Source organism: Strongylocentrotus purpuratus, unplaced genomic scaffold, assembly GCF_000002235.5.
Source record: "Strongylocentrotus purpuratus isolate Spur 01 unplaced genomic scaffold, Spur_5.0 spur5_contig_819, whole genome shotgun sequence".
Taxonomy (NCBI): Eukaryota; Metazoa; Echinodermata; class Echinoidea; order Camarodonta; family Strongylocentrotidae; genus Strongylocentrotus; species Strongylocentrotus purpuratus.
Genome location: NW_022145523.1, coordinates 44688 through 188866, shown reverse-complemented (window position 1 = coordinate 188866; position 144179 = coordinate 44688). Strand labels below are relative to the sequence as shown.

At 36.5% G+C, this 144179-nt stretch overlaps 2 protein-coding genes across 6 annotated transcripts; both read left to right on the top strand.

The window, feature by feature from the left end:
- The first annotated feature begins 22599 nt into the window (after positions 1–22599).
- Positions 22600–80060, top strand: LOC105446625 (5'-AMP-activated protein kinase subunit gamma-1-like). Of its 5 annotated transcripts, none has more exons than XM_030980388.1 (17): positions 22600–22825; positions 29657–29809; positions 32974–33076; positions 39893–40053; positions 55140–55166; positions 55699–55732; positions 63031–63131; positions 65381–65462; positions 66382–66440; positions 69367–69412; positions 69832–69883; positions 70393–70519; positions 71429–71512; positions 72576–72698; positions 73120–73266; positions 74315–74408; positions 75442–80060. In XM_030980388.1, exons 1-17 carry the CDS (start codon positions 22793–22795, stop codon positions 75498–75500), a joined length of 1485 nt encoding a protein of 494 aa, XP_030836248.1. In that variant the 5' UTR covers positions 22600–22792; the 3' UTR covers positions 75501–80060. The 5 variants fall into 5 exon arrangements, with proteins under 5 accessions (XP_030836248.1, XP_030836246.1, XP_030836255.1 ...); XM_030980386.1 differs by having other exon boundaries at positions 39890–40053; XM_030980395.1 differs by lacking the exons at positions 55140–55166; positions 55699–55732 and adding an exon at positions 57497–57548 and having other exon boundaries at positions 39890–40053.
- Positions 80061–91670: 11610 nt separating this feature from the next.
- LOC115922172 (beta-1,3-galactosyltransferase 1-like) lies at positions 91671–92750 on the top strand. The gene has a single exon (XM_030980474.1). It carries the CDS (start codon positions 91671–91673, stop codon positions 92748–92750), a length of 1080 nt encoding a protein of 359 aa, XP_030836334.1.
- Positions 92751–144179: the final 51429 nt, after the last annotated feature.

Genomic DNA, 144179 nt, shown 5'->3' with positions numbered 1-144179 from the left:
CTCTGCTGTTAATCACTCCATGGTCAATTCTTAACACTAACCATACAAAAAAATTCAACCCTGGACCCTAAACCCTACCTTATCCCAATTGCATCTGACCATAATTACCACCAGACATCCTTTTTGGAAATCCAAAGTATTTAAAGTTTGATATAAATGTTGAGAAAGACAATTGCATGGCATAATTAGGCTAATATCCATCAAGACCAAAGTAACCCTTCCCCATAGAGAGTCATGTACGTTAATTAGCACAGGTTGGAATACCTGACATGCTCAGAAGGTTGGGTGGTATTTTTAGCTCTCAGCAAGACATTAATTACTTCACAATTACCTACCTGCAGGTCCTATACATGATTGTATACATGTAGACTGGTGTAGCCTCTTCCCAAGGCAGGGATTAGTTTTATTTACCTTCCATCTTCCTGCTCATGAAAACTGAACCAAATTCATAAATGGACTCAAAATACACATACAGGTCTACTTTGTGCAGAACAACTTGATATAGCCTCACATTCCAGTATAAATGGTACATAAGAAAAATCATTTACAAATAAATATTTCAGGTATCATACCAGACTTGATTAATCCCCAAATTTTGTGAATTGATGTCAGTTTGTATCTGTTGTCTGTTTCTCTATAATAATGATAGGTTTAGTGGCAGAGTATAAAGTAGTTGTCGTGTGATTACAACATTCATGGGATAGGGTTTAAATCTATGTCTGATTGATCGCCCTTCAAATATTCGTAACTTTCTTATTTTTAATCGGTTTTTGCTCAAAATTTCACTGATCTGTTTCTCTAATTGTTCTGCTCTAATCAAGACAACTTAATATCAGGGTGGGTTTCCCCTTTAAAGGCCCATGTTGCTCTGGTTGCATACATGTTGTATCTAAAAGTGATCTTGCTTTCTTACCAGACAAGTAAATTAAATCAATCATCAATTACATCACAATGTGCCATTTGAGCTCCACTTATCTGTTTCTTTTGTTGGTATTGTGCTGTTGATTCAAGAGGAACTGCTTACCAGAATGTTTTAATAGTAAATGAATATTGTTTTCCATGTATTTTTGTTGCTTGATCCTTACTGACTGCTCAACTATAGAACCAACCCTAACATATTATTTTCACTGTGAAAAGGTAAACTTGAAGCTCAGGGACCCGTTTCACAAAGCCTTTTTTCAATGACAACTGACAAAAATCAGTGACAAATCTGCTGATAACCAATCAGAAGCAAGGATTTCAGTAGCTTATAACAAAAACAGTAATTACAATGTAGTCACTGATGACAAGTTTTGTGAAATGCCCTCCCTGGTAATCACTAATACGCAGCATCATCAGGACACCAAACTGCAGTATCATCACTTCTTGGGAAGTATCTAAGTTATTTGAAAGATTTGCAGACCTTGTCCTTCAGAAAACAATAAGGAACAATATGGATCTTGTTATTGTGAGTGGAGCATAAAGAACTATGGATCCAGCGATCCCTGCATTTCATCAAATCAATTGTTAGAAGACATTGATGCAATGCATTGGTATAATGGTAGAGTGCGATAACACTTGTGCTAAAAATACCTTTGACCTACCTGAAGAAAAGAAGCTATTGATTTACAGCGTCCAAAAATAGCACGCAAGTTGCTATTATTGCATTTGATGGTTACCTAGACAGATTTCTGTTGTCATTGTTTGGGAAATGTGCTGAATTTACGGCGTGATGAAATTGGGATGGATATGTGAGCACGAGTACGTTTATTAACGTGAGCAAGAGTATGTTTATTAACATGGGCACTGCTGTCGCTTCCAATTTATGATGGTTGTCCTTTGGAATGATGCGCTTGATTTGGGATTCATCAGTAATAATTTTTGCTATTTCTGATTTTCTGGAGCATCTCGTGTGATACCACGTAGCTAATGTTATGGCTTACAGAGATTAAGATGATGTGTTCATTCCTGCTGTGCAGTATGATGAGAGCTCAGGTCGGGAAGAACATTGATGGTGCAGTATTTTGATGCCCCTGGATGTAAGATGGCTTGATCGATCAGAGACAAGTGTTCACCTATTGTCATCTTCTGTGTTGTTCTATAGCAGTGAACGACATGATGTAGCTTTGTGTTATGATTTGCAATGATGCGTTTGAGATCATCAGTAATCAATTTTGCTATTTCTGGAGCATCTTGTGTGATACCACGTAGCTAATGTTACGGATTACAGAGATTAAGATGATGTGTTGATTCATGCTGTGTAGTTTATGATGAGAGCTAAGGTCAGGACGAACATTGATGGTGCAGTATTTTGATGCCCCTGGATATAAGATGACTTGATTGATCCGAGACAAGTATTTCACCCATTGTCACCTTACGTATTGTTCTATAGCAGTGAACGACATGATGTAGCTTTGTGTTATGATTTGCAATGATGCGTTTGATTTGGGAATCATCAGTAATCAATTTTGCTATTTCTGGAGCATCTTGTGTGATACCACGTCGCTAATGTTACGGCTTACTAGGTTTAAGATGATGTGTTGATTCATGCTGTGTAGTATTATAAGAGCTAGGGTCAGGATGAGCATTGGCATTGCAGTATTTTGATGCCCCTGGATGTAAGATGGCTTGGTCGATTGGAGACAAGTTACCTATTGTCATCTTAGCAGTGAATGATATGATGTAGCTTTGTGTTATGATTTGCAATCATTTCATTTCATTTCATTTATTTTTTTTTTTCCATTAAAATTCAAAATAAAATACATATCAAATTAACAACAAAATCGGAAGGACCCCAAGAAAAGCAAAGCTTGTGAGAATGGGGCCCTGTACAAAAGTAATCATACAAGCAAATTATTATAACAAATATTGTAAAACTTATCAAAACATACATACACCCACCCTCATTCATTCACATGCATACAGACACACCAACACACACCGCAGGCAGAACATTGTACAGAAGAAGGGGAAAAAAAAAAAAAAAAAAAAAAAAAAAAAAAAAAAATCTACTCAGTGCACTTCATTTGATTTAAACAAGAACTGTTTACATGAATATTTAAACTTTGATAGGGTTGAACTACTTTTTAAATTATAAGGTAAGGAATTCCAATCATGTATACCCTGGAATCTTAAAGTGTGTTGGGTCAAGGAAGTACGTACAAAGGGGTAATGATAGTTTGATTTATTTCTGGTTTCGTAAGAATGGTAAAAAGAATTTGTTTTAAACATGCTATTAAATATTGATGGGAGCTCTTGTTTATGTAATTTGAACATGAAGACTAAATTGTTTAATTTTATGAGGTCAAAGACTGGCAAACATTTTAAATCATAAAACAAAGGAGCACTTGAAGTCAAATAGTTAGAATTAGAAATTATACGAACAGCACGTTTCTGAAGAATATGAATTTTATATAAATGAGTCTTGTAAGTATTACCCCAAATAATATTACAGTAGTTGATATGCGGTAAAACAATACTGTTGTAAATAGTTAATAATATATGTTTCGGCAACGTCTTTTTAAAGAATGACATGATACCAACCCCCCTTGAAATTTTTGAACAAATATGGGTAATATGGTGGCACCAGTCAAGTGATTCATGAAGTTTGATACCTAAGAATTCAACAATATCAGTTTTCTTAAGAACATCATCTTTAATACGCACCGGGGCAACATGACTAGGAATCCTTTTTTGTTTAGAATGAAAAATTACATAGTGGGTTTTTTCGGCATTAAGAAACAACTTATTACAAATATACCACTCACTTATTTTCCTTAATTCATAATTTATATTACTAATTAGTAAATTAATATCTTTATGAGAAGAAATAACAGCAGTGTCATCAGCAAATAATGAAAATTTTAAAATACTTGAGGAATTTAAAATATCATTAATGTACAACAGAAATAACAGTGGCCCGAGCACAGATCCCTGTGGGACACCCGTATTAATACACAAACAATCAGATTCTGTACCATCGGCCATCACATACTGTTTTCTTTCTAATAAATAACTCCTAAACCATTCTAGAGGAACACCTCTTATACCATAATAATGCAATTTTTTTAGCAGGATGTGATGGTCGATGGTATCAAATGCTTTGGAGAGATCCATAAATACTCCACAACAAAATTTCCCTTCATCAAATGCACTCGCTATATAATTTGTAATGTTTAATATGCTTAAAGACGTGGAATGATTTTTCCGGAAACCAAATTGCTCTGAAGCTAAGGAATTATTTTTTAACAAAAATGTATAAAGTCTTTTAAACATAATCTTTTCGAGTAATTTTGAAAAAGTTGACAACAGTGCAATTGGCCTGTAATTTTCTATATTACCTACCGGTCCTTTTTTGTATAACGGAATAACTTTGGCCACTTTAAGTTTGTTAGGAAATATTCCTGAGACAAGAGATTTATTATAGATATTGCACAATGGGTCCACAAAAAAGTGTATACATTTTTTGAACACAGAAGTTAATACATCATCTGGACCGGTTGCTTTAGACATTTTTAGTTCATGACAGAGACTAATTATTTCATGAGAGGAAGTTGGATTCAGAAACAAAGAGGACATGCATGGTGCGGTCAAAAAGTCGTTAAATGATTTAGATGAATTTGGAATTGACGCTGAAAGTATTTTAGCCATGTTGATAAAAAGAGAGTTGAAAGCCTGCGCTTTATCTTTTGAAGAATGGAAAGATAAATTCTCATCAAACATTTTCAGTGGTAATGAACTATGTTTATTTTTTCCAAGTAAATTATTAATTTCTCGCCACGTTTTAACCATGTCACCTTTGACTGAATAGAATAACCTGGAATAATATTCAGCTTTTGAAGCTCTAATTATAGAATGATGCGCTTCATTCTGGATTCATCAGTAATCAATTTTGCTATTTCTGGAGCATGTCAGGTGATACCATGTTGCTAATGGTATGGCTTACAGAGATTAAGACGATGTGTTCTGGTCATTTATGATGATGAGAGCTACATGTAAGGTCGGGAAGAACATTGACTGTGCAGTATTTTGATGCCCCTGGATATAAGATCGCTTGATCGATCAGAGACAATTAAGTATTCACCCATTGTCATCTTACATGTAAATATTGATCTGGAATCATGAATGATATGATGTAGCATTGTGTTGTGGCTCGGCCGTTTAATTGAAATGTGAGAGTTGCTTCTTGTTGACATTGCCCATGCAGAGTGTGGAAATGGAAGACACACTGAAACCTGTTTAACAATGTTTCCAGTTTTACAAATCTGAGATGAATGGCCCTACGACGCGATATCAGTGTCTGTGATATGGTGTAATATTGAAGATAAAATAGGAAGGTTTTAATGTTTGTTCATTTGAAGAGGAAAATGAGAGTGAAAAGTTTAGCCCCTTGACTATTTAGTGTCACTTTACTAGAACTTTGTTTTTTCTAAACAATAACAAAATGTCAAAGCTCTGCTTTGACAATATCAAGTCTGCATTTTCTTACATGTATATAGCTTTCTTTATGACAAAGCATGGATTCTTGCTTTATTATCTTGAAATGTTTTAAAGAAAATCAGTTTCTGAGGAAAAATTAATATTTTGTATTGAATAAAAAGAGGCAAAATGACTTTCTTTGTATTTACAGCAGAATAAAAAACTGAAATAGTAATCATTAGTATGTTAATGTTTTCAAAGCTTGTTTTCAAATGACCCATGTAATCTTGTTTCGGATAGGACTTGTTTAAAAAAAGAAAGTTAGATATTGCCGTGAACCAGATTCATCCTGCTTTTTTTTCATGACTTCTTTATCCCATTTTCACTCTCTTTTCACTTATCATTCAGTTTACACGCCGTACATTCCAAGACTAAAACCAGATGGAAAGATTGAGCAAATGAGACGAGAGAGAGAACGAGAGAGAGAGAGGAGAAAAGTACATAAATGGAGAGCATAAGAGTGGATATACACGGTGAGCAGATATTGACAGAGAGAGAGCTGAGGAGAAGGAGACTGTCATCCTTTATTATCAGATGCTCCTGTGATTAATGTTTGTAACAAGGTGATTCCTTGATATCAATCTTATTAAGCAAATGGACTAGAGCTGAGAACAATTACAGTGAACAGATGCTTTCAGAAGAAGAGGGTGGATGATGCAGATGAGATACCAGAAGATGGAAGATAAAGCTCAAATTCGGGAAAGAATATTGATGCGAATGATATGATTTAGGATTAATTTAGTCTGTGATCGTGTGTGCACTCAGAAAAACACCGTATTTGAACTCCCAAGGAAATATATGTGACTTTGAGCAGTAAAGTAATATATTCTTAGTTTAGTCAGTACTCGGTGCTATTTTCTTGTTGTTTTACCCTAGGAAGATTACGATTCCCTTGTTTACCTCAACTTTGAAATTAGACCATCATCCTTTTATGGACTATTCATAGGATTCTTTACTACTTTCACTAAGTGGATTCACAATTAGCAGCACCTTTACCAGCAAGCCGTGATCGACAGGCCAATTTTCCAACACACTGGTCGGCATCTTTTGACCAGTGCAGCGCAGCAAACGCTAGCCACCGATCAAAATGATCAAAGCGGTCCGAACTGTGTAAGTTCACTCAATGAGATTGATTGTTCTGATATCAGTGCACATTTTTATATTGAATTCGGATGTCAAAACCCACCCATCAATTGATTCTGAATGAACATACGGCCTGATTTTGGCCAAAATAGTGAACAAAATTACCATTTTGTTGTTGATAGGGATTGAAATCGACCATTTTAAAAATATTTTTGAGCATCAACGTAACAATGTAACAATGTAACAATATTTTTGTCGACTATTTTCCATGATGCCTCACCCGAATTGATTACCGTAAACATTTGTGTGGTTAAATGGCGCTGAGGGTTGTGAATCCATCCTATTAGATACAAGAGCAGTTCATGAATTTGCTGTTGATAGTTGCCACTCCTCCTGCTTTAATTAAATGCTGTGGTAAATCCATGAGCATTATCCTCAGAAAATGAAGAGTATTTATTGGTGGTTGCTGTGGTTACTGGCATCCCTCGTTTTGATGCTCCTATGCCAGACAATCTCAGCATGGATTCGCAGCTTTTTGGAGCAAAGCAACTTTGTTCCGCTGTGTGGCATCTGTGGATAGATGCTGCGCTAATTGATTCTACTTTTAGATTGAGAAAACAGCGGAGGAAAATTGATAGCTTTCTTATCAAAGGCAGAACTAGATAGTGGTATTTCATATTATATTGTCTGTTTGGAGACACAAGGGCATTATCTCATGGACTTCAATATGATTCTATTTTTATTTTTATATTGATGAAGAAAACAGTGGAGGAAAATGATAGCTTTCTTATCATATAGGCAAAGCTAGATAGTGGTATTTCATATGATATTTACTGTGTGGAGCTAGAAGGGCATTATCTCATAGATTTTACATGGTTTCAATGCCCTTGTGAACAGGTGATATATGACTCTTTTGCAATCATTCCGTTATATTTGCAAGGAAAAGTTTTAGACATTAGTTTAGGCGTTCATGTAAATGTAGCCAGTAGATAAGGTGTAATATATCACAGTTTGTTTGATTTTAATTTGAGGTAGCAGCTAAATGCACTCAATGATTTGATAGATGTCAAGTACCCTTGAAATTAACATATGCTTCTATTTATGATTTATTTATGATTCTGACAAATGGGATACTTCGTAGATATCTTCTATTTTCATTCATTAAAACCATTCTTGTCAATTCACTTAAAAGAGGCTCCCACTTTTTTGTTACAAGTCCCTCGGAGAGGACTTAAAGCCATCAGTCCTCTGGTTGCTAATTACAAGCATAAACATGCTTTCTTAGCAGTTTGATAAAACAAACAATTATTTCATCTACCTTGAATGAGGGCTAATTCATCAAAGCTCAGAAGTGGCAGACCATATTGAAAACTTTAGAACATACATATTATTAACATATTGTCGGTGGGGTGACAAAACCTCGTATCTCAATTTTTTGAGATTTTGATTTTTTTGCATAATTTTGTACCTAATGGCCTATGACACCACCTGATAAATCCATGGAACGCCTCCTGTCTAGGTTTTTTCACAAATTCCAAACAAAGGACGGTGTCACAGCACTAAATCTGTTGAGACAGGAAAGGTTTTTGCGCTCTCCTGAAAATTCATGATTTTTTAGATACGAGGTTTTGTCACCCCAACGACGATATATATATATATATATATATCAGCAGTATAATAATAATAATTATATTTATATAGCGCCTATTCCAGAGAATACAACGCACTGTCCCTCAGTTTATGAACAAAGTATGTGGACATGAGACTGACATATTTCCTTTCTGTGACAAGTAACAGAATGTTTTTGTTGCACTATTTATACCCCCCCCCCAATATTCATCTTCTTTCAACCATCTTTCACCACACTGTACTTATAAAAAAGATAAAAATGTACATTGTAAGTTATGAAACGATCGACTAGTTTTCAATATTCAGTATTCATCTGACTTGATGAAATGATTTATTATCCCATTGGAGTTTAAGAATAAGATATCTGTCTGTCATACAGACAAGTTATTTTTTATATTCTGGTTCAACTTCAAGCATTAACAATTCATCATGAAAATGCTGAAGCATGCATTTTTTTTTCCTTTGGGCAAGTTTGATGAATATTTGTATAGCTATTGTGATTTTTAGGCCATTGAACTTACTGATCGTGTACAGAATGAAGAATAAAAAGTTTCCTTTTCATATGTATGTAAGTAATGACATATTAAGCCAATGATTGTAGCAGTGATGAATCTATGTCAGACAGCCATCTTTTGTACAAGTTTAACTACCAGTAATTAGATGTGTGTCATTGTGTATCTGTACATAACTAAATAAAAACAAACATTGTATATGTGTCTCCAGATCACTTTTTTAGTCTACAGTAAAGTAGGAGGAACATATTTCCTGTTGCTTCGGCTGCTTATGTCCGGATTGAAAGGTAGAAATCAGCTTAGCATTTGGACCAGGAGAGTGTTTCACAAGGACTAAGATCGACTCTACTCTCTTAAAAAAAGAGAGTGAATTTTCACTCTATTTTCACTTTCTTGGGAGTGACGTCCGTGATCACTTGTTTAGGAGTGAAAATCGATTGATTTTAGAGTGCTCTCTAAGAATAAAAGAGTGAATGTTCACTCTATTTTCACTACATTTTCACTCTCCAGAGGAGTGACGTCCATGATCACTCGATTTTCTTTAGAGAGTAAGTTGGACTTACTTGCCACTTGTTGGTCTCTATAAAGGGACGTCACAAAACTACAGAAGTCACATTTGTGTATACCTAGTATTGAAGGAAAAAGCATTACAATCTAAAAATCATAATTTCTAAGGTTTTTCCCAATAATTTTACATCTGGTTCAAGACTTTTTAAGTGCATAAATCGCCTGCCATAGTTAAAGTCCAACTTAAGTTGATCTTAGTCTTTGTGAAACACCCCCTGGTTGTGAGGGTTTATTACAACCTGATTGGAGAATATGAACTTGAGCTACAAACACAATATCCATTACAAATTTGCAACATTGCATTTAAATTGGTTTGTAAAGTATTTCCTTCTGAGAAATCATTTTGTCCAACAGAAACATTCAAAATGAGAAGGTGACTTTTCCCTGTGGCAGGTGCTGCAATGACAAGCTTATTTCTGTGTTATTTAATTTCTTTGGTGCTGTATTAGGAAGTCTGAGGCAACTCATCCCTTTTCCCAGAAACATATAATCATATAATTATATAAAGTTCATATTTGCTTAAGTTCTTATGCAGTTTTATAATTATTATTTTTTAGTCGTTGTTGGGGGGGGGGGGGGGTACATTTCATCAAAAAATAGCAATACAGACATTTTAAAACAGTTTCTCAGACATTAAATGGGACATTAACAAACACATCACGTTTTAGAGGAAAATTGATCCATGACGAGTTAATTAAAGGCAAATCACGTACATGTAGGCATAGGCCTTTCAAGCGAAGCAGTAGCAATTGCTATATTCCATTACTTCACACGAGGGTATGGTTGGTTAAATTCATAAATCTGCTGATGAATCATGACTTGTTTACCAGTGAAATTGCTAAGAACTTTTTTATATATATATAATTTGAATGACAAGTTAATGTAGGTCAGGGCGAATCACATACATGTAGGCATAGGCCTTTCAAGCGAAGCCGTAGCAATTGTTATTCTACAAGGAACTTCCATTCCGGTATTTCATTTGAGGGCATGGTTCGTTAGATTCATAAATCTGCTGATGAATCATGATTTGATATACTGAGTTATAGAGGAGAAACTTTGGTGGAATTGCTAAGAATTAAAAAAAAAAGACTTTGGATGACAATTTAATGTAGGTCAGGGCGAATCACATACATGTAGGCATAGGCCTTCGAAGCGGAGCCATAGCAATTGTTATATTCGATGGAACTCCTATTACCGGTACTTCATTTTAGGGCATGGTTGGTTAGATTCATAGATTTGCTGATTTCATGATTTGGTTACTACTGTATTATAGAGGAGAAACTTGAAAGAACAGTTCGGTCAAATCGCTAAGAAATATTTGAAAAAAAATAGTTGTCATTTTTCTCCAGAGGTGATCCTGGTACCTGTTTCACTAAACTACTTTTTATCAGTAACGAGTGTTAAAATTCTAGGACAAATTTGCTCTCAGCCAATCATATGCAAAGATTTCAGTAGTTTAACTGTTCCTGCAACTTGTTATTGAAAACAAGTTTTTGTGTAACGACCCTGGTTGGTCTAACAGGAAACTTGTTTGAGGAGTATACCAGCAATTGTTTTATGTACTGTATCAGGATTCCCATCCAGGCACTGATAAACGGAATCAACTGGAATCGCTCATGTTTGATAGATATACAGGACTCCTGGAAACATGAATGTGCTTTGTGTCTCAGAGGAAATGTTTTCGTGCAATAGCATTAGAAATTACAGACCAATTAGTGCAACATCTAGGGAGTGTTTCACAAAGACTAAGATCGACCTGAACTATGGCAGGCCATTCATACCACTGGTTCTTCTCACCAATGGTCTCTCAAGGGATGTCACAAATCTACAGAATTTACTTTTTTGATAGTTCATTGTTGAAGAAAATAAGTTACTTACAATATAAACTTACGTTATATTTAAGACTTGGACTTATACTACGGTATGCAATTCATGCCCTTAAAAAGTCTTAAACCAGATGTAATAGAGGGGAAAAAGCTAAAAGAAATTATGATCATTAGATATCATATTTTCCTTCAATAATGAACTACATGTATAAGAAAATGTAAATTCTGTAGATTTGTGACGTCCCTTTAGAAACCAATGCCAGGAATGGTTAGACTAGTGGCATAAACGTCCTGCCGAACGGCCTAAAGTCGATCATAGTCTTTGTGAAACACTCCCCAGATCTATCATGATACCATGTATACTAAACATAAACCAATCATCTCCCTTTAGTACCATATAACTTTATTATTAGTTTACCTTCAAACTTTGATTACATGTGAATTGATAATTATCATGAAACCCAATGTATGTTATTGTATTGTGTATGTTTAGAATGAACCATGCAACATAAACCCTGTACAGGGTCCAGTTGGGATGTATGCTACATGCATTAGTGGGAAATATTTGAGCGCAAGGAAATACAAACCGGTCTTTAAAGTTGAAACGTGAGCTACAAAGAGCATGCAATATTCTATATATACTGCTCTGGATATTGCACTGGATATAACACAGGATGTTTACAGTTTAATGATTTGATTCTTGCGTGCACTGCAGAGCTACTGTCAAAACGCACTTCCACGTTCGTCCAAAATGGAGTCCAACAAATTGCCAATGAAATGGAATAAGTTTGGATACTTTGGAATACCATCATGTCATCCATGAGGATTCAGGATATGAAATGACCTAGACGATTCCCCAAGAGAATTCAAAGGCGTGGACCTTATATTTCTCCCAATTTGGCTTCTGTCTTTTTCGCTCACCTATATATAAAGCCATGATTCGGCACGATGAGCTTGTCGCCAAAGGGGGCGGGCCGGAGCGTAAGCGTCGATGGTCTGTTCCTGGTTGGACTACACCTGCCTACGTGAAGTCCTGTTTCCCTGGAGTTGGTAAAGGAAGCACCAGGCATGTTCGACTGAGGCACAACAGCAGTGGCACCATTCCATCTGTTGTAAGTACAGAGTTTGATCAAACCCCCCTCCCCCCCAAAAAAAAATGGTGTTTGCATATTATTATTTGCTTTCTGCTGTGCAGTGTTTTATTTGAATTCTATATTCACTTTCAAATCTAGCACCACTATCAACTATTGTACTTCAGGACACCTTGCATGCTGAGCAAACTTCATATGGGGATTACATATTCAGTAGATTTTTTATATATTTAAAAAAAAAAAATTTTATTGGGATTATTTTGTTGGGTTCAAGCTTGCTATCCATAAGGACCGTTATTCATAAGGACCGCTATCCATAACGTGTAACAAAATGAATAACGAGCCTTTACGAGTAGCGGCCTTTTAAATAGAGAGCAAACCATAGACAATTTACTTCGCTATCCATAAGGACCATTATTCATAAGGACCGCTTTCCATACCAGGTGACTAAATGAATTGTGATTGGGCATGTTTTTCACTTTTCCTTCATGGCTTATTGGTACTTGTTCTCGCTGAAACACCTAGGAAGGGGTACTTACATTTGGTTAGAATGGGGGTGCAAAGCTGAAGTCTCGAAACCCATGCCAATAGTCCAGTTTACTAACATTCAAATTTTAAGCATTTTTTTAAACTAAGGATGTTCGTGACAACCTAAAGGTTTGCACAATTATCACCTGACATAGCAACAAATAATGTTTGCAGACTGGATTCCAAGTATTGTAGTTCGTTAATTAATAATAGGTTAAAGGGAAAGTCCACCCCCAAAATAAGTTGTTTCGATAGAGGCAGAATAATAAGAAAATCAGGTGAGTGAAAGTTTGAGCAAATTCTGAATGAAAATAAGAAAGTTATGAATTATTGAAGTTGTGATCAATCAAATACAAATTGGCAACTCTGTGACTTATTATACGAGCTCTCCTTCATTTGCTTTGTGCATAATATTCCATAAAATCATGTTTTCTTTGTTATTGATGACGGAATATATATTTGTTCCTTGCAGGGGGAGTATAGAAACATATTTGCAATTATTATATTTAGGGTGCATGTATGGTTGAAATTTTTCTTGAGGGAAAATGAAAATTTTAGATTTTTTTAGTACTGAGCAAATGGAAGTTGAGCTCGCATGATACGTCATAGAGTTGCCAATTTGTGTTTGATTGATCACAACTTCAAAAATCCTAACTTCCTTATTTTTAATCGGAATTTGCTCAAACTTTCACCGACTTGTTTCTCTCATTTTTCTACTCCTATTAAAACTAACTTAATTTCAGGGTGGACTTCCCCTTTAATGGAATAAGTTGTTACTAGGTCCCCAGGAAAGGAGCACCCATAGATTTGAGTATGTTAGTAAACTGGTCTATTATTAAGGGTCCTTCTGGCAGAAAGTGTACCCATTATGAGAACTTTAAATGAAAAAGCAAAATGTTTTCAAATTGTCTTTTTTTTTTGGAATCTAGGATTTGCACTTTATAATGAATATTGGTGGGGGCTAATAAGAGGGCCATACTGGTATTTAGGAATTTTCACTGTCAAATTGTATCCCATGTTTATTGTTTTTTGTGTGAAATGGTGACCCATTATTAGAGCGGCACATCCCTGTTTACAGTATAAGGCAAGCACCCCCCCCCCCCCCGAACATCCTCTCTATTCTCCACCCCTTTAGAAAGACGACATGCTGCTACAAAGAGCTATTTTTCAATCTGTTTTCAAACTTATTGACCTGTGACATGTAATTGGACAACCCTTTTTGTTAGACTGGGACAATAGCCCTCCCGAAGAGGGTTAAATCTGAAGTGCTCTGCTTTCTAAATGCATAATATAAACAAATATATATATTATCATCATTAGCACCTTTGGTGTGCACTTGTATCCACCTGTCGATCTATTACCGAGCATGCTTTATTCATTTTTAAAATGCAAACTGGATATGGATTTGGGTGTTGTTTTACTTGTTTTGCAGTGTTTTTAAACAACAGAATATACAAATGCAATATTCTTGTATCGTTTACTATCAAAATCCATCACCTGAATGATTGTCTTAACTGTTGGTAGAAATAATGATAATGATTGTTATTGTTATTATGATAATGATGATATTAGAAATAACAGTAAAAATGATTAAAAAAATAATAAGTACAATGATTATAATTCCGCCAATAAAAACAATGACAACAACATTACCGGTATAATGTTTTTATGTAATGCAGTTCAACTCAAAATGTGTTTTATAAACAAAATCTAATATACAGAGGAGGTATAGCCAACTAATTACAACTGTAAAAAGAGACTCGACATAAAATAAGAAAGTCTGTTGACAATGAAATGGTGTAATGTCATGCATTTACATCATATAATATTATTTTACTCAACCAGGCACTTCTCTGCTTCGCAATAGCATGATTCTTTGTACAATGTTTATTTATTGGATGTGTACTGTAAGCCCCTTTTCTGTTTACGCTCATTGTGTGTGTTTCTTTTATATACCATTACCTCTCTTTATATATAAACTTTCATTAGATTGGAAAGAGCGGTTAGACACATTTATATAAGTCCTACAATCTACAATTTAGGCTTACAATGTGTTTATCAATATATTTATGTAATATGTACACTCCCCCTTGTCTGTATTTGAATCTCTCTCTTTCTATCCCTTTCTCTATCTCTTTCCCTTGTTTTCCATATTGCTATGCAGCAACTGATTATTTGTAGGCCTTCTTTTGTTCATGTAGATTCATGTTTATATTGGAATGTAAACATTGCTTTCCCACATACATTAGTTGTTAAACATTGTCTGGGTATACAGTCCACACAGTGATAAAGCAAACCATGTGCCATGTTGTTGTGGACTCAGTCTCGGAGCATAATAGCTGGACTGCCTGGCCTGGCGTTTTGCCAAATCCTCCCACACACACCTCCCGTTTGTTGATGTCCCATGGTGCATGTACTATAGTCTAGGGGAGCGAGCAATTTCTAGCCAGACATTTTAAAGAAACAGTTGAGTTCAGATGTGAAAAAATAGTTTTGGAGTTTTCTCATTTTTGTTATGTCAGTTTGGAAGAAATATTATAGAAATGCCCCCTCGAAATGGATGGCTCTTCAAATGATATTTACAAATATTACAAGAACTAGCTGATAATGCTCGGACCACACACTATACCACATGTTTATGTCATCCCACATACCCATGTATATTTATAATCCCTAAAACCCTGCAATATGATAGAGCAAAGAACATGAAGAGGACTGAAGCCCCAGAATCATTTTTAGAAAGGCTGAATGTCATTTAAACTGTAACTGGTTTCTAAATAATATATTTTATTATAGGCCTACTCTGTACCATATATATTTGTATTTCTTTTGCTGACAAATTGTTACAATTCAAATTTTCTCATGAATAGATCAGTGTAAATTGTATTCATTTTTCATAATGAGAACACTTTTGTATTGGGCATATCCGTTTTTGAAGTGAGATTTCCTTGCACTTTGCTGCAGTTCTCATCTCTTGTGCATATGTAGTGCAATGATGTTTTTAATGTTTCATGCAGTCGTGACGTAAATTGTATGAATCAATGGTACTATTTTATGGTTGCCTTTTGAAGTGAAAATGTAATAATTCGAAATATTATGTAAAATTCAATCAATCTGTTCAAAGGCTTGAAACAGTATATAGGTATCGGCATATCCAAGCGAAGTGATGAACAAGTTTTACCATTGTGTTTTGTGGACCGAGGTGCAGTTGAACACAGCCTCTATCTTTTGTATTAGTGTCTGAGAGCCAAGACTAATCCAAGCCCAGGGTCTTGCCCCTATTTCCCAAATTAGCCTATCCCTCCCAGGCACCCCACATCCCAGCCTCTAGGCACTGGCCTCTGTTTACTTTCTGTCCAATCATAACAAAGCAAGGCAGTGTGCCAGTCTAGTCCATGCATTCAATCCTTAGTTTTATCCAAGGAGTTGGTTGATCATGGTTTAGTTGTCTGCACGCAAAACTAGCGTAGCAAAACTTGTCAGTCTTATCAATGCCCTGCATTTTGTCCATTTCAAGTCCTATGCACTCACATATTTAAGATATCATATGTTTCTTTACCTAGAAAAGGCTAGATATCCAATTTTTCCTTTAAAGTATTTCAATGGGGTCTTTATTTAGAGACTAGTTCCATTGTTGTCATTTTGTACTCTGATGATACACGTCCACATGTGTGCTCTTTCAAGGTTTCGTTCATTCACTGACCAGCAATGCAATCACACTGCACTGTGCTTCTCTGTGAAGTATACAAGTTATAATTTGCTGGCACTTTAGTACCGTAATTACTTTCTGTACATTATTTATCAAGGAATCATTATTAGCAGCTACTGTAAGCTTTGGTGGAGTTTTCATGAATTGGAGAACCTTTTGCAGGCAGGAAGGCTCGTGTTATTTTGTTTCTTAGATTGACGAGAGAGATTCTACTTTACGATGCAGACTGATTTGATCAAAGGTTTGCGTTACAAATCTTGTTTGTGTCTGATCACGGAGTGGTGATTATTAGTACTTAAATTGAGAATGAGCATTGGTTTACTCTGTGTAATTTCCCTACTGACAATGTGTGGTTTGCTGTTTATTTCTGCAGTTGCTGTTTTTGGTATTACTTCATTCCTTTGAAGGCAGGTTCTGGTGTTGTGTGAAGTGACGCTAGCTGTTTTCAAGATGATGAATTTAATTTGGCATATTTGTTTTTCCTGTGGTGAGATGTGTGACTTTCTTTCTTGCTGTATTTTCAGATTGTGAAATAACTCAATAAGTTTGTTTTATGTTTGACGTTTCATTGTCATGACTTGTATTTAATTGTTTACTGTCACTTTATCTTTTAAGTTCTATGGTGGACGTTGAAAAAAGGATGATTTTGCATTATTAAGATCGATATTAACCCAAGAGTTACAACTTTTATCAAACTGAACTTTGCACAATTACCATTGACGAGTATTTACTAAGTTCCATGACAATAGCAAATGGTCCTATAAATATTTGAGTAAATTTTCTTCTTTACAGAAACTTAGCTTAAATTAGACCCAGCTATGGGTTGGAATTCTATCAACATTTTGATTTAACGGTTTACTGTCAGAGAAATGACTACCATCAGCCAAAACTGTTCTTTTAATTTTGTGGTTTCCATTCAAGTCTGTCCGTTATGATTTGATCTTTAGTAGAAATATTAATTTTCTACTCTTAAATACTTCCAAATTAAAGAATGACAGTGCTTGTACATATTAGAATTAAAGAATGCTTGTACATATTTAGTTGAATAAGTTACATTTCTACTTTTGCAGTAATGTGGGAAAGAAATTATGAATCGTAAGAAGAAAACAAAATTGGAAGATTTCAAACTGCCTTCGCGACTATATAGTACTGGTATTCATAAATGTTAAGTAGTCTATGTGCCATGCTGCCTTCTGAATGGAAGATAAAAGGAAAATTAATGGGAAGTCCATCCTGATATTAAATTGATAAAATGAGAGAAACCGGTCAGTGAAAGTTTGAGCAAAAACCAATTAAAATAGGAACATTATGAACTTTTGAAGGTACAATCAATCTATTTTTTTCAGGATTTTTTCATCAACCTTCAACATTGTTACTGAGTCACTTTAAACCAATTTGATATCAGGGTGGACTTTGCCTTTAAAGATAAAGTTGAGTTCTGGTCATGTGATTGCATTGTGAAAGAAACGGTGTGGAATCGATCAGAAAAGGTTGATCATCTAGCATATAAAGGATTATTGGTGTGTACTGCAAGGTTCTAGAACCATCAAAATGATAAGAAATTTGGCCCAGTCTTGGTAAAGTTACAAGCACTGAACATATGGGACTACACAAACATGTGTCATAAAATTCATCCTGATTTTTATGCTGTTACATGCCATATTTAGACTATTAAGGCATTTGAAGAGCAATGCTTTTCAGGGAACATTTTTTATCTGATGTTCTTCCACACTTGCATAAGAACAATGATAACACTCACAAATTTTGTTTAACCATTTCCCAAAACTCAACCTTCTCTTTAAACAAGTATAGTTAATCTTGTTATGTCTCAAATGATGCTATCTAAGCCACAATAGAGTGTTTCAGAAAGATCCGTCTAGGGCATAGCAGTACAATGGTCAGTTGGTGATACAGCCTGCCGTGTTTGTTCAGGTCAGTCTTGTTTTTATCATCAGGACCTGGCCCAGAGAACAGCAAACAAAAGCCAAGATAAGGGTCGACCAAAATCAGGTCAATTGTGGCAATGCACACTTTACATGGCAAATAACATGGTCAGCTCATATAGGATAATTGTAGAAATAGAGGAAGAAAGCTTGTTGAAATCATGGACCCATACCGTACCTGCAACTGTAAGGTTTGAAATTGAATCATCAGAAGTTTGTTGAAACCACAAACCAGCTGCATGATGAAGCCAACCATCGTACCATCAAATCCCTGGATGTCAGTTTGCCCCGCATAATTACCTGCAGGAAATTTGCTGATTTTGCTCACTAACCAACCTGTTTCAACTGTCTAATGTCATTGGATGACTGTATCCATAACAGCCCTAGCACAACCACATAGCCTGGTGAATTTTCAGGAAGAAACCTTACTTTGCATATGATGAATCAGTTCTTTGTAAGTAGACTATGTACAGCAATAAAGATGTAGACCGGTTGTGGTAAAATGGCGGTTTAAGGGTTTTGGGTGCAAAATATCCATTTAACATTGTTTAAATATTGCCTTCAGAGGTTTAGATGGCAATACTCAACCTAAATTCACAAAAAAGCAGAAATATATGCCCAAATGTTCAATGTTGAAGTACATTTGCGATATCTACCCAGGCCGGATCGATATGATAATTTACCAAATATATCAATTAGTAGGTGGTTTCCCAGCCAAATTTGTATCATCACGTATTTGTCAAAACATGTTCTTTCACATGATTGGAAATAAGAGCTTCCATTTCATTTTTTGAGAGGGGGGGGGGGGGGGCGTTTCCAAAATTAGTCTATACCTTTAAGACTACCTCACCAAACCAAAACAAGAGTGATCAAAATCTGTGATAAATAGACCTACTTCACTTTTCATGTGTGAGTTTACATGTTTTCATAAACTATATCTATAGGCTAAGATCTCCAGACAAAAGAAGAGAAAAACATGATTTGTTTTAGGTTTTGATATCTTGTAACGATCTCCAGACAAAAGAAGACAAAAACATTGTTCTTAGTTTGTTTTGATATCTTGTAAAACCAGAAGTTATAATTATCTTCAAATTCATACCTGTGATTAGTAATATTGTACCCAGATGTTGTGTATTTAGACAGTTGATTTTTAAAACAGCAATTTGAAGAAATTTCAAAACAATATTTCACAAATCTTCTATGTTGGACAATATTATAAAGGACAAATATTCATAATGGTTAGTGGCTATTTGATAGATATTTCATTAAAATCTGAAAGCAAAAGTTAAGTGTTTATGTTTGATAAGTGTCCAGACACCCAACTCCCCATCATACCGTACTCATATGGAGAATGGAACAGTGATGTATTGTCCTAAGTACTCTACATGTAATATACATGATCATATGTCATGAAAGGAATTTAACAACGCATAATTCTCATTTCAGTAAGCTGTAGCTGTTTGTTTTATTCCTCCACATTTGGCTATATTGACTTATTGTACGGTATAATAATTATTTTAAAAATATATTTCTTCCTATTATTTGGGGTTATTACTAAGAACTAGATACAGCACCAACTTGTATTTGTACATTCACAATTAATTGCCAGACAAATGTTGGGTTAGATTCAAGAGGTAATAGAAAAAATTACTTGCTATTGATGGAAAAATATCTTGATTTATAAGTACAAATAAAATTACAGTCGTTGAAGTTATAAGTTGGCAATCGAGTCTGCGCTTTACTCTCCTGTATCTATAGGGCATTTCATTTGTATGAACAAGAAAGTAGATAAAGACTGTTTCAGTGAGGCCCCATGATGTCTACACTGGTTTCTTACAACTTTGACTTTGAACTTGATTCATTACCAAAGCAGACTTTGACCTATGACCTCATGCCTTAACCTCTCTGCTAGGCTTAGCTAGCAGCGCCTTGCCCTTCGTTTATGCATACTGCATGACTAGATGAACATTAAGACCACGCTAGACGTTATTCAGCAACCTTTTTTAAGAAGAAGAACAGCCCTTCAACTATTCCTAACTGCAAAAGAAAGTCTTATCCCTGTGAAAAAAAAGTTAAACCAAATGAGCTGTGCCTCACATATATTCAATGAGTAGAATTGTGTAGTCTAAACTTAAAAACATTATTTGCAGACAAGAGTTACAGAACTTTTCTTGAACTTATTACAAAAAACAGTCTGGAAGTATGAGACTAACAGTTCTTTGGGCTTCAAAGTCATTTCATATTTTCCCTGGTACAGTATTTTGCAAACAGTATTCATTTCCGCCTGTGTACCTGGGAAGTTTTGCTCATGAAAAGTAATGATCATGATCATTACGGGTAAACTTTGGAAGTATGCATACAAATGTAACGTCCCTTGCTCATTTTACAGTCTGCAGAAGGCTCTCCAGAACACTATTTCCTTGTTACAAGTGGAAACTGCAATATACATGTATGTGTGCAAGAAAACCTCCGTTTGGATCTAGTGTCCTTTGATTGTGTTTTCTGAAGTCATTGCAGTTCTGAGCAATTTTGCTTGTGGTTTTTACTTGGAAATTGTCCACTTGTGGCTTTTAACTTGGAAACTTTCCACTTGAAGTTCACTTTTCATAGCTTTGATTGTGGATCCCATAGTAACTTGTTTAGCCTTAAACCCGGAGGTCAAGTTCACTGATCTGCACTAAAGAAGAAAGAGTGTCTGTTAACTGCAGCATTTTCATACAGTGAATTACTTTTTATGACAAAGTACATTTTGTCAGACTTTGATACCAAGTTTATTGACATTGTAAGAGAGATAGGTGTTTTACTTGAAGGCCGCAGTGATCAATTTTTCCTGCCATTCATGGTCACTAGCTGTTTGAACTTATTTGTTTTCATTATGAAAAGTTGAATGGTATCTTTAAGACCCCAGCCCCATTCTAAGGATTTGAAGCCCTATATTATTTTTAATGACCTAATCGTGATGAAAGATTGTTTTGTACACATGTGCTGCAAGACTGAAAGCTAGTACAGGACAAAATCATAAATCTTTAGGAGTGTAGGCCTGAACTATATCATTTTGTTTTCATGTATGTCTGGGAATGTGCACTCCAGATCCAAAAGTAGCTTGTAGATCTAACTCGCACTACAGAAGGTTTAATCTAGATCAGTCTGCAGGATCAAGTTATAGGTTGAGCCGAGATGGATCCAGCTTGCACCACTAAACTAACTTTGTGTGGTGTAGCACGCCACTAGTTCGATCTAGATGAATCAGGCCTGCGTTTGCTTAGCTGCAAAATCATTTTCTTCTCAACGAGAGGAAAATAAGAGAAGAAAGAGGAATGCCATAACGAGGTTTGAGTCTTGGGGGCGGAACAACTGTTCCTCTCTGGGTTGTCTTTCTGTCGTTGTCGCTCTAGTGTTTTATTTTAGTTGATAATTTACAATGCTCTCACTTGAGTTAGAGCCCTGTGTCTCTGATTCAACTGTTTATCATTGCTTCATATCGTTAGCTGGTTATTTATGATGCTTTCACTTCTAAGTTTCACTTTGATTTTGAAATCTGTGATCACACTACAGTGTACGGTATGTTACTTTCACAACAAGAGAGAAGCAAGTTTGCTGGAACATCTTGTGCATACAATTTGTAATATTAAGGTTGGAACATAAATTTCATGTTTTTGACAGTGATGATGTATATTGCCCTTTGCATTTGTGAGAGCTTGGACCATTTGTTCGTTGGGAGGAGTAAGATTGCAGAATATATTCCATTTCGAGTAGCAAAATATTTGTAATTTCAAGGTTCAACAAGTAAAAGATAATTCATACATTGGCCCCTGTAGCCTAATGACCTGTGTCTCATGATATTTCACATTGTACCTTGCTTTGTTGCCAATTGTTTTTTATTGCAAACAATGTTGATGTTCCTAATTTGTATACGGATTGCAATAAAATGATATTGTAAAAGATAAATCTGTCTTTCATATCCTGGCCTTTGTGCTTTAAATTTGCTGGGTGGTGACTTGTGTTTGTTGTGGGTTGCCCTTCTAATGGAGGCCTCACATGGATCATACTGGCATTATCGATATTGAAAGTTTCTAGACCATTGTATAGCCAGTGCATGTCTGAGGCTGGTATAAATATATGCACAAACATTGTATTTTGAAGACTGTTTAGTCATCTCCTTTCAAGTAGGCAACCAAGTGAAGCTTTTGTTTTTGTTATTTCATTTTATGTATCCCTAAACTCTTTGCTTCTTTTATGGCTTCACCAGTCTGTATGCATGAATAATGGCTGCTTACACTGTGTGACCTGCCTTGTTTGCCAGCAAAGAGAAGACGTTTTGGAATGACCATCAACGCTTGGATCGTGGATGAACATATATGAGAATTATATCACTGGATTATATCATATATTGAACTGTGACTAATATTTGAGGAGAGACTGGTGTCAGTTCTTTGAAGTCACCAAAATGATGAACCCATGGAGAATACAAGAAGAGGAGGTAACATACTTCATATTTGACTGCATGATTTTTTTTTTTAACACTTTTCTTTTTAATACCAACATGATCGCAGCTACATGTACTTCGAGAATTCAACACAAGAGCAATTTCGATACCTATAAAAATCCAATAAAATCTGATAATCCAATAAAATCGGATAATGTAATAAGTCTTTGTCATTTCAATTGATGACACAAATCAATTAAGGCTATTGAAATTTCCCTGGATTTATTTGTAGAAAGTTGTTACTATAGTGTTTATTCTTGCTTTTCAAAAAATCTATGATAATTTCACTAAGTTAATAAATGAAAATGTGTTACTCATTTGTACAAAAGTTTCTAAGATGTATATGCTATGCTATTCAGATATGATGTTCAATGTACATGGTAAGATTCATAATTATGAAGAGGAAAGTTAAAAAAAGATCAAAAATAAAAAGGGCATGAACAGTATTATTGTACATTTGCAGAAGTGATTTCACGTTGCGTCTGATTTCACTTGCACAAGTAAAAGAGCATTCAGTACAGATGGGCATTGTATATAGGTGATAGCTATCTTCACATTATACTTTGAACATTGCACACGCCCAATGCTATGTCAATACACCAATGTTTACACGTGGGACCAAAATAGATATCGGCTCATTGCCCTGAAAGTGAAATACCAACACGTAAGAAAAGAGTGTTTGCACTCCCAGGCCATCTGAAAGTAAAATAAATAGAAACTGCTAATCAAATGAGTTCAGTTGATTTAAGCACTAATTCAATCAAGGATCCACACATTTTTTTTTCCTTGGGGGGGGGGGGGGTGGAGGGGGTACACAATAAACCTTATAAAGTGTGTATGCATGAGCCTTTTGTAAAATTTTCAAAATTTTGAGGGTCCAGACTTTATACATGTACAAATGTATATATATAAATATTTGGGGCGCCCATATATGTCCCGGGCGCCTGTTATTGTCGAGCCTCGACTAGTTTGAAAATTTGAATTGATGTACGATTCAGTTGAACACCATACATCCTATATAGGCCAATACTATAGATCTACATTATTATGTCGACAACATGTGAAATAGGGTATGAAACTCTTAGACTATCCATGTTCTTGTTTGGTCTAGCATGGTTGGCTTCGCTCCAGATGGTTAATAAGATAGTCGAGTTCTGTTGCAGAGGGCGCTACACAAAATAATTTTTGTGTGAGATAACGAAAAACAGAGTGTCAAATTTGAAAGTACATACAATTAAAATTACAGAATCATCTTTGTTTGATCAAAATCAGTTCAGAAACTGCTGAAATATCCATAAATATAACAATTTCTAATACTTTTGTACCACCACAAATATTAGATAATTTGAAAAAACGAAATAGCGCCTTTTACCTCGTATTTCAGCCAATGCCGATGTTGCACTTTGAAGGCATTTGCGGTCTGAAAACAGAACTCAACTATCCCTTTAAAGCATGGAGCTATAAGAGAGATTGTGCCTGGGTGTAGTGTAGTGTAGACTAACCAGGGTTACAATGGATTATGATAAGTGTTGTTTTCTCTGATGATTTTTGTTGTTGTTATTATTACCTTGAGTTGATTTACACATTTTAGTCGAAGAAACATGATCTTTAAATGCATATCGAGAACTATTATCTATTTCGGATCAATGACTCTGTGATGAAAGAATCCATCTTTGTTGTTTTCTTTGATCATTTTTTGTCACTATCTAGATTTACACTGTAGTCTAAACAACACGACCTTTAAATGCAAATTGAGAACTATTATTTATTTCTGATCAATGACTCTTCAAAGAAAGAACCGATCCATGGAAAGAGCTTCCTCTTCAGTTTGGAAACACGCTCCAGTTATTTTCTGAAACCTTAATAGCTCATTTGCATGTTACTGTGAACTGTTAGCTTAGTTTATAAGCTTCACTTAACACTTTGTAATCCCTCTAAACCCTTGATGGGTGTGGGAATGTCAACAATCCAGTCTACTTTGAAAGTAGTCTTGTCTATTATAGTCACAAAAGAAAGTTTACTATCACACAAAAAGACATTTAATCTGGTTTCATGCAAGCTTGCATTGTATTAAAATGGTGTAGAGCAGCTGCATTGTGCGTACATGGGTAATTCCATAAATTAGGGACTCACTTGTACATTATGTATCATGATTCATGATCACTAGAGTTCAGGTTTATGAAATCTATTTTATCATTCAATTAGTAAGGTGTATACCTGGTGTTTAGTGTGCCTGCATACAAAACTGGAAATCTTTCTACCGATCTTTGAAAAAGGCTATACACCCGTTTGAAGATTAGCAATAGAAAAAGAATAAATCGTGTAATTATTAATCGAGAAGTATCCAAATGTGTACCTGGTGCATTACAAGTTGGAAAACTCCTCCTGTTTAGATGTGAAAATAGAAATAAAATCATTGAAAGTATTGTATGATGTCACAAGTTTCAGTGTTGATGATCCTTTTGTCAGTTCCTAATGAACAATCAACTTGTCAAAAATTGAATATTTAAATCACTTACGACAGTTGTCAGTGAGAAAATTCATCCCGAAACTTTTATGAAAAGTACTGGTAGTAGAAATTTGCTGAATGATAATTCATTGTTCATTTTCAGTAAGATTTTCTATATGTAACGCCAAATAAATATCTTTTGAGTTATAGGGCCTGGATAATTAGACACCATACAGGACTAATTCCAAAGGATTCCATACCATTATTTCTTCCCATAATACCTCTTCAATATGATTCTTAAAAGGTGAGAAGTGCCTTTAAAAAAGGTTGTTGATACAAATTACACCGCACTTGCACTTGCTCATATACTGTGTGTAATAATGCTAATTATGAACCCATTTGAGGGGTGTTTACATTTCGAATGAAGATTTAGCGTGATAATGGACTTAGAGAGTGGTGTCAGACATGCTTCTATTAGCTCTATTATTAACAGATGATTGAGCAGTAGCAGTGAGGAAGAGTACACATGATGCTGCAACATTGTGGCACTTAAATGATGATGTGAAGTGTATTATTATCTGTATAAGGTTTCCAAGTGGTAAAATAAATCGGTGTATTTAATATCTTTAGGGCAGTATTACCTGGATGACAGATCAATATCGTTTTCATATTGCTCTGACATCCTATCAAGGAACTCGATACAATATTGCTTGATCATTGAATTTTGTTATTTCGCTTGCTAGTCAGCCTGATGTAGATGATAATAATAATATGGTATGGCTTTGTTTTTGTGTGATACAAGACTAAGCTAGAGCTCTCGCTATGACAATATATTCTTGTATCACACTCGAAGCCATCCAATAAATACTCTTTGCCTCTATGATATCAGTTCAAATCATTCTCCCTGAGGTTTGAAAATATATATGTTTGTATCCTTTTCCTTTAATTATTTGTATTTCTTTAATTAATTCCAAACATCTTTTATTCAGTTACAGTAATACAGAGGATCGAGGACACACGTTTCCAGTGTCCCTTTGTGCCAGTCCTAAACTAAAGGCATCAATCAAATTTCTCTGATTTCCTCTATAAACATGAGCTTTAGCCCTCTTCTGGGGATTAATATGCATCTTTATAAATGTTATCTCTCCTCTATTCTTTTTAAATCATTCATCATTGTCAATTTCAGCCATTTTATATGAGCCCCAGGTCGACAGTTGCATGATTTGCTGCTCCCTTCTTTTAACGAACAAAAAAAAATATTAAACCCTTTCTTTATTGATGGCCTTAAAAAAAATAAAAGTGTAAATGCAAAAATTAAAAGGAACTAACATACAAACATTTCTTGAAAACAAAATGTAAATGCAAAATTTGTGTATTTATTCATCCCAGTGTCTGCATCCCTCTTTCCCCTCTTTCATCAATTGCGTTTTTCTAACCAGTGTTTCTAGAATACATGAATGCAAAGATGCTGTATTTGCTCGTGATTTCCATACTCTTAAAGGGATATTTGAGTTCTGTTTTCAGACTGCAAATGCCTTCATAGTGCATGGTTATTGCTCTTATTCTTATCTAACACATTTCTAGTGTCCTTTTAGAACCTAAAATTGCTATGAAGGTAATTTTAGACCCCAAAATGTGTGAAATTTAGCCAATACGATCATACCAATTCAGCTCCACTTTCAAAAAAACATGGTGACCGTTAATTAATTATTTAATTAAGAATAACAATACATGGGCCGCCTGGTTGTGCGTAATATAAGCAACACGAAAATGCCAACAAAAAAGCCAACATCGGCATTGGTTGAAATATGACTTAAAGGTACTATGTCCCATTTGCAGGCCAAAAAAATGAAAAAGTTAAATTCCAACTGCATTTTAAAGATAATACTAATTTAGAACTTCCCTAAAAAAGGTGGGGCTTGAAAATGTCTTCAAGTGGGAAAATAATGACTATTTGTTGTCAAATCGACTTTAGGGCTATAGAGCCCAAAAGTAATAGTCTTGATTTTCAGACAATTGTACCGAATGGTAATACGTTTTATGCTGCGCAAAGATTCAATCAGTTTAATCTTGGCCATCACAAGAAGTGGGTTATTGATGTAGACAAATGCTCATGTACCCTTAACAACTCTTTTCATGTATGTTATACCAAAGAAGAAAAAAAGCCAGTCAGTCACTCAATAGTGTCTGACAGTAAAGTCTAGCAAGTAAACGGGTTTCCTTGCATAATTTGAATATGAGGACACTGCTAACGTTTAAATTTCACAGATAGGACATACATGACATATTCATAATTCCTGCAAAGTTCTACAGCATTTGAGGTTGGCTGCAAAAGGGACATAGTACCTTTAAAAGGCGTTATTTCGTTTTTTCAAAGGTTTTTTTCAAAATTTTCAATATATCGTTATATTTCAGCCGTCTCTGAACCAATTTTGATCAAACAAAGATGATTTTGTCATTTAAATATTATGTTCTTTCAAATTTGACACTCAGTTTTTCATTATCTCACAAAAAAAAATATTTTGTATAGCGCCCTCTGCAACAGAACTCAACTATCCCTTTAAAGTGGATAATGCCATTCATTTGAATAGAAGCCCTACAGGTATTCTATGAACAAACGCTCCTTTTAGCTTGCTTGTTACCCGATTGCAATTGCCATTATTTTTTCTCTTGTTACGCGTAAGACCCAATTACAGTTTTGATAGCAAAACGGAAATTAAAAATTAAACTTGATTATGGTCTCGCAATAAAAGGCTCCCATTGTTCCTTTTCTCTCTCAAGAAATGTAGAATCCACGGATATCACGCCTCTTTCAATGTAATGTTGATGGCTGCATACGGTGTGCAATTCAAACCATTTTAACATTCTAACATGAAAATGCATTCATTTAAAAAGCAAATATTTCTAAATGTTTGTAGGCTCTTTGTGCACCCTCTTCTTCTTCTTCTGGAGATATCTTTTAGAAAGTGATTATCTGGAAACTAATTTTTCTTAGTCTAAACATCGTATAATGAAACAAATTGTGAAACATATCTTTGAGCATAATTTTAAAATGTAAGCTTGATAAAGAATCATAGACCTTTTTTGTCTGAACATTGTATCGTTAAAAAATTGTATAAGTTGGCGGGGCCTATATTAAGTGGGCACCAATGACAACGTCGACTGACCTTCTTTAAACTACTTTCTTAAAGCTTCATTTCTTTTTATAATGTGTTGATCCATTGTGTATGCTCCCTTTTAATCTTTATACAGCGTTTCTTTTTATGAGGTTCAGAAAGATTTCATTTAGCCTGAACAGACTTTGAAAATATGAAAGCAAATTAACTTATTTTTCCTGTTCATTTATATGTCATCCTCTCTTAGTTCGGAGCATGAGGAGCATTCTCCAAGAAGTTCTTGTTCTCATTGTTGAAGTATTTTGCTTCTGAAAGGGATAGTTGAGTTCTGTTGCAGAGGGCGCTACACAAAATAATTTTTGTGTGAGATAATTAAAAACTGAGTATCAAATTTGAAAGAACATACAATTTAAATGACAGAAACATCTTTGTTTGATCAAAATCGGTTCAGAGACGGCTGAAATATCCATAAATATAACGATTCTTAATACTTGTGTACTACCACAAATATTAGATAATTTGAAAAAACTGTTGAAAAAACAAAGTAGCGCCTTTTACGTTGTATTTCAGCCAATGCCGACGTTGGCTTTTTTGTTGACATTTTCGTGTTGGTTATATCACGCACAACCAGCCGGCCCATGTATTGTTATTTTTAATTAAATAATTAATTAACAGTATTTTTGGAAAGTGGAGCTGAGTACCTGTATGATCATATTGGCTAAATTTCACACATTTTGGGGTCTAAAATTACCTTCATAGCAATTTTAGTTTCTAAAGGGACACTATAAACTTCATAAATAAGAATTAGAGCAATAACCGTGCACTTTGAAGGCATTTGCGGTCTGAAAACAGAACTCAACTATCCCTTTAAGTCAATATTTGTGCTCTGTTCTAGAAACAAAAATGATGTAATCAAAATGACCTATTTTATCCATTTGTTTATATCTCCTCTCTCCTCTCTCAGGACCTGAGTTCCTTTGCGATGCCTTTCCTCATTGTTGAAGTATTTTGCTTCTTAAGTCAATATTTGTGCTCCGTTCTAGAAACAAAAATGATGTACCGGTAATCAAAATGACTTATTTTTCCATCTGTTTATATCTCCTCTCTCCTCTCTCAGGACCTGAGTTCCTTTGCGATGCCTTTCCTAATTGTTGAAGTATTTTGCTTCTCAAGTCAATATTTGTGCTCCGTTCTAGAAACAAAAATGATGTAATCAAAATATCTTATTATTCCATTTGTTTATATCTCTTCCTCTCTCAGGACCTGAGTTCCTTTGCGATGCCTTTCCTGGAGAGTGAGGAGCGATCACCAGGGAGCTCACAAGCAGGAAGCAATTCACCTTCTCCTGCAGGAAGTCTTACAAACATCGACAACAACCGTCGATATACCTTCCCAAGCAACATCGCCAAGCCCGTGAGTATAGATCTCTTTCAGCCCATCTAGAGAAAAATAAATGCACCGCTGTTTGTGTGTTTTGGCGGTTGGTCCTTGATCTTTTGAGAGATAATGCAGCAAATTTATCAAAATTAATGATTGGAAAAAGTAATATTAGTTTGCAATTTGTCACTAATTCCAGACAGAAGCGTATGCGGTTACTATATGGAAGCTTGATCTTTTCACATATAACAGTTTTAGAGGGCTAGTAAAAAATATGAGCCCATTTCTTTTTGAGAATGGTTGTGTTCTGTTCGAATATGATCTATACCGGTATATTGAGAAAAATATACTTTCTTTTGCAAGTCATTGCTATTATCGGTATTGTCATTATAGAATGGCAAGTGTAGTCGATAAGTTTTTGCCCGAATTATTTTACTTATACCGGTAGTTTAGGGTAAAGTGGGGGGGGGGGGGATTCTGCTGAACTTATGACAACAACATTCATGAGCTGTAGATTGTATACCCAAGGTGATCGAGGGTTGAAATTGCAGTTGGCTGTTCTTATTGACCGAGCGAGTGCAAATACATGAAGTGCTCTTTCCTGCTTGCTGCTGATGTAAAAACAAAACATGGACCCCTGGATGTGCAGGGAACTCTTTCACTTCCTTCCTTCTTTCCTCTTCCTCGCTTAAACTTCCTTCTCTCTCAGTAGCTTTATTATGGTGGGACCTGTGCCAGTTTAAACTTTAATTTTGTGAAACTTTGAAGTTATAAAGTTATCTTTTACACAAATTCTTATTGTGCACTAAACAAATAATGTTAAACGTGTATTGTAATACAGTTCATTTATGCTTTGAGTTTCCTGCAAATCAAGGGTCCATATTTTGTCTTTACATTTCGGTTTGCCGTCTCGACAAAACTCCCACTTGTTTTTTTAGGGCCATCCTAATTGTCATTAAACTGTTTTTATGCCTCCGCCACCGAAGGTGGTGCCGGAGGCATCATGTTTTCGGGTTGTCCGTCCGTACGTCCGTCCGTACGTCCCGTTTGACCGTTATCACAATATCTCAAGAACCATTTAAGATTTAAACTTAAGACTCGGGAATAGTATTTATCACCATAGGAAGACGATCTGATTAGATTTTGGAGTACGTAGGTCAAAGGTCACAGGTCACAGAGGTCAACTTATGAAATTCCTTGTATTGAGTTTGTTAGCGCGATATCTCAAGAACCATTCGAGATTTAAACTTCAAACTTAAGGATAGTATGTATCACCATAGGAAGACGATCTGATTAGATTTTGGAGCACGTATGTCAAAGGTCAAGGGTCACAGAGGTCAACTTATGAAATTCCATACATTGAGATTGTTATCATGATATCTCAAGAACCACTGGAGATTTAAACTTCAAACTTAGTGATAGTGTGTATCACTATAGGAAAACAATCTGATTACATTTTGGGTCACGAGGTCAAAGGTCAAAGGTCACAGGGCTCATTATGTATGCAAAAACAGCTTGTGATCGCGTTATCTGAACAACCGATTGATGGATTCCTGCCAAACTTTGGTCATGTATGTATCTTGCAGAGCTGATGAACTGATTAGATTTTGGGGTCACGAGGTCAAAGGTCACAGGGCTCATTATGTATGCAAAAACAGCTTGTGATCGCGTTATCTGAAGAACCGATTGATGGATTCCTGCCAAACTTTGGTCATGTATGTATCTTGCAAAGCCAATGAACTGATTAGATTTTGGGGTCACGAGGTCAAAGGTCACAGCGCACATTGTGTATGCAAAAACAGCTCGTGATCGCCTTATCTCAAGAACCGATTGATGGATTCCTGCCAAACTTAGGTCATGTATGTTACTTGCAGAGCTGATGAACTGATTAGATTTTGGGGTCATGAGGTAAAGGTCAAGGTCATGCGGCTCATTATGTATGCAAAAATAGCTTGTGATCGTATTATCATTAGAACAGATTGATGGATTCCTGCCAAACTTAGATCATTTATGTATCTTGCAGAGCCAATGAATGGTTCATAAGATCAAAGGTCATGGGCTCATTATGTATGCAAAAATAGCTTGTGGACGCATTCTCATTAGAACTGACAGATGGATTACTATTTAACTCAGGAAATCTTGCAGAGCCAATGAACTGAGTAGATTTTAGGGTCATGAGGTCAAAGATCAAAGGGTCATATATGTATATGAGAAATTGCTTGTAATCACGATATTCTGAGAACATGTTAATGGATTACAATTGAACTTGAATTTGAAAAATTTCTTCCGTTTCGGTTTGTAAAATTGCTCTATGACGGAGGCATCATTTTCGACTGCGCGCAGTCGAATTCCATCTAGTTTAATTTGTACTGACATATTATACTGTATATTTTTACACATATATATATATATCTCTATTTCATATGTATTTACCCATGTATTTTGAATAAATTTGCTAGAATTAAAATAAACAAATTGCATTGAATAAATAACAAACCACTAACAACAATGAGGGCTCACGCAGGATTGAAACAACGAATATATAAAGTTTAAAATTACAAGCCAGACAAGCAGAGTGTCATTTTATTTTTAACTACATGCTAGCATAACAATAACATTGAGGTAAATTGCACCCGCACAGCATATAAAGTCGAGTGAGGATCCCCCTGCTGCTCGTAATTATCATCCTAACCTTAAGATCGCTTGTGGTTTATAGCTTCGAGTTACAAACTCATAAGTTTTGTAACCATGGATACAGATACAGAATATTGATATGTTATATTACATTATAAATTGACTTATATGATGTATATGTTCCCAAACAGAATATTGATTGTTACATTACATTGTAAAGTGATTATATGTTTATAAACAGAATATTGATGTACATCAATGAAGTTAAATAAATACAATACATACATCTTCATGGTTTAAAACCATGTCTTAATGCCTATCTGCACTAGTTTGACCAGGAGGGATTAGACCTGCCTGCGTGGTCACTGGCAAGTGGTTATCTCACCAAATCAGCTCTCAATTGACATAAGAAAAGGGCGATCATGGGGGATCAACTGCTACTGCTTAGGCATTGTTGGCTGTATAGAGGGCGCAAGTAGCTACAAGTAGTGCAGTCTCGCTTAAACTAAAGATTTAACGAACTGTCCTGTGAACCTAACTTTTGTTGTTTTACCCCTGACTTACAGGGTAAGAGGAGATGGCACAGTGGACCAGCACCTGCTACCTCTACCGGTCAACAATCACCGAGCTCTGGCAAGCTTCTCTACAGCACAACACAATCTAGATCAGGTAAGATCAATTCATATGTTGCTACATTTAGGGAGGGGTTGGGGGGGGGGGGGATACGCCTCTACCGGTCAACTATCTCCAAACTTTGGAAAGCTTCTCTACACCACATCACAATCTAGATCAGGTAGCATTCATTGATCTATGTTAAAAAGAGTGGGGATGGGGTACTATGTAGTATGGTAGTATGTAATTACTCACACACACAAATTGGTTAATACACATTGTAACCAGTCTTATATTTTCTTTCTACTGCTCGTCTCTTTTCATTGCCTGGCACTGATAGAATCCTCTTTGTATTAAACATTAACTCAAATCAAACTCTTATAATACTCATTATGTATGCTTCGTATTTATTAAGTTGATATATCAAATGAAATTTCAATATTTAGCTCCTCTTATTTATAGCCAGGAATATCCATCACTCCTCAACTTTCACTATGTTGTAAAATTAGTTAATTTTTGTTGATGTTATATAACATTATTCACTGTATATCTACATGTATGTACTTTTAATGCCCTGCATTTTCCAGTAAAATGGAATTGTCCTGGGCTATTGTTCTCCTTTGTTGTGCAAGTTTGAACAATAAAGTGATGTTTAAAAAAATCTACCAATCAACAATCTACACACTCTGGAGAGCTTCTCTACATCACATGCCAGTATCTATTAATCTATGTTGTAAGAGCGGGGATAAGGTACTATTTACATCTACCAGTCAACAATCTACACGCTCTGGAAAGCTACATATCGTCACCTGGCTGGCAGAAGGGCGCTATAGCTTGAATTTCAGGTGAAAAATGAAACAGTAAGCAGAAGGGCATTAACACTAAATCGCCTCAAACTTTTATAAAACTGACTTATTTCCAAAAAGAAATTTGTGCCCGTGTTCTACTTTAACATTTCTATTACCGGTAGTCTTTTAAGTTTGCAACTAATATTCGAGACGGAAAGCAGTTTAAATATAAAACAAATCTTTAAATGCGAATAATTCGAAAAGTAGTTTTTGAGTCACTTGCACGCTAACGCCCTTCTGCCAGCCAGCTGACGATATACTCTACAGTACATCACAGTCTAGATCAAATTAGTGAGATACATTAATTTATTGCCATATTGTTGTATAAGGGGAGGGAGGGGTACACACTTCAACCAGTCAACAATCTTCAAGTCCTTGAGAGCCATTTTACAGCAATCCAATTTGATTTTAGTATTTATTTAAAATATTCATCTTGTTTTGAGGATTTATTAACTGTAGGCGCTCCGCAGTTGGTTATTTTGTACAGCATATAGCTATTCAACAACAGTTATCACATATAGTGTTTAGATACTACAGATTAGGACACACTAAAAAACATTCCTCATCAATCGATTACAATCTTATGTTGGATTTACAGCAGTAGAAGATTCCTCCGGCTCAAGTTTGAGCTCGAGCTTAAGTTAGCTGTTGATTGATTATAATCGAGTGCAGTATGAATCAATTAGAAGGAGATTTGATTAGAACATGTCTCCCAGTTCCAGGTCTGTACTAAAGCTTTATGCACAAAATCTTGGGATTTCATTTCCCAATGCACAAATGAGATAAGGTTTGAAAAGATTTTGTAGTTAATCAGTATATGTTTCTATTCCCTATCATCATGTTGGATATCAATGTTTATTTCACAGTGAAATTTGCTTTATCTATGTCTGATTACTGTATGCTACACATAGGGGTCATTAGCCTAGCTTCCAGGCAATATGAGCTATTGTTTTTCACCACTAGGCTGAATGAATGTTCTTTAGCTTCTGGGTAACATTAATGGTTTATTTGCAAATGATAATAATGCATATACCCCACCCCAAGAGGAATATAGAGAAAGAGAGGGGGAGGGGGTTGGGGAAAGGGAGAGAGGGTGGATAGAGGGAATTAAAGCTAAAGACCAGTTATGGTCATGGGATTGCATTGTGAAAGAAACGTTATGAAATCGATCATCTAGCATAGATGTACTGCAAGCTTCTGGAATCATCAAAATGATAAGAAATTTGGCCAAGTCTTCATAAAGTTAGAAGCACTGTACACAGAAAGATGTATATGGGACTACACACACACGTGCGCGACATGTGCATTTCATATCTCTCAACAGGCGAGAAATACACTAATTTACCAAATATATCAATTAGTAGGCGGTTTCCCGTCAAATTTTTTATTGTGTAATATTCAAAACATATTCTTTCATATGATTGGTAATAAGAGCTTCCATTTCATTTTTTGAAATTTGGGCATTTCCATTACTGGTCTTTACCTTTAAAGAAAGAAATAAAAATAAAAAGAGAGAGGTCACTTTTGAATGTACTAGCTCTGTTTGAAGCAATAACTGCCTTTGTTGTCATTGTCATTTATTTCTTTATTTTTAAATTATTCCTAATCAATCCTAATCAATCCTAATCAATCCTAATCTAAAAGTATGGACTCTAATTCGACACTTTTGATATAAAAATACAGTACATGTAAGTTTTGTATGAAGCCTGACCCAGCTTCCCATGATTAGCCATTAGCAGCAATAGTACAGGGCAATACATGTACGACATATGATATACAAAGCTACTGGCCCGACCTTGTGTAATGAGGAATAGGCTTTATGCCTGCAATCTCTCTTGACCCCATTACAATGAACCCAACGTGTCTAGCCAGCATATTACAACACTAGGTGGCAGCAGACATCAAAGGATAAAGAGCCAGTATTGATCCCAGACCTATACAAGTGATGTTCATACCGATGCCATGTTCCTGTAAATCTGAAAAACTTCCCTTCCCCTCAAAAAGAATTATCATTATGATAAATTGTTGTTGAATTATTATTCAGTATTATTATTATTTTTTTAATATTTTTTTTTTAATTATGGTTCTTTATTATAATTATTATTATTATTGTTATTGTTATTATTACTTATAATTAGTTGTCTTATTTTTAAAAGAGAGTTGCCTAAAACTGTATGATGCCTTCACATGTTTTCATAATTTCACAGCAAACTTACAGGACTTTTTTTAGGGGGGGGGTGGGGGGGGGGAGTTGGGAAGGGGGAAGGAGAAGTAGTTGGATAAAGAGTCTTGCATCAATATTCATTAAAAAGATATACTTTTGCTGTAACTTCTGTGAAGGTGCCTTACATGTGTAGAACATTGTTTTTCTTCAAGTTCATTGTCATCTATCGACCCTGTCCCTGGGAGGTACAAACGGAATCCCTAATCTTGACCTTTGAGTTCGTAGAGCTCTGAAAGACAAACGCAACAACAATGTTAACATGCTTCTATAGGTCACATGCTTGAGGTCTAGTCTCTATCAGCAGACCCTATCAAGACAGAACATACACGTAAACAAAACGTGGGATCGGAAAAATACACAGTAGCTAATCCCTGGCACTATATTGTGTTTTGCAAGTACTTTTTCAAATGGCATACTCATTTGAATTAATATTATTATTGTTATTAATGAGTAATTGCCGTTACCAGAGCCTGGGGGGGGGGGGGTGGCGAAAAGCAAACTAAATCACCCTAACCCTCGGGTCTCTCCTCCCAGCATAACTGATTGGGATATTATGTAGAATAATGTTGAGAATCCTAGACTAGTTTTGGAAGTCTTCCTGACTGGTATCAGGAAACACGGCCGGGTTTATCAACTCAATGTTCCACTTGTCTGTTGACTGGGTCGCCTGTCTGGTCCAGGGATATGATTGTGACGTTGAACTAGATATACAGCAGGCCTTAGGGAAATTTCCTGATTAAATTGTATCGGAACCACATACAAAAACTGCAATTGAGGGAGGAGGTGTGTTAGTGTCACTGCTGATATAGATGATTTACAGTGTGTGCAGAGTGAGAGGAAAGGTAAGAGTTTATTTTGGCATAATTGTGGGTTGTTGACATTCTCATTTTTTAATAGAAATTAGCAAAATTATGCTGATATGGATAAGGTGATGTGGATTATATTGCATTAGTCAAGCATTGTATGCTATGCTACCCCACCCATCCCCAGAGCCCCTTTGTTGTTGTTGGTTATTGACAAGAGTATGGATTTTACACTGTCAGAATACTTCAAAGATAGATGTTGATATATCAGTGAGTGCTTGAACAATCATTACTTTAGATATTAGGATATTTGGTTTGTCTTTTGTGTAAGCTTCAAACTTGTCCTTTTAAGCCGGCTTGGAATGTTGGGGGACATTTGGAAACTTATTGGTTTCTGTCCCCCTGTCCACACACAACATTTTCTGTGATTAGCTATACCGTTTCGCGATAGTGATACCGTTTTGCGATAGTTTTACGATGAAATTGTGTGTGTGGACGCTCACTAATGATACATCGTATAACGAAACTAGTCTAACGAAACGCAGGTTTTGGCATCGTTTCGAACTGAAACTCAATAAAGAATCACGCCTAATCACGGAAAATGTTGTGTGTGGACAGGGGGAATGTAACTAGTGTAACTAACTGAGCGGGGCTTAACGTGACCTCGAGCGAAAGGAGACCAGACCTCTCATTTTTGCTTCCATTTCATGACTGCAGTAGCAAACTGCGCACCTATACAACATTTCGCTGTAGAGTTTCAGGATTACTTTCTTCTGTGTGTGGACACTCTGAAATTTATACGATGATTCTTTATACAACATTTCGTTATAGAGTTTCGGGAAAAATTGTTTTGTGTGTGGACACGCTGTGTATTATTCAAAATCTATCTTTAGCCAGCAGTACGACGCTGTTTGACACAGACATGTATTGTAATCATACAGTCTTGGTACAATGCCATTACAAGTGACTTGTATGCCAGTATGATTAATTGTTATGCATTTATGTATTGCAATTTCAAGGTGAATAGAATAATGATTATACGTTTTGGTATAGCGCATAACACATATATAATTGCATGTCTCTATGCGCTTTACAGAAAATAATACAGGGTAGCAATTGTGCACCGGGGTCATAATTCTGAGATCTTACAATCAAAGTGCTAAATAAATGTATTCTCAAATTACTTCTGAATTTTCATGTTTCTTTATTTTCATTTTTCCAGCTAGTTATTACATTAAAACAGTGGCCGGATATTAAAATAATCTTTCCCTGTAATATTTTGTCATAGTTTGAGGGACATAAAATAAAGACTTTTAACTGGAATGTGGTGTTCTTTCTAGTTTATAACTGTATTAACAAAGGAAACATTGATAAATTAATAAGAGTACTTCAAACTGGATACAGGACTGGAAAGGTAGCCAAAGTAGATTTCCAAGTACAAGTGCATGATAATAATACTAATAGGGATGATAAAATAAATGAAATATAATGTACCTCCCCCCCCCCCCCCCCCCCCCCCCCCCCCAACAGAGAGTAATATCATCATGTGCCAAGCACAAGGGTACAAGGAAAATTTGTAAAATTTGTTAACTTTATTATAATGAAAGAATATATATTAAAAAGTATAGAGAAATGAATAGCCTATCTCTGTGAATGATTTGGACAATATGTAGAATTGAATGTACCAAGCAGATGTAGTCATGAAAGATTGTAACTTGAAAATGTGTTCTCCAAGAAGCTAACAGTAACATACATCCCCAAGTAGATATTTTTCTTTTTATGCTGGGTACAAGCTCATATACATGTAGTTGAGCATTCTCCCTTACAATTGTGTTGCCACTGTAACGGTTTCTTATTTGTAGTTGGGGTATCTCCCCAAATGTAAATGAGCAAGGCTTTTGTCCAAACATTTTGATTGTGTTCTTATTATGGAAGCCTCGCAGATCGATACAGCTACCCACTTAATCACACATAGGGGCTTCACAAAGCCCCTCTGAACAAGCAGGGGTGTAGTATGAAAGGATAGTGGATTGTATTGATCTGAGGTTACCCATGCCTGTCGTTGCATTGTACAAGTTGACATTGTGATGACAAAAGGAGAAGGCAGTTGGTGGTGTAATAAAGGAATGCCCCCCTAAGAGCTAACAACAGTATTGGGAGCACATTCACAGTGTGGGTGTTATTTACAATTGTACAGGATTGACTTAATTTTACTCTGTGCAGTATATTGGTTCCTGTTTATAGTGTTTCAAAAATATCAGTATTTCTTGAGGCTCAGAGGAACAGAGAGAAATAAAAGGTATACCGGTATATACATTGTAAATGTAAGCTCTCATGTCTACTCTCATGTATGTGACGGTCATAAGCAGTGGATTGGTCGTAAGTTGTTTACATTGGATGAATGAGATCAAATGATTGACTGATCTGTATCACTGGGCAATGTATCTTGTCCACAATTTCTAGATACTTGTAGCTCTTTACTCCATTTAAAGAAATAACTATTCAGAATACTGTTCAGTAAGTAATTTATCTTCCAGGACCATTCCAGTATTTGAATGGTGTTAAACAACTCAGGTTGCATCATTTATAAAGTCTCAGTTAATTAATCAGATCATGGAGATCTGGCTTCACTTCGAAACTATTTTGTCTTTTTTTAAACAACATAATTGATTAAACAAATTCGTTTTCACTGGCTGCCTGCCATAGCAACAAACAGAATTGACAAAAGACTTAACACCGTTTCGTTGACATTCAGCCATGTCTTTCGTCTATGGCTGATTGTCAACGAAACGGTTTATCTTTATATCTTTACTACATTGCTTTGTTTGTAGGTTGTTTTGTATGTTCTTATTGGCATTTTTATCGAATTCTGGAAAGATAAATTGAATTAAAAATGTTTCACTTGTAAAAAAACATCTATAGACATTATAGATGTGTAAAGCACTATATTCATAAATATGATATTATCATTATCATCTTTTTTTGTTGATTTCAGTAGTTGGATCTCCCAGCAGCACTGGGTCCCATTCTTACGTGAGCGGCCTTCAACAACTCAGACTGCAGGACTACAACAAAGAGCCGGAGAGGAGACTGCCTCGGCGGGTCCTCGTCCGGCAGTTCTCTGACCAGGGAGAGTCCGCCTCTGTACCTTTCCATCCGGTAAGTCGACCGTCAGTAACTAGATCATGATGAATCGTCATGATTTATTTTGATATGAAATTATTGTTTTATTTTAATTGTATTTGCTGAATGTTAACAGGATTCCAATGTGTGGATACTTGCTGTTAAACAAGATTCTTCTAACATACATTTATGTTCACAAATTTTATGAATGGTTCTTGGCTCAGTGTCATAAAATTTGTTATTTCCGACAAGTTACAAGAACTGATAATAATCAAGGAGGAAGGTGATTAGACAAGTAAACTATTCACTTGTAGATGATGAATATTGAGAGAGAGAGAGAGAGAGAGAGAGAAAGAAAAAGAAGTAGAAATTGTGGTTGTCACAGGATGATTATTATGTGATTCACCTGTGAATAGTATCATTATGAATAATGAAGATAAAAACGTGGTGACCGGATTTGTGAATTATATCTGATGAAAGGATTTTGCACAAGGTTTTCTTGGTGAGTGTTGTGCATTATTAGATTACCAATAACAGTAATGTTTTATTGTAACTGCCTTTATGAAATGGCCATTGTGTTATTCTGTCAAATCAACCCTCACTTGTCCTTGGTGGAGTCAGAGAAAGTTAGAATAAAAAACTGACTTTATTTTTAGGAGAGAGAGGGAGTATTTTATCAAAATAAACGTGATATGAAAAGATGAAGAAAGGATAAGAGAGTGGTATTTATAATTATTGGCAAATCACAAAGAAGTGTGAATGATTTGAAATTGTCATTTCCAGGTTAATGAATATAATGTACAACTATATTTTAGTGTGATTTCATATTATATATATATATATATTGTAGAAACAAATGCAGCAGCTATACAGAAAGTGAACAGTGGATAGCTCCCCTAAATGGGTAACAAAAGAACAGGATGAAGGGGGCCCTCTAGAGTTACAAGATGAACAGTATCTGGTGTCTGTAAATTCTTTCAAAACGACATCATTCACAGTCGGGAAGTGAATAAAACACCTCTTTATCTCTGTATCGGTGACAAAACTTCATCGGCGTCATCCCCCATTATGGTTGTTAGATGTTTCTATGTAGCGAACGAGGACAATGACTTAGGGAAAATCCCGCCTCGTGATTGGTTGAATTGGACACACCTCCGATTTCCCGGCACATTACCCACGAATATTAGGAGGCAACATAATTATTATCTTTAATTAGTTTTCGCGAGAACCCGTAAATAAAATGAGGAGAACAAACGGTACATATGTTTGTAATAGTTTTCTTTATATTTTCATACTGGTTTGGTCGACTGCCACTGATGGGACTACGAAACAACACAATACAGTGACTTGCCCTACAGTCTAATTAATATAAAGCCATGAATGCAAAAATGTACAGTGCCTCATCTCGCGCATTAGCTGGGACATATAAGACAAAAATTATTAGTAGTAGTAGTAGTATTTTGTTGGGCAAATACAAAATCAAGAAAACAGTGAATACAAAGTAACAGTAAGGGTTGAATTAAGTGAGTCACATGAATGCCAGAAAAAGAAAAACATCAACTCTTATAAAACTATAACCACACATTACATGTAGGTGTTGTTACCTGTAAGTAGGACCAACATTATGGTTGTCCTACTTTTCAACACGTAATGTACGCAATTCGCTTTCTGACTATTGAAATACAATTAATCATGACAGGTAAATGAAATAATTTGTAACCATGCACTTGTTTTTTTAAATTACAAAAATGTCTTATTGCAATTCAAATTTAGAGGAGGAGGGTGCCGGGGGTGGTTTAGTATTTCAGTCCAGAAATTACTTACATACTTTATAAATAACTCTGAATGTTATGTTCAGCATTCAGATAAAATCTTCTAGTTTATAGTTTTGTTTTTAAATTTTGAGTGTGAGAAAATTTGAAATATGAAATTTCAACTTAAGAAGGTTCAGGTCAAAGGATTAACATTCTTTTTTAAAGACACAATTGCTGTTGATTTTCAATAATTATATTGTGGACATTTAATAATAATAATAATATGGATATTTATATAGCGCCGGTGTCCGCCAGGTTCTGACGCTCATGGCGCTTACACATATTACCCTGGTTGTAGCTGAGCTGCCAAAGTAACTCGCATTCAAGCATATCAGGTACCCATTTACACCTGGGTGGAAAGTGGTAAATGTAGATGAACGCCTTGCCAAAGGCCATTAGTGCCGCAGCGGGACTTGAACGCCGTACCTTGTGATCTGCAGTTCGGTGACTTATCCACCAGACCACAACACCTCTGAATATGATATTGATATTATTATAACTAGAGGGATTGTATAACATATATTCCATGAAATTGTTATCACCCTTATAATCATGCCTCCTCGCACCTTTTGGACAGATTTCTCAAGAGTAAAACCTTAGATAGTATCTTTAAAATTGCATTTAATTTGATATGTTCCCAGGGATGAATGAGAGATGATGAAAGACCTTCTAAAATTGCAACGGACATGGTAACTTAATTAAATGCCGCAGAGTGGAGGTTTTATGTTAATGCAGTTTTGCTATTAATGTTTAAGGTACTGTCGGCCTTGTCTCTTGAAACTAATACAGAAACCATCAACGGTATTGCCATTAGAATGACGTTCTGTCTCCATAAAATCAAGGAGGTACTAGGCCTGGTGCTAATTAAAACATGTGTATGTTCTGCAATAGGACATGTTTTTTTAATAAATAATCTACTGAAGATAAAGCTCCAAATTGGTTCAGGTTTCTCTAAATTGTCACTGTAGGCCAAGTAAAATTGACTTCTAGTTCTTTGTCAACATTTTTATTTTAATGGGGGGGGGGGGGGAGGATACTCAATCAGAAGGATCCCTCCTACAAAATAAATTTTGTAGGAGGGAATTTTATGGTTGCAAATGTGACGCATCTGCTAGGTGACGAGGTTTATCTCTCTAGCATGCGTTCCATCTGTTCAGAGCCACAAGGGCAGTAAATAATAAACTTCATTCTACAAATTATTCATTCAAAAATTTTAGTTAAGATAAATTAGATCTGTCACATCCATATGGTTAAATAACATATTTTTTTAAAGATAATATCATACATCAATCAAATGATACTTTATCAAGCTCTCAAAAATTGTTGATCTTTTGAAGAAAAGAATGTTTATGTGGCTTGAAGCTGAGTGCTGGATAAATTTAAAAAAACTTGATTTACCCTTTTAAAAATTATATAAACAGATTGACTATAGCTTTAAACATGGAATTGGCAGTCAAATTTAAAAAATGTTGTGGAATATACAGTATTTTTTTGAAAGTTAATTACAAAATGGATGCTTGTGATTGAGTGTGGCATCAGCTAATGTGTGAAGCTGTGTAGTAGAATGATGGTAACTTGTTCAGGCATCCTGATTCATATGGTGTACTCTGCACGTTTAGCTCATAAACACCCAGAGCCATCTAATGTTTAATGCTAATGATATGGCTGAAATGTCAGCTGTAGGACGCATTTACATGTATGTGCACAGCGCTATACTTGAAAGACATACAAGAACACATGCTAGGGTGGTAAATGATGTACATCAGTAGGCTGTAATGGAAATCACATCAAAGTCACTGCCTAGAATTTAAAGTTGCAGTGAAGTAAAATTGAAGTAAAAACCAAAGAAAAACAAAAATGATATGATCAATTACAAATTGGTAGCTCTATGATTTTATAATAATATAATATAGATATAATGATAATAGTTCACTTACATGTAAATAAGAAGGGGGCGATGTTATGAAAGCATTCGTATGCAAAAACTAAAAGTTTAAACAAAAATACGGGAGTGGAGAGGAAGCCAATGTTTAAATTGATTGATTCAAATTTATTCCATTCCATATATCAATTGTTTGCATAATAGAGAACATAGTTGACAAAGTAAGTTCAAAATTATGAAATGAAACGGGAACCTACTGGAAAGCATAGCTTGTTTTTGTAGGTTTCCAAGAATAAATATAATATGAATATATATTTGAGTAGCTATCATCTCTTGATACACAAATTACCATGAAAAATTCCACATGCTAATTTTTATGTAAGATTAGATGATTTTCATGGAAGCCTCACAGAACAAGATAGAATTTGTCCAATATTGTTTCTGTGAAATGGGCAATGGGAAAATAAAAATGAGAAGCATCGTGTTGAAACTAAGAAGAAAGTAACTTGCATATGAAATTGGAGAGTTACACATTGATGTTCTATCAACTACAAATTTCAAACGTCAACTTCCTTATAATTTTTTCAATGACCTGTTTTAGTTATTCCTCTGCTATAATTAACACTAACTGAACCTGCTAGAGACTATAAGTTTGAGATAACTGAAAATGAAACTCCTTTGAATAAGCACCATATGTTTTGGTCACTCGGTGCACTTCTACTTATAGCAATGGGAATGAGCACTTCTAGAATGTCTTGATTAATGCGCGCTGACTTGGGGAAGTCATTAATCTCCCAAGCAACAAGCTCCTGTCAGTTTGTCAAACAAATACTCATCAATTTTAAATTTAAAACAATAATCAGGAATGGAGCGGAAAAGGGGTTGATCGATGATGAGGGAAGGAGATGGGAGGGTCAAGAAAGAGTGGATCAAATATTAAACCAATTCAAGAGAAGCTTCACTTATTTTGTTATAATTTTTTTCTTTGTGTATCTACCAGCTTGTTAATGTTGATCAGTGTTCTTCATGATTGGGCAAACATTACACCCCCCCCCCCTCTCCCCCCCCCCAAAAAAAAAGTGGGCACACTTCTGCTCTGCAAATTGTATGTACTCATAATTCACATTAGCATTAAATAGGGAGGCAGGAAAAATGTAAAAGCTGAATAAGACCTAAAGAGAAGACATTTAGGGTTCCTTTATTAAGTGAGAGCATGGAAAGAGAGAGTAAGGTAATTGAGAAAGGAGAAATGAAATAGAATAACTGGATATTTGAAGAGGGACACAATCTCTACATGTGTTGATTTATTATGGCTGTCTTGAAGCTGTCTTGAAGATGCAATCAATTCTGGTTGACTCACTACAACATTAAAATAACTGAATGCAATCCATGTCATACAGACATTGTACGCTATAAATCTTGAGAAGTGAATTGAATTCATTCCCTTAAAAGTACTTCAACGTAGCTCTCTCAAGTCTTTGAACATAAAATGACTAAAATTATGCAGTGGTTGTAAAAGTGAAAGTGTATTATTTGGGGAAATTGGGAAAAAGTGATAGATGGCAATAAGATCTTAAGAAAGAAAAGTATGAGGTAAATCTTTAGGATGCAAGCTTCATTCATAAAGTCCCCAGTAGTGTTACTTGGTTAGTCATGAATCTCCTATGTTTTATCGAAGAAAATATACTGGAGTGAGTCACTAAATAGCTGAGAAAAGAAAGAGAGAGAGAGAGAAAAAGGAAGATACATGGTTGATACTCCATTTATTACAGAGGAGTGAAATTTACAGCAGCTTGATATTTTGTGAGGAACTTGTTTTAACAAACAAATTAAATCAAATTAATATAGCCATTTTTTCTTTTTTTTAACTTTATCCAAAAACCCTAAAAAGTACATGTGGCGGAAATGTTCATTTTTGTATTTTGTATTTTTGAAATATACGGTTTGGAAGTCAATCTGAAAAAGTGATTGTAGTTTTTATAGAATTTAAGATCATTTACATCATAAGAAATCACAAGTTTGTGCTGAATATCATCAATATGAAAATAATGGTTTTGGCATATATGAATTATAGGATTAGATATATTGTGACCTGAATTAAATTCTTGATCTTAGTCTGCCCAAATGACTAGTTTGAAAAGCTCATGTTTTATCTCTACTATTAACTTCTTCCATATGTTCATGAAAAATGAGACAGCCCTCAAATGATTGTTTTTCTTCAACCAGTACTGGAACTCACTTTGAAGTTTTACCCTTCCGTTCACCATTTTCAACACAAGACTCCTCAACTTGAGAAAGGTTATATATATTGCCCTTCATTTTGTTTTCCGCATTGCATGAATTGCCTGTAGGGTTGTGCTATGCATATATTCCAATGCTCTCATAGGGACATAAAGGGTTGCCTTCGAGACAACATGCAGACATAATGAGATGAAGATTGATCAGACGTCAACATTAATGTCATGATATTTAATACAGTCCATGTTTAGATGTCAAATAGAAAGGGTTCACACTGACCGTCTGATATTGTATGCTAAATGAGGGTTGCTGTGAAATGCGTCTCTCTCCTTACAGTTTCCATTATAAAAATGTTTTATTAAAAAAAAATTGTATCTAAGTTTCTTTTTTCCCCTTATAAATAAATTTCAATTTGTCTAGCGCATAATTATTATAGGTTAATTCTCTATGAGCTTTACATTACTAAGCAGAGAAAGATGTAGCACTACTACAGAAAGAGATAGTTCTTCAAGGCTTTCTTAAATGTATCGACTATCGAGAGAAGAGGTAGAAATGCCACAGAGCAGGAGTTGATGCTATGAACAATTGGTTTCCATATTTTACAGGATGCACAGTCCCTTTTCTTACAGGCTTATAATATGTCTTTAATCTTAAATTGAGTGTTATTTCTTACTTCTCTATGGACTATGTACTAGTATATGTTGTAATGTTTAAGGCTATCTACTCTCCTCTATCTATTGGTTTAATTTTCTAGTTTTACTTTTTTTGAATCCCATGATTGGCAGATTTTTTTAAATACATAATGTTCCAAAGGAACTGTGACAAACATCAACTGTAGCAAACTATTTATCTTCTTACTTTCTCTTTCTTTCTCTCTCTCATTCTCTATATTTTCTCTTCTCTTTTGATCTCCCTCTCTTTGTATCTTCTTCTCCATCAATATGGCACTACCACTGGAGGCGAGAACCATTAAAGGTTCCATGACATGGCATCGCTTTCAATCTTCAATCTTCAATCTTTCAACCTTTTAAAATGGAGGAATAATGAGCCGGACGATATATCATTTTCAATTTACTCTGTCTCTCAATTTCACTCTCGTCTCCCTTTCTCGTTCTCTGTCTCTCGTGCTGTCTTTCTTTGTCTCTCTCTGTCTCCCTTATCCCCTCTCCCCTCTCTCTCTTTTTCCCTCTCCCTCTCTCTCCCTCTCACTCTCTCTCCTACTTCTCTCCCTTTCCTTCTACATGTGTCTTTTGTAATGTGCCACACCCCCTTTTCCATCTTTTCCATCTTTTCACTCTTTCTCTCTTTCTCTCCCCTGTCTGTCTTCTCTCTCTCTCTCTCTCTCTCTCTTTCTCTCTCTTTCTCTCTTTCTCTCTTTCTCTCTCCCTCTCTCTTTCTCTCTCCCTCTCTCCCTCTCTCTTATTTCTTTCCCTTTCCTTCTACATGGTACTTATGTAATGTATGTACATGCCACACCCCTTTCCCCATCCCCTCTCTCTCTCTCTCTCTCTCTCTCTCTCTTCTCCATCCCTTCACTCTACTCTCAACCCACCATTACCCTTTGCCAGCCTCTGTGCTACCTTTTCAAAGTGACATGATCTATTTACTGATGCCTTGGAACCCCATCTTAGTTAATCAACCATCCAAGAATCACTCCTACTACTTAGGCACGGCCAAGTTAACTGATTTGCACTTTGCTTGTCCTTGACTTTGCACTCTTTCATAAAAGCCAACCATTAATTTGTGAAGGTATAGAATACTTAAGTTATAAGTTATTTATAGCACTTCAATGCAAATAGTCCATCTCTTGGCAAACACAAACAAGGCATACAAATAATCACAATCCAGAATCCCTAATAGGACAGCGTGTAGTATCAGATTCTAACTGAGCCTGACTCGATAAACGCCGCCAATAGGGGTCCATTGAGTATGCTCATTGAACTGAGACGTAACATAGAACTATAGGGTCATGTACATAGTGTGTGAGCAATGCAGAGCAAAGGTTTGTGCAGTGCGGTATCACACGGCTGGAATACCACTACCGGTGCTATATATTATCATAGGCTAGCTGTATATACGCCATCACACAGCACATGTAGAGGCGTTATTGGCTTGGGGATGGTAAATTGAGTATATGCTCTCGGTTGGATTGCTGGCGGCTGGCTGGACTCAGAGCGTAGCATTGTTGTGTTCACTGCGATGGTAATGGTGGTGTACTTATATGTGGGAAGCTAGCCAGAACCGGGTCAGTTCAGGTCTCTGACAGCTCACGTTCAGTCTCTTTAGCATAACGCTGGCTCACGTTACTCTCTCTCTCTCTCTCGGACCCATCTCTCCGTCTCCTTGCTCAGCCAGGCTACACTGGTGATTCTACCCATCGGAGATCAAGGAATACCGGTACAACTACAACTCTTCATTTATCCGGTGTCTTGGAATATATACTGCAGCTCATTAATGTCTATGTGTATCATCGTCAACCAGGAAATATACAACAATTTTTGACGTATAGCTGCTTTTCCTCTATACCGGACTGTGATCCATCAATGAACCGAGGTCACACATAGTTGCTCGCTGTGTAACAAGGACAGGTTTATCTCTTCATGATATTTCATCGTAATTATTGAGGTATATATCTTCAGACTATTGAAACCCTTCAATGGGCAGTTTGATGTGAATATCAGCTGTGAGCTATTCCTGGTATTCTATCTTTATTCAGAAAGTGCTTGCTAACGTGTGTCACTACATCATACCCACAGAACATTGTAGGTTGGCTCATCACCCGGTGTAATATAATTGCATTCAATCAATTTATAATGCATGAAAATATCACGGTACCTGCATGTTGAATACGAGCTCGTCAGTTCATGCTTTCAACTGCAGGATTCATTCATTTATATAGTGGAAGCCATAACTCATCAGGATTCACATTTGTTGCCAATTTACGGAGACAGTCGGCAGCGAAGTGATTAATCACCAAGCGGTAGATATGTTGCATTCCTTGATCAGACCATAAGCGGATTTGTTTTTGTCTTTATAATTTTCCTTGGAAATGAAAACTGATGTGTTGAATGTCGTTTGGTGGCTTTGAGCAAATTTACCTTGTGTGAAATCTACAAGCTACAGTACATGAGGATTGTTTTTACTGGAATCCCTGTATCGTGTATCGTATATGATGATAACTTTTGACTACAACCTGTGAATATTTGCAACTCGAGTGCTTTGGAATATAATTTATTGGCTTGCATTCTGCTCGGCTACGCTTTGCGGACTATACTCTACTGGCAATACCAGGCTTTTCAACATTTGGATTTTAATAGTCCTTGAAGCGGAAAGCAAAGTACATTAGAGGAATATCAATTTCAATCAAACCAAACAACTTGGCGTAATACTGTTTCACCACCTCAAGCTCTCTTTCTTACATTTTTCACTACTTGTGATTGCCATGGCAACTGCTCATTAGAGGAATATAATATTTCAGACAACTCATCGTTACTGATATAGATGTTGTGAACACCAAGCTTTTAACGTTTCTATTACTATCGCCATCTGCAATCTGATATAGATGTAGTAACACCAAGCTTTTAACATTACTATCGCCATCTGCAATCAGCAAGGGAGATAGAGAGTACATTAGAGAATTTAAGTTCCCAGTAGATCGGATCTGATCCTCGCGGGAGTGATTTGATCATATCTCCGCGGGAGTGATTTGATCATATCTTCAAGATGATTGATATCGATGAGGCTATGGCTCTGGAGACGGAGGTGGAGGAGAGTCAAGGGGATGTAAGTATTGATAGGATATTAGGATACTATAGGTAAAGGTTCAACAGAAATAGAGGAATAAGGTCCTATTGAGTTTTGGTAGAATATACTATAGGTAAAGGTACAACAGAAATAGAGGAATAAGGTCCTATTGAGTTTTGGTAGAATATACTATAGGTAAAGGTACAACAGAAGTAGAGGAATAAGGTCCTATTGAGTTTTGGTAGAATATACTATAGGTAAAGGTACAACAGAAATAGAGGAATAAGGTTGTCTTGAGTTTTGGTAGAATACTATAGGTAAAGGTACAACAGAAGAAGAGGAATAAGGTCCTATTGAGTTTTGGTAGAATATACTATAGGTAAAGGTACAACAGAAATAGAGGAATAAGGTCCTATTGAGTTTTGGTAGAATACTATAGGTAAAGGTACAACAGAAGAAGAGGAATAAGGTCCTATTGAGTTTTGGTAGAATATACTATAGGTAAAGGTACAACAGAAATAGAGGAATAAGGTCCTATTGAGTTTTGGTAGAATATACTATAGGTAAGGTACAACAGAAGTAGAAGAATAAAGTTGTCTTGAGTTTTGATAAGAATGAAAAGTTGCTGTACGGCTGGCATAAGGGCATGTACGCAGACATGGGCATCCCTATGTCGCCACACACATGCATTTATACATCTGCAAGGAGCTTTAGCAGTGAAGGAGGCAGATTATCTTGAAGAAGAAGAAGAAGGCACGAACGGACAGACACTATCGAGTCAAGCAGAAGGTTATTAGCATTTATAATGCCTGCAACTTCAAATAAATGTGCTTATGTTATATGAAACGACTCCAATCGGGTAGTTACAGGTATAATCCATTTACTCTTTTTATTACTTGATAAAGAGAGAAATCTGTGTCACGTTTGAAATATAAAAGATGTATGTAGAGCAGTCAAAGCCTTAGAAGAGAGATATCAGAGATTTGCTATTCTTATTTGTTTTATTATAGATGTAGACTGTAGCTAATGAGTAAGAGAGAAAGAGAGAGAGAGAGAGAGAGATGAAAAAAGAGAGGAAGAAAAAGAAGAGGTCAAGTTGATATCTTAGATGTGATGTACCTATAAGATTTGGTCAGGGAGTTGCATTGGGATTGAAATTGGATGTTAGGTTATGATTAGAGTCAGGGTTGAAGAGAGTGCAGAAAAATTAACTGTGGAGCAATCACTCATGGAGTATGTGTGTACAGTCTTAAGCAACGAGAAGGAAGAGGAAAGAGACAGATGAAGAGAGACAGAGAGAGAGAGAAAGAGAGATCAAGAGAGGAGAGAGAGAGAGAGGGAGAGAGAGAGACGAAGAGAAAGAGGGAGAGAAAGAGAGAGAGAGATGAAGAGAAAGAAAGAGATCAAAAGAGAGAGAGAAAAGGAGAGAGAAGGTACCATCAAAGTCAAATTGATATAAGCTGTGATGCTACACGTAACTGTAAGTAAACCCATGTTATTTGAGATGGGATGATTTAGGCTGGGCTAGCTGCTTCATTCGTCATTGTGACTCGATTTAATGATGATGGGTAGATCCAACAGCTGCTAGATATACATGTACAACTATCTAACTGAGAGAGCATAAACAGTATACACTGGTTTCCATAAACTTATCCTTTAGTATTGCAAATATGTTTCCCCCCAAAAAACAATAAGTCATAATTTATGTTCACTGAACCTGTTTCAAATGTATACAAAATACCTATATATATATATATATAGATATATCTATTTTCAGATATTTCTTCCTTGTTTCTAGAGCATTTTTTAAACTTTTGAAACCTCTTTTCCTGGCCCTAGTATAATACATGTAGCTACAATACCGAGGGCAAAAAATTTGGCCCCTAAACTATGCAATAAAGCAGGGTGCACTTGCCTCATTAAACAAGCCCAGTTTTTCAACTTGCAAGAGATTAATGTACTCCCGGGTAGATGATTAAAAACAGAATGACATCAGGGTATGTCTCTTTTTTAACCATTGCTTATGAATGTTTGATCAACATCGTAGCGTCCCAAATGTAAACGATGACATTTATCAGATTCTTCCTTAGGCAGAAGGGAATTTTTTTGGACATGTCTCTTAGAAATCTTTATTGTGAATCCTGTATAAAATATACTCTAAAGTTTCTGAAGTTTCTGGGAATCGTATACAATGGTAATTCTGTAAGACTTCATTAAAAGTAGTTATGTCATTTATGGAGATCACAGGCCGCATTATTCTTTTTTCTTACCAAGAAATGTTATTTGAAAATGTAATCTAATCAATCAATGTGTCGGAGATTGCCAAAACATTTCCACAAAATGTTATCCCTGTGGGTGGCACATTACGTGGTGTTTTTGAAAGATATTTGCAATGTTGTCTTGGTAAAATGCCTACATAACTACATTAGAAGCTAAAATGTCATCGTCTGAATCCAAATGCAGTTATGACTTTACAATAATGCCAGGTGTCACACTAGTTAAGAAATCTATCATGTCAATTACAAGGGTTACAAAAGCAAAGGAAAACAAAAGAAAAGTAGGGACTATGTAATGAATAATTTTCATGTATTTTACTTGTTTGTCATCTTTAAATTAAAAACAAAAGCAAGTAGCAGTTTGAATTATTGATATTTTCCCATTAAAGGTACTATGTCCCATTTGCAGGCCAAAAAAATGAAAAAGTTAAATTCCAACTGCATTTGAAAGATTATACTAATTTAGAACTTCCCTAAAAAAAGTGGGGCTTGAAAATGTCTTCAAGTGAGAAAATAATGACTATTAGTTGTCAAATCGACTTTAGGGCTATAGAGCCCAAAAGTAATAGTCTTGATTTTCAGACAATTGTACCGAATGGTCATCCGTTTTATGCTGCGCAAAGATTCAATCAGTTTAATCTTGGCCATCACAAGAAGTGGGTTATTGATGTAGACAAATGCTCATGTACCCTTTACAACTCTTTTCATGTATGTTATTACCAAAGAAGAAAAAAAGCCAGTCAGTCACTCAATAGTGTCTGACAGTGAAGTCTAGCAAGTAAACAGGTTTCCTTGCATAATTTGAATATGAGGACACTGCTAACGTTTAAATTTCACAGATAGGACATACATGACATATTCATAATTCCTGCAAAGTTCTACAGAATTTGAGGTTGGCTGCAAAAGGGACATAGTACCTTTAAGGCCTGTTGTAAAATATAATATACATATAACTTTGATTAACCCTTATGAAACATCTCAATTTTCTCTGCTATTTGAGTTAAAATGGTGATGTGCAACAATATCAGCTTACACGAACCCTTCACATTTTTTGAGCTGTCAATTTAATAAACAGCATTGCAAAAGCTAGGCAACCTGATGGCGTTTTAAGGAAAAGGTTGAGAATTAATGAAAAACTGTAACCATATGGTAAGGAGTGTGGCCAATGGTTGAATGTCATTAGTGCTATGTAATTGCATGGGACGTGAAGTCCTAGACGTGATTATCATTATTTTGGCTTCTCTGATGATTGCTCCGATCAAGCTCTTGCTCTTGAACACCTGATGGACCCCTGCTCAGGGCAAGATGCATTTTAATGGTACCCAGAGGATAACAAATATTGAATATATGGATTGGAGATGATCGAGGCCTATGAAGAAAATTGAGATGGAGAGGGAAAGAGAAATGAGAGAAGAAAGGAGAGAAAAGGAGAGAGAGAGAGAGAGAGGAAAGGAGAGAATTAGAGACAGAGACGGAGACAGAGAGAGATAGAGAGAGACGAGAGAGACGAGAGAGAGAGAGAGAGAGAGAGAGAGAGAGAGAGAGAGAGAGAGAGAGAGAGAGACCTGAGGGCAAGATGCATTTTATTGGTGTCCAGAGGACAACAAATATTGAAGATATAGATTGGAGATGAGGCCCACAGAGAAAACTGAGATGGAGAGGGAAAGAGAAATGAGGGAGAAAGGGAAAGAAGGAGAAGGGGAGGGAGGGAGGGAGAGGAAAGGAGACAGAGAGAGAGAGAGAGAGAGGGGGGGTGGAGGACTCTTGCTCTTCAAGAACTGATTGGCCCAAGGGCATGATGCATTTTAATGGCACCCAGAGGATAACAAATATTGAAGATATAGATTGAAGATTAGGCACCTACACAGAGAAAAATGAGAAATGAGGGTGGAAGGTAGAGATGGAGAGAAAGGGAGAGAAAGGGAGAGAAAGGGAGAGAAAGAGGGGGAAGACGGAGAGAGATGGGAAAAAAGAGGAGGGAGAAGGAGAGAGAAAAAGAAGGGGAGGAAAGAGGATGGACGGACAGTTCAAAATGGAGAAGAGAGCAAAATGAAGGAAGAAAAAGTTAGATGGAGGTATCAAAAAACAGAGAGGTGGGAACAATGGAGGGAGGAGAATGAAGTAGGGAAAGAATATTGGATAGCTTGATGAGGAGATTGTAGAAGGTGGAGAGCTCTTGGTTTATACTAGAGGTTTAATTAAACTTTCTTCTTGTATAAGTACAATGCCAATATTGCATAGTTTGCTGTTCATTTTGTGTATCTCAATATAATAAGAGATATCTTGTATGCCTTCCTCCCCCCAACTGATCCTCTTTTTCTTTGGAATACTGAGTAAGCTTTTTTGAGATTGATTTCATACATTTCTAACTATACACATTGTATTTTAAATTGATTGGTATACTTTAAGGGTAGTTGTGATGGATACAAAGTAGACCATGATATGACGTGAGTGATGGAGATGGTCGCGTATAATGAACTCCAAGAAAAAAACACTTTTTATTGAGGATGTCATCAATAGTTTTGACATTTTGATCGTTTGAACATATGGGGGTGAATTCATTGGATATGAAATGCAGCTGTCTGTCCTATTTTCTCTGCTGAGCCCTGAGTCTCGGATTGATTTGAATTGTCCGAGTGAATGTCACCATTTTCCCTGTAGAGATAGTATGTGATCAGCATTTATCATATTTGAGATAAGTACATGTACAGGAAATAGAATTTATACACCAATCCAGATTTGAATAATTTATCATTTGACCATTGACTTATTTCTTAAATCCACTCAAAATTATGTTGGCAGCTAGGAGTTATGTATTTAAAAGTATATATTTTTTCAAGCTTTGTGCTGCATTTTCTGTAGTTTTAGTCCAAGATTTAGACGCTGAAGAATAATATGCATGGATCTGTTAAATATATTGCATGTTTAAAAATATTTAAGTAGATTTAAGCCCAGTTAATCTAATCCCAACCGAAGTTGAGGCGGCCTTAAAAATGTTGCTTTTCCTTGGAAGTAAGGAGCATGTGTCATGCTAAGCCTTCTCTCTCCATCTTTTGAATATCGACAATCCAAGCTTTTAGAGATAAAAAGTTAGAAACAAAAGGTGAATTATTTTGCGGCCGGGTGTCACAGTTTTGTAACTTTGATTTGTTTATTACCTCACTTTAGAAGAAAAGATTGGAGCCACTTAGAGTTGTGAGTATTTATCAACTATTTATCAACTACAATCGAATTCAGACATTAATTGGGGGAATATCTACAGTCTGCTTTAAAATTAGAGTCATCACAAAGCCAAAGGCTAGAATTGAGGAGAGTATAGCACTTCTGAAAACCCATGTCTGCCATTTCAGACATATCACCTTACAGTATTGATCTGATTATAAATGTAAAAGGTGAAAGGTCATATTTGCACTCATCTTATCGTGCAATTGTATGTTTGATAAAAGTTTGCTGTTTCTATTCTTACTGTGTCATCAATGTTTATTTATGAATGCAAAACTATGAAAAATTGAATTGGTTATGTTATCAATGAATATTATTACTTATCTTGTAATAATTGTTTACCTACATGTATGGTATGATATGATGATAATGTTACAGTATATGATATCAATATCATAACGTCAATAATGTTGTATTATTATCATTATCATTTGTTCTTTGATGATATTTTTGTTAACAGAATGTTTAATTTTTCTAACCAAACTTAAATCCCTATTTGTTACAGCGATCCTACTCAGAGTCCTACGTTAAAAAGAAAGGTTAGTTTCAGTGCAAGACAGTCGGACAGCATGCGGCAACACTCACTCTTTCTTTCTTTCAACTCCAGCTTTATTTGTTTTCAACCATTTTCATGTTACTTCAATTCTCATATTCTAACCAGTTCCTAATTCTTGCTTTAGATTGTCTTCATTTGATTTCCAGAGACAGAAAGTTCAACTTTTGTGATGCGTCCTGAAAAATATTCATTTTTTGTTTCAGTTCCCATTGCATTCCAAATTCCAGGCTGCTGTATGTCATGTCATTAAAGCTAGCTTTGTTCTTCGTGTAAAAGTACATGTGCTTGCAAATGGTACCACAATGTCATTTTGGGGTCCCAGTTGCACAAAATGTATCCTGCACATTGTTCCACAATATAAAAGATATGTGTGTGTATGAAATTTAAAAAAAAATTATTCTTTGAAATAAATGTTTATGTGGTATTCACTCATTTTTGCTCTTTAAAACCACCAATTTTGTGAAAGACAAAAGCTCTATATCAACAAAATTAAGCATGAAATATAAGGGGGAGGGGGTAATAATTGAAAATAAAGTCTCACAGAATCAAAGTAATTATACTTAATGCACAAACAAAATTGTGTAGTGTACAAAAAACAAATTTCAACTAGCTTTATCTGTAGAAAACACTTTTGATAGAAAATGTATAAACAAAGCCAAGAAATGGGCAAAGAAATATAGTGAAACATTTTATGTAATTGTCTTGCCCTTGTGCAAAGCTTCCCTGTGAATTTAACTTCACAGAAATCTTTTTCATGCATGGTAAAAACTTCAGAATTACTGTGCCACTTTCAATTGAAATTCCTTGTCAATACCACTACGCATTCAACTGCCAGTAAGTCCTCGTTGCTAGGTTACCACACAAGTATTATTACCAGTTTAGCTGTAGCATCACTCGTATCACTCCAAATCTTCTGATGTCAGTCTCATACCTTTTTTGGTACCTCTGTATTTTGAGCACTCCAGTCACTTTATGTTGTCTCTAAGAGGGTCCAAATACTGGTATTGCAAGCACAGAATGTACGATGCTCGTTCTTAACTTTATAATTCAGGGCGATTCCATGCAATGTGTCCTGGGGGGTGTTTCACAAAGACTAAGATCAACTTAAGTTGGACTTGAACTAGGGCAGGCGATTCATGCCCTTAAAAAGTCTTGAACCAGATGTAAAATTAAAGGGGAAAAACCTTACGAATTATGATTGTTAGATAATGTTTTTCCTTCAATAATAAGGTATCCAAAAATGTGAATTCTGTAGATTTGGGATATCTTTTGAGAGACCAATGGTGAGAGCAACTAGTGGCATTAATGGCCTGTCATAGTTCAAGTCCAATTTAAGTCGATCTTAGTATTTGTGAAACACCCCCCTGTTTGGCATTATGATGTCTATCCATATATTTCACACTTCGAAAGAAAGATCTTGTTCTCAACATGACAAAGAATAATAATAGTGATACAAGCACTATTATTCACTGGTCATATCCAGATATTCTTTAATCGTGGATGAAATATTTGAATGAAAAAAAAATAGATGTAGTTTAGGACACATTGCACAGAATCATCCTACATCGATTATTCTTTTTCAGCTTTGTTTAGTTCTTTTCATGTTTTGATTTAGCAGCATTTCATCAATGACTTGTAATTTTATTTGCGCAAACTCTTTTGTTTTCATGCAGACATGGTTTTCATCTTTTTTTCATGTGTTTTTTGTCTTGTTCTCTTTCCAACCATTTGTGACTATCTTTTGTAGCTTCCCCGTAAGGCCAGTGATCCTATAGGGACAAGGGATTATTACAAGGAAGGTATGAAACACAAAACTGTTAAAAAAACAATGATTGCTGTGAGAAAAAAAATATTAGCATATATGCACATATTCACAAGATGACGTAGAGATTGGGTGTTGGTTAACTAACATAGGTAGTTGGTAATCTCCCCCCCCCCCCACCCCCCGCCCCAGACCATACTCTTTATTTTCTTAGTGCTTGATGGATAGAGATGTATGATTTTTCTTTCAGAGAATCATGATATTTTTATATTTTTTGAAAGATTTAATCCTTGATATTATTATTAAAAATTATCCTTATTTTTGGTGTGGTGCTCTGTTAAGGTTTTTATTTTATATCATAATGCATTGAATTTCAGTCTCTCTCTTCATCTTCGACACTCTCTTGCTCCTTGAGGCCATCATTATCAACCTCCATTTCTCCCTCTCTAGCCACCTATTCTCCCCTTCCCCCCCCCCCCTTCTCTCTCTCTCTCTCTCTGTCTCTCTATTTCTCTCTCTCTGTCTCTCTGTCTCTCTCTCTCTCTCTCTCTCTCTCTCTCTCTCTCTCTCTCTCTCTATTCTCTCTCCCGCTCTCTCTCTCTCTTTCTCTCTCTCTCTCTCACTATCTCACTATCTTCTCTCATTTCCCCATTTCTGCAGTTCATTTTTGTTTTTTCTTCTTTTCTCTCTTGATTCCTGACATATGTTCCTCTTCTTGTCCTTTTCCTTCATCATCGTAGCATGGAATGAAGTTCAAAATATTCAAGATTACCCAGCACGTTGGCTTTACAGGCTTCCCTGCTAGGCAATTTGGTTTGAGATGGCGACAGGGTCTTCTCAATTTTCAGCTATACTGGGTTAATGCATTCCAACCTTCCCTCGAGATGAAAAGTCAAAACTGATAGGTTTCAAATAAAAGCACCCATGCACATCATTTTCTGACCAGGACCGCAAACCTCACTTTATCAAAATAGAGGAAACCAATATATATGCAAATTGAATGTGATCTTATAATTAATTTCCTTATCTCTTCATTCCTGTATATGGTGCTTTCTTCATTATTTTTTATGTAACTACTCATTGGCATTATAAAATAAAAACAAATGAAAAATCTAAGCTGTACAGAGAAGAACTCATGCATTTTTGTTCCAGTTGTTGTTACTATGAATTTCACCTAATCTCTTTGCCTTTTTAAATTCCCCTCCAAAAAAAAAGATATATAACATGTATATAAGATTACAAAATTGGGAAAAAAAAGAACTACTTGCAACTGACATTTCAATTTGTTGATTAGCTTTTGTACTTTTTTTGCTTGTATTTTGTTATTATAAAGTCCATTCAGTGTATTCCTTTTATCTTTTTGAAATATTTCTTTAAATAAATGAGGAATGAAAACTACTTGTGACTGACATGTTAATCTGTTTTGGCATTCAATTTTGAAGCTTTTCTTTTCTCTATCATTTTATGCTGCTTTCATATTTTCTTTCTCTCACTCTCCTGTTTATTCATTTGTTTTTCACTTTTGTCTCCTTTCTCCATTTTTCGTATCTTTGTCACCACCAATATAATCTTGGTTCTCGTATTACCTGTTAGATTGATATTCGTTCAGGTATTACCAACAGTGCAATAATACCTTCAAATTGGCCATTACGATATACGAAAAGAAACACACAAAAAACAAAGTGAAAACACTGAGAAAAAAAATTGTCAAGTGAATGACAGAAAACATAATTTGTCAGTGCATGTTATTCCCTCTGCCTCATCTTCAGAAAAAAATATTATATGCATTTAAGCCGATATTCAACCCCCCCCCCCCCCCATCCCTTCTCATCTATAGTAAAATGTGTTTCCCTCCAGGAGTGGGCCTTATTTTAGATATCAAAGTTATATTTTATGACCTTTATTGGAACCTTCCTGCATCTTTGTAATTCATTATTGTATGCATATAGGTCTACCACTCTTCCCCATCTCTTCTCATCTATATTCCCCTCAAATGGTTGGCCTTATTTAAGATATTAAAGTTAAATTTTGTGAACTTTTTTTTATCACAACCTTTCTCTATCTTCAGAATTCATTATTGTTTGCATACAGGTCTACCCCCCCCCCCCGTCTCTTCCCTCAAATAGTCTGCCCTTTTAAAGATATTTAAGTTGTATATTTTTATTACCTTTTCTTTTATTAAAACCTTTCTTCTCCATCTTCAGAATTCATTATGGTTTGCATGTAGGCTAATACCCCAGTCCCTTCTCATTTCTCTTAAGTGGCTTTCCCTATTTACGGGCAAACCTAGGGGCGATGAAACGTGAGATCCATGGATACATTTAATACCAGAAGTTGAGATTAAATAGGCAATGTGCAGAGTTTTATTCCATGGCATCCTTTATTAGAACCTTTCTCCATCTTCAGAATTCATTATTATATGCATATAAGTCTACCCATGTCCCTTCCCAATTCTAATTCTACATCAAGTAGTTGGCCTTTATTTTAGATATTAAAGTAACATTTTATGATTTTTTATTAGAACCTTTCTCCACCAAGTAGTTGGCCTTATTTTTAGATATTGTAGTTATACTTTATGACCCTCTATATTAGAACCTTTCTCCATTTATAAAAATCATTGTTGTATGTGTACAAGCCTACCCTTGACCCTTCTCATATATGTTTCCTTCAAATAGTTGGACTTATTTTGGATATTAAGCTTGTTATGTTTGATGACTCCCTTATAAGGACCCTACTCCATTTTGTATCTTTGAAGTGGTTTCGACTATTGACATTTAAAGATGCATACATTTAGAGCTCAGTAGAGCTAGGGAAAGTCATTTGAAAGAATTTTTTCGCAGGAGCTTTTAATTAATCATAGTGAAGACATATTATTCAAAGACTAAAAACCCTTGATTAAATGACGGATACAGAATGATTGGAATTAGGACAACTCATTTTAATCATAACTTATTACAAAAATTGGCACAGACAGTTCAATCATTGATTAAATTTTTATTATGACAACCTACAAAGTTTGCTAACTACTGCTACTTTACACACTATTCTTTTTCTCAAAAGAAGAATAAAACATTTGTTGAATTAAAAAAATAGAAAAAGGTGTATGAGAATGAACCTGTGAAAACTAAAATGTACACCAAAATATTTTGTTTAATTCTGAATATGACCATTTTGGGTTGTTGACTTCCCAAAATCAAAACATCTTCATTTGTTATTTGCATGAATTTTCTATAATAGATTGGAAATATTTATCTATAATGTAGTAATTCATTTTTGAAAGAGAAATTAACTCTATAACCCCCATGACCTTCACTGTGACCTTGTCTACCCTTCACTCATTCAAACTCTTCAAGTGATTTGTTTATTTGTTTTGTGTACTTCATATCTTATACATCCATTCTTTTAACTCATGAGCTCAATTACACAAACTGTTTGAAAAAACATATGTTTTATCTTTGTTTATTTGTTTTGTTTGCTTGTTTTGTGCTTTGCATTTTGTTATCTCCATTTCTTCTACATTCATTCATTAAATTCCCTTGCTCAATTACACAAACCTGTAAAAAAGCATTGTGTTTTGTTGTGCTGTTTGTTTCTTTGCTTTTTTTTTGCTGTCTCTATTTTTTCCTATTTTCATTCGTAAAATGCACTTGCTCAATTACACAAACCTATTTTATAACCATCTTACTAATTCACATTTTATATCTTTCATTTGTTTTGTTTTGTATTTGGTTGTTTGTTTTTTGTTTGTTTGTGTTTTGCTGTCTCCATGTCTTCCAAATCCTTTCATTATATTCACCATGCTCCTATTAAACAAACCTATCAAATTCTTTCTCTATAAATTTGAAATCATATGATATGCGGTGCAACTTCTGCTTCTGATATCTAGAAGATGAGAGCCTGAAGGGCGTTAACTCATAGCTTAAAGTGGCATGTTCCCCGTATTCCAGAGGGCGTTCAAAATACGTACCCGCTGGCGGACGATGCTAGCTGCCTATTGACACCAACAGAATACGGCTCTTACGCGCAGATGGCATGTTCCGAATGCCCGCACAATGCCGATTGTCACATACATGTGCCGAAGTAATACCAATCGCAGTTCGGTTCTAAGATTCGGCTGCTGTTTCCGCCCACTTACGTGACGTCAGGATCGGCAGCGATCAGCTGGCTGGACGAAGGCAGGCCAGGCCGCGCGTACTTTGATTGACAGCTGTATGCAAATTACAAGTCGATCTTCGGAACCAAGATGGCGATGACTAGAGCAGTGATAACTACAATGGCGGGAACGTGCCTCTTTAAAGAGATGATTTAATGCCCTTTGGCTCTTGGCAGATGACATCATCTGTTGAGAGCCAGAAGGGCATTAAAGGAAACCAAAACCTTCATACTAAGTTACTTTTATTGTAAAGTTTAAAAGATTTGAATAAAATCAGTGAAAATTTGAAAAAAAATCGGGCAAGGAATAAGAAAGTTAGAGCGTTTTGAAATGACTAGTCACTAGAGGGCAGTATTCAATTTGATGACATCATCTGTGAACAACTCTCCATGCCTTTTGTACATAAAATTTCACCTTTTTCTTCGTATTTATTTGTGTTCTTGATCCGACTTCATAGCATGTGAAGTAGAATATCATTTTGCATTCTATATCTTGCTTTCAGGGGAGTACATTATCTCAATCACAAGAAAGAAGGAAAAACATGAAATTTGATGTACAAAAGGCATGGAGAGTTGTCCACAGATGATGTCATCAAATTAAATACCGCCCTCTAGTGACTAGTAATTTTAAAAAGCTCTTACTTCCTTATTCCTTTCCCAATTTTGTTCAAATTTTCACTGATATTTTTCAAATATCTTAAACTTTACAATAAAAGTAACTCGGTATGAAGGTTTTGGTTTCCTTTAACTTTGTGTTAAAGTATGTGAGTTAACGTCCTTCTGGCTCCAAACAGACAACATATTCATTACAAATGTTGTCATTATTTATGTGTTTGATATTTGGTAAATTGCATGGTACCTGCCCACTCATTCCCATTCTATTCAGACTGTGGAGGAAATCTGAAGGAGCTCAGAGAAAGTACAGTGTACAAGACAGATTTTATTTAATTTTTGTTAAAAGGTTTGAGAATGTTCATTGAAATTTTGCAGTATTCATTGCATCATCAATGCGATAGGCTGCACAAAATGATGTTTTGAATGAAATCAAAGCTTGACAAAAACTTAGAACCAATTGTTAATTACAAAGACTTTTCAATACGAAAAGACACTCAACTAATTTTTTCATGGAAGCAGAACTCTAAAGCTAAAATAAATATTACAAAAATAAAAATGATTGAATAGCATTATTGTATTGTTTTGTTTTAAAATGTCTTGATATTAGAGAATATTATATGTACCTACAGTCATAACGTTCATTGTTATGTAACTTTTTATAAAGACAATAGAGTATAGACATGTATAATTTTATTTCTGCCATTCTTTGCATTGTTTCATGTCATTATTCTCCATCGCTATGGCAACAACAGAGGAGGAAGATATGACCTTTGTGAGGTTTATGAAGAATCACAAATGTTATGAGATCATCCCGACCAGCTCCAAACTAGTCGTCTTTGATGCAGAGTTATTGGTAAGTTCAGACAAATTCACTCTCAAGAGAATATCACCATGATTGCTTTTTTTCCCAGGGATATATTGCATTGTTATCTTGATTGAAGAGCAACTGGGACTTGGTTCATGCAGCGTAGATGAAGAACAATTTCTTTATTAAAAGGATTCAGTGCTGATTTCCCTGTCCTTCTCTTTTGTTTACTATTTTTAAGGTACCTTGATATATATTCCTTCTCATTCCCCCTTATGCTACGGTCACAAAGGTTCGTACGAACGATAATTTCGTACAAATCTCCCGGTTTTTCCATTGTCTTCCTGAATTTCCATTGTCTGAAAATCGTTTGTACGGCTTTCGTAGCAGTTCGTAATGGCATTTGTGACCGAGGCTTTACTTATCTGTAATTCCTGGGTTGTATGTCTCTCTGTTTTTCCTCGCTATTATAGAAAATACTCTAATTAAAAATTGGCAAATATGGCACTTTAATGCAGATTACTGACATGGATGATGGCCATTAGGGTAAAGTAGCTACTTGGAAGCAAGTTTAACATTAATGGTACATGCACTTTGAAAGTAAAGAAAAGTAGAATTAGGAGAGGGAGAGAGAGAGAGAGAGAGAGAGAGAGATAGAGATAGAGATAGATGGAGAGTAATAATAGAGATTCTCTCTGTCCCCCTCTCTCTCTTTCTTTCTCTTTTTTCCTTTATCTCTATCTCTCTCTCTTCATCTATCTCTCTCTCTCCCTCCATCTATCTCTCTCTCTCCCTCTCCCAATGCTACTTTTCTTTACTTTCAAAGTGCATGTACCATTAATGTTAAAATTGTCTCCAAGTAGCTACTTTACCCTAATGGCCATCATCCAAGTTAGAAATCTGCATTAGAGTGCCATATTTGCCAATGTTTAATAAAAGAGTACCAGTATGTTGAACCTGGCTGGAACAAGAAGCCTTCTGAGAAAAGTTAAATGTCACTTGAGGTTACTATATACTCTGTGCTAGGTTCTAAGAGTGAGTGGCGATGCTTATAACAAATAATAATAATGGTGGCTTCTTATGTAGCGCACATGTCCGTCACGTTGTGACGCTCTTGGCGCTACCCAATTATTACCCTGGCTTTAGCAAGAACGGCCACTACGGCGCTCTCGCATTTCAAGGAATTAGTTCCTGCCAGGTACCCATTTACAACACCTGGGTTAAGTGTGGCAACGTAGATCAAAGTCTTGCCAAAGGACATTAGTGCTCATATTTTGATCATTTACTTCCAGAGCTCGTTAAAAGCTTTTTAGAGCTTTCCAGGGCTCATTTGTAGCCTCCAGATCTTCATTTTCCTCTGCCTCCTGTATATTTCATATCCCTTATCCTTCTTAAGTCGGTTTTTTTTATGGCAGCATTAATATTCTGTCCATATGAGAGCGATGTAGAATTTTTTTATGGTGCATTTGTCGACACTGATCCTGACATATGGAGGTGTCTATTTTGACATTTCACTATAAGACACTCAAGAATATCTTTTTTTTAGCCTTCCCTAATCCTTGTTAAAGGTAAAGACCAGTATTGGTAACGCCCCAATTTCAAAAAATGAAATGGAAGCTCTCATTACCAATCATGTGAAAGAATATGTTTTGACTAATACATGATGATAAAAAATTTGCCGGGAAACCGCCTACTAATTCATATATTTGGTAAATTTATCTCTCTCATGGTCGTGTGAGAGAGATAGGGTAGTCCCATATACATCTTTCTGTGTATAGATCTAGTGCTTGTAACTTTACGAAGAATGGGCCAAATTTCTTATCATTTTGATGATTCCAGAACCTTGCAGATGCTAGATGCTAGATGATCAACCTTTTCTGATCGATTCCACAACGTTTCTTTCACAATGCAATCGCATGACCATTACTGGTCTTTACCTTTAATGTCCAAAAAATAGTAGTTGACATGAAATTGCAAAACTTCTTATACATTTACAGTTAGATACACCCAAAGCTGTAGGAATTAAGTATGACTATGCTTACCGGTGTTGTATGGACTTTAAAGCCTATCTGCACTAGTTTGGCCTGGAGGGATTAGACCACCCAGGGAGTTCACTGATTGGTGGTTATCTCATCAAATCAGCTCTCAATTAACATAAGCAAAAGTTGATCCTTGGGGACCAATGGGTACCACTAAGGCATTGTTTGGTATAACGAGGGGGCAGGTAGGTACAAGTAGTGCAGTGGGGCTTTAAACGAGTTTGTTTTTTATTTGTATTTCTTTACTTGTTGTTGCAGGTGAAGAAGGCTTTCTATGCCTTGGTGTACAATGGTGTCAGAGCAGCTCCACTATGGGACAGCTCAAAGCAAGACTTTGTGGGTAAGTGTTCAGAAAGCCAGATTGCAGTTAGAATCCTCCCCCAAAGACCAATGAATAAGATGCTTTTTGACTTGTGGAAAGGTCAGAGTTTCACAAAGATCCTAAGTTGAACTTAACTCTTAAGTTAGACTTGAACATTGTGGAGAGCCATTTGGAGCCTTAAAATAAAATATATTCAACAGCAAAAATTCAAGTATTTTAGACTTTTCATAAATTCCACATCAAGAACATGAAATCTCCCTGATAATAGAAAATATGAATGATTCGAATCAACATTTAATGCCTTTTAAAATAACTTTTACAAAATATTTTCAAATATGCTAACGTCCCATAATTTTTAAGTCCAATTTAGAGACAAGTTCAACTTAGGGTTTTTGTGAAACACCCCCAGGTCTCACCATGCATTCTGATGTATATCAACTGTAAAAAGGAATCCAATCCTAATAGCAAACTACTCTAAAAGAATGCAGGAAAATCAGACAAGCAGACTGGTGAAAGTTTGAATGTAATCGGACAAAAAACAAGAAAGTTATGATTTTTTTTTAAAAGTTGTAATCACCAAATGTATGGGCACTTCAAATGGGCTGTATCGATAATGTCATTATGGCAAAGTGTAGGATGTAAATTACATAACTTCCAGGTGTACATGCACTTAAAAGTTTCAAAGGGAAATTAATCATTCATGAAAAGTTGAATTAGATGAAAGCAGAAATGTCAGAAAAGCAAATTCATTAAAGTTATCAAACAAAGGAACAGGAAAGTTATGATGGTTTCTCAGAGTCAAAATCTTTATTGAAGCGACAGAATCTTCTCTTGGCAATTTCAATGTAGAAAATTTGCAGGACATTTACAGCGAGCAATTAAGTATATTTCTGGAGTAATCACATACATGCTTTGATTTTTTAATTTTTAAATACAGGTATGCTGACAATAACAGACTTCATCAACATCCTTCAGTACTATTACAAATCACCATTGGTAAATATATGCATCGATTTAGGTTTGAAAAACCTACTAGTTAAAGATAAAGTTGAGTTCTGGTCATGCGATTGCATTGTGAAAGAAACGGTGTGGATTCGATCAGAAAATGTTGATCACCTAGCATATAAGTATTGGTGTGTACTGCAAGTTCCTGGTATTATCAAAATGATAAGAAATTTGGCCCAGTCTCTGTAAAGTTACAAGCACTGTACACAGAAAGATGTATATGGGACTACATAAAAATTTGGACATGTCATATTTAGAATATGAAGGCATATGAAGAGCCATGCTTTTCAGGCAACATTTGTTATTTGATGTTCTTCCACACTTGCATAATAGAATGATAACGCTCACAAATTATTTTTCGCCTCTTCCCAGAACTCAACCCTCTCTTGAAACCTTGTTCATGTATGAAGTAGAAAGCTGCGATGGTTTTTTAATTAATTAGTTTTGAATGACCTTAAAGATAAACTTCAGTTCTGGTAATGCGATTGCATTGTGAAAGAAAAGGTGTGGAATGTATCAGAAAAGTTGATCATATAGCATGTAAGTAATGGTGTGTAATGCAAGGTTCTGGAGTCATCAAAATCATCATAAATTTGGCAGAGTCTTGGTAAAGTAACAATCACTTACACAGAAAGATGTATATGGGACAACACATATGGTGTTGGGGCTAGTACTACCCTGATTTCCTTATCTTTCTATGCTCATTACTCAGCCAGTATACATTTTCTTCCAAAATTGTTTGGCACATGTCATTTATTTGTAATCTTGAACATTCAGTATAAGTTTCGTTTGATTCTGTGAGAATTAATTTTTTTTTTTACCAGTACTGGAGTTTATCTTTAAGGTAATGCGCTCCACATCCCTATATATCATAACACACAGAGCTCAGTGAATATGGGCAGGACCTTTGTTACATGCAGCTGCCATTCATCTACACATGAATTTATAATTTGTAAAAAAAGCGTTGCGGTTTAAAACAAAATGGCTGCTGTATGTGCAGAAATTCAAGCTCTTTCTCCTATTAAATGCATCTGGCTTTTTGTTAAGGACTCTGAATCCAATGTTTTTTAGCCAAAGCACAAAATGTGGAATGATTGTCGTGAAAGGGACTATATGATTTTGTCTGCTGAGAGCCTGTAGGGCATTCACATTAGGCCTGTCTTCATCAGCTCAAGTTTGCTAAATAACCCGCTTTATTAACTATTCCGATCGCGAATTAGCCAGTTAATTTGCGTCTTCATCAGCCCGCAGTTGCAATTAGTGGGATATTTGGTCAAGAAAATATCCAGAGAAATCTTGGTCTTGTTTCCCAAAAAACTTGCTCTTTGGGATATAGGGGGCTAATTTGCACCCGCCTGAGCTAGTTTGTGATGAGCGTATTGTTTAAGTGAAGACGCAATTTCAAGCTTCAGGATAATATCCTGAGTCTGGAAATAACGGGTTATTTGGCAAACTCGAGCTGATAGGGACAGGCCTAGTGTGTATTATTATGTGTCAACATCTTCCTGGCTGTTAGCAGATGATACACTGTATGCTGAAGAAGTACAGCATGTCTTTCATGTTTAACATCATTGATATACTTCAAGAAAGGCTTGGGAGTATATGCTTGACTCTGGTTTGAGGTTTTCTCTTTTTTTTTCTAATTTAATTGAAATTTTGATGTATAAGATGTTCATATCTACATCTGATTTAATAATAGGTGTACATTTTTTTCTTCTTCAGTGATTTAGCATGTAAATGAATTTGTGTGTCTATCAAGATGCAAAACATGACCTCCATTATTAAAGGGATCCGGTAACTTTGTCTCAGATTCTGAAACAAAATCCTGGATTTAGCTCATGCTGCAATGATAATTTTAAACCTTTAAGTCAGTCAGGAACTCCATGACTTTTACAAGCCGATCGCTTGTCTGATTAGCAAGATATTTATGATTGGAATTCAAAATTTCAAAAATAATTTTCCCCAACGGTTTTTATGACACTACAGTCTATTGGGGAAAATGAGTATGGTAAAACCAGTCACTCAAGATTTTTACTTTTTTTGAGGCACTTCATGATCATTTTGAAGAGTGATTTTTAAGGGCTTCAATTTTTGCACCATATCACAGACACTGATAACACATAGGACCATGCAAAACAGATTTGTAAAACTGGAAACATTGTTAAACAATGCCTTTAAAGGCATCGTTTAACAATGTTAAATCTGAGATGCACAGCCATACGTGCTTCACTTAAGCCTGTAATGGCTACCTGTATATTATTCAGAGAACATTGAATGTTTCTTTGTGCCTGGCAAAAGTATAGCATAAATGCTATGTCTACTGGTGACATCCATGTGGAAAATTCCTCATTGAAATGTACACATGGATGTAGATTTTATTGATTGGTATGCTGTTATCCTTGGGCTCTATTTTGAGGTATGGGAAAAGCCATTTGCCATTAAAAAGCTCTTTCTCAAGCTTGTAGCATTAGTGCATGGATTCTGATTTTACTGCAAATTGTTTAAATTTGTTCACTGCATGCAATTTGAAATGTCTGTGTGATGAGTAATTGAAAATAAATCTCTTTTCTACCCTTTCTGTGTCTCTGTCTCTCTCTGTCTCTCTGCCTCTCTCTCTCTCTCTCTCTCTCTCTCTTTCTCTCTTTCCCTCCCTCCCTTCTCTCCATCCTTCTCTCCCTCCCACTCATTTTTCTTTCTGCCTCTCCTTTTCTTTTCTCTCTTTCCTTGTCTCCATGTTTCATTCTTTCTCTTATTCTCTATCTCTCTCCCTCTTTTTAATTTTTTTTTTCTGTCTCTTCATGACTGTCTCCTTTTACTCTTTTGCTTTTCCTTTCTTCCCCCTTCTCTCTCTCTCTCTCTCTCTCTCTCTAATCCATCCCTCTCTTTCTTTCCTCTCTATTTCCCACTCCATCCCTAGGTCAAGATGGATGAGTTAGAGGAACACAAGATAGCGACATGGAGAGGTGAGAAAAAGATAGCAACAACAACAAACTTGCATCAATTCATATATTTTCAAAAGAACTGCATATTTTTCTATAGTGCCTTCCATTCAACTTGGTTTATATAAGCAGGAAATATAATAAGACTGAATTTTAGAAACTGTTGGAAGGGAAAGGGGGAAGTGAGTTTAATTTAAAAGTCAGTTGATCAAGCAAGGAACAATGTATGACCCCACCCCCCCCCCCTTCATTATTGAATAGATAGATGTGATAAAGAGGTTTGTAGAAAGCAAGATATGAGAGAACCTTGATGTACATTTAACATTTAAAGAAATAAAACCATAATACACAGATAAGCACAGTTAATCATAATATCTTCTGTCATCCTCTTCTTGTACAACTGCTTAATGTTTTAACAATTATTTGTCTTTTTATTTTTACAGAGGTGTTAAAAGAGAAAGCCAGACCGCTTGTGTGGATCAATCCAGATCAAAGGTTTGTTTACATCTCATTCATTGAATTCATCTTGGAGAGAATTTTTATGGGAACTTGCAGAAATATCATTGAAATCTGAGAATGATTACCTACTTGAGTCTGACTGTCTACTTGAAAAGGGCTATAAACAATGTCTCATGTAGTTTATCATTAACCGCAATGTGTCAATCTCACATGTTTTTGTGTCAAATCTAAGCCAATGAGAGTAGGAATGTAACTTTGGACTTATACAAGCACCAATTTACATACCAGGGGAGTGATTCACAAAGATTAAGATCGACTTTAAGTTGGACTTAACTATGGCAGGCCGTTCATGCCACTGTTTACTCTCACCATTTACTGGCATTGGTCTCTTAAGGGACTTACAAATCGTGGGCACAAATCTACAGAATTTAAATTGATTATTGAAGGAAAAGATATTGTTCAAAGATCATAATGGTGAGAGCGAACAGTTCACAATATCTCTATTGTATCATTCAAAAGAATTTTCCTCCTTTGTTTCCCTTTAGTTTGTTTGAAGCTGTTAAGATGCTCATCCAACAGAAGATACATAGGTTACCAGTCATAGACAACGCTACCGGCAACGTTATCTACATCCTCACTCACAAGCGTATACTCAAGTTCCTTGCTCTACTGGTAAGCTATGCTTTGAAACTATCAATCCTTTAAAACAAAGTTGAGTTCTGGTCATGTGATTGCATTGTGTTAGAAAGTGTGATTGGAAAATGTTGATAGTGGAGCATGTGTAGTGTAAGGGACCATGACTTGATACTTGACTGGAAAATCATATTTGCAGTACATGCTTAAAGATGAAGTTGAGTTCTGGTCATGCGATTGCATTGTAGAAGAAACGGTGTGGAATCGACCAGAAAAGGTTGATCATCTAGCATATAAGAATTTGTGTGTATTGCAAGGTACTGGAATCATCAAAATGATAAGAAATTGGCCAAGTCTTGGTAAAGTTACAAGCACTGTACACAGAAAGATGTATATGGGACTACACGAACGCGTGGCGTAAAAAACCTACCCCCGAGTTTTACGATGTACATGACATATTTAGAATATGAAGGCATTTGAAGGCATTTGAAGAGCCATACTTTTCAGGGAACATGTCTTATCTGATGTTCTTCCACACTTGCATAATAAGAGTGATAACGCTCACAAATTATTTTTCACCTCTTCCCAGAACTTAACCTTCTCTTTAACTTTGTGACATATTTTCAGGGGTTATCTTCTTTTTTTTTTAATGACGTAAATTGTATTACGCTTCACATTTGTGTATCTTATATAGAGCTCTATGAATACATACAGTACCTTTGTTGCACACAGTTGCCATTATTTACACGTTTTAAAAAAAAGATGGCGGCTTGTTTGGGGCACGATTCACAGTGCCATATCTGAACGAGCCGTAAGTTTACTTAGCCTGCCATTTGAAATACATGTCTCTTTAAGTTTATGAACTCATTTACACCGTGTATTTCTCTTGATGCTTGATATCGATACCATTTTACTACTCTGTTTTTCTGTGATGTCTTTTCTTTGCAGCAAAAGACTGAAATAAAGAGTCCCTCCTTCCTGAAGAAGACCCTCAAAGAACTCAACATCGGGACGTACACCAACATTGCCACAGTGAGTCAAGATGGTTTTCATGTTTCATGAATGTCTACTTTGTAATACAGACATGTACTGTACATATACAGTCAAACCTGTCTATAGCAACCACCGAAGGGAAACACAAAAAGATGTCTTTGCAGACAGGTTCCTTCAGTACATGTTTCAATGAGAAACCATTTTTAAGGGAAACAAAAATTGTGGTCTTTGTAGACAGGTGGTTACTAAAGCAGGTTTGACTGTGATTACATATTGCCATCAAAGTAAGTCAAGTAAATGCACAAGGAGTATATTTTCTTTTAAATTTATGCAGAAATTTAAAGTAAAGCCGTTTACAAAATAAATGGTAATACCATAGTGCTATGGACTAACTTTCGATTTTGCTTAATAGGTCAGCCATTTTTTAAATTTTCATCAACCCATTTTATCTGTATATGTTTTATTTACTCTCAATGGAATCAACATATTTTGGGGAAGGACTCATGTTTTAAAGAATGTTTACTCAATTCTTTGAAAAAATCTGAATGGAGGAGGGCTGGAAGTTATAGAGCACAATACTCCACAAGGAAAGGCTGTTAAACTATTTACAATTTCTTACCATATTGAAAACTGTAACTTTCTATGTGCACATATAACAAATAATTGGGTGACACCTTTTCAACCATTTGGATACCGGCTATTAAACAAACACCCTATTTTCTATATCCTGCACCTTTACTTTTCCTTCTAATGAGCTGAGGGGATTTAAACAAATCTGAACTTGATGTTCTTGAGGTGTTGTCGAGGGGGTTCGATCCCGACACAGCACTAATGTCCTTTGGCAAGGCTTTAATCTTCATTTGCCACTCTCTACCCAGGACAGACCTTGTATGATGCCGAAAGCCTTTGTTTTTTTTCTGCCATATGGTAGAAATACTCCCCAGGGAGTGAAGATGGTGCACATTGTGCATGAATCGATTCGATGACCAGGGTAATAACATCTGTAACGCGCTTAGGAACATTATATGGTATTAAGCGCTATAAAAAAAAATCCAGATTATTATTATTATCATTGTTTTGAATGTGATCTTGTTTGTTTCAGGCTCGACCCGACACACCTCTGATAACAGCTCTCAACATGTTCATCAACAAGAGAGTATCGGCCTTACCCATCGTAGACGAGAACAACAAGATTGTGGACATCTATGCCAAGTTTGATGTCATCGTAAGTTACTTAAACCAATCAGTGTTTTTAAGAAGTATGATGATATGATGCTGTGGTATTGACCAGGGGCGCGATTTCTTTTCATGACCGGGAGGGAGGGGGGGGGGGGGGGGGGGGGGGGGGGGCGGAATGAAATGGGAGGGACGAGGGAGCATAGTGAACGAGAGGGGCGAAGCACTGATCTATTTCTAACTCTTAATCTTATATACATAGAGTGTCAACTGTGCTTGCATGATACCAACGGAAATACAGATTTTTCCTGCAATATTTACTTGTACATTTTGAAGGATATTATGCGAGGGGGGGGGACATGTCAAAGGTTAGGCTAGTCTAGGGAAGGAGGAGTGGTGAGTTACATTTATTTTAGGGTCGTGTATTTTTCACTCAAACTGAGTATCATTCATCATTCTAACCCCTCCAGAATCTTGCTGCTGAGAAGACCTATAACAACCTAGACATCACCATCCAGCAAGCGCTACAGTTCCGTCAGACATACTTTGAAGGTGTGAGTACGTGCAAGGCTTCAGAGACATTAGAAACCATCATGGAAAGGATCATCAAAGCTGGGGTGAGTTTATAGAAACTTCTTCTCCTCTCTCTCTCTCTCTTTCTTTCTCTCTCTCTCTCTCCAGAGGAATTAAAGTTGCTCAAGCGCGGGTATATAGAGGACAGCACATGGACGTATGCCAGGAGCGTAATACCTATTGGCTCGGTATTATGTAGTGATTGTCAAGTTGCCTACTTCACGAATGACGATATACCCACGCATGAACATCTTAAAGACAACAATGATATGAGTAGGAGCACAAAATCCAGAGAAACAAATGAGTGAAACCTTTAATTAATATAGGACAGAGTATGAGGAATATTTTTAAGTTGAGATGACTACAGTTACGCAGAAACATCCTTCGGACATGTAGTTGTACTATGTTATATTAGAACTGGGGGTGTTTCACAAAGTAAGATCGACTTTAAGTTGGACTTAACTATGGCAGGCCACTCATTCCACTGTTTGCTCTCACCATTTACTGTAATTGTTCTCTCAAGGGGCGTACAAATCATGGTCACAAATCTACAGAATTTACATTCTTTTATATTTCATTATTGAAGGGGGAAAATCAATCAATCTTAGTCTTTGTGAAACACCCCCCTGTACAAACACAAATGGAAAAGAGCTTTCTGTCAGGCTTTGCGAAACTATATATGATGATTCTCATCAATAGATGGAAAAATAGAAGGAGAGTCATCCACACAACTTTTCCCATTTTGTTCCCTTCGACCGTTGTGGTCATCTTGGGATCTGGAAATTCTCTAAAATGTCTCACAGAATTAAACCAAACTTTAATTTTGGTAGCTGATTAAGAAAGCTAAGAGAGATAGTAATATCATGTGATGTTACATGTGCAAAATTGAGCTGCGTTTTTCAATGTTGTTATTTCCTGCAGGTTCTCATTTTGTATTCAGATTTTTTCTGGTCCAAATAAGCAATTTAGAGGTTGATGAACCATTCGCAATTCCATAACATCTTTGTGAACTGAATTCTGGACCTGTTTGTACTATTTTTCCTCTTGGATGATATTTGAATCTGGTTTTTTATTCCACTTCTCTTCTGACAGGTCCATAGGTTAGTTGTGACTGACGATGAGAAGCATGTGATAGGCGTCATCTCACTTTCAGACATCCTTAATAGTTTAGTGCTCAAACCAGCAGGTAAGATTCCCATGGATACGATGATGATGGGGATGGGGATGGGGATGGGGATGGGGATGGGGATGGGGATGGGGATGGGGATGGGGATGGGGATGGGGATGGGGATGGGGATGGGGATGGGGGTGGGGGTGGGGGTGGGGGTGGGGGTGGGGGTGGGGGTGGGGGTGGGGGTGGGGGTGGGGGTGGGATGGGGATGGGGATGGGGATAGGGGTGGGATGGGGTGGGGGTGGGGTGGGGGTGGGGGTGATTATGGTGGCAATAATGATAGGGTGGTGGTGCTGGTTGTGGTCTCTTTTCATTTGACGCAATTTAACATTAAAGGGAAAGTCCACCCCCAAAATAAGTTTGTTTCGATAGAGGCAGAATAATAAGAAAATCAGGTGAGTGAAAGTTTGAGCAAATTCTGAATGAAAATAAGAAAGTTATGAATTATTGAAGTTGTGATCAATCAAATACAAATTGGCAACTCTGTGACTTATTATACGAGCTCTCCTTCATTTGCTTTGTGCATAATATTCCATAAAATCATGTTTTCTTCGTTATTGATGACGGAATATATATTTGTTCCTTGCAGGGGGAGTATAGAAACATATTTGCAATTATTATATTTAGGGTGCATGTATGGTTGAAATTTTTCTTGAGGGAAAATGAAAATTTTAGATTTTTTTAGTACTGAGCAAATGGAAGTTGAGCTCGCATGATACGTCATAGAGTTGCCAATTTGTGTTTGATTGATCACAACTTCAAAAATCCTAACTTCCTTATTTTTAATCGGAATTTGCTCAAAATTTCACTGACTTGTTTCTCTCATTTTTCTACTCCTATTAAAACTAACTTAATTTCAGGGTGGACTTCCCCTTTAAACATAAGTGTACATACAAATCAATTTGTGTTTTTACAACAGGGGTCATTTATCCCCTGGATCCTTCTCTAAACCACTGGCTTTCAAATTGTTAGGTTTGTTTGTGAAGTCTTTTAATCATCAACCAATAATTATATTTTCTCTCTTTGCTTTTTCTTTCTCTCATCCAGGTGTACCTAGTAGAAAGAGCAGCTCATCATCGTCAACACAAGGGTCGCCGCGGGTATAGCAGGGTCACCAGCAGAGGGCAGTATTTCCTACAAGTACTAGCAGTTGGGTATCAGTTCTTATGTTCCTCAGAGATCGTACAAGGAGGGCTACGTGGTTTAGAAGAACCATCATGAGCACAATAACATACGGTTGCTTGATGTATCGGGTTCCAGGCCATGGATTGCCTGCTAGTGCATCCTGCTGTATTGGAGATCATGCAAAGTCATCTCATCGCCAAAGATATTCCCTGACTTATTTTCTCTGTCATTTTTTTCATTGTCACCAATGTCTTCATGATGTTATAAAAATATTATATTTTTATTTTATTTGAGAATTATAGTAGAATCACCACAGGCACACAGGGATCATAAATAGAAATAATTTTCTTTGTGGTATACAGTCAATAGAGTTCTACAGAGCTTACACGTTTGCAAAGAGTTACATGTACATGTATTATAATTGCACTTTTCAAAGTAAACCTTTTGGCAACATTTATATCTTTTTGAGACATGAGTCGAATTAAAAGATGCACGAGTGTTTGGGAATTCCAAGCTCGTAGCAGAGTTAAACACAAAGAAATTGCTTTATTTGTGATATTCCACCTTGTGTTAGCTTTGGTCAGGCATGTCATTTGAGCAGCTCGCTAGAAAAGCTGAAGACAGGAAGATATGGAGAACCTGTGTCTCAAGGTCCATTTCATTGTAGCCTTAACGGCCTCCAACCAAGCTATGGGACATAGATACCTGTAGCTAGATTTGGTTAGTTAATTTTGGTTGCTGGGCTAAAATGTTTAAAGAGTTCACAAATCACTCATTAACCAATTGAGTACTAGATTATCTAATTCACATAGGCTTAACACAGGGACGACCCGGTTCCAGTAAGCAAAGGGTTAAAATCTTCCAGGATGAATCTGGAGTTTGGATGATTCAGTAAGATCAGGTGGAAGGGAATGACGGAAGTTGGAAGGACGGACGGACGGACGGACGGACATTTCAAATGTTGTCTCTCTAGGTCTTTTCTTATATGATGCTGTAAACATATGGATTGTAGGAATCAAAATGGGAAAAGTTGGTGGCCAGTATACCACTTGTATCTACTACAACTCGCTTTACTTACCTATCTGTTATCATAGTTGCCAATCTCCGATTAGAATTGCCCCAATACCTGAGATTAAGAAAGTTCTTTGAACCTTCAAAGAACTTTTTCAGCTACGGGGCGCAATTCTAATTGGCTTTAGAATGGCAATTATGAAGTAGATAGGTAAGTAAAGCCGACTCATAGATAAAATGTTAGGTCACAAACATACAGATATGCTTTAGAAAAGAGTTCTGTGACACATCCAACATTATTCACCTATGTGACAGTTTGGGTGTCTAAGTCAAGACGTATACTGGCGGACTGAAGCTAGCTGCCATTTTAAAAAACTTTAGTCTGCTTCAGTCTGTCAGCACAAATCTAAGGAAGTTATGTGGACTTACGATACAAAAATTGTCACACAGGTCGTTAAATTGTAATGTGTCTTGGAATTCTTATCTAAATTATTTAAACCATCTTTTCTAAATTATTCAAACCATCCTGATCAAATTGTTAGTCACTTGTATAAGGTTCTGTAACACTGCTATTCTTTCTCCTGTCTTGACAATGTAAGTGTCCTTTCTGCATGTGTTACACGGAATCGAGAGTTAATACTTTGATAATTTTTTATCAAGCTTTTGATTATTTATTTTGATTACATTGTGATTTTCTACTGAAATATTGGAACATGAATTTATGTTTGCTTTTGCATGATATTCTTTTCCCTGAGAAAAAAATGGAACATATCCCATTTTCCTTGGAAATTTGAAGATCAAGCTCACATATTTTTCAAAGTGATGCTCACATAGTAGGATATGCAGAGTAAAGAGAAACACATGGCAAGGAATGGTTGTATACTTTAATAACTTCATGCATAGGGACTTGCTGGTAGAATTTATGAAACTGTACATGTAACTATATCATTATAGAAGGAATATCTAAGTACTGAGAATGTTCCTTTGAACTTTGTAGCATTGAAAATCTTTACAAAGGAAAGTCCTTTATTTTAAGCTATCATCCCTATATGATATTGTTAGAAGTATATTTTTGAACCCCAATCGAGTTCAAGATTGTACAACAACTTGGAAAGGGCTTCATGGTGTCAATATATTCAGGACTTCCAGATTTGTTCAAGTTATTAAAACAAATATTTCCCCAACCACCATCATTAAAAATTGTATACCCAGTTACCTGTACTTTATGAACAAATGTTTGTTCAATTTGTTTTTTCTTGACTTACTTTTTATTTCTTGTGGTTTTAACAAACTTGGGAACCTATGTGAAGACAAGTATGTTTTCTTTGCAATAATTTTTATTTTAACTCATATTTTGTGAATGGACTATGATTGCATGTATACTTCATTTTTTTTTCTTTTGGTGATTTTTTGTTTGTTGCCAAAAACCTGTATAAATGTAAATAGAAAGCAAAATGAAATAATTTGTAGCAAATTGTTTTTGAAATATTTAATATTGATATCACTAATGATCACTTTGATTTGTTGCTTGTTATCTCGTGGATATGATTCAAGTGTGTTGTCATTGTTAACAAATGAACATCACAACAAAAGTTCAAGTTTCTAGGAAGTTTGTTTCTTTTCCCCCTGTCTAATTAGATAATTTGTATACCTTTTCCTGTGTCTGAATCAAGAATTATCTGATTCAAAAATTGTCTGATTCAAGAATAGTCAACAATTATTTTGGTAAGTGAGACCCAAAATACTTGCTTCTACACAATCTGTTAGGTTACAGAAGCCTACACACTCGAGGGTCCCATTTTATGAAACATGTACCAGCTACAAATAACATTGAGACACAAGCAACTGAAATCAGTTTATTAGATTGACTGTGAGTAAAAAATTTAAATCCAGATATAGACAAATGTAGACAAAGTAAGGTCTAGACTACAGGAATTGAACCATGAGGTCTTTGATTTCGAGATATAACAAATCACAGACAATAAGGTTGTCATACACAATATTGATTCAGCTATAATGCATCATTTCTAATTTATACCTTGCATATAGTCAACCAATGTTCATTTGTGGAATAGGCATTCTTACAGCTTTAGACCTGGGCCCCATTTCACAAACCTTCTCATCAGTGACAAATCATTTTTTTTTTTTTATAAGCTAGCGAAATCCTTGCTTCTGATTGGTTATCAGCAGATTTGTCACTGATTTTTGTTATTTGTCCTTGAAAAACAGGCTTTGTGAAACAGGTCCCTGTTGTTGACCATAGTAACCTAACACATTTCAGTCCTTAACATTCACTTTGATCGGTCTTAAATTATCTGCTATGTATACTTCTTTCTTTGTTTTTCCCCCTCATATCAAAAGGCTAAGAGACAAATTATTGAAAATCGACCAGAGGTGTGTTTGCACTTTTCTGCTGACCACTCAAAATAATTTTTAGTTTCTTGTTTTATCAAAAAATATTTGGTATTTTATTGACAGTCCGACTTTGAGCCAAGGGAAGGGGGGGGGGGTATTTTCATTATTATTGTGGAGTTTGTATGTGTGTGCATATCAACATCCCACCATTGTATGTTACACACTTTCTTTAAAATCAGGGCCTTGTTACATGAAACTTACCACTGAAGGTAACTTTGCCATCAATATTAACTCATGATAATATCACTCACCAGCCAATCAAATCAGATTGTAAGTTTTATGCAACGGGCCACGGATGTAGAGAATTGATAAGTTTAATTACGGATGTTGAATAGTTACAAATCAATTCAATGTTTCATACTTCCAAAGGACAGGGGCAGACTGGGACTAGAATTTGTGTGGGTAACTTTGATGGCCAAATCTTCTTCATGATATTAATATCAGTTGACCTTTAGACCACAAATCGACCAATCTCAATATGAATTATTGAGCGGCTTCAGGGGGGGGGGGGGGGGGGAACTCCCCAAACTTCTATGGCCAGTCTCACCCCGTCAAATGGTATAGAGATCATTCATAATTGGATGTGCACTGTATATGCACTGTATGATAGAAATAGTGTATATCATACTGTTTTAATGTCACAACTGGTCTTCTTGAAGTCCAATGGTATTGTTTTAGCGACAAAATAATTAAACTTTGCAGAGCAAACGATACATTTTTCTTTGTACCTGCTCTATAAGGTGCTATACCAAAGTCTTTGTATAATTGAACTGGATTATTTTGGCAATTGGGTTGATAGTTGGTCGATTATTCTAAATATCACTGAAGATGATATCTTGGAAAATTTGATTGCAGATCTATGGTTTTATCAATCTCTTTCTTAGTCCATGGATATTTAAACAATGTTGGTTAACCTTGTGACTCAATTAATGTTATTAAAGTACACATGCTTCTTTGTAATTCTAAAATCATGTTTTTTGTTGTTCAACATGGTTACCCCCTTTGTTTGTATTGCTGTTACCCCTAACAGAGAGGTGGTATCGTTCTTAGCAGTGTACTTTTAAAAGTGTTTATTATTGAAATATGAAATAAAATATTGAATTTATCATACATGACAAATGCTTAACATGAGGTGTCTTGAGTTCACACCTTGAGAAGTTATATAAAGTTTCATTGTAATTTAGATTGAAAAGACAGTTACTGGAATATCAGTAAACATTTCTTAAATTGTTGATGTCGGGTGATGATCATGAAGTTGACTACGAGGAGGGTGATGATGGCAATGAAGATGAAGATGAAGTTAATTATGGGGAGGGTGATGATGGCGATGATGATGAAGTTGATGAAGTTGAGTATGGGGAGGGTCATCATGATGATGATGAAGATGATGATGATGGTGATGATGATGAAGATGATGATGAAGTTGATTATGGGGAGGGTGATGATGGTGATGATGATTATGAAGATGATGATGAAGTTGATTATGGGGAGGGTGATGATGGTGATGATGATGAAGATGATGATGAAGTTGATTATGGGGAGGGTGATGATGGTGATGATGATGAAGATGATGATTTATGAAGTTGACTACGGGGAAGGTGATAATAGCGATGATGAAGATGATGATGAAGTTAATTATGGGGAGGGTGATGATGGCGATGATGATGAAGATGATGATTTATGAAGTTGACTACGGGGAGGGTGATAATAGCGATGATGAAGATGATGATGAAGTTAATTATGGGGAGGGTGATGATGATGATGATGAAGTTAATTATGGGGAGGGTGATGATGATGATGATGAAGTTAATTATGGGGAGGGTGATGATGATGATGATGAAGTTGTTTATGGGGAGGGTGATGATGGCGATGAAGATGATGATGAAGTTGAGTATGGGGAGGATGATGATGGCGATGATGATGAAGATGATGATGAAGTTAAGTATGGGGAGGGTGATGATGAAGTATTATGGAGATGGTGATGATGATGATGATGTAGGTGATGATGATATTAATGGTGGTGGTGGCCGTGTCATAATAAGAGTATCATCGAACTGCTTCATCTCGTCTTTTCAACAAAACTGTTTTCTTTATTACAATATATGACGATGTAGAAAAACTTATCACAAATACACTATTTACTGACATTTTCAATACCCGTTTTTCCTTTCTCCCTCTCTCTCTCTCTCTTTTCTCTCTCTCTCTCTCTCTCTCTCTCTCTCTCTCTCTCTCTCTCTCTCTCTCTTGCTCTCCTTCCCTGTCGCTCACATATTTTGGAGGTCCTTTTCTTCTCCTTTTCTCTCTCTCTTTCTCTCTCTTACTTTCCATTTCGTATCCTTTCTACACATTCTCACATGTCTTCCTTTTTTCTTCCATGCTGTCTCCTCTGTCTCTGTCCGGAATATATAATTATATTTGAAATACCTCCTTACTCCCCCCCCCCCCCCCCCCCCCCCCAAGTCCAGAGTCTATAATATTCCCTACACTTGCTTCAAGCCGCCGATGATGGCGTTATCAACGAACTCGAACGCACAGCCTAGATTCTTTCGCCCGGCGTAGAAATTCGGCGATCACGTCATCTTTAGCGTCTTGAAGCAAGGGAATATTACTCTTTCACCTCTGATAAATGCCCCTATTAAAACCTAATAGGTGTCAATTTCATTTCTTGTGAGGGCCCAGTTTCATGTACGAGAAGTACCACTTACCACCTTTGATAATAGTGCCTCCTTCACCTTTGAATTTTGCCCCTCTTCAAATTTGAGAAGTGTCCCTTTTCCTTTGAAATAAGTGCCCCTTCTAATTACGTGCCTCTTTTCACCTCTGATAAGCGCCCCTTTTACTTTGACACATATCTCCTTTTCCTTTCCAATAATTGCCCCTTTTTTCCTTCTGGTAAGTACCCCTTTTCCTTTTTAATTCCTTTCCCTTCTCATAAATACCTCTTTTTACCTCTGACAAATGCTACTATTAAAATCTGAATAATTTTCGATTGACAAGTGCCCCTTGCTCTTTGTAATAAATGTCCCTTTTTTCCAGTCTTTTCATCTCTCGTAAGTGCCCACTTTCATGTACGACAAGTACCCCCTACCATTTTTTCCTTTTTACTTTGACACGTGCCCCTTTTCTTTTTTAATACGTGTCATTTTCCCTTGATGTTATTATCTTTTCATTTGTTCATTTATTTCCATCTTCATATAAAAACAATAGATCATTACAATATTATACATTAATCATACATTTTAACGGCTCGGTGTAAAAATGTCAGTGGAAAAAATGTCAGAGGTAAAAATGTCAGAGGTAAAAATGTCAGAGGTAAAAATGTCAGAGGTAAAAATGTCAGAGGTAAAAATGTCAGAGGAAAAAATGTCAGAGGTAAAAATGTCAGAGGTAAAAATGTCAGAGGTAAAAATGTCAGAGGAAAAAATTGTCAGAGGTAAAAATGTCAGAGGAAAAAATGTCAGAGGTAAAAATTTCAGAGTTTAAAATAAAAACAAAAGCATGTGACAAGTTTGTTATGTTTACACCCGGGTTATATTTCAGGCTTATCGAAAAAGAACAGCGAGGAATATTCTGCAGTCGTTATTTCACCGCTGTCTTATTGTATTGTATTAGTTAAGTCTTATTTTGAGCGTATACCAAGGTTGTACTTGTAGAGGAATCATGTACTTTGAAGAATGCTATCAGTTGTCTGATGACCGCTTGCAAGGAGTGAAACTCGGAGTACACCATCCATGTCCCATTAGTCTGCCTTATTCAATATTTATATACCGGTATATTATGTTTTTGTATAAGCAAATGGTACTGGTACACTGAGCAAACTTCTGGGGAAAAAGATCTCTAAAATCGATAAGTTTGGCCATGTTTTATAGACTGAGTTGTCGCTCCATGGTGTAATCATTAAAAAAAAAAAAAAAAAAACAAGGTTATTTAATAAAAGGATCATGCGCAAATAATCATTGTGATTCAAATTGATGCAAGGATTCTTTTGAATAAGCAATGCTTTTCACCAGAATCTTCTTTGTAAAAACGACTTTTACAAATCTCAGCCATGCAAATCTGCCACTGTGTTGTTAGATCACTTTGAGATTAGGAGAAGTGTATTCTGTAATGAGTATTTTACATTGAATGGAACGTCTCAACTCAGTAAGCATGGCTGAGATTTGTTAAAGTTGTTTTTACAAAGAAGATTCGGGTGAATAGCAATGCTTATTCAAACAAATATTCGCATCAATTTGAATCACAATCATTATTTGTCGCTTAATCCCTTTTAATGACCTTGTTTTCTTTCTCGTTTGCAAGGGGAGAAGAAGATATGTCACGTTAAAGACATCATAAAGATCAGTGTTGTATGCGTATATATTATATACACAGGCCAGTAACAGCTATGTAGCTTGTAAATTTGTAAGAGGGAAAATGCTGATTGAAATGATAATGATGAAATAGCAAATAATTGAGGAGTATCATAGGTACCAATTCAATGGATATTGGTATAACAGAGAGCCCCCGTCAGTACTAAAAGAGCCCCCGTGAGAAGGCTCACGGGGGCTCTTTTTTTTGGGGGGGGGGAAGAGCCCCCGTGGACAAAAAAATTAATTTGAGCTCTGGTTGTAGAGGAATCATGTACTTTGAAGAATGCTATCAGTTGTCTGATGACCGCTTGCAAAGCGTGAAACTCGGAGTACACCATTCATGTCCCATTAGTCTGCCTTATTCAATATTTATATACCGGTATATTATGTTTTTGTATAAGCAAATGGTACTGGTACACTGAGCAAACTTCTGGGGAAAAAGATTTCTAAAATCGATAAGTTTGGCCATGTTTTATAGGCTGAGTTGTCGCTCCATGATGTAATCATTAAAAAAAAAAAAAAAAACAAGGTTATTTAATAAAAGGATCATGCGACAAATAATCATTGTGATTCAAATTGATGCAAGGATTTTTTTGAATAAGCAATGCTTTTCACCAGAATCTTCTTTGTAAAAACGACTTTTACAAATCTCAGCAATGCAAATCTGCCACTGTGTTGTAAGATCACTTTCAGATTAAGTGTATTCTGTAATGAGTATTTTACATTGAATGGAACGTCTCAACTCAGTAAGCATGGCTGAAATTTGTAAAAGTTGTTTTTACAAAGAAAATGCTGATTGAAATGATAATGATGAAATAGCATATAATTGAGGAGTATCATAGGTACCAATTCAATGGATATTTGTATAACAGAGAGCCCCCGTCAGTACTAAAAGAGCCCCCGTGAGAAGGCTCACGGGGGCTCTTTTTTTTGGGGGGGGGGGAAGAGCCCCCGTGGACAAAAAATTAATTTGAGCCCTGGTTGTAGAGGAATCATGTACTTTGAAGAATGCTATCAGTTGTCTGATGACCGCTTGCAAGGCGTGAAACTCGGAGTACACCATCCATGTCCCATTAGTCTGCCTTATTCAATATTTATATACCGGTATATTATGTTTTTGTATAAGCAAATGGTACTGGTACACTGAGCAAACTTCTGGGGAAAAAGATTTCTAAAATCGATAAGTTTGGCCATGTTTTATAGGCTGAGTTGTCGCTCCATGGTGTAATCATTAAATAAAAAGAAAAGTCAGTACAGCCCCCAAAATAGGATCAGATATCTATGAACCTTCCCCCTCCTACTTCTCCTTCGTATTTGAAGATTGTTGGACATTTTAACTGCGTGGCAATGTCTACTATTATATGTAATTTCCAATAAATGCATATTTCCGACAATTCCACTTTCTTGAGGGCTTGGTATTTTGATACTCTGAAACAAGCAGAAAGCCATGTTATCAATGCTAACCGCACCATCACATTCCCGAAGTGCGCGCGTTGCAATAAAATATAGTCGATTACTATTGCGGTATAAAATAGTCTGGGAGAAAATCAATAAGCAGCTTTGTTACTCCGATACAAAGCAGAAAGCCGCCCATGTTACATCAATTAAAGAGAAGGTTGAGTTCTGGGGAAAGGTAAAACAAAAATTATTTGTGAGCGTTCAATGCAAGTGTAATAGAACATCAAAGAAAAAAGTTATTCCCTGAAAATCTATTTCAAATGACTTCATATCCCAGATATAACAAGTAACATCTTTGTATGCCTGCCCGATTTGTATGCCATATGTTTGTGTAGTCCCATATCAATATCTTTCTGTTTACAGTGCTTGTTACTTTACCAAGACTGGGCCAAATTTTTTATCATTTTGATGACTCCAAAACCTTGCACTACACACCAATACTTACATGTTTATGCTAGATGATTAACCTTCTCTGATTGCTTCCCAAAAAAAAAAAAATTCAAAATCTATTTTCCACATTATATTATCTTCAGGACATGTACGATATACAACACATCCATTTAGAAAGGAATATAATAGACTAGCCCATGCAGTAGCTGTACGTCTTGACATTCTGAGTGATAAAAGTGCTGAGATATTATGACGGCACTCATTTGTTTTGCTTGTACCTCTGACATTTTTACCTCTGACATTTTTACCTCTGACATTTTTACCTCTGACATTTTTTCCTCTGACATTTTTTCCTCTGACATTTTTACCTCTGACATTTTTTCCTCTGACATTTTTACCTCTGACATTTTTACCTCTGACATTTTTACCTCTGACATTTTTACCTCTGACATTTTTACCTCTGACATTTTTTCCTCTGACATTTTTTCCTCTGACATTTTTACCTGGCACCCATTAATCATACATTTTAACAGTATCAAAGACACCAAATTTACCAGTCGAAAATGAGAAAAGGGGAACTAAAATAAGGCCAAAAGGCTTTGTAAAATAAATTTCCTATAAGTATAAAATTATTATTTGTTTTTTTCAACTTATTTTGTGACTAAAACACATGTAAACAAATTAAAAACAAACAGTGGACAAAACAATTAAAAAACAGCCAGAGGAACACAAAGGGTAATATATTTTGGTAATGAATTCCAAATCACCGGGAGATTGCACCGAGGAGATTTTTCATCATACATAACAAATAATTTTCCAACGATGAAAATTGGTACAATTTCTTGTGTTATAATTATGAGTACTAAGATTCGTAGGGAGCATGTTCGAGATTTTATAAGGAAGAAGATTACGAAAATAAAGGAACCCTAGCACTGCTGTATGAAACTGGTATAAATCAAATACATTCAAAGTTTTGAGTTTGACAAAAAGAGGAGCGGAATGAGCAAGATAATGGCTACTGGTACAAATACGCAGTATTTTTTTCTGTAATTTAAATAACATTTTCAGTTTCAGTTTGCCACAGTTACCCTAGACACTGACACAATATGATACACGTGGTAATACAAGTGCATTATATAATGAGAAGAGAGCATGATCTGAAAGATACACTGTCGCTCATATAGTTGGAATATTTCTTTTTTTACCCCAATTTATGGAATTATTTTGGAAATGATTTATTCCTAATAGATCTAGATATTTGTATACATTCTTAGGTTTTATTGAATAATAATTTGCCAGTGTTTGTTTTACGTGACTGCTAAAGCATGTGTATGATAATATGCTTATCAACTAGGAGACCTACGCCCTTAAGTCATAAATGACAGTAATGAGGATTAATGCCCCCGCAAAAGGGCACTAATATAGCATATCGACACGGTTTTGATCCCGGGGCCTCACAGTTACGAGGCCATTGCTTTGTCACTGAACCATGACTGTACGCAGCGGGGGCTAGGGTAGGGGGGGGGGGGCAGTTCCCACAAATAAAAAAAAAATAAACAATAAAATGCAACAAATTTTCAATAATTCATTGCATTTTACCCCGGTCCCCAATATGAAAAAAAAAAATCCTCTGTGTGCTCTTGCCTTGAGCCATAATGCATGGCCGTACAGAGGATTTGTTTATGTTGGGGACCGGGGGGAAATTCAATGAATTATTGAAAATTTAATAAAACCGAATCGAGCCTTGTAAGATGGAAACAAAATCCCAGTGCAAGTTATGCGTATTGTCTGCATCAACGTATACATCACTAGCTAATCGGGGGGGGGGGGCAGGGGGCCCTCCTTTTTGGGGGCGACCTAACAAAATGGAAATGGTAAAAAGAGAGAACGATGGAAGAACAACATGAGAAGAGAAAGAGAGAATAATGTAAAAAGAGAAGAAGATAGAGGATGCAGGAAAAGGAGAGAGACAGAGAGAGGGAGAGAGAGAGAGAGAGAAAAAAACAGGAAGACCATGAAATTCCCTGCTTACAGATTACATTTCCGATGAGTTGGCTCGACATGTGCTTAAAAGTTTGCGGACGAAAGTACAACAATAAAATAGAAGTTGTATAAAATTTTCTTTAAGAGAGAAAGAGATTATTTCTGAAATTGAATGAAAGGGGCTAAGTGACTTTTGAGGAGGAAATTTACAATTTCTGTCGCTCGTGACGACTATTTGGAACTTACACCTTTTAAGAAAAATTCAAGAACCCCATCCGCTTTGATATACGTGTTTCTCAAGACAACCTTGTTGTATAAAATAGGAGAGAATGTCAGTTTCATGTAGTTAAAGCTTCTAACAACCACTCCCGTGGACTGGGGGAGGGCGGAGGGGCCTGGGAGCCCCCCTCACTCGAAATTTTCGGAGATTGCGCCGCAACCGCTTGGAATTTTAAATTTTCGTTTCATGAATTTTTTCCCTCAAGTATAAGCACATTTTGATACCGTTTTCGTCGAATACTGGATATACCTGTAAGGTGTTATATAACAATCAGTATGCACATGTCATCAAACAAGGTTATCGCTATAATTGCAGATATTCATGTACAAGCAGAAATGTGAATACAGGTTTAGATGTATTTCTTCATAAGTGGGAGATATGAATTGATATCAAATTCGATATGTTTCTCAAAGTAACGGGGAGCTCAAAATAGCCCAACGCAGTAAGGGTTAAAGACTACCGGCAAAGGTTTTGCCCCTGTACCTCATCCGTAAAGAAAGAAGTGGTTCCCAAGACATTCTTTAGTTGTATAAAATTGGAGAGAGTGTGAGTTTTATGTAGTTAAAGCTTCTGACAACCACTCCCGTGGGCCTTCTATTATTTACAAAATTTGTAAATGGTTGTAAGACAAGAAATATTTTCAGCTAAATTACGAAATCAACTACCATCATTTGATATAATTTTATCAGCTGTAAAACGTTATTATGAAATGGAAAAATATATATATCAAACAAATCTCAGAGAGAATAAATTGAAAAAGAAATGGTTTCACTTCAGAAAATGTTTTGAGGGTGTTGGAAATGTGCTAACATAAACATGATCATGTATTTTATGTTTGTTTTTGTTTTTTAATTATATATTTAAAGTAATAATTTTGTCATAAATGTTTGTTTTTATCTGCCACAAAAGTTTTCAGCCGTGATGATTATTATCTGAGTTAAGCCATTATGTATGGAAATTATTTATTTAATTATTTGTGTATGACATATGGATATACTGTATAATTATGATGGAACTTGTTTTGAAAATAAAGAACCCTGTGGAAGGGGGAAAAATAATTAAAAAAAAAAAAAAAACTTCGTTAGATGTCGCCAACATTCGTCAGAAAAGTTGGCGACATCCTTGTTATGCAGATGGTTTTTCTACCATTATTTTTTTTTTTTTTTTTTTAAATGATATTTTATTTCCTTCCTCACAATTTCACATAACAAGAAATTCACATAACAAGAAATTATCAAGATAAGCAATATAAAACAAGATCTTTGATACAAGACATTTCATAAGTTACATCAATCAATGAACATAGAGAAAAAAAAAGGAAAAAAAAAAGTCTTGCATGTAACAGTGAATAATCAAAATAACAGTAGAGGAAGGTTTAAAATTACATATTACCATCCTATCACAACACTCTCACACTCCCCCCCTCCCCTCTAGCCCACCCACACCACCTTTCACACACATACAAACACAAACACACACTGCATGCAACCTGTTCCCTCAACTCACACCACACAAACTCTTAAACCCCCCCCCCCTAGCCCACCCATCTCATCATACCCCCTTCACGCCGACACACACACTGCATGCAACCTGTTCCGGTTTGTCCACCTGTACACGAGAGAGAATTAATAATACTACTAATGATAATAATACCCACATCCATTAAAGTAAAAATGCATCGATTTGTTCCCATTTCTGTAAGTGCATCCCCAGTTTCCCCTTTTTGAAGGCTATTTTGTATTCCTCGTCTCTGTAATTTTTAAGCATATGTACTGTTTTCTGTACAGATGGCAAAGTTCCTTCTTTTCTAGAAATAAAAATGATATACTTTACTAAAAATATGATACAATTTATTACAAATATTCTCGCAGTATTGCCGGATATTCCCATAAAAATGGGTTTCCAATCATCAATGTCAATTTCGATTAAATGTAACTTTTGAATTACCTCCTGCCATAATCTTTTAACTTTAAGACAATCTAAAAATAAATGTTGGTATGTCTCTACTTCTAGTCTACAAAAGGAACAAAAATGGTCTGACTCAAAACCAAATTTAAAGAGCTCTCTTTTCGTATATACAGCCCCTTGTAATTGTTTGTATTGAAACTCTCTATGTTTATTACAAAGCATTGCACATTTCATCCTTGTGAATGTTTCTTTCAACTCCGTCGTTCCAAGATCAAATTGACAGTTGCCATCTGTAACATGTAATGTATACTCTTTTTGAAGGTCTTCAATGAAGTAATCATATAACCGCCTGGATTTTATATCACATAGTTTCTGTAAACGTCCAAATATCATCAATTCTATTTCAAAATTTTCAGTGTCCACTTCCATAAAATCACTTTGTATCCAATCGTTTCTAATTGCTGAAAAGATCTTTTGAATTCTAAGCAAGCTTTTAGTTTCAAAACCCAAATTTAAAAAATGTAAGATCGGTTTTAAATGACCTCTGACAATTATATCTGATGCTTGAAGTATACCTTTCTGAAATAGTTCGACATCAAAAAATGTTTTATTGCTGAGACAAATACACTTGTTGCTAAATATAATCGGATTATTCTTATTTTCTCCAAAGTGTCTGCATTTATCTAATTCTTGCCATGCCTTCAACATGTCTTTATAAAAAGATGGTATACCCTTCAAGTCCATTTTATTTATATCATAATTACAAAGAAATATAATTCGACCCCCCAGTGATCTGAAAAAGTGGTCAAAGGTTACTTTCCAACCTGAATACTTTTCTCCATAGAGCAACCGTTTGATCCACATTATTCTCTGAGTCTTGATAAATATCTTAAAATTCGTTACTCTGAGTCCCCCAGCGCAATAATCTTGATATAATATTTTCCGTTTTATTCTGTCTCTCCCTCCCCAAATAAAATTAAAAGAAATCTTTTCGATTTCTTCAAAAATGTTTTGTGGGACTGTCATAAGAGACGAAACATAATTTAGTTTTGAAAATACATATATCTTCAACAATTTAATTTTGCCAAACATCGTTAAATCTCGTTGCTTCCACCAACCGATTAGTCTTTTGATTTTGCTCAAAATTTCATTATGGCTCCGTTTAGTCTCATTTCACAACGCCCCCTATCGTCAGAGCATGGTCAGATTCAGCAGCCTAACATGTTAGCCTATGGACGTTTTTTTAAAAAATCGTTAAAAATTCATTTTTTGTTTAAACGAAAAGCACATCCACCCCGACGTACGTTATCACTAGCTCTTTCATTGGAGCCCTAATGTCTCATTGACTTTTTAAAGTTCACCCACCGTAATTTTTCAAAATAGGTTGCAAGCTCGTCATTGCCTATAATACACATGTGAAACAAGTCTAACTTTGGACTCAGTTTACCAAGCGATTTGAAGATTATAGGTCGAGCACACGAAACATAAAAAGCATGAATTATCATAGATCACTTCTGCCTATTTCATTATGTCCATTTCATCCAACCCCCCACCGTAATTTTTCCATTTAGTAAAAGCAAACATTTTGCCGAGTTTAGCAAAAACATGAATATTCATGAACGGTCAGACAATACAGCCTTTTAGTACGTAACGTATAGTGATTGGGAATGTGCGATGATCCGTGTAGGAGGTATAGGTAAGTGGTTTGTGCTGGCAATGTTCACGCGAGCGAAAATGAGACAATCGGAGCAATATGTCGGACCAGAAGTGCGTTTCAAACTCACTGATGTGGGCATCATCCCATTGAATGTTAGGTCCAGGATTTAGGTATTAAGGGTGTGTCCTGCTGCCCGAATACAAAATTCGCTGCCCGGCCTTTGTGTGCTCTTTAAAAAGAGCACACAATATGGGCAGTGCAATTTATCATGCAGATTGGATTCTGTGAAATACTATTATTCTTATCAGGTGAATGAAAAAGTTTGTATCGAGGCACTTGATTAACTTGGGGTGTCATTGAGAATGCCGTAGATTTGGCCACAATCCGTTCTGGATTTCAGTACCTCAGCGGTCACCCCGCTGTTACTATAGTAGCTTCTCGAGTTTGCACACGTACCGCAGATTCTCCGTCCGCGTTGAGCTGGCGAAAACTCCCCATGAACTCGAGACCTCGACCACCTCATAAAGGGAAGGCACGGGTGGGATGACGCAGAGGGGGTGCAACAGATTTCATGGACTGCCTACTTCCCTGATAATTATGAACCCTATTGAACATTGGACTCTGGCTATACTATATTCATTGTCGCCTACCTGCTGCATTACGTGCCTTCGATTTCTTGGATCATTCGTCTCTCGTCAACATGGCGTCCATAAAGAAGATACTGAGGCTGAAGATATTCTTGTGCTTGCTTTTAGTATATTCTGCATCTAGCTTTCTCATTTACTTAAGGAAATCAGTGTTTCAAAAGATTACTTTGACCGAAACGCATTCTGAAGTGCGAAAAGCGCTACATGAAGTTGAAAACGAGACTCGCTTATCAAACTGTTTTAGTGATGAAGAGAAACTGCTTGGTTGGAGACAGACTGTTCACTGGGAGTCCAAATTAGACCAGCATGAGTATCGCTATCTCATCAACCCGGAGAATGGATGCAAGAAATCAGAAAACTTGACATTGGTTATCCTCGTAAAGACAACAGTGGGTAGTGTAAAACGGAGGAATATCATCAGAGAAACGTATGGCGAGGGAGTGGTTAAATACAATGTTTCTGCGAAGATTGTATTTCTTACTGGATTCTCCGGGGAATATAATTCCACTCTGCAAGCCCAGCTCCAAAGTGAGGCTGATATTCACGGAGATATTGTACAAGAGGACTTTATTGATAGCTACTACAATCTAACCATTAAACTCATCATGGCCGCCAAATGGGCATCCACATTCTGTAACAATAGTTATTATGTAATGTCGTTAGATGACGATGTCATCGTCGACATCGTTAACCTTGTCAACGATCTCGAAGCAAATACGTTTCGTTCGAAGTTTGTGTTGGCCGAGCCTGCAATTGACTGGAAAGTGCATCGGGATCCTGGAGACAAGTGGTACACTCCATATCAATTCTATCCGGAGGAGTCATGGCCTCCTTTTCCTCGAGGATACGCGTATATCGTCTCCAGAGATGTCGCCCATGATCTCTATCGTGCCTCTCAGAAGATGGCTGCACCGATACCCTGGGACGATGTATATTGTGGTATGCTCTTACAGACATTAGGGGTGGAGATGAGAAATATAATACCTTGGTTTCAGACTAGACATGGACATGAGAAACCAATAGCTCCGTTGAAAACTCAAGACCACTATGTGATTTGGGATTCTGTACAGAAGCCCCCAAGGAATACCTGGAGAGCAATTGAACATAGATACAAGAACATTCACAACTTGTAGCGAAGTTTGCCCGTCCAGGAAGATCTTACATAGGAGAAGCCGTACGATGGATCGACAATGTGTTATTTCATTGATTTCCTTTCGTATTCATTTTTTCAGAGTTTTGAAACAATTGGGGACGTCGTTTTGCAAATAGGTCAAAGTTTGATATACACAAGTAAATAGATGTTAGTTATGAACGGAAGTCATTCACAGGATACTTTCAAATCCAACGTGGGGTTCAACAATGTGATCCTCTGTCACTATATTCATTTTTATTAGAAATTGAGATTTTGGCGAACGTAATCAGGAAGAAAAATGTTATTCATGCAAATGATGTAACAATCTTAAACCAGATGTGAAATTACGAACAGTTCAAAGTTAATTTTTTTTTTAGATCGCCAACGAGCGAAGGGCGAAAGTCAGAAAGAGGGGTTTGCCTGCCACTACCACACAAACTAAGTACACCTTGTTCATTCTAAAGATTTTATCATAATACACAATATTTCATATGTGTTTTTCTTAAATTTGTTGCGAACACCCCTAAATCGGAGGGGGCGTCCAAAACAGAGGCCCTTTTGACGAAAAAAAGTATTTTGTGAATAAAATTTTGAGGGAACCTTGAGCCACCATGAATGTGGTGTCATATGAAAGCAATTTAAATTATATATATTTTGATAACAATATCAACGGAATAGTGATTAATTAACATCGAAACTTTAAGTGAAAAACATGATTTTTGTGATTTTTTTTCTCGAATATTAAATTATATAAAAGAAAAACGTTATTTTCCATCAATTTTTTTCGTTATTTTCCAGGAATTTGCCCATGTACATGGACAATATCATATCATAGCCAAGGTGGGTTACATATGGTTAAAATTGAGAAACAGATACTGAGTTTTCGTTTAAGATGGCTTGGTAGATTATTGGATGACAATAAAGGTCCATGGAAAGATATGTGTAATTATTGGTTTGATTTGCTAAGTGGCGTAAGTCTTCTGTTAAACTGTAACTTTGACCATAAGTTATTCAATGTGCAGAAATCGCAACTTCCTGATTTCTATCTAGAAATATTATAAGCCTGGAATTATGTGAAAGGTTTTACTTGTAGTGATAATTATTCTGTACAAGATATTTATAAGATTTTATAAGTAAATAGTATGGCATAACAAGGATATTGTATTTGATACGAAGTCTTTATTTTACGCAGATTGGTTTGGTTGTGGAATAATTTATCTAAAGGACCTTTTTGAAGTAAGACATTTTTTGTCTATTAGAGACCTGTCAGTACGCCTTGAGACTAAAAAAAGCAAGCAAAATCTTTTATTCGATTATACTAAATTGAAGAAAGCTATTCCAAAGATATGGTTCAGTGATCTTTCAAAGGGTGAAACTGAACCAGTATATTATACTCACTCTCTAGAAATTCCTTATTTTAAATTTGGAAGAGTGTCTTTACTTATCAGAGACGTAAGCAGCAAACGTTTATTCAATCTGATATCTTTTAAACGTACATTCAACAACAGATGCTGTCTTTTTTGGGAAAATATACTACAAAGAAATATTGACTGGTCTCCCGTGTTCAAAAGGAATTTAACATACAAGGGAACATCGCTTAAAGGAGTTTAATTTTAAATTGCTCTACAATATACTACCTGTTACTAGTTAGAAACAATCTTTACAAATGGGGATTAGCAGACGACAGATACTGTTCCCAGTGCAATGTCATAGAGGACATAGTGCATGTGTTTATCGAATGTGAACAGAATAAGAATTTCTTTGATTATATTAAACATGTTGTGAAGTACACTTTTAATATTGATTTTGTCATGGATATCTCTTGATTACTTAAGATTAATATTGCCAGAGAGATATACGTTGTAACAACGATCGCATTCTGGTGTATATACAAAATGTTAGTCATCCGGAATTAGTATGGATTTAATGAAAACCGTTTCAAACTAAGATACGTATTTGTTAGAGAAATCAAAAACAGAATTGTTGTATAAAATCGGGAGCTTAAAAAGCCTGACCCGAGGTTGCCAAAGAGACTGTTACAAGCACTTTAGATGAAAAGAAGCAAAATATTGTAAAGTTGAGAAAAAATATGTGATTTTTATTGATAAACAGTGTGCGTCAATTGTATTTGTTCTCACAACTTTATTTTGATGTTTGAATGTAAATAAACACCTCATTAGAGGCAAAACAAAATCATGTGTACAGGATAGGTTTGTATCTCTGTTCAGTGAAAAGTTATAGCAACCCAAAGTTATTGATTTGATTTCCACAAAAACAACAAATTTTGCCCACATGTCCATTAACTGTATGCATATACGTGTAGTGTATTGAGGACGTGTTTGGTGTGTTTACATCGACAGTTAAAGATAAGTTTTTATTTATTTATTTATTCAGTTTTATTTAAAAACAGGGTAGTCTTTTCAGTGCCAGAGGCCTGCTTTACAAAAGAGCCCTGTACATACAAAGATTTACAAAAAAATGGAATACATTGTAGAAAACAAAGACATTATATAAACAACATACCATAAGAGAACTAAACAACTTAAAAACTAGATCAAAATTAACATAAGGCCTGAACTATTAAACATTAAGATATTATTGATACAATACAAAATACAAATACAAATACACATGCCATAAATAAATAACAGACATAAAATCAAAATGGTAAAAGATAAGAAAAGAAATAAAACTACTACAGACTACACAACTACAAACTACACAACTACAAACAAACAAAACAAACAAAAATAACTGTAATAAGTCATAATATAACATTAGGTACCAGTGCATGCATTAAAGTGGAGGGAGTGATTTAATTTGTTTTTTGAACATTTGGATTGAAGTTGCCGTGCGAATATGAATTGGTAGATTGTTATAAATGCTTGGAGCGATGAAAGAAAAAGATCGTTTTTTAAATCCAGTCTTGGGTTTTGGGATAAATAAGGGATTCAAGGTAGAATGACGAGTAACATAGTAAACTGGACGTTTACAAGCAAAAGGTTCTAAATAATAAGGGGCTAGATTATTGAGTATTTTGTAGACGAAAATGCAGTAGTGCTAGTTGATTCTATTTTCAACACTTTGCCATTGAAGAGTGCTTAAAAGGATGTCTTTGGGGGTTAGATAGTCTGCATTAAGGACTAATCTTGCATATCTGTTCTGCGTCCTCTGTAATTTGAGTAAATCTTTCTTTTTGCACTTGCCCCAAACAACTGAACAGTAATCTATATGTGGAAGAATGAGGGAGTAATAAAGATGTTTCAGTAGGCTTTGGTTCAAATAACTCTTAATCCTTCTAGTGCATGCAATTGCCCGATTAATCTTATTAGTCACATTCAATATGTGTGGTGTCCAACTTAGACTTTGGTCAAGGGTTACGCCTAAATATTTGATCTCGGTAACATTCTCAAGATAGTCTCGTCCATGATAGATTTTCAAAATTTGGTTCTTAGTTTTATGTTTCGTTCCAAAGACCATCACTTTAGTTTTCTTTACATTTATTTCCATACTATTTATTTCAAACCATTTACGCAGTAAATCATAATATTTTTGTAGTTTCTTCTGACTGCTTTTTAAATTGTTACCTTTACAAAACAGTGCCGTGTCATCAGCGTACAGAGCAATTTTGGTTTGTTTACTAAATTTCAAGTTACACATATCATTAAGAAATAAGCAAAAAATTAGGGGGCCCAAAATAGACCCTTGGGGCACACCAGAGTAAATCTGTAGAAAATTGCTTTGGACACCTTGAAATGAGACGCATTGTTGCCTATTCGTTAGGTATGAAGAGAACCAGGCTAATTCAACAGAATTAATACCATAATATGGCATTTTTAATAACAATATTTCGTGAGATATAACATCAAACGCCTTTTTGAGATCAAGGAATATCGCCCCTGTTATCAAACCACGGTCAATATTGTTTAACAAGTAATCAGTTATTTCAATTAGACAAGTTGCAGTTGAATGCTTTGGGCGAAAACCCGATTGGCGCTGAGATAGCAGTTTGTATTCTTGGAGATACTCATAAAGCTGGGCATGGACTGCCTTTTCAAGTATTTTGGACAGACAGGACAATAAAGAAATTGGCCTATAATTGCCAATGTCACTTGTTTCACTACTTTTTGGTACTGGAATAATCTTGGCTCTTTTGAAATCACTTGGGAAGCATCCTGAGCTTAGAGATTTGTTAAAGACTATTGAGAGTGGTTCAGCAATAAAAGGGGCAGCGATTTTCAATAATCTTGGATGTAAGTCATCCAGACCAACAGCTTTGTTAACATCAATTTTCCCAAGTTCTCTTTTTACAAACTCCGAATCTATGCTTTGGAATTTAAACGTTGATCCAACCTTTGATAATGTATTCAAGGAATTAAAACTTTGTTGGTTAAGAGGGGAATGTCGTTTTCCAACACTAACAAACAATTCATTGAATGACGTTGCAATTTCTACTTTATCTGAAGTCATATGAGTCCCTGTGTTAATATTCGGATTAACTGAAACCTTTTTCTTCGGGAGTAATTTTTTCAGGACTTTCCACGAATCTTGCAATTTGTTTGCACATTGTTGAAATTTGTTGCGAAAAAAGTCCCTTTTAGTTTCTTTCTTACTGTAACATGGGGAGCATGTTTATCAGCTAATGCCTTGAATGCTTCACTGAATTTCTCCCAGCAATACTCTACGTCCTCTTCGGACGATAATAGATCATTCCATTGTATTTTACATAGGTCTTCGACAAAATCTTCGACGACAAAATGCCTGAACGATCTAAATGAAAAGATTTCGGGCTTAGCTTTTGGGGTATTATGTCCAAGGATCAAATAGACTAGGGAGTGGTCACTACGTCTTAGTCCACTTGAAATTGTTCCAGATTGCTTTATATTGGATAACATTGAACTAGAAACACAAATAACGTCAATTAAAGTACTGCTGAAAGGAGTTATTCTTGTTGGTTCTCGGATAAGCTGAGTTAACTGAAAGGTGGAACAAAGTTCATGCATCTTATTTGAAAGGGTATTTTTAGTCAGCATATTGGAGTTAAAGTCACCGAGGACTATAACATTATTTGTAAAAGAAAATACTTGGTCTAGGTTTGATTCTAGGCTTTTAAAAAAGGATATACATGTAGGTTTGCGATATACGACACCAACAAAAAATGGTAATCGATTTCTAGCCCTTAATTCAAACCACATTATTTCCAAATCGTCTTTTTCAAGATCACGTCTTGTAACATATCCTATATTATTTCTTATGTAACACCCAACTCCTCCACCTCGACTACCTCTATCTCTTCTTTCGAAGATGTAACCTGGAATGTCTAACATGTTCGAAGTAAAGGAATCGTCAATCCAGGTCTCAGACATTGTGAATAAATCAACTGAATTGTTACTTATAAAAATTTCAATTTCTTCTTTTTTATTTCGTAAACTTCTAACATTAAGATGGGATATTGACAATCCTTTATCATAAATACTATAATTTTGATCTACATTCTTAATTAGATTCGTGTCACGTTCTAAGTTTGACTCATTACCGGCACAGGGTTCACAATCTACGTCTAACTCTTCATTAAAAAAGGGCAATTCTTGTAGGATACAAGTTGGACAATTCCAATTTTCAAAATGTTCTTTTCTATCATTGTATTGAGATAGAGATACACGGGCACACGTAATATGGGCCCAATTTTTACAGTTTGTACAGAGAAGAGCTCTCTGATTGCATTTTACTGGTTTCTTGCAACATACACACGCATACTTAATTGGCATGTAAATAATTCACATGGAATAGTAAACGAAACAAAAATGAAATAACGAAAATAAACGTTGTTAGCCAAAAATCACAGAGAACGAAATTAACATGCGTTAAATCAAAATAAGATAAGATTTCGACAAAGAAGCACAGCTTTTCAACAATTTATGCCTAGTTTCGATAAGTCTCTTTCTCTGACAATAGTCACCTTTTCGCCGTTCGGTTTCTTGACAGTAATTTTGCCGTCTTGTGTCCAGAGTTTGTAGTCTTTACTTTCCAGACCTCTTTTGACTTTGTTACGATGTTGTGTCAAGCTTTCATTGATAAAGATGGACTTTGACTTACTGGATGTTTTTCGTAGATTAAATCTTGCCTTGTAGACAGAATCTCTCTTGCGGTAGTTCGTAAATTTCACGATGATGTCCCGATGCTGTCTTCTTTTAAGTAAATCCTCTAATCACCATGGATTTGGTCTAAAAAAAAATTCAATAATTAAATTCCTTTAGGTTAATATCAATTTCACGGAGTGATGACATAGATGATATAGATGACGAGTGTGTGAAATATAAATTTGAGCCGAAAAGGTGCGTTTTTGTAGATATCTATTCTTTTCCCTCTAATTTTGGCCAGTATCTCGGTGTATTAGCTGGTGGACAAAAGGGATTTGACATTTTGTAGTGCAGAAAGTTGAAAGGATTTGGAGTGCTGAAGACAATTGATAAGTACTTCTTCTTTACTCTGTGATGTTTTAGGAAATATGGGAATTGGCAGTCCCCCCCCCCCAAAAAAAAAAAAAAACTCCCGGCAAAGGCTCTCCCCCTGCACCCCATCTGTAAAGATAGAAGTGGTTTCCAAGACAACCTTGTGTTGTATATAATTAGAAAGCGTGTGAATTTGATATAGTTAAAGCTTCTAACAAACACAACCGTGAACCTTTACACAATAATAGGGACTTTTAAATTTGCACGTCGACATAGTGGACTGCTACGTGTGATGTCCTTTTAAGGCACTGGCAGTGCCTTAAAAGAACGTCACAGTGCCTTAACTTCACACGTAGCAGTCCATTATGTCGACGTGCAAATCTAAAAGTCCCTAATTTCTTGCTGTCTGCTGCCTCGAGAACACTGGAGCGAAGAAAGGTTACAATGTATAGCTAGAATCCCTTTTCATGTAGATGTTCTACTACCATTCTTGACCAGAAGTGCGTGTTCTACTACTGAACGAGATGGAATGCCTAATTATTAGGGCTTTTTTTGTGCTCCTTAAAAAGAGCACACAATAGGGGCAATGTAATTTAAATTTCAAGGGATGGATAAGACTGAAGTTTTTATCGCTCACGACGGCTATTTAGAATGTTCTGAATTGCCAAAACTCGAGAGCTTCTAGGGGCTCCGACTCCTGAATCCCTGGCTGAGGCAATGTCCCTGCAACCCACCAGGGGCACTAAGGCGGACCCCATGGATCCCATTAGTAAAGATAGGAGTGGTTTTCAAGACAACCCGCTTCTAAATACAATTGTCCTTAGGAAAGAGTGGGAGTTTCCATAGCTCAAGACGGTCAATTTAAAGGTTCTGAATTGCTTTAACTCGAGAGCGTCCTGTGATTCCGCCCAGAACCCCCGGCAGGGACTCTGTCAGGCCCCCCAATCTCTGCCATGTTGTACGGATCCGTTAGAAAGCAAGATCCTCATTACTTTGGAGGCGCGATAGCCCAGTCGGTAGAGCAGTGGTCTCGTAATCCGGTGACCCGGGTTCGAAATCAAGGAAGGCATTAATCCTCACTACCAGGTCCCTCTGAGAAAACCTAAAGCTTTCGGCCGTCTGGTTGCTTACTTACAAGCATTTATGCTTTCTTAGCAGTCAGGTAAAATAAATATCACATTGATCACATATAAGCCCTAATAAATAACTTATTAAATGTTTGTGCTCTGTATCTGTGCTGTGCCTCTTGACCCCATCCAGAATGGCTAGCGTTTACGTGCGATTGCAGTGTGCTTCGCGCACTCGTTCTATTCGACTACCCACCCCCTTTTTTTAAAAATCCTGGAACCGCCGCTGAGAAATGTATAGTTTTACCCCTTTCTTCTTAATGAAGTACATGAATAAATAATTGTTGTTCGCAAACTTCAAAATTTAAAGTTCATAATCTGGTATTGTACGAATTATTAAGTCCCAGTATACACTGTTGGTCATAATGGTGGAACAATTATTTTTACCCGAATTTATGGAATGATTTTGACAATGATTTATTCCTATAGATCTAAATAATGGTTTACAGTCTCAGATTTTATTGAATAATAGTTTGCCAGTGTTTGTTTTGCGTGACTGCTAAAGCATGGGTGTGCTACTATGATAATTAACTAGAGGACCTACGTCCTCATAACTGATAGTAATGAGGACTAATGCCTCAAAAAAGGGCACTGATATAGCTGATCGACACGGTTTTATCCTGGGGCCTCACGGTAACGAGGCCATTGCTTAGCCCCTGAATCATGACTGTACGCAACGGGGGCTAGGGTACGGGGCCGCCCCCAGAAATACAAAAAACAAAGAAAATGCAATACATAATCAATAATTCATTGCATTTTCCCCGGTCCCCGACAGGAAAAAACCTGTATATAGGGCCATGCATTATGGTTCAAGGCATGGTCCTACAGAGGAATTTAAAAAAAACGAATATTCAGTATGAAAAAGGGAAGAAATCGGTCATTTAAGATTTAAAGACTTTTCGTTAAATGCTAGGATAAAATGTTTATCACATTTTTGAGTTAACGTGGTGTCAAGCCCTCACCCCCTTCTCTATTCTGGTTCTAGGACACCTAACCCCTGGACAACCACCCCTAGGATAACCACCCCTAGGATAACCACCATCCAGGAAAACTACCCCTATGACAACTACCCCTTGGTCAACCACCCTCTAGGCCGACTACCCCCTAGGACAACTACCTCCGGACGACTACCTCCGGACGACTACCCGCTACGACAACCATCACAACTAACCCTCGGAAAACTACCCCAGACAACTACCCCCTACGACGACCATCACAACTACCCCCCGGAAAACTTTCCTAGGGGGTAGTTGACTGGGGGCAGTTGTTCGGAGAGTAGTTGTCCGGGGGGTAGTTGTCCTAGGCCGTAGTTGTCCGGGGTTAGTTGTCTTAGGGGGTAGTTGTCCTTCATTCCCCACTTTCACCCCCTTCGGAGCAATAAGCTTTTGAAGTTATGAATCTTCATTAATTTTAAGATTAATGAACACAATGGTATAAGAAGTTTGTGTGTCCCTAATTATTCTCCCTCAGAAAAAATGAACTTTTTAAATACGAGTACGCCAGACCACGTCCCAACTGGGTTGAAAATAGCCAGTATGACATTTGTTATCTTTGACATGACATGCTGATTTTGCAAACAAATTGCAAATCTAACAATAGGTACGGTGCGAACAAGTTGTTATTTTGACTCCATACAAGGGCAATGGAAGTACTGGGATTTGGTTTGGAAAATTTATTTGGGAAATATTGACACCCCTGTTGTGCGCCTTGGACCGATGTCCCTTGCGACCAGACAGATGCACGACTCATGGAATGCTAGATCATTCTACTGTACATACTTATCACAGTTAAGCCCTTATCACATTTGATAGTAAGACCCTTTTCACTATTTTAATGAAACTATTTCTTATTTAAAAAATGAATATACACATTGCATAGTTTATCGGTGCGATATTGACAGTTGTAAGAATTGTGGAGAAATTAATAATAGGCCTAATAATCCTATCGTTTTAATAATTAATTTTTGTTAATCAATGTTAGAATGATTTATTTCAAGTTTCTATTAAAAATATTTACAAGTCAAACTATGTAGTTAACAAAGCAAGAGTTAGATCACTGTCACAATAATGCTAAGCGTCTTGGTATATTGAAATGTTAATGAATCATCGTATTTTTATTTCTAGATAGGAAGGGAATATCTCAACAATAAATATGACCAAGAAACTCCTATTTCATAATAAAGTTGAAAGTTTAAAACTTTCATATCACCAAACATTAGTTCGACAGTCAATTTAAATTCAGTTTATTTGGCATCATAAAAAAACAGTATAAATCATAAATATATAATAGGCCAGGATCTCTCACAGGCAACTTGTGCTTTTGCATGCGGCCTTACAAAGTTAACAGAATATTAGATTAAATAACGACAAAAATAAAATTGCAAGTTATATATACACATACAGTATGTACATTTAGAAAATGAAAAAGGATCGCCCATTTACTATTTCAGCAGGTATCAACAACGTATTATGCACACACTTACAATCACACACAAATACTTGCGCAATACACACTCAAAAGGGAAGAGCTCGGAATGAGAAAGAGAAGAAAGGGACGAGGTGAGAAAGAAAATTAAAGAAGAAAGGGAAGCGGTTTGTTTTGATAATATGTTTTGATTGGCTGGTGTTGTTGGAAGATTCATATTCTCTTGTAATTTCGATTTATATACCAAAAAAAAATGGTATTGAATGCACCACCTTTTTATATGCATAGGTTGTTGGTGTGATATGATAATAGCGATTTTTCGCTCAGCGACGGACAGACCTTCTACGACGCAGAGCAACTGTCGTTCGAGGAGCATTTGTCACCGGAGCAATAATATTGTCGCGTTTTGCGGAGTAATTGTCGGCGGAGCAATTGTCGGCGGAGCAAATGTCGGCGGAGCAACTGTCGGCGGAGCAATTGTCGGCGGAGCAATTGTCGGCGGAGCAATTGTCGGCGGAGCAAATGTCGGCGGAGCAAATGTCGGCGGAACAACTGTCGGCGGAGCAACTGTCGCGGAGCAAATGTCGCGGAGCAATTGTCGCGTTTTGCGGAGTAAATGTCGGCGGAGCAATCGTCGGTGGAGCATGTGTCATAGAACCGCTTATAACCCCATCAAGATTTTTTTCTGGTTTTTTCCCTCTTTATAAGATGTAATTTTTCGCACTGCGATCTCACAAATAGTACAATTCTCCTTGCTCGCTTCGCCCTCTCGCAAATAATTTTTCAGACCATCACACTCAACTACAAAGCATGATGCTTAAGCAAAATCTTGTATGGTGTATAAAGTGAAACAAATATTGAAATCTTCCCTGATAATGTAATCACAATGTAGGAGTATATACTAAAAAAATAAACACAAGAAACATCAAATTTAAAAGATTATGAGTAATTTAGTTTTCAACTGTATATGGTCTTCCCTACGCCACTACACGTTGGCGTAAAGAGTGGGATTATTTTGTAAATTTGTTAAGGACAAGAGTGAAGAAAAAAACCCAGGAGAAAAGCCAGTTCTTCGAAGATACGACACACAGAAAAGAGAGTGATAGATAGACCAATGCTATACTGAATAGTTTTAGACAGCGACAAACCAAATGATCAAGCCCTTATGCATTTCACAAACTGAGAGGGCGCAAGCAGTGATTGCCAATTTACTAAATAGCTCCACCGGAACCATTAACTAAACAGCAAAACGCCGAAAATTCTTATATTGGATTTTACCAACACCATGATAAATCCTCTGATTAGATACTCAGGTTGATACTTCGAAACGGAGTTAATGTTTGTGGTATTAGACGTCTGTGACGTCATGAAGATATAATGACAATTTAATGCTTCCGAAACCAAGAACCAATCAGTGTAAACGTACATTCTTATATCGGGGATCCGTGTTATACAATGAACTACCTATTAAGCTCCGTCAGTTAGGCACACTAAATTTGTTTAATAAACATGTTCAAAAATACTTCAATTATTTTGATATTTAAATTTCGCAATCCCATTGGCTTTTGCCATAAACATAACCAATTTAATAACAGACTAAATTAGATAATGTGTAGAATATTTTAAAACTAATTAAGTTAATTGTTAGCAGGGTGGGTGATAAGGGTGGGGTCGTATTTTGTTACATTAGGGATGGGTAGGGGATATTTGAATAGATTTTAATGCTTTTTGTTAGTGTTTTTTGTTTAATTTAATTTAATTTGATTTAGTTAAGTTAAGTACAAGTACAATGTTGTTGTTGTTTTTTTTAAATATTTTTAATTACGACTTACTATTTTGTTATATCATTGCTTATTATAGTATCATTATATATATATTGGACTCCATGGAAGAACAGAGCCATTAGGTTAATGGCTCTGAAATGGACTATCCAGCCGTTTTATCATTCTATCATTGTTATATAAGTCTTTGATTTTGTTATATTGTGTTATTGTTTTTTATGATGATTTTCGGAAATAAAACAAACAATGAAAACCTAAGATGCAACAATAAGACTCTCAGAAACATAAACTTTCTTCATACTCCTTAAAGTAAAGTTATTTTTTAGGTTTACTCCACACATTCCAGCTATATACACAAATTATTTTTTAGTTGATTGTTACACTTTGCTTTAAAACTCCAACGAAATCCTGCAATGAAAGTTCCAGGCAAGCACAAGCCCATCTTCTGAAAGTGGAGAAAGAAGCAGCCGAAGTGGGTGTACACCATAACCCTAAAAGACAAAGTACATGCCATTCAACCAGAAAGAGGAAATATACCTCAGTTTTGTGAAAAGTTTACTGAAAAAATTCATCTCGAGGTACTTCACAAAGAGGTGTGCATTTAATTTGGCTACATTATAAAAATGGGTAATGACTAATTAGTTAATCACCCGTGTAAACATTTATCCTGACAAATATACACTATGAATATGACGAACAAAGAAAGCGGACAAAATATACAGATCCTCAGGTAGACAAAGGAACATCCCTTCACTGCTATTATGTAAAAAGGTGAATATGCATGTGACACCTGTTCTACACATTTTTACATAATAGCAGTGAAGGGATGTTCCTTTGTCTACCTGAGGAACTGTATATTTTGTCCGCTTCTTTGTCAGTCATGTTCACAGTGATACAACGTTGTACTTTCGGCGGTAGGCAAATGCTGTCTCGTGTGCAACAGGCATACATCTTCCTATTTCAGTAGTCGTTCCATTAAATGATGTAGACTCTCTATGAAAAACAGGTGTTTGTTCTGGTCAGGATGATGCATCCTACAGGTATAAAAACTGAATGAATGAAGGAATAAATGTATACATTAAATAAATGAATAAATAAATGGATGAATGAAGGAATAAATGAATACATTAAATAAATGAATAAATAAATGGATGAATGACGGATTAAATGAATACATTAAATAAATGACTTCATAAATGGATGAATGAAGGAATAAATGAATACAATAAATAAATGAATGAATAAATGAATAAATAATAAATGGAACGATGGATAAATTAATAAATGAATAAATAGATCAATAACTAATCCAACAAATGAATGGATAAATAAATAAATAAACAGATGGATGGATGAATAAATAAATGAATAAATAAATGAATAAATAATTAATTAAATAAGTAGATAAATGGATGAATGCATGAATGAATGAATGAATAAATAAATAATTAAATAAATGGATGAATGAATAAATAATTGAATAAATCAATCGACAAACGTATAAATGGATGGAGGAATGAATGAATAAATGAAGATATATAAAAAGATGAATAAATACACTGTTTACCATAAAATAAGATGAATTTCTTGTATAACCTTGCTTCATGAGATGATTGAACAATATATGATTTATTATTGATAGATAAAGTTTATCCTCTCAGAACTCTATTGACCAATTTCTAGGACTCTTTAGATTGAGCAACACAGTTTTGAGTTCTGATATAAATTATATCTGTCAGGAATAAATCATATCCTCACAATCGCTTCATGATTAGAGGTCAGAGAAATTGATTCCAACTTTACGGGCAACAAGGGGCAACAGTGAAGAAAGTAAAGAAATGAAGATAAGTATACAAAATAAATACATGTACATAACTGAATGAATGAATGTATAATCAAACATCTAAATAATTTCTCCAAATAGGGAAGTTTACAGATACAATCTGCGCATGGGCAGATAAAGGTCATTTGTACCAAAATGGTAAAACCCACAGAGATGAATACTGGATATGCGCTCATGAAAGTTATGTAACATTATTTATTTATGCACCAATGGTACATTCTATGATACGCAGGTGGAAGTATTCTTTTCAAGAGGTCAAACAAAAGGTATTCATGAAGCACATCTAGGACTTTGGCAGTTATTTTTCTAAGATGCTCAAAGTGGCACTTCTCCATGTGTAAAAGATCTGTGGATATTTGGGGTCATTTGTACCATGTGCTATCTGTAAACTCCCTTATACAGGTGCACCTATAATCTTGGTGCCTCACATTGCCAAGCCCCTACCCCGTGTCATGACTGCATGGTCGTACTATAGATTCAATAAACCGTCTGCATATAGGTCAGTGGCGTAATGAGCAAAAACGTTTGGGGGGGCTGGCAAAAAAAAAAATCCGCATCATCCCACTCTAACATGCAGGCCCCGCTGAACGTTTTTCAAAGTGGGGTCTAGGGGCACTTCCTGGAGTAATATGACATAAAATTGCTTTCTCCTACCCCCTCCAAGAGTAGGAATCTTTTACAATGTGAGAACCACATTTTGCGCAATAATAGTCCACCGGCACTTCCTGGAAATGAGACGTTGTATTAGGTTCGTTGCCGCACAATGCACAAAGACGGTGGTCCGGTACCAGTTGTACTAAAAATTATATCGAGTGTATAAACTGCGTTGTTATGAGGGGCGTTGCTAGATCTTTTTCAGTGGGGGAGGGGGAGAGGCCACCGATTACCTTCAAAACGAGCCACCAATTACCGACAAATATATTAATGCCAATGTCCCAATGTCTACAAATTTAACCCTGTAAACCCGGGGCCAGGAACTAAGTTATTTTTTCAGTTTCCCCCTCCCGCGCGCGGAAGGTTTGATACTTCATTAAATTATTAGAAAAAGAATACGATCCGTTGTACCGTTCTAGACTTTTTATTCTTGATTCGCCCCTCCCGCGCGAAGCGCGGAAGCTATGACGTTTCATTTATTTATTAGAGAAAGAAGACGATTCATTGTACCGTTCTCGACTCTTAATCCTTGCCTGAATTCATTTTCGCCCATCCCGCGTTTAGCGCGGAAGCTTTTACGTTTCATTAAATTATTAGAGAAAGAGGTCGATTCGTTGTACTGTTTTCGACTTACAATCCTTGTCCGAATTCAGTGTCCTCCCTCCCGCGCAAAGCGCGTAAGCTTTGACATTTCATTAGATTATTAAAGAAAGAAGTCGATTCTTTAGATGATTTTTTTACTCTTAATCATTGTCTGAATTCAGTTTCCCCCACCCCCCCCCCCCCCTCCCGCGCGAAGCGCGGAAGCTTTCGGTGTTTCATTAAATTATAAGAGAATGAAGACGATTTGTGGTACTGATTTCTACTCTTAATCCTTGCTTTCACATTTCATTAAATTATTTGGAAAAAATACGATGCGTTTCCTTAAATTTTTACTCTTAATCCTTGTCTGAATAGAGTTTCCCCCTCCCGCGCGTAGCGCGGAAATCTTTGTAGTGTCATTAAATTATTAGGGAAAGAAGACGATTCGTTGTATTGTTTTCGACACTTGATCCTTGTCTGAATTCAGTTTTCGCCTTCCCGCGCCAAGCGCGAGAGCTTTGAAGTTTAATTAAATTATTAGAGAAAGAAGACGATTCGTTGTACTGATTTCTACTCACTTTGTCTGAATTCAGTTTCCCTCCCTCCCGCGCGATGCGCGGAAGCTTTGACGTTTCATTAAATTATCAGAGAAATTGTCTGAATTAATTTTTTCTTTTCTTTGTCCGATAAAAAGTCACAGTTTGTAGGGAGAAAAAAAAATTGCCGGCCGACCGGCATTAAACATCTCACCGACTTCAAACTTCTAAATTGATATAGTACACGAGCTAGATAGAGCAAGAATACCGACACAGCGGACCCGACACAGCAACATAATTATCTGTATCTTTCTTGCCCCTTCGACGTGGCGACTCCACCCAACATTCCCTTTGCTCTCTTACTCCCACCCATCTTCTCTTAGGCTCTTAATACCACCCTCTCTCTCTCTCTCTCTCTCTCCTCTCTTTCGTTTGTCTTGTTTTGTTTTGTTTGTTTTCTTATGTTTCCTTTTTCTCCTTTTTTTTCTTTCTCCTTTTTTTTTTCTTTCTCCTTTTCTTTCTTTTCTTTCTTTTCCTTTCTTTCCTCTCCTTCCTCTTTTTTTCCTCCTTCTTTCTTCTCTTCTCTTTCTTTACTTGGTCATGGTTCAATTTTATTTGGGGGGGCTGGCGCCCCCCCAAGCCCCCCCACCAGTACGCCAGTGATATAGGTCAAGAACCTTATTACCTAGAATACAGACGCGGAACTAATCATATCATTTTCGCCTTACGGTATCTGTGTACTGCTCCAGCAGCGCATGTACAGCCGCAGTTGAATTAACCACCAAGTTTAGCTGAATTTCTGTTATGATAATATTTTGCCGTTGCTGCAGATAATTACTGTATTAGTTCCTGCATTGAATTAATGCTTTCACTCGTGGGTCTCTCGTATCCCTCTCTTAGTCTGTCTCTAGCTCCCCCTCTTTCTCTCTCCCTCCCCAACGCCCTCTCTCTCTTTCCACTCCCTTTCTAACTGTCTCTCTGTCTCTGTCTTATTTGTGTGTGTGTGTCTCTCTCTCTCTCTCACACACACCCACACCCACACAAAATATCTCTCTTTCTTTCCTTCTCCCTCTCTCTCTCTCTCCCCTCTCTCTCCCCTCTCTCTCTTTCTCTCTCTATTTCTCTCTCTCTCTCACACACACACACACACACCCTCCCACACACAAAAACAATCTTTCCCTTTCTCTCCCTCTCCCTTTCTCTCTCTCCCCTCTCTCTCTTTCTCTCTCTCTCTCACACACACACACCCACCCACACACAAAAACAATCTTTCCCTTTCTCTCCCTCTCCCTTTCTCTCTCTCCCTCTCACCCTCTCCATCCCTCTCTCCTCCTCTCTCTTCCCCTCTTTTATGGCATGCTGGAAATGCAGTTTTATGTTCATTTGGATGAACAAAATTGGACCACCAGCTCACTGAACCCCTAGCTTCGATGCTGTTAGATAGAGATGATAGTATTGTTGCTCTTTTTCTAATTTTAACTTTTTACCAACAAATTGCAAGTTAGGAAGAGTACGAGCGTTGAATAATAATAATGATGATAATAATATTAGTAATGATTATAATGGTAGTAATAATTATGATAACAATAATGATAATGATAATAATAACTGTTAAGAAATGATTTCCGCATATTAGTATTTCGAGGAGTGATTTTACGATGAACAAAGTGTAGAATGTAAATGCCTACCATTTTATTTTAAAACAACTGTGATTATTATTCAAAGAGCAATTAGCGAGGAAGCCAAAATAGGAATAGGCTGTAAATACAACAAGACAGGATAGAATTTTTCGAGGTTTGCATCGTCTACACGGTGTGATCATTAGCTTGAATACAGGTAGATGACTTTGGCAGGTCCCTAGCCAATTCGACTGTGCTACAGGAGTGGAACCCAGTGCTTTTATCAAGTAGCTTGGATTTCTATTAAGCAGACGACATAACGATGTATGTCTGGAGGCGTTTTTACCGCGCTTTTCATCCCGGCTGCGTTATTAGCGCTGCTGATATACACGACATTTTTATCAACGGGCCCTTTTAGCGCTTAGCCTTGTCGAGTTAAGAAGCGCGCGATGATGATGATCAACTCTACGCCTGAGTTTCCAAGCTAATTGATCAGCCAGCCCCAGTACAAGTCTCTCACTTATCGGCTTAAGTAGAGTAGGGGGAAGAGATGAAGAGAGCGTGGGAGGGACAGAGAGGGAGATCGCAAAAGTTCACTGTCTGCTGTTAGCAAGATGTCCCACGTAAGTCAGACGCGAGTGTTGCATCGCATTTGACGAAGAGCAGAGCAGAGCATGTACATACCAGCAGACGATTAACAAAAATCGCATTCGCGCGTTTTCTTCGTATTCCGAAATCGTATCCAACCAGTGTTTACCATATAGGATTTTATTTCACCTGAGCGTGCGTACTGGTGACTGCGAACACCCATAAGCGATAAAGCGTTTGCTTTGTGGGAGAGAGGCAAATACGACAGGAGAGGATAACCATCAGAAACTTATCGGGCGGTTAAGTGTTTTATATCTACTCTAGATAGCTGTATGAACATACCTCGATTCATTTATGGTTCAGCAGTGATTGTGGTTGTGCTCAAGAATTCTTTCCTTCATTTGCGGAAACTCCGGCGGCCATAATGAAAGGATTCTACCTCACCGTCTGGATTAGTTGCATTACCGTTTTGCTTTTGGCTGTCTACCCGAGTAGGACGGGGGCAACGAGTCTACGGTTCCCCCGGAGAGGCCTCGGCGGTAAGTTGTTCTTTTCATCATCACTTATCACTATCCTTCGTTGCTTGGAAAGGTTAATGGTTGAATCATTTCGGATCAATGCATGTCTGAAGCGGAGATGGTATTAATGATCTCGACGTACCTAATGTACCGTGTATATCACGATGCAACAAAAGCTCAATGTCAAAACGCCATATCGACATTAGCCTACATTTTGCATTGAAAAACAAATACAGGTGTTTATATTAGAAGGGACAGATCTTTAATACTATTCTTTTGCTTTGAATTACCGGAACATTGTATGGAAATATGTTTTCTTTATACGGAGACGAAAGAAGAATTTAGAACGTCCGACTAATATTTTGTCTCAGCGATGTTTTAATCGTAGGACTAAAGAAAAGAGAAAAAGAAACGTTACAGAAAGAAGAATTATGACAACTTGACATTACATAGCTGTTGTGATTTTATTCCAATATTGTTGGCCTGTTCGACTTTGATTAGTGTTACACGCACTTCCCCTATGACAACGTAAATGGGGAACATAATTATGTTATCAAAGGGTTGATGCGAAATTTGCTCCGGGCTTCATTTTCTTAGAGACTGGATAGAGGCTTATGTTGCAAAACAGTATGGTTTTAGGTTGGGTTTAACGGGTTAGGGTATGTGATTTGCTATGTTAAGTGTTGGATGCAGGGAAAAGGCATACACATTGATTTTTTGTTAAATATACAGCGAACTCACTAAGTATAGGAGTTGTGCCAATGCAGATGCGGCTTCAGCTGTATACCGTGTGAGTCAAAAAAAAGTTTACACCTAGAAAATTGCTAATTATTTTTAAAATCTTCTATGAACAGTAAATTATTATACATCTTATGAAAGAGTGATTTATTCCAAATCATTTGGTAGCCTTTTTGTGTATAATGTGTTCACGCTTGGATGAACATGAGGCATTGTTTGTGAGAGTGCAAAAATCGACTTGCGCCAAAGTGATGACTGCAGTATGTATTATGTTGGGATTAGCGGAGTGAGAGAATGAATTGAATGTACCAAATGAAATGCATTGCATATGCTTTTTGCAGAAGCAAAGTCACACACACACGCCCACAAATATTTGTTGATATTTGATATTCGATATTTGATATGTGGGACATGATTAATTGTGTTAGGGATGTTATTTGGATCTGCAAAGACCTAATTAATACCCAAATCCAAATTGTTTGATTCAAACATCACATAAGCAACTTTGGCGTAAGTTGATTTTTGCACTCTCGCAATCAATGCCTCCTGTTCATCCAAGCGTGGACACATACCACACAAAATGATACTAAATGATTCGGGATAAAACACTCGTTCATAAGATGTCTACTAATTTACAGTTCATAGATGATTTTTTAAATAATTAGCAATTTTCTAGGTGTAAACTTTTTTTTTGACTCACACTGTAGTGCTAGGCTAATGTTATCCATAGATTCAAATTAAATTATTATCTATAGCTTATGAGCTTCCCCAGTAAAGGAAACACGTTAAGAAGATGATACGAACCTTCCCATACCTGTCGCCTCGTTCTCTAGCATTTCATTACAATTCAAGTAGAAAGTCCGATGCCCCACCCCTCATAAACACCGTTGCTGCCTAAACCTCTGATCATACCATAGCGTGCTTGATAATTTCTGAGGGTTTTAAATCTATTCCCCCAAATAAATGAGTTGTAATTATCATACTCTGTGCACCACCTCCACCCTGCTTCAAGAATTTGATTTCGAAACAGCAGTTGTCTTACAAATACAATCAATAAGTAAGAAAAGCGTAGTGCGTGTAGCGAGGGTTCGTGTTTATTTTCTGGGTTCAATATTCAACAGGTGTGTTTACAATCAATTTTATTCTACAAGCAGAGATGAATGGAAAATGGATTTGAAGTCTTGCTGCATTGTGCATAATGTCCTCTCAATCATGATCAGTTTTCCGTTGAGCTGTCTTGGGTTGAAAGGCAACTGGACAATGTTTCAAGCCCGTTGCACACAGGACGTCTTTTGTCTGACTACATAACTGCGTCAGTGATTGACGCGGCCTTTTATTGACGCAGCCTTTGACGCGCAGTGTGAAAATGATATCTTACAAAATATAAATTAGAAATAAAGACATTGACTTGACTGACGCAGGTCGTAACGCAATGGGAACGACGCTGCATTTTGGGGACGTAGAACTGCGTCATCGAGGGACGCGGTCTCAGACGCGCCTTCTGAGAGTGAAAACATAATTGTATATAAAGTATGTATGGAAAAATGAACAATGCAAGCCTTGAGTTAAATGAGCGGTGCGTACGCTAAATTTCATGCAATTTGCGCAGGTACTAACGCAATCATAATGACGCCTCGTTTGCAAGGGATCTAATACAAATATGTCTATGCGCCTTCAAAATGATACTTTCAATAACAGTACCTGAAACGTTAAAGATGAGTGTTCTCTGTATTCCGCGTGTTGTTCTTAAATTGCCATTGAGAGAATTACACAGATTTCTCTGATGCTAATCTCTCGCTCCCCCTCTCGATTGCTTCCTCCACCTCTCTCTCCTTCTCTCTATCTCTTGTATTTGCTTAAACAAATCAATTTTTGCGGCATATTGAGGATGCAAACCTTAAATAAGTCACAAGAATTCTCATCCTAACCTTTCTCTTCGTTGCCTTGTGAGAAAATACTCGAATACGTGCCGTGTTTGTAATGAAAAAGGAGATATTCGTCCATGTTACTTTTGTATAGTAGTACCATGCATGTTAACGTGAAATGGTAGATATTGGACTTTATAACCAAAATAATTATGATAAAGGTGTCGATCCGATCTGACATATTGTAACATAATTCTCTCTTTTTTATCATTGATTAACACGGACGAGCGTTTGCTACCGGTTTTGATTTGATTTGTTGATTGCGTCATGCATGGGTGAACACGATGGGCAAAACCTGCGCTGGAATTCTTCATCGGAGTTCTATTCGGGAGTGGACGTGGGAATTGAAATAGCGGTGGCTTCCCTAAGTGGAAGTGCTCTGATGGTCATAAGAGAGAGAGAGAGGGAGAGGGGGAAGAGAGAGACAGACAGAAGAAGAAGAAAAAAGGAGAAGAAGAAGAAGAGGAGAAGGAGAAGGAGGAGGAGGAGGAAGAAGAAGAAGAAGAAGAAGAAGAAGAGAGAGAGAGAGAGAGAGAGAGAGAGAGAAGGGGGGGGGGGGTGAAGAGTATAAGATAGGACATGAGAAACACGCTACTCTCTCACCTTGTTAATCAAGAATGAGCCGAAGAAGGGTTTCGCTTAGAGCTTGGGAGAAGGGGCAGGGAGGAGGCATCCGTGAAACATTTGTCACTCTGAATCCGCCTTTATTGAGTAGCATTCAAATAGAACTATCCATCACACACCGATAGCAAGTAAATTGATAAAAACATAGTCCATATATATACAAACAAAATGGTTCCCCTTTTGTCTTTTGGGGTTCCTCTCCCCTCTTCTTTCAAGCATTCGTAACGACCTCGTCTATCCTGATCGAAGAGAAGAGGGGGGGGGGGGAGGGGGGGGGGGGGGGGGTCTGTGTCGGTCCGATCGTCTGCTCTGTTTGTATAGCATGTCTATCAAACGGATCGCTGTCCATTAATAGAATATACGCCTAATACGCACCCTCTTCCAAAATCGTTCTAAGGCATCTGTCTCACGAATACCAAGCTATTCGCGCTTTAAAAGAAAACAGTGTTCTCTTTTAAAAATCTTTCTACAGAAGTGATACCTGGGACCAATTTTGTATTTAATTATCATCTTTTATTTACCCTGTTTCCATATATATATATATACAGGCGAGGGAATACATTTTATTTTCTCTTTATTTCATTGTAATCTTAAAACAATAGCAACTTTTATTGATGCATTATAAAACACAATATACGGTGCAATTCTTCCGCATAATTTAGGCACTCTTCAGGTTGCAAATAATCAGATCAGAAATGCACTTTATGAAACAAAATATTGCACTCCTATGGTTGTTGCTAGTAAGGAAATTGTAATATTCGAGGTTGGTTTTCAATGTGTGTTCAGTGCTAAATAATGTTGTGATGATAATAATATAAATAATAATAATGTTCATAATTTGTTTACACGGGGAATCAGCTTTAAAGCTTTTCTTCGAGAGGGCCAAGAATAGGGTAGAAACAAATATTTATGACGAAACAGGCAACCTTCTCACCACCCGAAACTCCATGCAGGCCTTTAAAAAAAATTGTATGCCAGTCAGCGGATGTTTTGAAATGTTTAAACGATGACAAGCTTTTTCCCTTGCTTCCGTCCCCTCCATATTGTTTATTATTCGCTCGAATGACAGGATTATTTTATCGCGCGATCGAGTTCGTACATAATGTTTGACTGAACACTGACTGCTCCTAATCTAATAAAAATGGAAAGTTGAGATGATTTTTGCAAAATGCTCGAATCATTATGATTCCTGCGTGTCTGCCTCTTACTTTATGAAATATATGACAGCACAGACCCGTAACAGGTTTGCAATATGGAGTACCTGGCGTATATGAATTCAAGTGGCGCCACGTCACAGGGGGGGAGGGGGGGGGGGGCACAGCTCTGAAATACAAGACGATTATAGGGGCGTAATAGGTAAGTAGTATGGAGTTCTGTGGAATAGATTATAGATTAGTGGTTCAGCAATTGAAATGGGGCATCGTTCTTACATTCAGGGTTATTTAACAGGCCTCCGTCTATACATGGAATGCGATTGATTAAAATAAGGTCATTGATTATGTGAGATGTTGTAACGTCTCCTTTTTGTTCCCCGCCCCCTCCGTTTCCTCTCTTCCCTTTTACCTGTGAAAGGAAGAGTGACATTCCTTAACTTTCTGACGCATAACGGTGGTTAAAACGAGTGTCAAAATGATGTCTCTTTAGGGACATCATATACATTTTTGGTACGGCCTTTGATCGCCGTAGGCTGTACATCTTTATTGTGTAATTGTCGGTATCTTAATGTCCTCTTGACTCATTGGCAGGAAGTTAAAAGTTTCCACTCTTGCGATTACTACTTTATTACCAATGTGACAAAGTTACACAAAGTTACTCGGTTAAGTATTTGAGTTACACGTCTCGCCTCAACAAAGTGTTTTGATATCTACTTTAGATAAATCACAAATTTCATTGGCATAACAATATGACTTCTACAGTACTATTTACATTTTATGGAACAAGTTAATGCTATAAACCTCTTTCAATGTTGTAATATACTTTGTGCAACTAAAGTTCAGTGTCAAGTCGACATAAACAATGCTGCACGGTTAGTGTAGCTCCTGGCTCCATAAGCAGTATTTTATAACGCTGTTACTCCTTTCGACCGGGTATAACTGATTGGTGGAGGGGGGGGGGGGGTACGCAAGTAGACCACTTCATCGGGGTTTCCCACTCCTCTTAGACGAATAGTGCAGTCGGTTCGGTGGTGAGGCTCCTCTACACCGGGGGCCTGCATTTAACGTCCTATCCGATGGACGGAGTGTATTCATCAGCCTCGGTTAGATTCGAACCCGCGATCTTTTGTTCGGCAGGCAGACGCTTTACCGACTGAGCCAACTCGCCTCCTCCAAAATGTTTCAAACTAAGTTAATATCTTCTTTGAATTTATCATTATAGATACACATTGTATATCATTATTTTAACATGTTTATTGTGCGTTTAGAGTGCTTCAACATTTACTCCGGCGACAGTTGCTCCGGGCTATTGGGCTCAGGGTCGAAGTAAGGAAATTGCTTAGTGTAGTAAAGAACCACGGAATAATGTATCGCAGAAGCAAGTGTCGTATAACTGGCTTTTAGTCATCGTTATCTGAAGGTTGGTCGCTACCCCGGCCTATTCATCTTGTTACATGTAGCATGTGTAATGTTAATAGTAAGAGCCCTATATTATATTCCCTCACAAAGGCCTCCGCCCCGTCGAGTGAAAGTAAGAGTGAAAATCAATATTGTCTCTTCCCATTAAAGAACGTAATTACATAATGACAAGAAGGTTTGTTTACAATGTAGGTTGAATCTCTCTCTCTCTCTCTTTCTCTCTCTCTCACTCTATGCCTCCCCTGTCTCTCTCACTCTCTCTCTCTCCCTCTCTTTCTCTTTCTCGCGCTCTCTCTCTCTCGTGCTCCTTCTCTCCGCCTAATCTCTTTTTCTAGCATCTGTCTCACAAAAAATTAACATAATTATTAATCTTGCTTAGTCATACTGATAATTTCCATCGGTCTCCCTATTCCACCTTTTCCCTCTACCTCTCCCCTTTTCTCCTCTCTCTCTCTCTCCCTTTCTCTCGTTATCTCTCCCCCCCTCATGATCTTCCCGTCCTCTCGTTATCTCTTTCCCTTTTCTCTCTCTCGCGCGCGGTTAGCTTCCCAGTCTCAATATATACCTTCAATGAAAGCATTGCTAGCCTTTTCACTGTACTACAAGGAACATAATTCATATAGGCCTACGCATGTAACGTTTTGTGCTTAGTTTGCTATCCACATTACAGTTAGTTTATACCTACTCTATGATTAAATCATTTGTTTTCTTCTCTATAACCAAATAATCGTAAACTCAACGGCAGCCTAACTAAAAATGACCATTTCTGTAAACGAAAAATTTTAATTTTAGTTTCGCTCGTAGAACTTCAAACTATCATTTTATCTCGTCCCGAACATTATTGCGACATCAAAATGTATGTTCCCTGGAATTCCGAACACAAGCTCTACTTTTATGGTATCCATCTCATTTGTATTGTCTGTCGAATTGAACTTTGGTTGTTGCCAGATAAATCAAGGTAATTTTAAAGAAGGTAATAAATGTGAATTTCGATTAAAATGGTCAGAACTTCTTCTAAATCCCCTCCGGCCCCCATCGCAGCATAGAGATGTATCCATTGACAGCTGCTGTTCCTGACAGTATTTGGTCAATAGACAACGAACCAGTCTGACGTGTTCTGTGATGCGTTTAAGTTTGGTTTAATGAGTGAAGATAATTATGATGACCGTTGATAAGATGATCACTCCGAAATCTCATTAGGCTGACGAGCCTCATGAACATAATACTTATCGACGTTGCACGCGGGCCATTCCTCATGGAGAAAAGCCGATAATTTGTGGCTGTATAAGATAATCAGCACCTTTATTTTTCGTAGAGGAAGAAAGTTGAAAATATACTGGTGTAACTTAAAAACATCATTGACAATTACTATGAATATAATATCATTATGTGAAAGTTTCCACAATACATTACGAAAGCGTATCATAGTATAGCGATCATAATCTAGAGTACCTTACATACCGAAGGACTATATCTCGTATAGCTTGCAACTCAACGAACATACATTGAATTAAGAAAGATTCTTTGTCTTCAGAGCCAACACAAACATATTTCTTCCTCTGCATAATTATTTCTGCATAATTTTATACTTCAACATAATTATTTGCCATTGCATCTATATGGTAAGCCGATTATATCACGAGTTAAGTCTGTACGGTTGATACAGACCTTGCTATCGTACGCTCCCATAGTTTTTTCCATTATGATAATCGACCATTATGATATTAAAAGATGCATTATTCACGGCATGCGAAGAAAATGGGAGTAGACAAAAAAGGGGAAAATGTTTCATTATGGAACTGGGTAAAGCTTCCTGTTTCATTTGTAATTCAATACTAATGGATTTTGTCGTGAGCTCTCACAGTGTTCGTTCAGTGAAGAACATTAGGATTACAAAAAGAGGTGCGGCTAAGTGGTGGTAGATGAGGGAAAGAAATAATATCAGGGCGGGGGCAGGGTCATAATGGAGGAAACGCTAATAGTACACTGACACCACCAGACCAACGCCAGACCGATCCCAGACCGACCCCAGACCGACCATAAACCGACAAATTCGTTACCAATCAAGATAATGTCGACAGGGGTCGGTTTACTGCGGTTTTAAGTCGGTCTGTTACCGGGGTTGTCGATCATTGTTCAGTTTCGAAGGATATGGCTTGCTAAATGTTAAAAAATCACTCATAAGTTTCTCAGGCATAATTATGGCCCCGTCGAAGAATACGGATGATAGGAATGGGCTGTGCCCGTTGCCTGGCTAGATGCGTACCACGGGGGAAAAGTGCCCCCAACCTCCATCACAATGCGGAAATGTGAAAGAGAGTGGAGAGGCAACATGAAAGGAAGATAATACCACTCCCTCTCTCTCACCCCTCCCCTACATGACTGCCTCCCTGCTCCCTCGCATTTCATCCACCTAGTATAACCAAAGCTCCCATTAATAGACAGACACACACAAAAACCTGTAGTTTTACTGCATGTTTTATGACTGTATACATTTTGGCTATCGGTATTGACGCGGGAAACTGGTAGGATGGAATCGGGCTGTTTTCCAAGTCAGTTCGGGATCGTCGGTTTGTTTTTGTGACCCGCATCGGTTCCCGACATAGCAACATATTGGAATTTGTATCGTTCTGCATGTTGTCGGTCTTCTCAGTGTGACTGTATTCTTTGACTGGTATGATAGTCCCCCTTTGCCCCCCCCCCCCTCCCCCACCCCGTGCATGTAGCCACTGACACTGTGTTGTTAGACAAAATGATAGGCTAACTAAAATTAACCATCATGAAAACAACAAAAGAAAACGGAGCAAAACAGACAAGAAAAAATAAACACCGTGTAACATTCCAAGGCGGCAATTTTGTCGATACGGTCTAATAGGCTGCCCCTCCAATGAAAAGCCATTTATGTGAATTGCAAAAGAATCAAGTTAATTGATGTCATGAATTTCTTCATATGATTATGAAATCGTTAAGTGATGACAATTACTTAACATGCTTAATTAAAAGAATGATGGTGATATCATTATCGACATGATTGTCATTACCTAATGATTACAATGGCTTTCTTAATACAACAATCCATTTTTTGGGCGACGGATGATGCATTTGTTTTCATAACGCACCAGTAATTATCAGCTCCTCAAGGCGAAGTAATTAACTAATTGAAGTCCAGGGCCCTGTTCCATCAAACTTGTTATCAATAACAAATGCTAAATTTCTATGACAAATTTGCTCTCAGCCAATCAAATGCCACAATCTCAGTATGTTATTGTAACTTGTCATTGATTACAATTTTTATGAGACAGGGACCTGGTTTTACGGTGAATTTGCACAATGAACTAATAGGGCTTGTCACTTTCAATCATTTACTAGCATAGTGGAGACTAATTGCGCTATCAACGTAATGAATAACAGAATCTATCCAGTCATTCACAACGCCTTGCGGTGAAACACTTCATCATTATGCGGATCCATTGGGTATACCGTACGTATAGGAACTTCGTTCATGAGCTTTGGTTTTTCATTAACGACCACGTTGTTTGCTGTCAGGATTCAATCAAACTGTCTATTTTTACGTTTTTATGAGCAAATAAAACTGTAAGGGTTTGGAAGTATGTTGAAACAATACACTTGAAATGTTGACAGTAGAATTTCATTATAATGTCGCATTACTGTTTCAATAACACTTCTATTTCTAGTTAGTGGTCAGTCATTTAGTCAGCTATCCGGGTCCAAACTCCCAGTGTGATCTGTGAATTAAATTCTATGACGCGTGGTGATATATTTTAGTTCTCATATTATACATATAATTAGGTTTAGTAGAACTTTAATATTGATGTAGGGTTTCACCATGTTTTACCAGAATCACAGATAATTAGATATCAGTTTTCAATCTTAGATATTTCAACGCCTGTCCAACTCCGATTAGCGTATGAATGCAAAGCTTCATTTATCTACAAAATGGCTTATATTTTCACTTTGTATCGCTTTATTTCTGGAAATTGTTTACGTTTTGTAGTTTAAGGTGTAGTTTTTTCTTCTTCTCTTAAGTATGATTAGTGATCAATTACATTTCATATTTTGGGGGAAAAACCTTCGAATTTTAAAGAATTTTTCGGACACTTTTCCATTGTAAAGTGCTAATACAGTTTTATCTTTTATAATTGTATTCATACAGAATAATGATCGAAATCTAAACTCTAATTTCAAGTCAAAGTCCTGATAAAATGTCACATCTAACGAAGCAATGAAACGAGGATAAACGAGGATAAAACAGGTACACCCCTGTTGAATTAAGGCACACAATCAGTCTCCCATTCATATCCAAAATGAATATATTGCACATTCAAAATGTCATGGTGATGTCTGATGTAATTAAGAAGATTCAAGCTTCTTAAACTCATTTTGAAGATTTGCTCAGCCTAAATGCAGTAGGTCGCGTCAATTAGCCGTCGACGCCATATTGCATGGCGAACAGAATACGTCACCCATTTACTTGAATGCGTTGTGTCACTGCCCGCAATTAAATCATGGCGGCATTACTAACCAACTCGTGATGAGACGGTCTAAAACATGGTTTAATATCCGGTACTTCCCTTTGTGTGCCCATAAAATGAGAGAGTAGGTAAACTTCACGCAAGATTCATTAAGCTGAATCGGACCGTAGCGTGTGTGCGTTCTACTTATGTTATTGGAAGAAAGGTAACACTGTACAATATTGGAAGAGTCTACAAGGGAAGAAGGGGGAGGGGGGGGGGGGTGCAAGGAATATGTAATTGTTTTGCGTCTTTAGTAATAGAGCACTATAATCCCGGCCCCTCCACTCGGAGAACGGACGGACCCCATGCGTGTTACCAAAATGTCCGGTAAAGGGGTACTTTTCGTGCGACAAAGTCCGGCCCGAGAATCGGAAAAAAAGGGGTGTATTAACTTTTCACCCGGCAATTTCTTTAAAAAGGGGGTGTTTTTTCCTTTTCTCTCTCATCTCTTTGGACTCCTGAGAAATTATTCCGAATTTAGGGGGGTACATTGAGCATTTTTTATGATTTAGGGGGGGGGGGGGGGTCTCCAAGGCAGGAAAAGCCCGCGAAAAGCCCACGAAAGGGGGGGGGGGTTCGGAAATGTTGGCAGTCCTCAGATAGGGGGTGCTTTCAAAAAGAGGGAACAAGCATATGCGTACCCTAAATAACACTGAGTGGGGGGGGGGGGCGGGACTATAATCCCCATTTAAGAGAGAGAGCGAGAGAGTGCGTGTGTGTGTGCGTGAGAGAGAGAGAGAGAATGTGTGTGCGCGCGCGCGTGTGTGTATGTGTGTGAGGGAGACGGGAGAGAGATAAGAAAGTCGATACAGAGCGAGGGAAGGGGCGGACGACTAAATTTGTGATGTTCCTTATAAGTTAACACAAAAGTTATCCATGTCCTGGAAGTTATTGTCCAAGGAATAGTTGTTCTCCTGGGGGATGGTTGCCCAGTGAAGTTGTCCGGGTTACCGGGTAGGTGTGTTTATGTGGGTTACTTGTCTAGGTGAAGACGCCCCTACTATAACCCATCAATGTGTCGTTCTCACCAGTTAGCATTTCGATGTTTGCCTTCTAAATGTCGCGCAAACAACCTCGGAGCTACCAGAACCTATCAGAGAGAGAGAAAACGTCAAAAATTAGGAACATGTAACACGATTATTGAATTTAAGATTGATGATTACGTTAATGCATCCTTCGAATACACAGACCCTTTCGGAAACAGCTGTGTTTGGAGTGGAACCTAACCTAAGTTAGCAATTCATTTAAAATGGCTAACATACCAGAATAATGAAAAAATCAGAAGGGTACGTAAATTCTCGTGTCCTATATTTCAAATCAGCCTCAAGCTAAACAAATGTTGATAAGAATTACACATTTGATGTCAATTATTTATTTCGATGGATGACAACTGCCCTTATATTGAAACTTTTGCATTAATTTTTCTTTGCAATGCTTTCATATCAGAAAATGTGGAGTTACATATTTGTTTCTTTCTGTAAACCCGAGAGATCTAATATTTTTACCGGATCAACCAAGCAGCTGCGAACTGCGCTTCCAGAATATTTAAAAAGATGAAAGGGAAGGGCGCATATTTCACTGAAGTTTGCGTTAAAGAGCAGATTAGCATATAAGGGTGAAAAGATCTGAGTAGATTTTGTGAAATTTGCCGTCAAGGCTACAGAAAGTTCCCAAACATGCCACTTTACTTCAAACAATGATAGTTTTAACGAGATAAATGTGATGGAGGAGGCACACAAACCCTGACGTCCCCTTAAACGACGCCCCTGTCTGCTTGCTGCCAACGAAGCGTAGAGCATCGATCAAGATGTAAAGGGGTTTGTGATGAAACGTCCTTACTTTATTCGTCTGTGTTATTGTTTCGGTATGCATCACGATAAACACGTCACATGCAACGCTGACTACCTTCGTCTTATCTCCACATTATTTTAAAGACTGCGTTTTATTTTACCTGGAGGATTGATAAATGCAACGTTTCTTTAAAAGAAGATTCTGTCACATGTCATCCAAAAGTTTGTCTCCTTTTCTTCATTTTGTTAACAGATGCATTTTGCAGTTGCTTTACATCGCACTAACTTAACCCATCGTCTATTGGAAGCGGGTGGACCCTGTGTTAAGGCCTATGGAAATCCGGAGAATCCAGTAGTTAATGGGCTAATAACAGGCAGTGTTACAAAACAGAATGATAAACTATATATTTTGTTTATCATTATTCCCTCTGGTATAGATTGTTGTTTATTTTTAATCAACAGTCGATGTTTAAATATTCATTTTTTCATTGGCGATTGAAATTGGAAGGACCGACCAGAGCAAATATTTGCATACCTCTCTCTTTCTCTCTCTCTCTCTCTCTCTCTCTCTCTCTCTTTCTCTCTATTTCCATTTTTTTTGCTTCAGGGTCTGCTTCTCTAGCATTGAAAATCTTATCTACGCCACTTAGATTACACTATGCCATTCAGAATGATTATGATAATTGTGGAGATGTCATTTTGACAGGTTGAATCAGATGTAACAAAAACCTTGGTCAGGCCATGGACCCTCCCATGGTCAGACAGAGACATCTATTTTATTTCTTCTTTTCTTTTTATCCTCACATTTTCTCTCTCTTTCTCTCTCTCTCTTCTCTTCTTTCTCTCTCACTTTCTATCCGTTTCTATTTTACTTTCTCAATTTCTCTACCGTGTTTAAAACTTTTCACATCCTCTCACTTGGCTCTCAGTGTGCTCCGTTTCCACTTCTTTTGTTTATAGAGTGTTCACACTGAAACACTCTTTCCACACGACACAAGCCCCATACATCATTATTTTCACATGATGCATATTTTCTTCCTATCCTTTTTGCCCTCTCCGTTCGCATCTGCTTCTATCTATCTCGGCTTATGTTTCTCTCTCCTTTCCCAACAATCCCCTTCTGTCGCCAGTTCTGTCTCTCCTTCTATCCATCCCGGCTATCCATCTTTCTCAAATTTTTCTTATCCAGACTCTTTCATTTCTCTGTTTTCGTTCTTTCATTCACCAGATTTGCTTTCTTCCACCTATCTCTTTCACACTCAAACACCCGAATATATAAAGCACTATAAAGAACACCCATGGCTAGAGTTTCTGTGGGATGTAACTCTTTCTCACTTTCTTTCTTTTTTCATTTCTTGTTATCCATCTGTTCCACCTTTCCTCTCGATTTCACCTGATAACACTCCCCGTACCTACACTCACCGTACATGCGCGGACCTTTTTCCCCTAACCGCCAGTGTGCAATCGTATCTCGTTTTAAGAGGTTCTGTCTCGGCATATGACGTACCATATGCAGACCTTGCTTTGGAATGCTCTTACTCTCGAAAAGAAAAGCGGCGACGAATTCGTTTACGAAGAACATAACCATGGCAATTATCAAACCAACATCCATTCCACACATGCTCGAGATATACTCTTACCGCTTAAAATAACTAGTAACACACGATCAGAAGCGTTAATCATAGATACAATCAAATGCCATGTGAGATAATGGCGCCACGTTTGTGACGTAATAATGGAAAAGCCGCCACATGGCCAAAACTTTAAGTAATGGCCCACTCACAATTTCTCCTGTCTGATGCTTTATTTTTATTTTTTATAAAACAGCGTGTTTAGCGCATTAAAATTAATCTTTATACGATAGCAGTAATCCTAGGAAAATTCCTGTGTACTTAATATTTATAGGTAATTTTCTTCTTTTTTAAAATATTTTTATAACAAAACACTGTATACATAATTTATTATGTACCTAAGTACATTGTAGCTTTCTTAATAATTGTCTAGTTCTCTATACTTTGTCATTATAGTTTTTTTTTTAATTTTTGCTCAATGTTACTGAACGAATATTTTTGTAGACTTCAAATTTTAATTCAGAGTAATTTTCAAAATTCCTGCTCTTATATAAAGTATTACGGAAATGCTTTTGATTAATATTTCATGAATTAGATTATATTTGTTTAAAAGAAAGTTCAGATTATACATCAGTCATGCAAACTGAATTTCAATGATTGATTATTTCAGTAATAGACGCCCGTGTATCGGTAATCTGAGGTAAAATAGCCTATTGAAATTTGACAATCATTTTTATATTTATTGTAATAAAATTCTTGATAATTTATTCAAACTGCGGTATTTGATTTAAGAAAACTAATTGCATGTACACGAATCTCTCTTTAGTAAACCATACTTTGTACATCCTTAATCTATGAAATGATGACGGATGATGAAGGTGGTGATGATGATGACGATGATGATGATGATGGTGATGATAATTGTTTTTTAACTTGCACGTTTCTTTTTCAAGTCTTGCATCCATAAACACGAGCAGTAAATGCTACCTCTGAGAATAAAAGCGTATTTTTCAAAGTATCTGAAGAAAGGAAAAATGACGATAATCTATTTCGGTGTAAGAGCCAACGGAGATATCGTGTGTACGCCCTTGTATAAAATCGATTTTCGCTTACATCGTAGGCGCTGTATTTCAAGCGTTGACGTTAAATCAATCAAAGGCCTAGATATCAATCCTTCTTTTACAAAAACGAAATCGTTCAGACCCATTCTTTCATCGTTTAAGAGTTGATTCATATTTGCATATCCATTTCTATATTCATTAAGTCAAAATGAATGCAAATATGCTGTTACTTCGAAAAAGCAACAACCACAAAAAGGAAAAAAATAAGAAAGTATACATTTGACAATGCCCATCATACAAATTTATATAGTTGTTTGCCCAGGGGGGTGTTTCACAAAGATCCTAAGTTGAACTTATCTCTAAGTTGGACTTAACAATTATGGAAAGCCGTTGGCATCCATGAAAATATTTTGTGAAAATTTTGTTTAAAGCTATAAAATGTTGATTCAAATCATTCATATTTTCTATTATCAAGGAGATTTCATGTTCTAAAAAGTATAAAAAGTCTAAAATACTTGAATTTCTGCTTTTGAATATATTTCATTTTAAGACTTCAATGGCTGTCCATAACTGTTAAGTCCAACTTAGAGTTAAGTTCTACTTAGGATCTATGTGAAACACCCCCAGGACAGCAAAATTGTCCAAATAGAAACATCCATTATGTCATCGTGATGCATTAGCTAAGAAGAATGTAGCAGTCAGTACGGTACTTATTTAATTTGGCAACAGCGGGCTCACAGTCGTTATAATTTGGAGAGTATTACATTGCGACACTTGCACATTAAGTAAAAAGCTTTAATTGAAAGGCAATTCGAAATATTATTGTGTTGTCTTTAAAAAAATACACCCGGACTTGTACACACACACACACACACACGCGCGCGCGCGAACACGCACATTAGACAAACAATTGTTTTAATGCAATTTTTTGGAGGAACAGAACTAACAATATATTTCAATATATATTTCAGTTCCTGTAACTCCTGAATACAACAATGAATAGAAGGGGTTTGACCCAAGTACAATTATCGTGAAGTTTTCAATACTTTAGCAAAACAAATCTAAAATCTTTATAAATGTAATGCTTCCTGGGAGAAATTTCAATTATTCAAACATATTTTTTTTAAACTTCAATACAGATCGATCAATCGCTCTTATTTACTGGGTGTAAGCCACAAATATGTTTAAATAAATCTAAAATCGTTCAGCGTAACGAGTATGAAACTAAAATCCACAAAATACAAAACACCGGTGAAAATAAAGAGAAGGTTATTTTAATGGTTAACCTGTTTGGTAACTAGGTAACTAATTGACTTATATTTATAGTTGAAGCAATCAACTGTGTTTAATGCAAAATTGCCTCTCTATCGACCCTTCATCTGGGAACTAATATGTATTAAACATTCAAAGATGTAATATTAAATTCAAATGCCTTTCTTTAACGACAACATGATACAAAGGGGGGGGGGGGTGGGGGGCGGCAGAATTAATGCAATTGGGGGGGGGAAGTACATTTTTGACATGATTTTGTACGGCAGAAAACGGTATTTACAGAGAATCTTGCCAATAAAAACTAGTTTACACTGTGTGTAAAAGGTCCCAAATAATAAAATTGCTGCCCACCTAAAAAAGGACTGACAACCATTATGGCATACTAATGAAAGGGGGACCCTCATCTGTGATAACGGGGTCCATAATGGAGCTATGTATGTAGTGTATAGATTGTTTGTCGGTTGACATACTCTAGTAGAAAAAGCATACTGTCATCATACCGCTGTAAAGGTGAACAGATAGAGACTAAGTGATGTCCACTCTGATCATTAAAACTTACTCATGATTGACAGTGTACGTGATGTAATATATCAGGAGATTTAAGAGACTGTTTTTTGTTACAACATTCGATCGGGTTATGTCCTGACTTGCCATATCCGTCACAGCAACGGCTGACCCTGCACTCATGCACCATCATTATGGGCAGAGGTAACTATATCATTGTATATTCAACATTTATATAATTATGTCTATTCTACAATGGTTGCCGGAGAACATTGTCCTAAATTTGTCCGACGTAGCACCAGATATTGAGTGTTTGTTACAATGAGTAACGCGTTCATAGAACAATTTGAATAAATTTCTCAACTGGTAACTACAGGCGCGGATCCAGGATTTCTTAGGGGAGGGGGCCCAACTTTTTTTTTTTTGCTACCGAAAATTTGAAAATCGCGCCGGCCGAAAAGTCGCTCAGTTGGGGGGGGGGGGGGGGGGGGGGGGGGGGGGGGGGGGGGGGGGGGGTAAGCGGACATTTTTTTTTTTTTTTTGGAGTCCCAAAAAAAATCGCAACGACTCAGCCAGCCGAAAAGTCGCTCAGTGGGGGGGGGGGGGGGGGGGGTAGTGGTGAGCACAATTTTTTTTTTTGGTCCTCGAAAATTTTAAAATTTGCACCCCCCACCTTGAGCGCCAGGGGGGCCCAACCCCCCAAAAAGGTAAAAATCGCGTGATTTTGCATGATTTTTTTCTCAAGGGGGGGGGGGGGGCGGGCCTCCCGGCCCCCCCCCCCCCCCCTGGATCCACCACTGGGTAACTATGTAGCAATAATTTTAAAACTACCAGGACAGAAAACTAGTAAAATCAAGAGAAAAAAATCAAACTAATATCAAAATGAAATCGAATTTTTATCAATGTTTTGTCTTACTCATTTATGTGTAAGGGGTGATCAACACACCGCTTTGTTATCAGCATCTTCCTTAGACGGCGGCAGATGCAGACTCTGTTTCCTACACCGTTTCTTAAAGGGATCGTTTAACAATGTTAAATCGGAGATGCACTGCCCTACGTGCTACCAGTGTCTTTGATATGGTGTAATAATGAAGCCCTAAAAAATCGCGCTTCAAAATGATCAAGAAGGGCCTCAAAAAAGTAAAAATCTTTGAGTGACCGGTTTTACCATACTCGTTTTCCCCAATAGACTGTAGTGTTATGAAAACCGTTTGGCAAACGCAAAATATGGTTTCGATTTCCAATCGTTAATATATTGATAATCATACAGGCGATCGGCTTGTAAAGGTCATGGAGTTCCTGACTGACCTAAAGGTTTATAATATAATTGCAGCATGAGCTAAATCCAGGATTTTGTTTCAGAATCTGAGACAAAGTTACCGGATCCCTTTAAACAATGTCAGCATGAAGAAGGCTATGGATAGTGATTATCCTGGTTGTAATAAGCCTCCTGTGTTGTGATATCTGTTCCAGGGTCGTCACGAATATTCATTGAACCAGCCAAACGCGAGGCCACATGTTGGGCAATGCATGATCAAAGACGCCGTCTTGGAAGAAATTCATAAATTAATGTTTCTCATAACACCAGACTGGATGGAGGTGCTAAGTCAGGAAGAAAAAACTCCGGAATATCGCGAAATGTTCACTTGTCATCGATGAGCATCGGATTTTGCTTGATACTAGGTTTTTAACGCCCTCCAAACAAAAATCAAATAAGTGTAATATGCATCGGTAAATTAATAACCTTGTCGGATGCAATGCAGTGGTACATGAAGGTGTATTTCCTCTCCCTATGATGTACAGAAATATGCCCCTTTTATGGGCAACATTGTGTGTTTTTTGGGTGAAGGTTGTTTTTAAGACAAAATTTCATCAGCATTTACTATGAGGGGACTCCTTTTTGAGTGCGGGAGGGGGTGCCAGTTATTGTTGATTAGTGCACATGAACAAAACAATTTGGTCTCTCCTCCCTCTCAATTAACTTTGGATTTTACTTACATTTCTGATATTACTGCAAACAAAATTAAACAAGGATCAGTATTTACTTATACCCGGACTTTTACTTATTGATAAGGTTGCAAAGAATTTCTTCACTTTCTTTAGACTCATGGATCTTAATTAATATGCCCCCGGCACAATTCCATAATTCCAAATCACCCTTTTGTAAAGGAATTGTTTACCTAAGATCTTTTATTTTTAGCTTACATAATGGAGTCTAACAATTCCACAAACTTCACATCTACTATAGATAGTACGTGCATTTATCTCGTCCTCTTGTAATAGGTAGAGCGCCCCCGGTATCAGAGTTATAAAGCAAATCATTATCGTAATTTTTGTTTCGCCTGCGCCCTCATACGAGAGGAGAGGTAAAGAGCGCCTCCTGTACGGTGTAGATTTATAACAAGCGCAAGCGAGTTGTGCCTTCTCGTATGGAAATTATGCATACGGAAAACGATAGCACTTTAGGGGAAAAAACGCCAGCTAGAATACCCCGAGCCAAAACTGGGAAAACAGATTTTCCCAAGGCTGCGCACGATAGAGTCAGATAATCCTGCACTTCGCTGTTAATCTATGAGTCCCTTGGCAAAATAATACCATTATTCATGGCGGAGGGGCTATACTTTTGCGAGGATACTCATGTCGTATTAATATGAATACAATCTTAAAGGCGTTGTTAGAATTTTTTCTTTCTAAGAGCTCATTACACAAGTCATGTCGAAGATTACTTAAACTACGAATTTACAACCTTCCAAAGTCGTCTAAACTGAAGATTATTCAGGAGGGATGATTATAACCGATGTTCATAAAGTCGTTTTTCCAATTCCAGCCTTCCGTCTGAAATCTTGACTATTTATCTTGATAATCACTGTGCAAGCTCCCAATATGCTGTACTAGCTAAGTTGTTTACAGAAAACGTAATCTACGCGTTAGAATTCTACACGGGGATTAAATGTTAGATTAAAGAGCCCATTTCATTTAATGAAGAAAACTCAACTTCTGACAATAAAGGGTGGTCAGTACTAAAGGGGATTACACTAATTTACTAGCAAGATAATTTGCAACCCATAAAAGGACAATATGAAATATATGAAAAACACATTTAATCATTAATTTATTGTCATGTATTACCATAGCATAAAGCCACACCGTGTACTAAGAATTGAACACACTTGCATGTGGTAAAGGAAATGAAACTGCAGGCTGTCCCGTGACCCAGTGCAAATAGTTGACACTGTCTTTAATTGAATAGCACGTTGTACTATAATTATCCTTGGACATCGGTTCACTATTCACTAACGCTAAATGGCGTTGGGTAGCCCTTTGGGCTTGTCAAGTTACGCACCCTGGAGACAGCCGGGTCAATATGGTCGTGTGAGAGTGGTAAAGTGAGGCTTAATTCATCGGCGACGGATGTAGAAGATAGAGAACACGATGGGGGGGGGGGTGTTGTCCCCCTTAAATTCATTAACGTGTTATGGGGTTGTTGATGTTGGTTAGTGTGTTGTTGCTATTGGGTTTTTTTTTTGGGGGGGGGGGATTTTTTGTTTTTTGTCTTCTTTTTTCTTACTCATCGATGCATGTAGCAGATGGTGGCCACATGTAGAAACCCCTTTTCCGGGGGAGGGGGGGGGGGGAGGGGTTTGATTGATACGTCGTTATTGTCGTGGCCTTTGCGTCTCGATGTTTTCAGATTTAGTAAGATCACGTACCTTAATCTCGTTGATTCTGTACCTGTATTTATCACTTTTTACAATTTTCCAAATATTTTGACTCATTCCAACTTGTACCCTTATTAGATATTCCTGGATCTGCGACTGTCACTATAATAAATCACACCGATATAGAAAGGTGATAAACATCATTACGGTGATGTACATCTATACATCATGATCTGCATACACGCTTGCATGAAGACAAATTCTTGTGTACATATTCATATTTGATTACCATCGAGAGTGTTGGGGCAAAGGTTGCAATAGAACATTTTTGTAATGTAATGAAATTTAATTCATAAATATTTGTTAAGTACCATGTTACAAATAATATCATTCACATGTTATGAGTAATTGTATTTCAAAAGTCAGAACGTGGATTGCATACATTAATTGCTTGGAAAGTTTCAAGTTTCAAATTTATGGTTCCTCATTTTACAAAAAAATATAGACATAAATTATATATAAACAATATGAGCACGTCTCAATGATACTCAATTCATGTGATATTGATTAATTCATAGTAAAATGTGAGGGACCTATTGAAAAACAATGCTGGTATATGATAGGTTCCTGGTAAAAAAAGACATCGTAGATGTAAAAACAAGTAGAACAAATATTATGGCTTGTCCTATATAAGAACATGATTAACATATATAAGAACATGATTGTATTAATGCATGCAATTAGCATTCTGACTATTGATATAAAATTGTTCGTAACGAATTGAATGCAATAATTCGTAACGATGCGCTAAATTAGATTTGAGCATTACATTCGATTACATTCAATTGCGTGTTAGGTTTGGTGTAATATTTTGAGTGGGGTTAGGTAAAGTTTTGGTTACACGGTTTAAGTTAAGAATTCAGTGAGTGTAAGAAAACTGACGCAGAGTAATTATTGTCGCAGATGCAAGTGTTTTACACCGGTCCCATCAAATATATTTTGCCTGTAGAGTAATTAAACGAAGTAGAATCCCAAGTAATTGTACTCGACAGATATTTTGTTGTCTCTTGTGATTTGTATTGTGAAAGCTTGAAGGCATTTCATTCTGCTAAATATTTTGAGTGGTTGAGAGTCGCCATTATAATCCGGGGAAGAACGAAATAAAAGCAACGAATTAAAGTGTAGCAGTCCGAGATATTATTGGGAAACCTTAGCAGGTTTAGTGTCTTTTGGAAGTGTTGATAAATATATATAAATTCGGCCTACTATGATTTTTATTTATGGATACTTTATGAAGTTGTTCGGAAACACTAAGTATTGGACAACGCCCTAACGCTGTTGTGCGTGCAATGACCCAAAGCTGATTTGAGTCGTTAGCTGTCTCTTTGCTAGGCTCTTTTGAATGTAATGTGACATGTATAGCCCTATACGTCTGCTTAAAACCCTTTATTTCTTATTGATCTGTTGCCCTTTGATTTCCTATTTCACGGTCATTTGTTTAATGATCGTGTTTGGGTAGAAGGAGGCAGAACCATTTTCATTTCCCTCCCAACTCGAAGATTTTCAATCGCCATACTCGGTATATTAGCAATCACAATAACTAGGTCGGATGTGTTTTCAATAAGTGAGCGCTAACACACCGGAAACGAGTTGCATGATGGGGGATTCAGGCGTGATGCATCCCATTTCAATTAATCTGTCTTCTACATTGAAACCTCAGTCACACTGTCAAACCGAAGTCCGCACCGACTCCGCACCGACTCCGCACCGACCGATGTTTAGCCATTAGGGGTAATGTAGTCTTCTGTAGTCGATCTGGTGTCGGTGTCGTTGGTGTAACTGCAGTCACTCATCCATCAGCCCAGCTGGCTAAGTGCCAAAAGGGTGTTGAATCCACGTAAAATAATAAGAGGTATGACCCATCTTTCTTTAAGCTGAATCTGTCAGAATGTTAAACTATTTACAATTACAAGCACGAAGGGGAAAGTTTTTATGACTCCGAGGTCACAGAAACAAATCTGCGTAAGCAAATCAGTATAATCAGTTTGTGAGGCTTATAATAGATTTCTTTCCAATATCAGGTAACGTCAGACGATGGTGGTACAATAATATAAAAGAAATCATAAAATATGAAAATGTCATTGGCATGATTCTTTAATGAGAGAGATTCAATCGAAATTGCAATTTGAAAAATATGAAAAACATTGTTATGACGCATTGGGGATTATAGAATAGATGTGGGAATGGGTTTGGGCTTATGGAGCGAGGTGTTTAAATCCATCAATTCGGCTCATTCCTAATTCTCCAGAAAACCTTGAGAGAGATAGGATAGGATCCAGTGTTTAATTTTCATGTCTGGCTCTAAATCTGCTGAATCTCTAAGAGGAAACTCGGATTGTCCAGTAAGATTTGCTCACTTGTTTCTGTTCCTGACCGTCTTCTTATTCTGCGAACTATATGAGAGTGAAAATGATAATGTAACCTTTACAATTTTTTAGGCCAAGATTAATTTTGAAGAAAAAAAATATTGACTGACCTTTTCAAGTCGAAAAATGAAAGCAAATGAATAATTTGCTCAAAAGTTGATCTCCGTTCATTGACTCAGTGATTCAATAACGAATGGTTATTGTTTTAGCCCAAAATTTCACTGACAACAATGACCTTCTTTCATTTAAAACATGGCGTATACATGGACTATTATGATTGTGCACTGACGGAATCAGGGTGAAGAAAATGACACTTTTTTAAAACAGTTTTTTCAGATTTGTGAGAGCACTGTCTTGTTTGTTTAAAATATAGTTATTATACAACATATTGATAAAGGGAAATGTTCTTTAGATAATCAAATTTATTTTTAGATAATAATCAAGTATATGTACAACGGTGTAGCCATAGGAAGCACGTACCGTCATTGTCAAAGGGCAATGACAAATGGAAAATAAAATGATACAAAATAATAAGAGAGATAGATAAAGAAAGAGAGGATGGGGAAAATAAATCGAGAAAATAATCACATGACACTCTTGCATTTTAATACATTTAACAAATCCCCCTCCTATCCCAAGACTTGATCAATGCTAGCCCACTTAATCTCTATATAATCACATGCGACCTAGAAATTGTCGACCTCCATTTTAGGAAAATAAAAGCGAAGTTGCTTACAGTGCTTTGTATTTGAAGATACCTTATCATGCCCCTAGCTCGTCTCGTCTCCCGATTTGAATGCCCTTTGTATATATCAATCAAACTCTCGTTGTAACGACGATCAGAAATCTATACCAATCTTGCAGTGATTATTTTGAAAACATCCTGATGAATAGGTACCGTCTTCTCACAATATCTGGGTCCCAGTTTCCCAACTCCGTTGTTAGCACACTTGTTTGTCTATACATGTTTGAACAGAGGAATTGGATATGTTAGTGATTTATTATTATGAATTTTTTCTTTCTTTTTCTTTTCATCCCTTCATTCCGAATTGAGCCATTTCCTTGACATCGTAATAATGATTTTAAATTGCATTGTCTTAAATTTGACTGAATGTCGTTTTCAGAATGCTATGTTTCCAGTTAATATTCATTTTTATATATTACCCGCTTGTGTTAGATTTCAGTGGAAGTCGCTTTATGAAAGTGATGCTAATGCTCATTATATGTATTTGCCGTATTATCCGCTTTACAAAATTTTACTCATGCTTTCTTGTGTTTTACCGATTCCGAATCGGAGCACACATTGCACATATTGTAGCATATCTCAACGTTTTCCTAATTGTTTAACAGTAATGTATATCACTGGATAAAGCTGCGGATTTCTACGAGTATTGAGTGGATAACGTTATCGTATTTCATCATTTATTTTATTGCCAGTTCGTCCTGATTATTTTGACAAGGGTAGGCAGAGGATTGATTGCAGATACTGGTTTATAAGGACAAAAAACTCGAGATACATGTACAGGTACTAAGACATGCCCTAGTTTTGTTTTATACTATACGTACATATGCAAGGAGATTACTTGTGTGTATTATGAAAAAATTGATTGAAAAACACAGCGAGATTAGATGGAGAGGGAAGAAGCGAAGAGGGGAGAGAGAGAGAGAGATAGATAGAGAGAGAGAGAGAGGGGGGGGTAGGGGAGGGGGATGCGGAGTGGAGTGACTGAGGGGAGGTATAATTCAACACCAAACAAAAAGTCTCCAGCATTTACAAATGTTGCTTGAGAACATTATATGTATGTGTGTGTGTGCGTGTGTAAGCAGCAAATGTAATACATGTAAGCAAAATGTCGTACACAATGGGAAATTAATTGCAAGCTCCTATTCCAAATGAATTAATTGTGAAGCCTTTAAAAACAGCGGCAACATTACTCTAATATAAATTATTCATGAACATAATCAAATACCTGTGTCGACTGCGTGCAATTAGACAGACATTTTCATCGTTATATGAAAGCCTATCTGCACTAGTTTGGCCAAGAGGGATTATACCTTCCTGCAAGGTCACTGACAGGTGGTTTCCTCATCAAATCAGCTCTCGGTTAACATAAGAAAAGGGGATCATGGGGAACCAAAGGGTACCGTTTAGGCATTGTTTGCTATATAGAGGGCTCAAGTAGCCAGAAGTAGTGCAGTCCCACTTAAGGGCATGTGTATGGGCGCTTATTTCTCGCAATTTAAAAATCATTGTAAATAGTATTATCTTCCCATAACATAAAGTTTTATCGGAGTGAATTAATGATCTCTGTTATGTATGTGCAACAGAAATAGCAGTATTTTTAATAGAAGTATGTATACTTGTAAGCATGAAACGATAATTTATAATAAACTCAAATGTCCCAAAATACAATATCAAAATATTAAATTGCTATTTAACTGTTGGTCAAGTTGATCTAATATTGGATTCATGTAGCTATACCTTTGCGGAAAATGTTAATCCTTCTTCTAGCATGAAGGCTTCTCTTTGAACCTATTTCTTTTTTGGTATAATGACGTTTCTTATGTCTAACGAGTGCAATTGTATAGTGTGTACACTTGTAAAGAACATGAAAATATATGATGGACCTCTTTGACTTGGTGACATTTCAGCCAATATTCCAATAACAGTTTTACTCGTGGCGACTGGGTAGTGTGGTAGATAATCTAGTAGGATTGAATCGAGCTGAGGATAATGGGTTTTTTGCGGTACCATACGGATGTAGGAGGTAATACATAGGAGTGAAGGAAATGAGAGAGAGAGAGGGGGGGGGGATGGTAAAGAGAGGCAGAGGTAAAGAGAGAGGCGGAAAGAGACAGTGGCCTAGAAAGAGAGTGAGAGAGAAAGAGAAAGAGAAAGAGAGATCTATTTTAGGAGATAGGTGATAGAGAGAACGATGGTAAGAGGCAGGGGCCTAAAAAGAAAGCGAGAGAGAGAGAGAGAGAGAGAGAGAGAGAGAGGGAAACCCACACCTTTTTTGTTTTTATTCTTTATTTTTTTTTATCGAATATATACAGCGCGTCCCAGAAACAACGAAACCGAGAATTATCGATGTTTTTGTAAAGCTTAGATCCACTTCCTCAATTTGATGGGATTCATGTGATGCATATTTCATGCATGAGTGATTAAAATCAATTTGAAGAGAGGGAACCAAAAAAGTGTCATATGAAAGCGTAAAAGCTGCACTTTGTAGAAATGTGATTTTCCCTTAGAAGTTCAAATGACTTTTTGGTTCCCTCTCTTCAACTGGATTTTAATCACTCATGCGTAAAATATGCACCATATGAGTTGCATCTAGTGAAAGAGGGGGATCTAAGCTTTAAAAATATGTGTAATTTATTAATTATAATTGTGATTAAATTATGATAAAACAGCGATAATGCTCGGTTTCGTTTTTTATGGGTCGCACTGTATAATTTGTAAAGCGCTTAATACAATGTTTGTAAGCACTCAAGTTACAACAATATTATACATGATACAATAACTATAATACTAATTGATATTTACATAGCGCTTAAAATAAAGAAAACGAAATATAATTACATGACATATCGAACAGATAAGTTATAAGTTTACTCTTGAAGGTAATATAAGGCGTATAAGATCTTTTAAAAAATGTAATGAAAGACGTTTAGAATCTAATTTGGAAATCGAATACTTTTTTAGTGACTTTCAGGCTAGGCATATCATTATGATTGACATTCTCACAATCAACCAAAATAGTAATCACCAATTGTGATGACAGTTATGATTGTAATAAACATTGCTCCCTTTCATCCATTCTCTCAACCTCTTTGGCTATCAGATTATCACACTTAATATTCCTCTCTTTCATTTCGTTGATTATTCTATTTCTCCGTTGGTCACCGCCTTTCTCTTACTTAATGTAGGAGAGAGATGATGAATTCTGATTCCATCTGCCTCTACTTAGAGGTATATTTTACAAAACAGCAACAACAACAAAACAGCACAACGACAAAACAAACTAGAAATACAATCGTGTCACAACGATATGCGTGCAATGACGCCCGTGTTTCTACGTGTAAAACGAAAGAACTTCTCTCGGACTATCCAGAGCATTGTCTAAGAATTCTGTAGTTATTGTGATAGTGGAGATTAGGTAGGGCGAAAGAAAGGCCTCAAAAACGGCCTAAAACGAACAAAATGGCGCCTGGAAGGTCACGCATTAATGATTCCGGGGAACGAAGATTTTCATATTTACAATGATGGCACATGTTTACATATTCACATATTAATATACAGTATAGATCAATATTTGCACAATACAATACATTACAAATATAAACATGAAATTGAAAGGGAAGGAGGGCCAACTAAAAAGCAGAGCTTGTGGGGTGTAGGCCCCCAGTGACCTTGGTCGGATGATAGAGACTACGCCTACGAAGTTTGAACAAAATTGTGATAGCGGAAGGGAAATGAACGGTTGAAACACTCTGCATATTGTCCCCCATTCCCTGCCCTCTCACCATAATGTGACGAACCAATCTATGTCTATTATTTGGGTTACTATACTGGCCTTTCCCCGGGATGAAATATGATCGCTATTAAATTAGTTTCAGGGATTTGGAAGGGGAGAGATGCTGTGTAGAAAGAGGAATCCAATATTCATTTATCATTTGAAAGCAATTTGATGCTTTCGGGGTCCCAATCCCGCCATCGCAGCAAATCCGGAAAAAGGGTTTTCCGTATAATACGCTTGGCAATGATTTATTTGTTGTACTTAGCAGACCCATTTACTTGTCTGGATGTTTGTTATCCCGAGTGCACAAATTAAATGTAAACTTTGGTGTTAGTGACAGCATGTTGTCATTATTTCCTTTAAACAATGATATCTTATTGGCAGTAAGCAGGGTCAACATTGTGACATACATTCAGGCCTGCATACATTGTATTATTGCCTTTCTTTTGAACAATATTGACGATGTTCGTAGTTAACGGCTGGTAATTCAGGTAGATTACATCAAATTGAAAGAGTATACCGTTACCGTGTTTTTATTTATCCATAGGTAAAGAATTAAATGCTTAGCATGTGAAATAGAATAATATACAAAGAGAAACCCTATACTCATAGAGACGTATAACAATTCTGACGTTTTTCTCGTATAAATTTATAGAAATTATGGAAAATGATCCCCTTTATCTTGAGAGTAGGCTAAACATGTTTGATTAGACAGTTCTTGAAACGCTTTCAAGCGTCACTTTCACGTGAAGTTTAGGATATCTAAATACACACCTGTCGAGAGTGGCTGGCAGCACATAGATCATACGAATTGGACTGACTGATATATTTTTTTATCACGCTGGTATTAATTATGCGTATTAGAATTAACTGCACTTTTCATGAAACCATGTTGGTCTTATCGTATTCATTTACACTGACTCATGGTCTTATATACGTTTGGCATAACATTTGAAGATAGGAATAATACTGAAAATGTATTGTTTGTATTGAATGATTATTATGGCCGTCAAAGATACACAATCCTTTTCAATAGAACATAAGTAAAATATAATTTAAAAATCAAATGAGGTAATTATACATATTTATATAGGAATATTGTAATGAAACAATAACTAACGCAAATGATCAAATACAAACACAATACATCAGTAATCAACTTGAGTTCTTTCTCCGTTATCAAAGCAGTATGCGTTCAGTAAACATTTGCATAAATATAAACAGATTCAACGATAGTACAGATTACAAAAGTAATACTCTAACACTCACCAATCAGTTACTTGCCATGATTTTTTTTTACCAGCCTTTGCACAGTGTGGAATAGACCAACATCAAAAAGCGGCTTTCCTCCTTAACGAAATGTCAAAATCAGCATCATGCAAGTCATGCACTTTCCTTGTAATCAATATTCCTCGAACATTAAAATCCTCAAATTCACTAGATGTCGCTATGGCCTTGCGGGTATACCATGAATATTAAATGAAGAAAACGAACTTCAAATGGGAGAGTCCTTCGAATTTAATGGATGATGCTTTCCCAAACGGTTACCGAAACGGAAAGGCCCCCTGCCATTAGGGATATAAAGTCAGAAACTCATGATGAGCTTTCACGGGTAAGCTCCACATTTAAAGGTAAGCATTAGTATTTGGAATTGATAGAAATATTTATCTCAGAAAATACGGCCAAAATACTAATAAAATGATATTTTTTAAATGATTTTGTATTAAATTAAATTAAATTCAAATATATTCATTCCCATAAATCAATCAAAACATGAAAAATGCTTACATAAAATTATTATCAAATGACATTTGCTAAATAACATAGAGGAATTTTTTTTTAGTCAAGTAAAGATACAGATATCGATGTCATTGTCCGATGAAACACTCAACATTATATTAACAAGATTGTGCAGTTGTGCTTCTGACATGTGCTTTCCAGTGAAATTGTCAGTAGGTTTTCGTTTGTTTTGTTTTTGCTTTGTTCTGATTGTATTTTTCATAATTAATACACTTTGATTGATCATTCAAGCAAACAATCACATTACAAACATTTCAGAACTGATGAAACCAGTGTCTCTCGGCAGGCAATTTAAAGAGGTAAAGATTGACTTAACGGTGATTTCCCTTATGGAAACGTTGTATCATCCGCTCAATCTGACTTGCGTACATAGAACGAATAAGCATTTTTCCATGAAAAAGTGTAGTTTTCTAAAATGTGCGTTTCTTTCCAGCATTGGGGCGCCCGGAAGTCACACGGGTAACATTTCATAAAGTATAATATAAAAAGACCATATGCAAATATTCTGTACTTTCGTCGGAAAAAATACATTTATCCAGCACAATGTCGTCTCTTTTTGCGTTGAAGAATAACAAATAGCGAGTTTCAATCACACTTTGGCCGCTCTCGCAAGCTCTCACTCGTTTCAATGTGGTCAAGCGACTTTGGGGCAAGCGGTTAATGAAAATACTAATTGTTAGCTTTCTTCTGGTATTAAACTTGTTTTGATCGATTGTATAATTATGTCGGAATAAAGGAAACAAAAAGGCCCGACTAATAACTTATCAGCGTCTGAATTGACCTTTTGACCTTGAATTCCCTGATGCAAGCGCACTAATGAGGTCATCTTCGCTAAATCGGTGTCTTTTATCGTAAAATGCAACACTTTCACAATGTTTATACATCTTTTTAATTATTAGTAAGATATAATATATTTTTTCTGATAACACTGAAGTTTTGGTTTTTATTTAATGAGTAATTTTGAAATAAGAGCCATTTTACTGTTTTAATTTACTGGATCGTACCATTAAAGTCGCAGGGTAGAAAGATGCATTTCCAACCGCGCCAAATTTAATTTACGATCCGACATTCTGTTAAATGGGTTCGTGTTGTTAAGAATCCACTGCTTTCTGCTCCAACAAACGTTCCCATGCGGAGTCGTTTATCAACTAAATTATTCAAATTTATGGATGCTTCCTAGCTTCCCAGGTGTTTGTGTTACTGTTGAAGCATTTTATTCACCTGCTATCATTCTTTGTACTCCAATTGCCAGAACGCAAATTTCATTTTGGTTTTATAGTTTCATCGGAGTCATTATCAACTATATGTATTCAAATATATGAATGCTTCCTCCCCAGGTGTTTGTGATGTTTAATGCATTTCATTCACCTGTTATTATTCTTTGTACTCCAATTGTTAGAATACAAAATGCATTATGGTTTTATAGTTTAATGCTATAAGTAAGTCAATAAAAGAGTATGTTCTGCACAATAAAAACAATGTGTGTCCCTATTGTACAATGTGATGTGTCCCCTCATTTTGTAATAGTTAATTTACCCATTCACATAATGGAACTACCTGTCCGATGAAGCCAGTGGCATGTGACCCCTGAACACTCAACACCGTGTGGGAGTCAGTTTGTGGTCAAATTCTTTTATGAGACATTATACAAGCAAACGTTTCCATATGCTAGCATTATTGGGTTTATATAGCTATTGATTCTTTAGAAAAATTCAGATTTGCTGAAATTGACAACTTCACCCGATAACCTATGATAAAAGGTAGGTCATACTATTGAAACTTTTTCGATTGAAATACGAAAGTGGTTTGATTGCGGATCATAAACCTATTTTAAAAGGCCAATATAAAGATACAGCTCGAAAAAAGCATCGTGAGTTGATTTATTTTTTATTATGAATGCGTTTCTAATTTGTCTCCACTATCAGCAATTGCTCCTTTTCCTTTCTTGTAAAGGTATCTAGGAGAACATTGAATATTCAGTGAATAGAATTTCAGAAGAGTTCAGAAAAAGTATTACAAAGATGTGGCCTTTTGCCATTTTTGTATATTTCGATTTGCTGTCTATACATGTATAACCTACATATTGTGCAAATGCCTTGGGTTTCTCCCATGAAAATCATGAATAGAAATTCATACTTTGAAAAAAAGATAATTTCCTTTGAATTTCCCTAGAATTTCCCTAGAAATGTGCATTCAAATACTAAATTTAAAGGGGTTTAGTTCTTAGAGGGATGTTTATATGCAGCAAACACTATGAACATATTTTCAGAATAATTTTACATAGTGTGCAAACAATCTTCAACTATTAACACATTGAAATGTAAATATCATCGTAATACCATTGTAAATAATGCAATTCTTCCGAGGTCAATGAACAAGCTGGACACTTGAAAAAAAGAAAAGTCAATATCATGGGTAATGTTTGCAGATATATGCAATTGAGCTTCCTTTAACTATAGAAAAATAAATGAAATTCATATGTTATCATAATAAGAACCTAGTTGAATTATAATATTATGCATATGCCTCCAAGCCCTTTAATGTATCAGTGGGACCGATGTCATTTTTATCATGACACCTTTTTGGCACATTGGCTGATAGAAAACTGTCTAATCCGGTAATTTGTTAAGTTGTTGTTAAGCTGCTTATCATTTATGGTATTACCGAGCTTTAATGGCGTATTTTCATGATGGATCTGGTTCCTAGCCCTTGTATTGTGTTTATATATACTGAGTTGTCCTATGCTGTTTCAGATCTCTCATTGGGGACTTTTAGATTTGCACGACGAGAACGTGGACTGTTAAACGTGACATCCTTTTAATGCAATGTGACGTCCTTTTAAGGCACTGGCAGTGCCCGACAGGGCCTTAAAAGGACGTCACATTGCCTTAAAAGGATGTCACGTGTAGCAGTCCACGTTCTCGTCGTGCAAATCTAAAAGTCCCTATTATTTTCAAGCTTGGTCTCACGAAGAACTAAATCTGTGCAGACAGGTCACTTCTGTTCGTTCAATGAAGTTCTTTATAAAAGACATGTACTTTGGAATCCTTCGAAAGTAATGAATAGTTAACCAATTAACGCAAGCGTAGGGTTCAGGTGTTACAATACTTGGTCAAGCGTATTACCCAATTTCCTGCACGGTCTCTCAGCTGACATTGAGAATTTAATGCTGTCATCGATGCGCCCATATCCGCTGTGATTATTTCTTCTTTTTTTTTTTTTTTACATCAGAGTGTTTGTTAAGGTACAGTTGCAAAGCAATTTCACCCAATATGCATGATAATCGTCTTAATGCTCATCGATCACAATGTGGAATACGATGACATGTTTCAGACGATGTTCGAAAAAGCACACACTAGAAGAAGGTTTGGGGCATTATACGCCAAGGGCGCGCGATAAACCGGTTTATTAACATATTCAAATGTAAGGATGTTGCTTTCCCGGGAACCTAGTGACGAGGTATTCCATTAACCCGTTATTAATGAATGAACTATAATAAGCCAGCTCATAGATACAATCTGCGCATGGGCAGATAAAGGTCATTTGTACCAAACTGGTAAAACCCACAGAGATGAATACTGGATATGCGCTCATGAAAGTTATGTCACATTATTCATTTATGCACCAACGGTACATTCTATGATACGCATGCAGGTGGAAGTATTCTTTTCAAGAGGTCAAACAAAAGGTATTCATGAAGCACATCTAGGACTTTGGCAGTTATTATTCTAAGATGCTCAAAGTGGAACTTCTCCATGTGTAAAAGATCTGTGGATATTTGGGGTCATTTTTTACCATTCTGCTATCTTATACTTGGGAACCAGTCTGCATACATTATTTGTTGGTATGTTAGGCAAGCCTCTGACCCTCCTTCAGGTTGTTAAGAAGAAGATCAAACTTAGTTTCAAAGGGTGCGTAAAATTTGAAGATGTTAGTAAACCGGTCTATTAGGTGTCACTATGAACATGACGGAGAAAGAAAGAGGACAAAATATACAGTTCCTCATTCTACCCTCAACAATTGCTGTGGTAGACAAAGGAACATCCCTTCACTGCTATTATGTAAAAATGTGTAGAACAGGTGTCACATGCATATTCACCTGTTCTACACATTTTACATAATAGCAGTGAAGGGATGTTCCTTTGTCTACCACAGCAATTGTTGAGGGTAGAATGAGGAACTGTATATTTTGTCCTCTTTCTTTGTCCGTCATGTTCATAGTGTGTAGTTGCTTTACAGAGCAACCTCCACGTACTGTAACGCCCCTTGAAATGCGAGGCGTCATTTTGATCGCGTCATTATCTGCGC

What these genes read in the sequence shown, in the direction of transcription:
- LOC105446625 (XM_030980386.1), top strand. Translation starts at nt 22,793, where the DNA reads ATGATGAACCCATGGAGAATACAAGAAGAGGAG. An exon ending in CAAGATAGCGACATGGAGAG is followed by an intron (nt 69,413 to 69,831) that starts GTGAGAAAAAGA and finishes TTATTTTTACAG; the next exon opens with AGGTGTTAAAAGAGAAAGCC. An exon ending in TGGATCAATCCAGATCAAAG is followed by an intron (nt 69,884 to 70,392) that starts GTTTGTTTACAT and finishes GTTTCCCTTTAG; the next exon opens with TTTGTTTGAAGCTGTTAAGA.
- LOC115922172 (XM_030980474.1), top strand. Translation starts at nt 91,671, where the DNA reads ATGGCGTCCATAAAGAAGATACTGAGGCTGAAGATATTCTTGTGCTTG.